Below are 144,179 nucleotides of genomic sequence, written 5' to 3'. Positions count from 1 at the left end.
TCCCTTACTGATGACTTATCAGCACATGGCTATATAAAGAGAATAAGAATAATCCATCTTTCTCTCTCTTGTGTGACTCAGTGTGAGTATCTGCCTATGTTGTATGTGACAATTTGATGACTCTAATCATTTGTAAGTAAAAGGAAAATGGAGCTACGTGTCCTGTTTGGATATTTGTATATATTGCAACGATGAAGATTAAAGCCTCCAGATCAGCATTTCTCAACCGGGGAGGAGGGTCATGAGGAGGTGTCAGAGAGGTCGCCAAAGACCATCAGAAAACACAGTATTTTCTGTTGGTCATGGGGGTCCTGTGTGGGAAGTTTGGCCCAATTCTATTGTTGGTGAGATTCAAAATGCTCTTTGATTGTAGGTGAACTGTAAATCCCAGCAACTACAACTCCCAAATATAAGGTCTATTTCCCCCAAACTCCACCAGTGTTCACATTTGGGCATATTGAGTATTTGTACCACGTTTGGTCCAGATCTATCATTGTTTGAGTCCGCAATACTCTCTGGATGTAGGTGAACTACAACTCCAAAACTCAAGTCCAATGCCCAGCAAAGCCTTGTTTGCTGGATGTTGTATTTTCTGTTGATCATGGGAGTTCTGTGTGCCAAGTTTCAATTCCATCATTGGTGGAGTTCAGAATGCTCTTTGATTGTAGGTTGACTATAAATGCTAGCAAGTCCAACTCCAAATGACAAAATCAATCCCCCCAACCTCACCAGTATTCAAATTTGGACATATCAGGTATCTGTGCCAAATTTGGTCCAGTGAATGAAAATACATCCTGCATATCAGATATTTACATTATAATTCATAGATACTTGGGAAGTGTCCGATGTGTGATCAAATACAAAAGCCAGAATCGTGATCTTGTTTGCTGCGCACTAATCTTGTTATATATGTTATATATGTAATAATAATAATAATAATAATAATAATAATAATAATAATAGAATTTCTCAGGGATGGTGCCTGTAAAGACATCCACTGTTTAAAGGTGTATTTTAAGACAAGGATTCTCATTAAAGTAATCCAAACAATCCTCAGTACAGTTCTTACTTCTCTCCAGAACTCAAAACAAACTGTGATCCAGATATCACTCAATACCGTAATTCCAAGTATCAGAATGCCACTCAAATGCTCACTGTTAAAGTCCTCTCTCCTCTTGCCATCATTACTCCACAAGGACGGATCCTTGGTGGCTCGCAGGACAAATGAAATGTTATACACAATGTTATACACAGCTGCCAAGACTCCAGTAGCATCCATTACTAATGCCCTGGGGTGTTTCCAGTTTTAAAAAGGACCCACTGCCTCTTAGAGCCTTGGATTGAAGCTGGTTAGAATTCAAATAGTGGATAGAGCCAACTGTCAGGGTTACTCATATTACTACTGCCAATTGCTACTGGAGAAAATTGCTTTTTGGACTACAACTCCTAGTGTGACCAGCTAACCAACTTTGAGAGATGCGGTAAATTTTAAGGTGTGGATTTTAATCTGCATTTCATCGCTGGATTTTAACTTATATTTTAACTTTGTGTATCTTGTATGAGTTTTAATAGTGTTTTATCTCTTGTCCCCTGGTGGCGCAACGGGTTAAACCACTGAGCTGCTGAACTTGCTGACCGAAAGGTTGGCGGTTCGAATCCGGGGAGCAGAGTGAGCTCCTGCTGTTAGGCCCAGCTTCTGCCAACCTAGCAGAATGTGAGTAGATCAATAGGTACAGTTTCTGCAGGAAGGTAATGGCACTCAATGCTGGACACATGACCTAGGAGGTGTCTATGGACAACACCGGCTCTTTGGCCTAGAAATGGAGATGAGGACTACCTCTCAGAACTGGACATGAGTAGACTTAATATCAAGGGAAACCTTTACCTTATCACTTGTTTTAATAATATTGTAGCCCATCTCAAGCCGCAGGGAGACGTGGATAATAAATCAATAATAATAATAATAATAATAATAATAATAATAATAATAATATGCCCCTCCAGACTGATTGTCCAGTAAGCCTTCTAGGGCTCATCCTTAGAAGACCAAGCTTTACATTGCCTGGAGGATACTTGTCTAAAAGTAAAGCCATCCCAGAACCACATACAGGACCTGATCTTTTTGCAATCCCTCTTTGCACAGAAAGTCAGCATTTCAGCAAAAAGAGGTCTAACCCCCTCCCCAACTCTTCTCTCCCAAACCCACAGGATAAAGAAGATATTACTAATTCATATTTCAATTTTTATGGAGAGAAATGCGGAGACCGTGCACATTGGCATACATTTCATCACTCCAGAGATTTCAGTTTCCACAGTAGTTAGTCTCCCAACCAAACAGCAGACAAACAATGTCTTGGCAAGGAAACACACCTGACAGGATCCCCTGAGAACGAACACAGGCTGCTTTTTGAATTTTAAATGCAAAACCTGAGCTCATTACAAGATACCTGCTATTTGAGAAGCAGATGATGCTGGGATAATTGACAGTGTTGAAACTCAACTATATTTCAGGTAGAAATCCGATCTGAAATTAGCTGCTGGGAGGATACTGATCAAATCAGTAACTTTTTGACTGAATTCACAAACACCCCCTAGCAAGCCTTGTTGCAAATGTTCTTCCATCTTGATAGTTTGTTTTAAAATGGTGCTGTTATGAATGGAAATTGTCTACTACAAAAATAGATGCTTTCACTTATTCACCTGGGCAATATTCTTCAACCACCTGTTGCCTTAGGGCCATTTTTAAGTGAATTGTCTTCCTAAGAATACTCATCTCAACCAATTGGGGAACAGAATGGACTAGAATGACTAGAATGGAGTTTTTGTTTCATATCAGGAGTGACTTCGGAAACTGCAAGTCACTTCTGGTGTGAGAGAATTGGCCGTCTGCAAGGACGTTGCCCAGGAGACACCCAGATGTTTTACCATCCTTGAAACCACATTGTTATAGAGGCACAGTAACACCCTCTCTCGAAGAGTTATAGTTCACCAAGGCCTCAGATAGATAGATAGATAGATAGATAGACAGACAGACAGACACACTAGCCATCCCCTGCCAGGCGTTGCTGTGGCCCAGTACATTTTGAAGCATCTTGTTTGTACTTGCATCCCTTTTGGCCGGATTATTTTAAAGCTCTGTGGCTTGTCTTGAACCAGGTGAGTTATTTTTCTGTCTTGTCCCTTTCAGTTTAGCATATGCTTGCCGGGCACAGATCCTCTTATTCGCAGTCCTAGCTAACCACTGCAACATCAGCAGTGAGGTTTGCCTGGGTGACAGTATCAGTGATGGTGATAGTGCTATGGTTTTGCATTGTGGCAACAATGGCAAAATTAAGTTTACTGTGCAGTATGATTCAGCAGGACTATATCCACAATACTGATGCTACAGCACAGTTTTAACATGCAATTCCAGTTTCCTTGCCCATCCTTCCCCATCCAGCACAAGATTGTAGTCCTCATCAAAGTCTTAGATAGGTAGATGTGTTAGCTGGCAGGGAAAAGCCCCATTGGCCTCTCTGTCTGCCTGTCACTCTGTTCTTTCCTCCTATCATCTTTCTTGTGAGACTGACACTTCTCAGGGACACACCTCTTTTTCTGAGCACATGGCAAGCCCCTGGGTCCTTTTCCTGTGAGCATGGAGAAAGACAAGATGTCTGCTGTGAGCAGGGGCAGCTCATCCATTACGCGAAGTAAGCGGTCGCAGAACACTTTTTTTTGCCAGGGGCACAGAGGCGCCTCTGTAAATGCCCCTTGACCGCCACTTGAGGAGCACCCCTTCAGCTCACAACAGCCCTAGTAGTCCGGGGGGGAGCCTCGGCTTTCTTGCCTCACTGCTGGGTGATCCTCTTCCCAAAGGGGCTGGGCCCTTGAGCCTCGCCTAGCCCCTCTCATTCCTGCTCTACTCGGCCACCGAGCAGAGCCGGCGCTCAATCGTTCTCCGCATTCGATCCCTTCCCCATGACCGGCTCCCTTTCCCGATCCCCCGGCGCTCCACCTGCCTCCTCTCCTCTCCCCAATCTGCGGGTGGGCCAAGGGACGAAGCCGTCGCGCCTGACCCGCTTCAGGTCCAGAGGCGTGTCTGAAGACCCCAGCGTGCGCACCAAAAGTCACCTCTTCTCCTTACTTTCTCTTCAGCCATTGGGACCAAGAGAGAGAGAGAGAGAGAGAGAGACCCTCCGGCTGGAGGTATCTCCCACCTCCGCTCCCTCCTTTGTTTTTGCGCCTACCTTCAGGAAAGGTGGGCATCTCCACCTCTCTCTCTCTCTCTTGATCTCAATGGCTGAGGAGAAAGTCAGAAGAGGTGACTTTTGATGCACACGCCAGGGTCTTCAGGCATGCCTCCAGACCCAAAGTGGGCCAGGTAAGGGAGCAAGTGCGGCAAGTGTAGTTACTGGGATGTATAGTTCACCTACAATCAAAGAGCATTCTGAACTCCACCAATGATGGAATTGAACTAAATATGGCACACAGAACTCCCACAATGAACAGAAAATATATATCAATGATTGGTTGGGGGGGGGGGGGCGCCAAAATACAGTTTGCTTACCATTGAAAATTACCTAGGGCCACCTCTGGCTGTGAGTTAATTAATTGGGATTGTGTGGTTTCCAGGCTGTATGGCCATGTTTTAGCAGCAGTTCAGTTAGTTATTTATCTAGTTAGCTAGGCCCTGTTAACTTTCCTATTATGTAGTTCTTTGAATAAAGTATTTCATAACGTTTCAATATTGACTCTGCTACTGAATTGCTGAAGCTCAACACTCTACTGCTGACACTAGAAGCTTCTGAATTGCTGAACTGCTGCTTTACCTTTAGAAATGTTTATTTTCTTTTGAAAAGTTACCCCCACCCACACCCCAAGCACCTTGATGTTGGTAGCTATATTGCCAAGACAACCAGGTTGTCACCACACTGCTATCCCATTCAAACATCTACATCTCGCAGGTTCGAATCCGGGGAGAGCGTGGATGAGCTCCCTCTATCAGCTCCAGCTTCTCATGCGGGGACATGAGAGAAGCCTCCCACAAGGATAATAAAACATCAAAACATCCGGGTGTCCCCTGGGCAACGTCCTTGCAGACAGGCAATTCTCTCACACCAGAAGCGACTTGCAGTTTCTCAAGTCACTCCTGGCATGACAAAAAAAAATCTTGCTGCTCTTAGCCAGGCAAGCTCAGCAGTTGCTGTCCTTGCTCCACAGTAGCCAAATACATACAAGCAGTCCCTGAGTTACAAACAATCAACCTACAAACAACTCAGAGATATGAACAGGGGTGAGACAACAGGAAGGGAAAGGAAATCTACCCGTAGGAAGGGAAATTCTCTCCTGCAATAGTCATCATGGGGAAATGGTGCCTCCCCTGAAGCTTTATCATCAGTTCTTGTTTCCACAAGACATTTTTTTTTCCAAAATCCAATTATCACAGGGACAGAAAGTGGTCATAGACAGCAAAACAAACCCCACTGAAAATCGGTGGCATTTCTTGCTATTCCCTGTAAGGCAGTGGTTCTCAACCTTCCTGATGCCGCAACCCCTTAATACAGTTCTTCATATTGTGTAGACTCCCAACCATAAAATCATTTTTGTTGCTACTTCATAACTGTAATTTTGCTACTGTTATGAATTGTAATGTAAATATCGGACGTATTTTAATTCACTGGACCAAATTTGGTACAAATACCCAATAGACCCAAATTTGAATACCTGTGGGGTTAGGAGGAATTGATTTTGTCATTTGGGAGTAGTAGTTGCCAGGATTTATAGTTAACCTACAACCAAAGAGCATTCTGAACTCCACCAATGATGGAATTGAACCAAACTTGGCACATAGAACTCCCATGACCAACGGAAAATACTGAAAGGGTTTGGTGGGCATTGACCTTGAGTTTTGGAGTTGTAGTTCACCTACATCAAGAGAGCACTGTGGACTCAAACAATGGTGGATCTGGACCAAACTTGGCATGACTACACAATATGCCCAAACATGAACACTAGTGGAGTTTGGAGAAAATAGAACCTTGACTTGGGAGTTGTAGTTGCTTGAATTTATAGTTCACCTACAATCAGACAGCATTCTGAACCCCACCAATGATAGAATTGGGCCAAACTTCTCACACAGAACCCCCACGACCAACAGAAAATACTGTGTTTTCTGATGGTCTTTGGCAACCCTTCTGACACCCCCTTGTGAACCTCCCCTCATGGTTCCCAACCCCCAGATTGAGAAACACTGCTGTAAGGTGTTCAGATGAAGCCCTTGTTTTAATGTATTTGGGGGCAGGGGGGGGGGGGGCTTCCAGTTTTCTCTTGTTCAACTAACTTTGTATGTCTTAGAATGAATTTCCTTACAAAACAACCAGCATCACAAATTCTTTCTACTCCCTGGAGTGTTCTGGACCCATTCCCATAACTGTGTATCTGCTAATATATCTGGGGTTCGATATTAACCTCATCAATGGGTCTGAAGAAGGTGAATTAACCACTTGAAAGCTCATGGTAACATAAAGCAATCTTAAAGATAGTTAGTACCATTCTACACTGCCATATATTTGCTTTGAACGGGATTATCTGCAGGGGCGGCTCATCCATTACGCGAAGTAAGCGGTCGCAGAACACTTTTTTTTTGCCAGAGGCGCAATGGCGCCTCTGTAAATGCCCCTCGACTGCCACTTGAGGAGCGCCCCCTCAGCTCACAACAGCCCTAGCAGTCCGGGGGGAGCCTCGGCTTTCTTGCCTCGCTGCCGGGTATCCTCTTCCCAAAGGGGCCGGGCCCTTGAGCCTCGCCTTGCCCCTCTCGTTCCTGCTCCACCCGGACACCGGGTGAGCAAGCAGAGCCGGCACTCAATCGTTCTCCGCTTTCGATCCCTTACCCATGACCAGCTCCCTTTCCCGATCCCCTACGCTCCACCCGCCTCCTCTCCTCTCCCCAATCTGCGGGTGGGCCAAGGGGCGGAGCCGCCGCACCTGGCCTGCTTTGGGTCCGGAGGCGTGTCTGAAGACCCCAGCGTGCGCACCAAAAGTCGCCTCTTCTCCTGACTTTCCCTTCAGCCATTGGGACCAAGAGAGAGAGAGAGAGAGAGAGAGAGAGAGAGAGCCCCTCCGGCTGGAGGTATCTCCCACCTCCATTCCCTCCTTTGTTTTTGCACCTACCTTCAGGAAAGGTGGGCATCTCCACCTCTCTCTCTCTCTCTCTCTCTCTCTCTCTCGGTCCCAATGGCTGAGGAGAAAGTCAGGAGAAGAGGTGACTTTTGGTGCACACGTTGGGGTCTTCAGGCACGCCTCCGGACCCAAAGCAGGCCAGGCAAGGGAGCAAGTGCGTCAAGTGTAGTTACTGGGATGTATAGTTCACCTACAATCAAAGAGCATTCTGAACTCCACCAATGATGGAATTGAACCAAATATGGCACACAGAACTCCCAGCACAAACAGAAAATATATATCAATGATTGGTTGGGGGGGGCGCCAAAATACTGTTTGCTTACCGTTGAAAATTACCTAGGGCCACCTCTGATTATCTGGCAGTATAGACTCATATAATCCAGTTCAAAGCAGAGAATGTGGATTATCTGATTTGATAATCTGGATTATATGGCAGTGTAGAAGAGGCCATAGAGTCCTTCTTCCCATCTACCATCTTGATTTCCATAGCAAGGGAACAGTACATTTCCTCTGGTTTCAGCCTTGTATGTCCTGCATAGATTTCCCGTACCATAATTCTCGCATAGTTCACTTATGGCTTGTCAGCACAAAAAGCAAACGTGGATATTATTATCTCATCATAGATGAAGCATATCTAATCTGGATTAAATGAGCCTAGCAACGCTGTTCTTCTGACTATGTCAAATGCGTGCTGGATAAGATCATGGCCCATGTTAGCCAGTGTTCTTTTGCATGAAAGTATCAGGCACTAGCTCCACTTCCTGCACTCAAACCCTTCAGATATGCTAGATATTTAAGCCCTTGCTATAGCTAGAACTGATCTAGAGATGCCTTTCATGTCCTTACACTCCCGGCAGCACCCCATACATTTACTTACCGAACACAAGGTCTTTGTAGAGCAGTCGTTCTCAAACTATGCCCTGCAGAGCCCCAAGGGCTCTCTGGATGATAGTGAGGGGCTCTGTAGCACCATGCTGTTTCTCACCTCCTCCTCTTTCCTCCTCCTTGGAAATAAAGGGAAATTAAAGTTTTGAGCAGCCAGAAATAGCAGAAGCAGCAGCAATGTCCTTCGGGTGCACAGACCCTTTCTCCTATACTTCCCTTACTGCCCAGACTCTTTTCTCAACCCTATTTCCTTCCCACCGCTCAGAGGGTGCTTTGATTGTGTTCTTTTCTGCAGGGAAGATGGGGTTTGGACTGGATGGCGTCTACAGTTCCTGCTATTACTGCTGCTACTACTACTGCTGCTACTACTATAGGAACATGATAAAACTACTATAAAGGCTGGATAGCCATTTGTTTGTGCTTTTCCTGCATGGATGAGGTTTGAACTGAATGGCTTCCTGGGTTTCAATAATAATAATAATAATAATAATAATAATAATAATAATAATAATTACAAGAGTTGGATTGCCATCTCTTGGGGGTGCTTTGATTTTGCTTTTTCTGCATGGAGGGGGTTTGGACTGAATGGCTTCTTGGGTTCCTATTATTATTATTATTATTGTATTGTCGAAGGCTTTCATGGCCGGAATCACTCAGTTCTTGTGGGTTTTTTCGGGCTATATGGCCATGCCTCTAGAACATGGCCATATAGCCCGAAAAAACCCACAAGAACTGAATTATTATTATTATTTGAAACACAACAAGATGCGTCCACAGCAAAGAAGGTCACTCTGCTGGCTGTTGCATTGGCTCACATGTTGGACACTTCCCAAGGTCACTCTGCTGGCTGTTGCATTGGCTCACATGTTGGACACTTCCCAAGGTCACTCTGCTGGCTGTTGTATTGGCTCACATGTTGGACACTTCCCAAGGTCACTCTGCTGGCTGTTGTATTGGCTCACATGTTGGACACTTCCCAAGGTCACTCTGCTGGCTGTTGTATTGGCTCACATGTTGGACACTTCCCAAGGTCACTCTGCTGGCTGTTGCATTGGCTCACATGTTGGACACTTCCCAAGGTCACTCTGCTGGCTGTTGTATTGGCTCACATGTTGGACACTTCCCAAGTGTCTAGGACAGTGTAATGTATCGGCGAATAATGCGTACAGATCCCAGTAAGGTGGCCTTTTGCAGCTGGCAGATGATAATTTTATCAGTACCAATTGTGTTTAAGTGCAGGCCAAGGTCTTTAGGCACTGCACCCAGTGTGCCATCATCACTGGGACCACCTTGACTGGCTTGTGCCAAAGTCTTTGCAGTTCGATCTTTAAATCCTCATTATCATGTCAGCTTTTCCAGTTGTTTCTCTTCAATCTTGCTGTCACCTGGGATTGCAACATCAATGATCCATAGTAGGTCAGGAGTATTGTGCTCCAGAACTCTGACAGTCTGAATTTGGAAGTCCCAGAGTAGTTTGACGTGTTCATTTTCTGTAACTTTTTCAGACTTGTGATCCTCCAGTTCTTTGTTGCAGGCAGGTGGTATTTGTGGCACAAGTTCTATTATTATTATTATTATTATTATTATTATTATTATTATTATTATTACAAAGGCTGAATAGCCATCTGCTGGGGGTGCTTTGAATGTCCTTTCCCTGCATGGAAGGGGTTTGACTGAAGGCTTCTTGAGGTCTATCATCATTATCATCATCACAAAACAAATCTAAAGTTGACCAAAATCTGATTCATAACCCTTTGGTTCTAATGTTGGAGAGTGGTCTCTGGTCAAAGTGGTCCCTGGTCAAAAAATTCCACTTTATCATCCCGTGGCAACATTCTGTGAATGTTTTATAGTTTAGTGAGGCAGACTGGCAGAGAATTCTAAGGATCCCTTTATCAAAAGCCAACAACTATTCAGCTGGAAACATAGCTCTGCAATTCATTGTCTCCAGAAAAAAGTAAATTTTAATTTAATTTAATTAATAGTAGGAATCCTGGTTTCAACCTTTTGGCTCCTTTTACTGTTGTGATGCATTGTGAGTGGACAGACACGTCAGTTGCTTGAATGGTGACCATTCCCACTGTTGTGAATAAGGCCTCTTCTACACTGCCATATAAAATCCAGGTTATCTGTTTTGAACAGGATTATATGGCAGTATAGATGCATATAATCAAATTCAAAGCAGATAATGTGGATTATTTTTGATAATCTGGATTATATGGCATTGTAGAAGAGGCCTAAGAAGGTGGGATTTTTTCTTCTTTCAGTCACACTGGACATGGCTTGGAGCACAATATGCCCTCTTCTACACTGTTCCATATGGGCCACAGTGGCACAACGTGTCAAACCATTGAGCTGCTTAACTTGCTGACCAGAAGGTTGGCGGTTCGAATCATCAGGACAGGGTGAGCTCCTGCTGTTAGCCCCAGTTCGAAAACATGCATATGTGAGTAGTAGGCTTGTTTGATCCAAAAAATTGGTTCAAAACTCCTTTTGGTTGTAGGGGGCGCTGGTGGTTTGATTCTAAAGTCAATTCCAATTTTCACAGAAAAAAATGTTCAGAACTTTTCAAAACTTCCGAGACTGAATCCTTCCGTAATAGTTTGAAAGAGTTATTTCCTATTTCATTGGGTGGTCTTTTCTTTGAAAGTAGTTGTTTTACTCCAGAAGCGGGGGGTGGGGGGAAGCAAAGGGAGGATATTCACCCACTCTGGTTTGAAACAGCTTCTCTGGCTTGAGACAGAAGCAGGAGAAAAGGAAAGGGAGGAAATTCATCCACTCTGGTTTAAAACTGCTTCCCAGGATTGAGACAGAAGCAGGGTGAGAGGAAAGGGAGGAAATTCATCCATTTTGGTTAACCGCATCCCAGGCTTGAGACAGAAGCAGGGGGAGAGGAAAGGGAGGAAATTCATCCACTCTGGTTAAAAATGGCTTCTTTGGCTTGAGATAGAAGCGGGGGGAGAGGAAAGGGAGAAAAATCATCCACTCTGGTTTAAAACGGCTTCTCTGGCTTGAGCCAAGGCCAGGGACCAGAAACAGGGAAAGCTGAATAATTTCCAAATCACTTACTGCTTGTTTACAGAAATGGCGGAAAAGGCTTCAGAAGAGCAAAGGAACTTCCAGTTTCCTTGAAAACTTTGAAATCGCTTTGAAACGCAAATCTTTCTGAATTTATTCTGAATTACAAAGATTCCGACTGAATCTAACCATGCCTAATGAGTAGATAATAGGTGCCGCCTCAGCGGGATGGTAAATGGCACTCCATGCAGTCACATGACCTAGAAGATGTCTACGGACAATGCAGGCTCTTTGGCTTAGGAGATCAGCACCACCCCCAGAGCCAGAGATGAGCACCACCCCCAGTGTACGTGTAAGGAATACAGCTTTTTACCTTTATCTGTGTGTCTGTGTGTCATTGTTTCAAGGCATTGAATGTTTGACTGTGTCTGTATAATCTGTCCTCAATCCCCTCGGGGAGATAGGGTGGAATACAAATAAAGTGTTGTTATTACAATTGCTGTTGTTGTTATTTTCCAGGATCTGATCCCAGATTATCTGATTTAAACTGGATTATATGAGTCGCCACTGCCAGATAATCTGGGATAAGGAGATGATCAGGGATTAGATCCTGGGATATAGGGTAGTGTGGAAGGGGCTTCAGATGTCAAATGTCTATCACACACACACATACACATACATCCAGCTCCCATGCTGGTTATTTGCAAAGGAAAGATCCTTAAGGGCAAACCACACAGATGTGATTAACGTCATGCATAAATTGGACACTCAGCAGGAAGCAATTCTGGCAAGGCATCTGAAATGATTCATATCGGGGCCAGTTTATGCAATCAGCAGAATCAAACAATCAAGCTGTACTGTATGGTATCACTTCAGGCTGTACGTGTAAGGAATACAGCTTTTTAAATACTCCCTTCTGGTGGAAGGAGGTTCCTCTGAACATATAAAATTGATGCATTACAGGGGGAAACATTGGCTCAAATCTCCTCCCATGGCTTGGACATCTTGCATTCTGAAACACATAATCCCCTAACAGAAACACTACTCTCCTTGATGTACTCATTTTCCTAAGAAAATATATTGACAGGGGGCATTCGAGGAAGTGCTTTAATTTTCAGTTCTGCATAATATTTCAGTTCACTCTTCCAGAAACCTGGTGAGCTTTGGCTCAGCTGCAGTGTTTTATCATCTCAAAATTTGAGAAAAGGCCTAGCATGTGCTCGGGATCAGAGTTTCGGTCTTGTGCCTAATTAAAGGAAGCCGTCTTGACTTTATCTACAGGCATATTACACGAGGGATGGGGAATAAGTCTCATTGAGCTCAGTGGAATAGCCTTTGAAGATGACGTTTTATGGGATTGCACTGTGACACTAGAAAGGATGTTGTAGTACTTACCCGAAGGCAATCTTACATTTATTTGGCACATGTGCACAACATTTTTTAAATGGGTTGTTGTAGGTTTTTCAGGCTGTATGGTCATGCTCTAGTAGCATTCTCTCCTGATGTTTTGCCTGCATCTATGGCAGGTATCCTGTGATATACTTCATGTCCTCCAACTATCCCAGTTTGGCAGAGGCAGTGCTAGTTCATCTTTTGATGCCCCATCCATTTTATTCTGGTTCCTCTAGGAATTTCCTCCCTCCCCCCCCCCCCTTTTTTTTTTATTACACAAATGCTATGTGCAGCAAATCAGAATCAGAGTGGGATTGTAGCATGAGACAAGTTGATAGAGTACTATAGAATTAATGCAGTTTGACTCCACGTTAACTTCGATGGCTCAATGCTATGAATCCTAAACGGTTCGGCCCCGCCTATCTCTGCGATTGCATCTCCTTCTATGAACCGGCATGAACTCTAAGATCTTCCAGGGAGGCCCTCCTCTCGGTCCCACCACCGTCACAAGCATGGTTGGTGGGGATGAGAGTGAGGGCCTTCTTGGTGGTGGCCCCTCACCTCTGGAACGCCTTTCCAAGGGAAATAAGACAAGCACCACCCCTCCCCTCCTTTCGTAAGAGCTTGAAGACCTGGTAATTTCAACAAGCCTTTGAAAATGACCAGTTCTAACTCAGTCTTACACATTGTCGAATGCGGCCTTATTCTTCCTACCAATTACGCAGATCATTTCCTCTAATCGGCCCTGGAATGAACAACCACAGACCCGTACCTAATATTATTGTTGCCTGCCATAGCGTTGCACTTAATTCTCGGGGGCCCTAGAATTTTTGGGCTTGCACAAATCTTGGCCCGGCCTTCTAAATTTTTTAATTGCCTTGAACAGGCAGGATTACTTTTAATATATGTGTGTTATGGCGACAATTTTTTTTGCTTATATTGTTTTGTTAATCTTATGGTTATGTCGTTTTACTTTGTATGTTTTGTGATGTTACCTGGGAACTGCTCTGAGTCCCCTCGGGGAGATAGAGCGGTATATAAATAAAGTATTATTATTATTATTATTATTATTATTATCCTGGTGGAAGTTGGAATTTGGTGACGCAGCAGCACTCTTTGGCAGAGAAGGCTAAAACTACAATGCCTGTTGTTGTTGTTGTTCATTCAGTCGTCTCCAACTCTTCGTGACCTCATGGACCAGCCCACGCCAGAGTTCCCTGTCAGCCATCACCACCCCCAGCTCCTTCAAGGTCAGTCCAGTCACTTCAAGGATGCCATCCATCCATCTTGCCCTTGGTCGGCCCCTCTTCCTTTTACCTTCCACTTTCCCCAGCATAATTGTCTTCTCTAGGCTTTGCTGTCTCCTCATGATGTGGCCAAAGTACTTGAACTTTGTCTCTAGTATCCTCTAATATCCATCCCACCAAGAACTTGCCACAATTTATTATGATCCACACAGTCAAAGGCTTTAGAATAGTCAATGAAGCAGAAATAGATGTTTTTCTGAAACTCCCTGCCTTTCTCCATTATCCAGCGGATATTGGCAATCTGGTCTCTCATTCCTCTGCCTTTTCTAAACCCAGCTTGAACATCTGGCAACTCTCGCTCCATGTATTGCTGGAGTCTTCCTTGCAGGATCTTGAGCATTACCTTACTAACATGAGAAATAAGGGCCACTGTACGGAAGTTTGAGCAGTCTTTCGCATTTCCCTTTTTTGGTATGGGGATATAAGTTGATTTTTTCCAGTCTGATGGCCATTCTTGTATTTTCCATATTTGCTGGCATATGGCATGCATCCCCTTGACAGCATCATCTTTTAAGATTTTAAACAGTTCAGCTGGGTATACAATGCCTGGTATTCCATAGCATTTAGGAATAGCAATTAAAGTGATATCAAATTGAATTCATTCTGCAGTGTAGACACACCCCTAGGTCTGGCAAGCATATTGCCACCATTTATTTTTTCCATTCAGTGCATATTCAAATAGGTGAAGACTAGCATCTCACATTCCTCCTTTGTCCTCCCAGCTTGTTGTGCTTATGAACTTATGGTCACAATTTACAACAAACTCCAAGGAAGAATTGGTTGATTCTGATCCACATATCTCAATGAAGGTAGATCAAAAGTTGGCAGTTTTGTTTACAGTGTATGAGACGAAAGAGACCTTTCTTTGTGTCTGAAAAGAAGTACAAAGTCTCCTTGGGGCATTAAGGGGAATGAGCCATTCTTGCTTTGTGTGAATTGATGCCACACTGTTTACAAATTAGTGGTTTGTGTCATGCTGACATTGACAGCAGCAACCAGAAGGCATTGACAAAGAAAATTGCATCTTGCACTCTGTTCTCAGAGCACAGAGAAAGTAAAAGTACTAGACACCAGTGGGTCTATCCTAGGACTCGCATTGTCTTCTTCCCAGTCTCTATGATCTGGGCTACAGTCTCTGGAAATCAGGACTGGGAGAAGTTGTTCTTTTCAAAAGAACAGAAACAATATACAGAATGCATAAGTGTCATGGCAAACTATTTCTGAAAGGTCCTCCTACTAGGCTTTGTCTACACCTACAGGATATATCTGGGTTAAAGAACTCCAGAATTGCTCTGATATGGTTCAGGAGCATGCCCAGAGCTGCTTCATCAGTCAGATGGCATTTGTTGTTGTTGTTGTTGTTGTTGTTGTTCATTCGTTCAGTCATTTTCGACTCTTCGTGACCTCATGGACCAGCCCACATCAGAGCTCCCTGTCGGCCGTCACCACCCCCAGCTCCTTCAAGGTCAATCCAGTCACTTCAAGGATGCCATCCATCCATCTTGCCCTTGGTTGGCCCCTCTTCCTTTTTCCTTTCCATTTTTCCCAGCATCATTGTCTCCTCTAAGCTTTCCTTTCTTCTCAAGATGTGGCCAAAGTACTTCAACTTTGTCTCTAATATCCTTCCCTCCAATGAGCAGCCGGGCTTTGTTTCCTGAAGTATGTACTGGTTGGATCTTCTCGTAGTCCAAGGCACTCTCAGAACTTTCCTCCAACACCACAGTTCAAAAGCATCGATCTTCCTTCGTTCATCCTTCCCTATGGTCCAGCTCTCGCATCCGTAGGTGACTATAGAATACCATACCAGATTGGAAATGCAGCAGGGCTGCCACCACTGCTTTGCTGACTGCTAACAGCTTCCTCTCACACCCCTTCTGTTCATGGTAGATAATCTGGATTTTATATGTCAGTGCAGATGGCACCTCAGAGGCTTTCTGGTAATATCATGTTTATGCTCAATGGCTCGGCACCCTGATGTGACATCACTAGAGTACCTCTGGGTGGGAGTTAGGTCCACTAGTGCTGTGAACAATGGATCCAGTCCAAACCAGTTATCCACACCTCCAACCACCTTCCAGATATCCATCCCACCTTCCAAGAAGGTCTCAGGTAAATGCAGTGTTCCCTCACTTATCGCGGGGGTTCCATCAAATTCAGAGGCAGAAAGAGAGAGTTCCACTGCTAAACAATTCCTACAGTCAAGACATTCTTCCTAAGGTTCTGGTGAATCTCGTTTTCTATATTTTGAACCCATTGCCCCTACTGGCAGAAGTTTCTTGTTGAAATTAGCAAGACTCACTCGGTCCAGGATGCCCTTGCAGAGATTTGTGGTCACTGTTACAGAGAACCTTGCAACTCCTCTGATATTAACAAGAAAAGCTGACGACTGTGAGCAGAAGCCAATGGGGCATTCTCACCAAAGCAGCCCTTTTGAAACAGAGAGAGAAAGAAGAACACACTCTCTTTTACAATCCTCCCTTCCCACCGTTCATTTCAATTGGGATTGCACTGGATTGTAATTCTAAGTAAAAGTCCAGGGACAAACGGAAACTTTTATTTCAAATGGCTGTGCCCGCAATCAATTTCACCAAGCAATATTTAATCATCTGGATTTATGAATGAATGCACATTATGCATAATCATATGTATTTCTCTTTCTTTTGTCTTCTTCCACTGTGCAAAAGGAATAATTGAACAATGATCCCATACACAGACTGGGGATATAAGAATATCAAGGCGAATGACAATTTAATCTGTTACTCACCAGCTTTTGGGTGGATTTTTTAAAAATCCTTATTTGCTCACAATGACACAATATGTATTTTAAACCCCAGTTTATACAGCTTTTGCCTGATTTATTTGGGCTTCATAATATCTTCTCAGCTATTGTATGATCCCTTCCTAAATCCTGCTCCGTAATCCTCATCCCTCCTCAAAAACTCACACTGAATGACTCAGTCATACACAATTTGCAACTCCAGTGTGAAATTCATTAAAATTATGATAGCTGGGAAGAAGTCAGAAATCCTTAGGACACCAAAGGAGATTGACTGAGACAAGTATATCTCAATTAACAAAGTAGTGTGTTCCTGAGCCTTATTTCTTTAACAGCAAATCTGGTAACCGAAAGGGAAATAACATAATAGGGACAGGTTCCTACACCACACGAAAGCGCAAATCAACATGTTTCGGTAAACTTTTTATTCAGAACGAACAATAATGCACATGTGAAATGAGACAATCAGGTTGCGTAACAAAGACACATTGAACCTTCTACAGATTACATGAAGATTTATTCCATAACTAGCCATCCCCTGCCACGCGTTGCTGTGGCCCAGTCTTGTGATCTGGAAAATAAAGTAATGAAAAAGTGTTGGTTTCTAATATATGTAATTTCTTTATGCTTGTGTTGATGTAGAGATTGTCTGGTTGGCCTACTCTGGAACATAGAATTGTCCTTGTTTAGGGGTCCCTTTCAAATCTCTGATACTATATCTGTGTGTGAGAGAGTCATATATATATATATCTGTGTATCTATGGCTGGATGGCTCTTTGTCAGGAAGGCTTTTTAAAAATTTTTTGCCCTGGTGAAGAGAATTGGACTGGGTGGCCTTAAGTATGATGTTGGTCATCAAGGTTCTGTGTGGGAAATTTACCCCAATTCTATCGTTGGTGGGGTTCAGAATGGTCTTTGATTGTAGGTGAACTATAAATCCCAATAATTACAACTACCAAATGTCAAGGTCTATTTTCCCCAAACTCCATTTGTGTTCATATTTGGGCATATGGAACATCCGTGCCAAGTTTGGTCCAGATCTATCACTGTTTTAGTCCACAGTGCTCTCTGGATGTAGGTGAACTACAACTCCCAAACTCAAGGTCAGTGCCCACCAAAGTGTTTTCTGTTGGTCATGGGAGTCCTGTGTGCCACGTTTGGTTCTATTCCATAATTGGTGGAGTTCAGAATGCTTTTTGATTGCAGGTGAACTATAAATCCCAACAACTACAACTCCCAAATGACAAAATCAAAAAATTTGAGTGAAGGACATACATTGGGTTGTTAGGTGTATGCTGTCCAAATTTGTGTCAATTCGTTCAGTGGTTTTTGAGTTATGTTAATCACACAAACAAACATTACATTTTTATTTATATAGATATATTGTAAGAGGGTTTTCCCATTGACCAGTCCCTTTTTTTTCCCTTATGCAGAATGATCCCTATAAACACTGGGAATATGTTCCAAGACATACATACAGTACATGATGGATACTTGAAACCATTGATAATAGTGAACCCTATATTTTGGCACTTGAGCACCTAGAGAGGCCCACAAATACTTCTGGGGGATTTTTTATTATCATCATTATTAATAGTATTAATATGCCCCTAATGGTGGAGCCCCCGGTGGTGCAGTGGGTTAAACCACTGCGCTGCTAAACTTGTTGACCGAAAGGTCGCAGGTTCGAATCCGGAGAGCGGCGTAAGCTTCCACCGTCAGCTCCAGCTTCTGCCAACCTAGCAATTCGAAAATATGCAAATGTGAGTAGATCAACAGGTACCGCTCCAGCGGGAAGGTAGCAGAGCTATGCAGTCATGCTGGCCACATGACCTTGGAGGTGTCTACGGACAACGCTAGCTCTTTGGCTTAGAAATGGAGATGAGCACCAACCCCCAGAGTCAGACACGACTGGACTTAATGTCAAGGGAAAACCTTTCCCTACCTTTACCTTAGGCTGGGTTTCCCTGTATGAATAGAATTGCCATGTTCATGGGCAGGCCTGTAGCCGGGGGGGGGGGGGTGAGGGGGGGCTTCGGGGTGGTCTGTGAGAAGGCCTTACTGGTACATTATTTAAACTGTTATGTTTATTCATATCATGACCTCATCACTATGCTCAATATATCCCATATGCATGGGGGTATTGGGATAATGATACAAAAGGTTTGCTAGGGTAGATCCTGAGTGTAGATGGGGCCAAAGGGTATGAGTAGTAGCCTTGTTTCTTTTTACCCACAACTGTGCTCCCTGCACTGAATTGGAAACACAATTCCACTGGAAATCAGAGAGTGTTCTGGTGCTGCTTGTCCACAAATGTCCCAATATTCATTTGTGAAATGTTGATGGCTGCATAGCTAGAAATTGTACCACTGCTCTTAATAGATTGCAATAAATAAAAGCTTTGGTGGGGATGATTTTTGAAGACATGTGTAAGGTAGCACTGTAAATGACATTTCTATAGATATATTTATGCAGTGCTGTCATCATGATCATAAATAATAGTTTACTTAAACAGTTTTCTTCAATGGCTTAGAGAAAATAATATTCACCATATTTAATTCATATTTAGTTTACAAAAAAGTAGCACAACAAGCCATAATCCTCAAAGCAGCCAAAGGGAAACATGAGAAAAAGTGATGTAAATAGTGCTTCCATTGCTACTCTTCAGAGTTTAATTTCCATCATGATATTGTAGATGTTTGAAAGGCTGTCTACTAGTCCTAGTTTTATACAGCATTTCTCTTTCCAATGATTTTGTTTCTCTATTGAGAAATGTATTCTAATTCTTTTACATTCTCTCAAAGATCGTATTTAACATTATCTTATTTACATGTTTCTGGCATCCATAATGCATATTGCAATGGGATTTTGGAAGATCTGTTTCAGCTTCGTCCATTGATCCGCTCCTCCAGCCTCCTCCTGTGACAAATACAACTGACAGGAATGTCAATGCACGGTGACAGAAAGGAGCTCTAAGCCCACTCTTGCTTCTCTCGCTGGGAGGCCTTTAAATGACACATTTTATCATCCTTTGGGGCTTCTCTGATCAAATAAGAGGTGATTACCAAATCTCTGCCTTACAGTTCAATTTGAGTAAGTCAAACAGGCAAAGATCAAAAGAAGGAGGCCAGAAAGGTAAGTAGATTGGGCATTCATTTAAGTCAGAGATATTTCCCCTAGACAAGAAATCTTTCAAAATGCCTGTCACCCAAGTTATCTTTAACCTTTTCCCCCTACTGAGGTCGTCCTTTGTGGAACATTATATTAGTCTGAATTCTTAACCATTTTGCCCTCAAATATATTACTGCTCACAATTCAAATGTAGTCTCTGAACAAGGCTTTTATTTTCCATAGTGCGTGTGTGGGATATATATGTTTTGTGTATGTGTACATATTATTTATTTATTTGCAGCTTTTATATTCCGCCCTTCTCACCCCGCAGGGGTCTCAGGGCGGATTACAGTGTACACATATATGGCAAACATTCAATGCCAATTTTTGACATACGAACATATACAGACATACACAGAGGCTATTTAATTTTTTTCTGGCAGCCAGGGGAGCTGTTGCTTTTATCATCCATCTGCGTCGCTGATGAAGCACTTCTGCATTCCCCGCATGCTTCCCCGCTGGAATGCTTTGCTGGAGCCTTCTTTATAGCCTCATAAATCAGTTAATTTAGCCTCTCCACACTTTAAGGTGGTACCTTATTTTCCTACTTGACAGATGCAACTGTCTTTCGGGTTGCAAAGGTCGACAACAGGCTACACACAATTGGTTGGAAACCCACTCCAACCTGGGCTGGCTTCGAACTCATGACCTTTTGGTCAGAGTGATCTTAATGCAGCTGACACTCAGCCAGCTGCGCCACAATCCCAGTGCCATATGTATCTCTGTGTAGATATTTAGATATACACACATACATACATACCTCTACTTAGGAGCATCCCAACCTAAGGGTTTTTTAGGCTAAGAACTCTCCCTTGGCCTCCGTTTTGCTTTGACATACCAACAGTGCTTTGAGTTAAGAGCTAGCAGCAGAGGGTGCTCTAGCGCCAGAGTACAGGGCTTTAGGGAGCAGCCTCCGTGCCTCGTGCTGTTGTCCACTTTGGGAGATTGCTGCCCGCTTTGCTCTAGTCCACTTTGAGGAACTTTGGGTTCATTTTGTATGGTTTTTATTCTTGGTATGTTTGTCTTCATGAAAAGAGAGATGGAAAGAGAGCATGGGGGAGGCTGGAATGAGTACGTTATTAAGAAAATGATGCTTTTGCCTGTTCACTTTATGCTTCTTTGCCACAACTTTGTGCTTCCACCGCATTAAAGTTGATCTTTTTTTTTTACTGTTCCATATAAAAGTGCATTTATACATTATTTGTTATTTATAAAGAACATTTTCCTATTTAAAAACATGTAACAAAACAATCGGGGGAGGGGATTTGTGGGGGACAAACAGACTAATAGCATTTCAATGGGAAAATTCACTTTGAGATACAAGTGTTTTGAGTTAAGAGTTCAATCATAGAACAAATTAAACACTTAAGTCAATGTAGAAGAGATAAGGAACTATTTTTAAACAAGCAATGTATGGAAGTGTTAGAAGACAACAGAATAGGAAGGACAAGATTCCTCTTCCAGAAAATTAGAAACATCGGAGGTAAATTTCAGGTGAAAATGGGCATGACAATAAACAAAGATGACAGGGACTTAACAGAAGCTGAAGAGATCAAGAGAAGGTGGCAAGACTATATAATAATAGTATTGAGGATAGCATTGACGATATGGTGAAGGATAATAATACCACATAGTCAAAGGATAGCTTTGACTATGTGGTGAGTGAATTAGAACCAGACATCCTGAGGAGTGAGGTTGAAGGGGCCTTAAGAAGCATTGCTAATAACAAGGCAGCAGGAGTCGACTGTTTAAAATCTTGAAATATGATGCTGTCAGGGTGATACATATCCCCATACCAAAAAAGGAGAGTTGGACAGTGGTCACTGGTCAAAAAAACGTTGGGAACCACTGTTCTTTACTGTCCAAAAATATGCATAAATGGGTACAAAGCCAAGGGGACAAAACTGAGACTATCATTCATTGGACAGATCATGAGACTGTATGACTTGCTGGAAAAAGACAACAAGGGAAATCCTTTTTTGTGTCTGAGACTCTTTCAAGACCGGAATTCAAGTGGTCTTGATGGAAAAGGACATCTTCATTGCAAGGCACCCTCCAAGATAGCGGCTTCAATTGAAAGCAAGGATGTTTTTTTAATGACAGTTCTTGAAATCCTTTATGCTGGCCTCATTCAGGGACCTTTTGTATTCCTTTCCAGTTTTTTCTGAATAATCCATCTTGCATTGTATGTCAACCTCTTCATCAGGGATGCAAGCATCATTACTGTTACAGTCAAATATATATTTGCTCCTTTCTTTGTCTCAGAACGGAGGTGCTAACGGCTTATCATTAATTGCTGTCATGTTGGCTTCCTTTTAAACTGAACCTGTGAAAAAGAGGTCTCTAAGGTACCTTGTTACTAACAGCAATGCTCCCTTCCAGAGTCCATTGGTCTGCAATACGACCTTCTGTATTTCCTCCTGTTTTCTACCTGACCCCATCTGCTTCACTATTTAGAAATTGTCAGGTTGGGTTGCTATGTGTTTTCTGGGTTTTATGGCCATGTTCTAGAAGCATTCTCTTCTGACGTTTTGCTTCACAACCTCTGAGGTCTCCTGACATAGATGTGGGTGAAATGTCAGGAGAGAATGCTTCTAGAACATGGCCAAACAACCCAGAAAACTCACAGCAGCCTGGTGATTCTGGCCATAAATGCCTTCCACAACAATTTTTTTGGGTTGTTTTGTTCATAAACCCAGTGGCAAAACAATGAATGGTTTAGATCAGAGGTCCTCAAACTTTTTAAACAGAGGGCCAGGTCACAGTCCCTCAAATTGTTGGAGGGCCAGATTATAATTTGAAAAAACATGAATTAATTCCTATGCACACGGCACATATCTTATTTGTAATGCAAAAAACACTTAAAACAATACAATAATTAAAATGAAGAACAATGTTAACATATATAAACTTATTAGTATTTCTTTTTATATATATAATCTTTATTGAGTGTTTTCATAATACATATTAATTTTAAAAGAAAGATTTGTTGCGAGATTTAAAGTCCAACAAAAATAAACAGTCAAAGTAGAAAAAGAAGAGAGGAAAAGAGAGTAGAAAATGAGAAGGTAGAGAAAAAAGAAAAAAAAGAACGAATAGAGAAATACAAAATAAAAACAAAAACTACAGTTATCTTTTTCTTCAGTCCGACTTCCGGGAAACTTTGAGGAGGGCTTCTTCCTTTTCCTACTTCTGTGGATTTTCCTTCCTTTCCTCTTTCATTTTTTTATTTTTGGACTTTATGGGGCTGTTCTGTAATTATTCATATCCTACTTTTTATTACTTATTTTAAATATTTAATTATTTTAAATATTAGTATTTCAATGAAAAGTGTGGCCCTGCTTTTGGCCGATGAGAAAGGCTTGTTGTTGTTGTTGTTGTTGTGTGCTTTCAAGTTGTTTCACTTTGAGTGAGGGCCAGGTAAATGACCTTGGAGGGCTGCATCCGGCCTCCGGGCCTTAGTTTGAGGACCCCTGGTTTAGATTAAGAAGTAGGTACTCCAGTTAGAACTGTTTTTCAAAAACAACATTTACAGGGTTGGGTTGCTGTGAGATTTCTGGGCTGTATGGCCATGTTCCAGAAGCATTCTCTCCTGACATTTCTCCCACATCTATGGCAGGGATCCTCAGAGGTTGAGGATGCCTGCCATAAATGTGGGGAAAATATCAGGAGAGAATGCTTCTGGAACATGGCCATACAGCCCGGAAAACTCACAGCAACCCAGTGATTCTGGCCATGAAAGACTTCAACAACATATTTACCAGGTTGCAAGATGTGGGGAGTTTGATGTCGGCACAGGCTTGCCTTTAATGTTGTCTCTTTGCAAGTATTAGCAGATTTGCTGTTCAAACCTCCTTAACTTTGGAGAGTTTGACAAGCACAACGTGTACTCATGTGTTCAGTGTTGCTTACTTTATGGTTAGTGTGCTGAATCCAGGCTGAAGGCAGTCTTTATTTCTTGTTCATGATCTTTGACCATACAATGTCTCCAAGTTAGGAACAAGATAGGTTCTATAGGTTTGTTCTTAAGTTGAATTTGTATGTAAGTCAGAACAGGCACATTTCTAAGTGTAACTCCAGCCTATCTATCTATCTATCTATCTATCTATCTATCTATCTAAGCTTTGGATAGCATAAGGAAGGGTTAACACCCCTGTGGAGTTTGTTTTGCTGCCTGTGCTCCTGTTCAGATTTCACCTCACTTTCTGCCCTTGTGATTATTAGATTTTGAAAAAGATTGGCTTGTTGTGGAAACAAGGACCGGAGATAAAGCTTCAGTGGAGAGACCTTTTTCCCATTATAACACTTTCAGGAGTGATTTTCCCTTATGAGTGGTAGATTTCTCTCCCTTCCTGTTGTCTCACCCCTGTTCTTAACTAAGAGTTGTTTTTAAGTTGAGGACTGCCTGTGCTTCGGATCGGGAGGGCTTGACTACTACAATGGAGGTTCAATGGCCCAATTTTACCACACCCAGCTGGTAAAAATGGACCAGTAACACTCAGGCTTGGACTTCCTTGGCTCCTTCCACACATCTGAATAAAATCCCACATTATCTGCTTTGAACTGGAATAGATGGCAGTGTGGACTCAGATAACCCAGTTCAAAGAAGATATAGCGCAATTTTCTGCCTTGATATCCTGGGTTATAGGGCTGTGTTAGTTATATACAGCCCTGTACACTGTAACGGTCTGGATGAGGGCGAACAAATTGAAATTGAATCCAGACAAGACAGAGGTACTCCTGGTCAGTCGCAAGGCTGAACAGGGCATAGGGTTACAGCCTGTGCTGGATGGGGCCGCACTCCCCCTGAAGGCGCAGGTTTGCAGCTTGGGTGTGATCCTGGATTCATCGCCGAGCCTGGAGCCCCAGGTCTCGGCAGTGACCAGGGGAGCATTTGCACAGCTTAGGCTCGTGCGCCAGCTGCGCCCGTACCTCGGGAAGTCTGACTTGGCCACAGTAGTCCACGCTCTGGTTACATCCCGTTTAGACTACTGCAACACTCTCCACGTGGGGTTGCCTTTGAAGACGGCCCAGAAGCTCCAACTGGTCCAACGGGCGGCACCCATGATACTAACAGGAGCAGGACGCAGGGAGCATACAACCCCCCTGCTGTACCAGCTCCACCGGCTGCCGATCTGCTACCGGGCTCAATTCAAGGTGCTGGCATTGGCCTATAAAGCCCTAAACGGTTCTGGCCCAAGATACCTAGCTGACCGCCTCTCGGCCTATGAGCCCACGAGGACTTTGAGATCTTCCGGGGAGGCCCTGCTCTCGATTCCGCCTGCGTCACAGGCACGGCTGGCGGGGACGAGAGATAGGGCCTTCTCGGTGGTGGCTCCTCGGCTGTGGAACACCCTTCCCGTGGACATCAGGCTAGCTCCCTACCTGTTGATATTCCGTAGGAAATTAAAGACCTGGCTGTTTAAGAAGGCATTTGATCAAGAAGTGCAATGATTGGTAATCTGACCATAGGTTTGGAACAACGGAAATGATACCGGATTGTGGGTTTGACGATGAGACGACACGGAATGGCTATTGTAGTAATGGTAATGTTGATGTTTTTGATGAGGATGTTTTGTGATAATGATGAATTGTGGATTATTTTACACTATGTCTTGTATTTTGCACCTGTTTTTCTATGTTGTACACCGCAATGAGTCGCCCCTGGGCTGAGAATTGCGGTATATAAGCGAAGCAAATAAATAAATAAATAAATAAATGTACACCTTGCCTTTCTCTGAGGCTGAGAGAGTGTGACTTTCAGAGAGGTTCCAGCCTCCTTCTGAAGTCGGGAGGGAGTCGCAGCAACCGGGCTCCTGCTTGCCCTGGAGGGGGGCCTGCCAGGCCAGCTCCTCTCCCTCCTCGTGCCCTGGGCTCTGCCCTGGGAAAAGAAGGGCTCTCGGTGGCAAAGGGCTGCCAGGTGGGCAGGACGGGCAACAGGATCGGGAAGCTGGCACTGAACTGCAAGGGGAGGAGAAAAGAAAAGAAAAGAGGGGAGAAAGAGGAGGAGGAGAGGAAGAAGAGGAGGAGAGGGGAGAAAAAGGAGGAGAGGAAGAAGAGAAAAGAGGAGGAGAGGGAGAAGAGGAGGAGAGAGGGGAAAGAGGCGGAGAGGAAGATGAGAGGAAGAAAAGGAGAAAGAAGAGAAGAGGAGTGGAAGAAGAGGGGAGAAAGAGGGGGAGGAGAGGGAGGAGGAGAGGGAGGAGAGGAGAGAAAGAGGAGAGGGAGAAGAGGGGAAAGAGGAGGAGAGGAAGAAGAGGGGAGAAAAAGAGAGGAGGAAGACGAGAGGAAGAAAAAGACAGAAATAAGGGAAGAGGGGAGTAAGAAGCAGGGATAAAGAGGGGGAGGAGAGGTAGAAGAGGAGGAGGGGAGATAAAGGAGGAGAGGAAGAAGAGAAAAGAGGAGGAGAGGAAGACGAGGGGAGAAAGAAGAGGAGAGGGAGAAGAGGAGAAGAGAGGAGAAAGAGGAGGAGAGGAAGAAGAGGGGAGAAAGAGGAGAGGAAGACGAGAGGAAGAAAAGGAGAGAAAGAAGAGGGGAGGAAGAAGAGGGGAGAAAAAGGGGGAGGCGAGGGAGAAGAGGAGGAGACGGGAGAAAAAAGAGGAGAGGAAGAAGAGAAAAGAGGGGGAGAGGGAAAGGAAGGGAGAAAGAAGAGGAGAGGGAGAAGAAGAGAAAGAGGAGGAGAGGAAGAAGAGGGGAGAAAAATAGGAGAGGAAGACGAGAGGAAGAAAAAGAGAGAAAGAAGAGGGGAGAAAGAGGAGGAGAGGGAGAAGAGGAGGAGAGGGGGGGAAAGGAGGCGAGGAAGAAGAGAAAAGAGGAGAGGGAGAAGAGGAGAAAGAGGAGGAGAGGAAGAAGAGGAGAAGAGAGGAGAAAGAGGAGGAGAGGAAGAAGAGGGGAGAAAAAGGAGGAGAGGAAGAAGAGAAAAGAGGAGGAGAGGTAGACGAGGGGAGAAGAGGAGAGGAAGAAAAGGAGAGGAAGTAGAGAAGAGGGGAGAAAGAGGAGGTGAGGAGGGGAAGCGAAGAGGGAGAAAGAGGAGGAGGAGAGAAAACAGAAGGACAGAGAGAAGAAGGGAGAAAGAAGACGAGAGGAAAAAGAGGAGAGGAAGAAGGAAGAGAAAGAGGAGAAGAAGACGGGAGGAGAGGGACGCGAGGAAAAGAGGAAGAGGAGAGGAAGAGGAGGAAGAGGGGAGGAGAAGGAGGAGGAAAAGGGGAGGGCTCAGTGGGGAGGAAGAGGTCAGGTTGGTGCTGCTGCTGCCGGTCCTCTTCCCTCCTTCTTGAGGAGCTCCATCCATCCTTCCGAGGCAGACCTGCCTGACCACCCGCCGGAGGAGGAGGAGGAGGAGGTGGCGGTGGGAGGAGAGGCGCTCCAGCCGGGACCCACCTCCGCAGCCCTGCCGGCTCCTTCCACCTGCTCTCTCCGCGGGGCAGAGTCCCTCTCCTCCTCCTCCTCCTCCTCCTCCTCCTCCTCCTCCCCTTTGAAGCCATGCCGGGGCTGCGCCGCGACCGCCTGCTGCTGCTGCTCCTCCTGGGACTCCTGCTCTGCGCCGACCTCTACTTCCACCTCTGGCCGCAAGTGCGGCGCCGATTAGCCCCGGAGCCCGAAGGGGAGACCCGCTGCTCCTGCCCAGGAAAAGGAAAAGGAGGAGGAGGAGAGGGCACCGCTTCTACGGCTGCTTCTTCTTCTTCGCCCGCAGCCTCGCAAGCGCCGCCGCCGCTGCCAGATGGGACGGAGGAGCCCCGGCATTCGCGCTCCAAGCTGCGCCGCCTCTTCGCGCACCCGCTCTACAGCGGCCCCCAGTGGCCGGCCGAGGAACTGCTCAGCGGGCAGGAGGCGCTGCGCTACTACAGGAGGAAGGTGGCCCGCTGGAACAGGTGATTTGGGGGAAGGAAATCATACCAAAAAGGGGTGTGTGTGTGTGTGTGTGTTCACACCCTATCTGAGAGCGGGAGCGGGAAAACATCCCATCCATCCTTAACCGCAGAGATAAGTAATCCCAACCCCATGCTCAGGCTCCCCTTCCCCATCTCCCCCTTTCCCCAATTTCTGGGAAATCCCAGAATTCCTGACCATTGAATAAGCTGGGAGTTGGATTCCCAAACAACTGGAGGATGGCCGAGTCTATATACTGTAATGGATGCTGTTTGATATCCCTTTAAATCCGGGGAGCGGGGTGAGCTCCCGCTGTTAGCCCCAGCTTCTGCTAACCTAGCACTTTGAAACCACTGGATTATCAAAGCAGATAATCTACATTATTGACTATGAACTGGACTATATGAGTTCAAAAACAAGCAAATGTGAGTAGATCAATAGGTACCACTCTGGCGGGAAGGTAACGGCACTCCATGCAGTCATGCTGGCCAAACAATCTTGGGGGTTTCTATGGACAATACCGGCTCTTAGACTTAGAAATGGAGAGGAGCACTACCCCCAAAAGTCAGACACAACTACACTTAATGTCAGGGAAAACCTTGACCCTTAAACTGCCTTAGTGCGAGGCTGTGAGATTTGTTTGAAGAGCAATGTTTACATACCCTCCTGACCCTGGGATGGTCAGAACACTTTAATAATAATAATATCTAATAATAATAATAATAATAATAATAATAACTAAAGTTCCCAGTGATGATCAGCACACTGGGTGCAGTGCCTAAAGACCTTGGCCTGCACTTAAAAACAATCAGCACTGACAAAATTACCACCTGTCAACTGCAAAAGGCCACCTTACTGGGATCTGCACACATTATTCGCCGATACATCACACAGTCCTAGACACTTGGGAAGTGTCTGACGTGTGATCTAATACAACAGCCAGCAGAGTGATCTTGTTTGCTGTGTACTAATCTTGTTGTGTATCTAATAATAATGATAATAATAATAATAATAATAATAATAATAATAATAAGCTGACATTTAAAGATCGAACTGCAAAGACTGTGGCACAAACCAGTAAAGGTGGTTCCAGTGGTGATCGGCACACTGGGTGCAGTGCCTAAAGACCTTGGCCTGCACTTCAAAACAATTAGCACTGACAAAATTACCACCTGTCAGATGCAAAAGGCCACCTTACTGGGATCTGCACACATTATTCGCCAATACATCACACAGTCCTAGACACAGCCTGACGTGTGATCTAATACAACAGCCAGCAGAGTGATCTTGTTTGCTGTGTACTAATCTTATTATGTATCTAATAATGATAATGATAATAATAATAATAATAAGCTGACATGATATAAGGATTTAAAGATCGAACTGCAAAGACTCTGGCACAAATCAGTAAAGGTGGTCCCAGTGGTGATTGGCACACTGGGTGCAGTGCCTAAAGATCTTGGCCTGCACTTAAACACAATCGGTGCTGACAAAATTACCACCTGTCAGCTGCAAAAAGCCACCCTACTTGGATCTGCACACATTATTCTCTGATACATCACACAGTCCTAGACACTTGGGAAGTGTCCAACGTGTGATCCAATACAAGAGCCAGCAGAGTGACCATGTTTGGTTTGTTATGTATCTAATAATGATAATAATAATAATAATAATAATAATTTATTATTATTATTATTATTATTATTATTATATAATAATAATAATAATAATTTCTCCAGCAAAGGATCACCGCCTTGTCGGGGCGCTGGAGCTTGAGCACCTCAATGATGTCATGAGCGAAACCGTGAAGGGACACCCAAGACGGGACGGTTGTGGCAGAGAGGTCAGACCAAGCGTGATCCCTGGGGAAGGCAATGGCAAACCACCCCAGTATCCTTGCCAAGAAAACTAAATGGACCAGTACAACCAGAGATATGTCGGTATGCCATTGGAAGATGGGACTCCCAGGTCGGAAGATGGCCAAAATGCTACTGGGGAGGAGCAGAGGATAAGTTCAACTAGCCCCAGATGTGATGACGCAGCTAGCTCAAAGCCGAAAGGAAGGCTAGCGGCCGACGGTACTGGAGGTGAACGACGAATCCGATGCTCTAAAGATCAACACACCATAGGAACCTGGAATGTAAGATCTATGAGCCAGGGCAAATTGGATGTTGTTATTGGTGAGATGTCAAGACTAAAGATAGACATTCTGGGGGTCAGCGAACTGAAATGGACTGGAATGGGCCACTTCACATCAGATGGCCACCAGATCTACTACTGCGGACAAGAGGAACATCGAAGAAATGGAGTAGCCTTCATAATTAATAAGAAATTTGCTAAAGCGGTGCTTGGATACAACCCAAAAAATGACAGAATGATCTCAATTCGAGTGCAAGGAAAGCCTTTCAACATCACAGTGATCCAAATATACGCCCCAACCACAGCTGCTGAAGAAGCAGAAGTAGATCAGTTCTATGAGGATCTGCAGGACCTACTGGATAATACACCAAAAAGAGACATTATTCTCATTACAGGAGACTGGAATGCCAAGGTGGGAAGTCAAATGACAACTGGGATCACAGGCAAGCATGGTCTGGGAGAACAAAATGAAGCGGGACGCAGGCTGATAGAATTTTGCCAGGAAAACTCGCTGTGTATAACAAACACTCTCTTCCAACAACCTAAAAGACGGCTTTATACATGGACTTCACCAGATGGTCAGCACCGAAATCAGATTGACTACATCCTTTGCAGCCAAAGGTGGCAGACATCCATCCAGTCGGTGAAAACAAGACCTGGGGCTGACTGTAGCTCAGATCACGAACTTCTTATTGCCCAATTTAGAATAAAACTAAAGAGATCAGGGAAAATACACAGACCAGTTAGATATGATCTCACTAACATTCCTAGCGAATATACAGTGGAAGTGAAGAACAGATTTGAAGGACTAGATTTAGTAAACAGAGTCCCAGAAGAACTATGGACAGAAGTCCGCGACATTGTTCAGGAGGCGGCAACAAAGTACGTCCCAAAGAAAAAGAAAACCAAGAAGGCAAAATGGTTGTCTGCTGAGACACTGGAAGTAGCCCAAGAAAGGAGGAAAGCAAAAGGAAACAGGGATAAGGGGAGATATGCCCAGTTAAATGCGCAATTCCAGAGGTTAGCCAGAAGAGATAAGGAACTATTTTTAAATAAGCAATGCATGGAAGTGGAAGAAGACAACAGAATAGGAAGGACAAGAGACCTCTTCCAGAAAATTAGAAACATTGGAGGTAAATTTCAGGCAAAAATTGGTATGATAAGAAACAAAGATGGCAGGGACCTAACAGAAGCTGAAGAGATCAAGAGAAGGTGGCGAGACTATACAGAAGATCTGTATAGGAAGGATAATAATATTGAGGATAGTTTTGACGGTGTGGTGAATGAATTAGAACCAGACATCCTGAGGAGTGAGGTGGAATGGGCCTTAAGAAGCATTGCTAACAACAAGGCAGCAGGAGACGACGGGATCCCAGCTGAACTGTTTAAAATCTTAAAAGATGATGCTGTCAAGGTGATGCATGCCATATGCCAGCAAATATGGAAAACACAAGAATGGCCATCAGACTGGAAAAAATCAACTTATATCCCCATACCAAAAAAGGGAAATGCAAAAGACTGCTCCAACTTCCGTACAGTGGCCCTTATTTCTCATGCCAGTAAGGTAATGCTCAAGATCCTGCAAGGAAGACTCCAGCAATACATGGAGCGAGAGTTGCCAGATGTTCAAGCTGGGTTTAGAAAAGGCAGAGGAACGAGAGACCAGATTGCCAATATCCGCTGGATAATGGAGAAAGGCAGGGAGTTTCAGAAAAACATCTACTTCTGCTTCATTGACTATTCTAAAGCCTTTGACTGTGTGGATCATAATAAATTGTGGCAAGTTCTTAGTGAGATGGGCATCCCAAGCCACCTTGTCTCTCTCCTGAGGAATCTGTACAAGGACCAAGTAGCAACAGTCAGGACTGACCACGGAACAACAGACTGGTTCAAGATTGGGAAAGGCGTCCGGCAAGGCTGCATCCTCTCACCCAACCTTTTTAACTTGTATGCAGAACACATCATGCAATGTGCGGGGCTTGATGAATGCAAAGCTGGAGTGAAAATTGCTGGAAGAAACATTAACAACCTCAGATATGCAGATGACACCACCCTGATGGCCGAAAGCGAGGAGGAGCTGAGGAGCCTTCTAATCAAGGTGAAAGAAGAAAGCGCAAAAGCCGGGTTGCAGCTAAACATCAAAAAAACCAAGATTATGTCAACAAGAATGATTGACAACTGGAAAATAGAGGGAGAAACCGTGGAGGCCGTGACAGACTTTGTATTTCTAGGTGCAAAGATTACTGCAGATGCAGACTGTGGCCAGGAAATCAGAAGACGCTTACTTCTTGGGAGGAGAGCAATGTCCAGTCTCGATAAAATAGTAAAGAGTAGAGACATCAGACTGGCAACAAAGATCCGCCTAGTCAAAGCCATGGTATTCCCTGTAGTAACCTACGGATGTGAGAGCTGGACCTTAGGGAAGGCTGAGCGAAGGAAGATCGATGCTTTTGAGCTGTGGTGCTGGAGGAAAGTTCTGAGAGTGCCTTGGACTGCGAGAAGATCCAACCAGTCCATCCTCCAGGAAATAAAGCCCGACTGCTCACTGGAGGGAAAGATACTAGAGACAAAGTTGAAGTACTTTGGCCACATCATGAGGAGACAGGAAAGCCTAGAGAAGACAATTATGCTGGGGAAAGTGGAAGGCAAAAGGAAGAGGGGCCGACCAAGGGCAAGATGGATGGATGGCATCCTTGAAGTGACTGGACTGACCTTGAGAGAGCTGGGGGTGGTAACGGCAGACAGGGAGCTCTGGCGTGGGCTGGTCCATGAGGTCACGAAGAGTCGGAGACGACTGAACGAATGAACAACAACAACAATAATAATTTATACCCCGCTACCTTTCTTTAATCTTAATCATTCTAACTATATTTTATACTATTTATCTAAAGCTATTGACTTGCTCATACCCTTTTCCCGTTTTTAATCTCTTTTTTTAATCTCTTCTTTATTTTCATTATTAAAGAAAAATGTATTTTGCATTTTAACCCAAAAAAAGATTTTTTTAAAAAAAAATAATTTATTCTCCGCCATCATCTCCACAAAGATCAACTCACAAAAAGCACACAATAGTGCCACAACAAGCATACATTTACATACATCAACATACATTTGCATAAAAACAACATACATAAGCCACAAAAACAAAGTTTCCGTAGTTGGGTTTGTTTGGTTTTTTTTGTCGTGTCAAGAGCAACTTGAGAAACTCCAAGTTGCTTCTGGTGTGAGAGAATTGGACGTCTGCAAGGACGTTGCCCAGGGGACGCCCGGATGATGTGATGTTTTTATCATCCTTGTGGGAGGCTTCTCTCATGTCCCCACATAAGGAGCTGGAGCTGATAGAGGGAGCTCATCCGCCTCTCCCCGGATTTGAACCTGCGACCTGTTGGTCTTCAGTCCTGCCGGCACAGGGGTTTAACCCACCGGGGGGCCCAGTTTCTGTAGTAGAACAACTACTTTCAAAGTAATTACCACACAATTAAACAGGAAATAATGCTTTCAAACCAGGAACAGACTGTTTTTCAAATGTTTGTTACATAGTGTTATTGGCATTGCACTGTGACAGTTCAAGTGGTGTCAAACTGCATTATTTCTACAGTGTAGCTCAGCATTAATGGCCCAATCATGGGATTCGGTTTTGGTAAGGAACCCCTTCCTTGAATGGCCTCCTTGTCTGTAGCTGGGATGCCCAAGTTTCCTGGGCTCCTTTACTGGAGAGCTAGCCTTGTTGACCTCTCTCGGGGATGCCTGGTAGTTACCTATCTTGCAAAGGCGCCCGGAGCCAGCTTCCCTGCCTTTCAAATGAATCAGATCACTGTATCTCTTTCTGGTTTGTGTGCGAGGCTGTTCTCAACCCCAGGCGCTTTTTCAGGTGATAAATAATGCTTAACTCCAGTCTGTCTGGAGCTCTGCTTGCTGATTCCTGGCAACCAGGTTGCAGCCGAGAAGCGCACTCAGATAGCCATTTGCTCTCATGTGTTGACAACCAACCTTACAAAAAAATGAGGGGTAATGCTTCTTCTTGCTATCCCTGGTTCCTTACAATTCAGGTTCTTTGTTGAACTCCAGGAGCAGTAGTTCTTAGCCTCAGGGTCCCCAAGTGTTTTGGCCTGCAATGCTCAGAAATCTCAGCCAGTTTACCAGCTAATAATAATAATTATAATAATAATAATAATAATAATTTTTATTTATACCCCGCTATCATCTCCCCGATGGGGACTCGGTGCGGCTTACATGAGGTCAAGCCCAAACAACAAATTCCAACAGAGTAAAACCGAAAACGCAAACCAAAAACGTGAACAATAAACAACATCATAATTACATAAAACACATGAAGCTCTTTAGTTGAAACTGGGCACCACAATTCATGAGAGATATTGACAAGCTGGAATGTGTCCAGAGGAGGGCAACTAAAATGATCAAGGGTCTGGAGAACAAGCCCTATGAGGAGTGGCTTAAGGAGCTGGGCATGTTTAGCCTGAAGAAGAGAAGGCTGAGAGGATATATGATAGCTATGTATAAATATCTGAGAGGAAGCCACAGGGAGGAGGGAGCAAGCTTGTTTTCTGCTTCCCTGGAGACTAGGACGCAGAACAATGGCTTCAAACTACAAGAGAGGAGATTCCATCTGAACATGAGGAAGAACTTCCTGACTGTGAGAGTTGTTCAGCAATGGGACTCTGCCCCGGAGTGTGGTGGAGGCTCCTTCTTTGGAAGCTTTCAAACAGAGGCTGGATGGCCATCTGTCGGGGGTGATTTGAATGCAATATTCCTGCTTCTTGGCAGGGGGTTGGACTGGATGGCCCATGAGGTCTCTTCCAACTCTTTGATTCTATGATTCTATGATTCTATAATACATAACAATATAAAATAACAATAAGCACAAACACAGTGACAATGGACAGGCTACATGTAATGATTAAAAGAAAAACTAATTAGAAACTTGGGCAAGATAAAAAAGAAGCAGGTTATTCGCGGAGGATTTCTGGGAGTTGAAGGCTAAAACATCTGGCAACACATAGGTTGAGAACCACTGCTCTAAGTGCCGACTTAAGCTATTTTGCTGACTGAGGCAAAGGGAGTCTAAAGTGCTTTAATTGTGTGTTCCTGTATGGTCGAATGGGGTCTGATTGGATGGCTGTTGGGGTCTCTTCCAACTCTAAGGCCCCATCTATACTATCATATAAAATCCAGGCTGTCTGCTTAGAACTGGATTATATAGCAGTGTAGACTCAGACAATTCAGTTCAAAGTAGATAATCGGGATTATACGGCAGTGTAGATCCAGCCTAAGATGCCATGAGTGCCAACCGGACTGGAAGTTGGCTGATGATGGGATAAACCACAATAAACTAGGTTGGAGAGGATGAGCAATATGTTCCATGGTGCAAACAGTGTGTGCTCTAATTCAGGAAAATTGTCGAGAGGTTCAGGTGGAATGGGAAAAGGGGACACATGCCACTTGTGCCAACAGGGGCACTTTGCCCAATGAAGGAGCCAACATTAGATACTGATCCAATCTGGCTTAGGGCACCACTGTAATGCTGAGGTTGTTTTCCTGTGGATAAACATCCGAAGTCAAGAGCTGCTTCAGTGAGGCTGTCTCTGCAGGTGTGACATAATAGGCAGTGCCAAAGCCAGCCCACCACAAAGGCTACTCGGGCTTTGGAAATGTCTCCCCTAAAAGCATTACCCAAAAAGATAACCATTGGGTAGCTGAGGAAATGCAAGACAGACAAAGGAGACAAGCAAACAGATCTTCCATGTGACTGATTTCACTATAAAACCACTGCATCTGGCAACTAAAGAGCTCCAAATGTTTGGGATGGGGTGTAGAAGTTGAAAAAAACACCCCTTTTTACTATAACTCTCAGAACCCTTGGCTAACATAGCCAATAAGAGCTGTTGTCCAAAAGTCACTTTCCCAAGCATTAAATAAGATCCTATTTGGACTGAAGGAGTGATGCTAAGAGTGTGATTTAACTCTTCCCAACCTATGTTTCCCCAGTCAAAGTTGTTATTATGTGAAATTTGGAAAAGGTGGGGACCATGTAGGCAGAGCTGGATGCAAGCAAGCACTTCTCTCCCTGAAACTGACCAAACTACTGGGTTCAATGTATTGTCGAAGGCTTTCATGGCCGGAATCACTGGGTTGTTGTAGGTTTTTTCGAGCTGTATGGCCATGTTCTAGAAGCATTCTCTCCTGACGTTTTGACTGCATCTATGGCAAGCATCCAAAGAGGTTGTGAGGTCTATTGGGTTCAACATTATTAATTTGTTGTGTCAGAAGTTATAATGTATTTAAAATTACACAAACAAAGTTTAAAACTTGGCATTATAACTAGATTTCCTTTGACCAGAAACTGGCCATTTGAAGTCACTATGAGAAGGTCCTCCGTTGTGCATGTGGCAGGGCTTAGGCCTCATTGTAGTAGGTTGTCTGTGGTTTTCGCTTCTCCACAGTCGCATGTCGTGTACTCCACTCTTGGCCCCATTTCTTAAAGTTGCCTCTGTATCTTGTGGTGCCACAGCGCAGTCACCCAGCTTTCTCTATGCCCAGGAGGGAGTTTCTCATCTGTTTTTTTTTTAATCGTGTCAGGAGCGACTTGAGAAACTCAAGTTGCTTCTAGTATGAGAGAATTGGCCGTCTGCAGGGATGTTGCCCAGGGGACGCCTGGATGATTTGATGTTTTTATCATCCTTGTGGGAGGCTTCTCTCATGTCCCTGCATGAGGAGCTGGAGCTGATAGAGGGAGCTCATCCGCCTCTCCCCGGATTCGAACCTGCGACCTGTCGGTCTTCAGTCCTGCCGTCACAGGGGTTTAACCCACTGCGCCACCGGGGGCTCCTCTCATCTGGTATCAGTCATGGATTGAGGTTCCAGGTTTTAGCCTGCCACTTTTAGACTCTTGCTTGCTGAGATGTTCCTGCAACTGTCTCTGTGGATCTTAGGAAGCTGTTTCTTGATTTAAGGTGTTGGCTTGCTGGCTGATATCCGAACAGCGGATGGGCCGGAGATGTCAATGCCTTGGTCCTTTCATTACAGGCTGCTACTTCCTGACGGATGTCAGGAACAGAACCTTTGATAACAGATAAATGTTGACTTGCAGATTCAACATTAATCCTAGGAGCCCCCGGTGGCACAGTGGGTTAAACCCTTGTGCCAGCAGGACTGAAGACCGACAGGTCGCAAGTTCGAATTCGGGGAGAGCGCGGATGAGCTCCCTCTGTCAGCTCTGGCTCCCCATGCGGGGACATGAGAGAAGCCTCCCACAAGGATGGTAAAGCATCAAAAACATCCTGGTGTCCCCAGGGAAACATCCTTGCAGACGGCCAATTCTCTCACACCAGGAGTGACTTGCAGTTTCTCAAGTCACTCCTGACACGACAAAAAAATGCAATACGGGATACGGAGCCAATTGGTTTCCCACCATCCCACCAGGAGCGCTTCTACACTTTAGAATGAATGCTGCTTAATACCTCTTCAACTGCCATAGCTCAATGGTAGTCATCCTGAGAATTTTAGTTTTATAATATCTTTAAAATTTATAAGATACGATTTATAAAACAAAGATTATTGGTGTCTCACCAAACTACAAATCCCAGGATCCCATAGCATTGAACCATGGCAGTTCTAGTAGTGTCACACTGCATTTATTCTGTAGTGTGGATACCTGGTTCCACTCCTTGATGGTCTGATCTGAGGAAGGAAAATAGGTGCTGGATTGAAATTCTCATGATCCCTGGTCATCAGTTATGTTGATTATCAGGACTGAGAGGAGCTTCACTCCAACTTCATTTGGAGATCTATATGTTTCCTGTTCCAAAAGTTGTCTGTTTCAACATTATCTGGACCAACTTTCCCTTCACAGCAGCACTGCTGTTCAATATCGCAATTTCCTTCTATAAAGTGTGCATTCACCCTGGGCTAAGCACACACACATTGGCAGATCTTACTTTCTATGTCACACTGTCTCCGTTCCTGATCTGCACTCTGTTCCTTCTTAAATAAGTCATTCCCCCCCCCCCCCCGGCTCTTGGACTTGAAGGAGTCCCATTTCCCCATCTGCGGAGGAGGTTTCTGTCTCACATCTCCTGTACTCCCGTCTTGCAAGAGATCAGGGCAGGAGCCCAAGTGTGTTCATTTATATGAAGCGTGCTTGGAGAGGAGAAGAGCACAAGGAGAGGGAAATCAGCCTTCTTCAACCCAAAGCTAGGGGAAGTGTCTTTTAAAACTGTAACTCCCAGAACCCACACACACACACCCTCCAGCGTGACAAGTGATGCTTTTGGAAGAGTCTCACCAAATCAATTTTCCAAAATCGGTTTCAATCTCTGTGCTGTCGCACGCTGGGCCTGTACATAAGGCTGTAGACAGGACATAAATTCTGTGTGCCCAACGGGACGCCGGGGCTGCCTCAGATTAAAGGCCCTTGGATTTCCTTAAAACATAGTCTTTAGATTCCTTAAAGGTTCAACAATGTTCTTTATTAAGGAAAACAAACAGGTACTTTAAAGCTTTCTTAACAGTCTATAGCAGTGGTTCTCAACCTGGGGTCCCCAGATGTTTTTAGCCTTCAACTCCCAGAAATCCTAACAGCTGGTAAGGCCAAAAACATCTGGGGACCCCAGGTTGTGAACCACTGGTCTATAGGCTCTTTCAATCTTGTCCACAGGGAACAGGCACTATCTTCTTAACTGTAACTAATGGGGAAATCCTTAACTTCTAATCTGGGCAGTCAGTCTTTGCCTCTGTTGGCGTGGAGCCCCTGCACCCAGTACCAACTGCGTCTGGCTTCCGCGAGAGACCCTTACCAAGCAGAGCTTTGTAGACTTCCAGGGAAAAAGGAGTTCAGGTTTTGGTGATGGCTGGCAGAAGTCCTTCAGCAAAGGAGCTGTAAGGCTGTAAAATCCTCAGCCAAGCTTTGGGGCTGTATCTCCCCGGCCAAGCCGTAGGCTATATATCTCCCCGGCCAAGCCGTAGAAGACGAAGCTTTCTACAGGAGCTCTTGGTGTTATGTCCTGCATGGAAAGCTGCTCTGTGTGGACTGAACCCAAAAAGGCTCCTATTCCCTCCAAAAACCCAAAAAGGGGGCAGGACCAGGGAACCTAACTATAATTGACAGGTGGCTTGCCCTATGATTGCAGCCAAAAGAAGCCACCTATCTGCAGAGTCCCTGAAACTTAGGACTGCAACAAACAATAAATGCAAAGCAAACAAAATTGGAGCTCCTGGTGCAGTTGTACCAGCACAATCTCAGTATTCATCTGTGCAAAGAGCTATCCTAAGCAATGAGGAGGAAGGGTGGTGTGTACACTGAAATAACAGCAACAGAAGCTATGTGGACAAATGCAATTAAAACAAGAGCTGGGTCAGAAAACAGTATTTTTTTTAAAAAAATGGGTACAAACTAGTTTCTGGATTAAGTGCCCAAGAATGTGTTATGCCACTCAGATTACTAATCTGTCTCTGTACTGTGTGGCACAAAAAAGAGGGAGAGGAGAAAGGAAAAAATGATTGTCTCTGGAGATTATATCCCTTCTTCAGAAGTGACCAGCCAGGAAGTTGTTTACAAGGGATCCTCTTACCATATAATCCTGTTATTTCACTTTAATTGTCTTGGTCCCATCTTGTGGAATCTTGGGATTTATAGTCTGGCCAGAGGCAATGAAATTACACCCTGGTGAAGAAATCTAAGTACCAGGTTGTTGTAGGTTTTTTCGGGCTATATGGCCATGTTCTAGAGGCATTCTCTCCTGACGTTTCGCCTGCATCTATGGCAAGCATCCTCACAGGTCTCCCCCTTTCTATCTGTTTTGTTTTCATGCATACTCAGTAAGGAATTCTGGAGACAGCTGCTGTTCACCTCACCTCACAACTAGAATAGGATAAATACAGTAAAAGTAATGTATTTATTTCATGTCAAAAGCATTGCATAAATAAATTCGTGTAGAACTGATAAAACAGAGGGAACACAAGTGGCAAAATAATTTTAGACCGAAAATGGGCATTGTCTGTAGCTTTAAACAGTTCTTCCTCTGTGGATGAGTCAGGGCATTGTGGGCAAGCATACAGATGCTGAGTTGTCTGTTCTTCTCCACAATCACAGGTGGAGGATTTTTCTAGGTAGGGCTATTTAGCCAGGTTGCCTTTTGATTTGCCCACTCAGCTTCTGAGTCTGTTCAGGGACTTCCAAGTTGCCTATTCTTGGTTTGCCCCTGGAGGAAGACCCTCATGGAGTGACATCCAGTTCTGGGATTCCTTGGTTTAGCTGCCCAGAAAGATATTCTTGCTGTTGCTGGTGGGGGAACATTAAGAGGAGTAGTGGTTCTCATGAAACTTTTCCTCAATTTGAGTCTACTGGGGAAAGGCTGATAGCCATGTAGTGGATGGCTATCACAATGTTCAGCCTTATGTCTCTCACAATTAGCAGCAACTTCTCGTCGCACATCAGGGGGAGGGGGAGCAGCAATGCCAGTTAGCTTAGAGTCCATCTACAGGTGTAGGTTTGAGACATCCTGTGATTATTCTGCATGTTTCATTCAGTGTTATATTCACCTGCTTTGCGTGGGCAACATGTGCCAAACAGGGCAGGCATACTCAGCAGTTGAATAAGACAAGGCCAGGGCTTATGTTGTTATTAATTTTGGATCTGCCTGCCATGCGCTACCAATAAGTTTCTGCAGGATGTTATTGCGTGCAGCTTCTTTGCGCTTGGTGTTCATATTGTGTTTTCTAACTGTTAGTGTTGGATCTAAGGTAATAAAAATAATTAGATAAAGGTAATAAAAATAATAACAAAAAAAGATAAAGGTAATAAAAGTAACACCAAAAAAATGAGGAGGCGCTGAGGAGCCTTCTAATCAAAGTGAAAGAAGAAAGCACAAAAGCTGGGTTGCATTAAACATAAAAAAACCAAGATTATGGCAACAAGAATGATTGACAATAGGAAAATAGAGGGAGAAAACGTGGAGGCAGTGACAGACTTTGTATTTCTAGGTGCAAAGATTACTGCAGATTCAGACTGTGGCCAGGAAATCAGGAGACACTTACTTCTTGGGAGGAAAGCTATGTCCAATCTCAATAAAATAGTAAAGAGTAGAGACATCACACTGGCAACAAAGATCCACATAGTTAAAGCAATGGTATTCCCCATAGTCACCTACGGATGTGAGAACTGGACCATAGGAAGGCTGAGCGAAGGAAGAGAGGCGCTTTTGAACTGTGGTGCTGGAGGAAAGTTCTGAGAGTGCCTTGGACTGCGAGAAGATCTAACCAGTCCATACTTCAGGAAATAAAGCCCGACTGCTCATTGGAGGGAAGGATATTAGAGACAAAGTTGAAGAACTTTGGTCACATCATGAGGAGACAGGAAAGCTTAGAGAAGACAATCATGCTGGGGGAAATTGAAGGACAAAGAAAGAGGGGCCAAGGGCAAGATGGATGGATGGATGGCATCCTTGAAGTGACTGGCTTGACTCTGAAGGAGCTGGGGGAGGTAACAGTTGACAGGGAGCTCTGGCGTGGGCTGGTCCATGAGGTCACGAAGAGTCGGAAATGACTGAACGAATGAACAACAACAAAAACAATTCACAGTTAAATCAGCTTCATTTTAGGCAAGTTATTCTTCCTATGTGACTGGAAAGTGGGAATGCTTCCTTTACTTTTCATGTACCACATACAGTTTTGGTAACTACTTTTGTTAAAATATTCCTTTAAAAAAGAATCTATCATCCTCTTAATGGAGGGAGGGATTTTAAAATTGGAATGAATAAATTAGGCTAGAGTGAGGTTTTATTTGTAGCTTCCTTTGAGCTCCTTTGCCCAGACTGTATGCATTTTATAATATTTGACTGTTGCTCCAAAAACTGAGATTTTTTTTTTTGTTGTATCAGGAGCGACTTTAGAAACTACAAGTCGCTTCTGGTGTGAGAGAATTGGCTGTCTGCAAGGGCGTTGCCCAGGAGATGCCCGGATGAATTGATGTTTTTATCATCCTTGTGGGAGGCTTCTCTCATGTTTTCATGCATACTCAGTAAGGAATTCTGGAGACAGCTGCTGTTCACCTCACCTTTTGTAGGCAGGCACACAACTAGAATAGGAGCACGAGGAGCTGGAGCTGATAGAGGGAGCTTATCCGCCTCTGACCAGATTCGAACCTACAACCTGTCGGTCTTCAGTCCTGCCGGCACAGGTGTTTAACCCACTGTGCCACCGGGGGCTCCTTTTTAAAAACTGAGATATGGAGCTATGGATTCAAATTACAGGAAAAGAGATTCTACATAAATGTTTGGAAGAGCTTCTTGATAGTAAGACTTATTTAGCTGTAAAACGGCCTGCCTGGGAATGTCATGGGGACTCATTCTGTGGAGGATTTTAAGCAGAGACTGGATGTCCATCTGTTAGGAGTGCTTTGATTCTGTGTGTCCCTGCATGGCAAATGGGGTTGGATTGATTGGCAAACCACACTGAATAAACAAAGGAAAGAGAACCGCTTTTTACACCTAAGTCTCCTTTTCTTAGAGGTCTCCCTAGAAGCCAAGATGATTAAACTGAGGTTATTGGATTTGGGGGATCTCAAGAGAGGGCATGAGTCATTGCTAAAGATGCTTGATAAAGTTGAAGACAATAGGATAAAAGAGGCTCAAGGAAGCCAGACTGCTCTGCGTTTGCTGGATCACTATATGTTGACATCGAAGTGATGATAAATAAGTCCTGCTGCTCACTCTGGCACATGCATCCAGGTCAAGGTACATTTCAGACTGCCACCGTGGGCTTCTAAAATGTGCACAGTGCCAAAAAATTAATTGGGGGCAGGTCGATGCTGTGTTGTCAAGTGTGTTGAGCAACCCCGTCCTTTCTAAATGTAGCGGCTTGTTGAGCAACTTAACTGGCAGCCTTTCTACTTAGCAGGGTCACTTTTGTCCTGCAGGGAAAAAGTCAAGCTGAACACTTTGGCACCGCAGCCAAAAAGGAGAGGGAGGGGAATGTCATCACCAACCTGGCATGGTGTTTGCCTTGTGCCTGGTCCCTAATCGGCACAGCTTACGTGTCACCCTCTTGGGGGGGAAAAAAGCAATAATGTCAGAACAAGAACTGATGTGAGATCCAAGCAGTGGATCGATGCAAGCGTGCGACCTTGCTCTGGTTCAATGAAGTAACTGTACTTTAAACCACTGAGACGTGAGACATGACTCACAATAGAGATAAATAAGCCTGTCATGCTAGGGCTTAGCTAGACAGGGTGGAAAAGAGGTGAGAAAAGCTGTTTGGGGAGATGGTCTGAACTTTTGTAAATAAGAGCTGGTGATAGGACATATGGAGAAATAGAGAGCTGCTGGTAGGGCAGCTATGGAGGCAGGAAAGGAAATTTCCATTGGGAAAAGGAAGAAGCGTGAAGCCTCCTGGATCAACTTCTGGATTCAAACTGTTCGAAGTAGTTTAAAAGCTCAGAGAGCTCTTCATGAATCATTGCTTTCAGTCTTTGCTCAATACCTGGAAGGAAAACATCTGACCCTTCAGATGTTGAACTACAATCTTATCATCTTTCCCTATTTGCTATGGTGGCTGAAGCTGAAACTTTTTGCAGCCTGGGAACGGAGACTACAGCTTGACTTTCTATGAGGCCAGGGACTGAAATGTCCAAACTAACTTATTCTAAGGAAGGCTTTACCTTGACCGCAGGGTTGACATTAGATCCATTTACCAGTTTGCCTCAGGTTCATACCTGAACTAAAGAATGGAGCAAGGTGTTTGTGTATGTTGTCGCCAATGAGGCAGAACCAGGCAAGAATGGCAGAACTTGTGTGCTTTCAAATGGAACATAGGAAGCTGTCTTGTACGGAGAAGGCTCTTGGTAGTCTAGTACAGCATTCTCTGTGACTGATAGGTATTTCTAGCCATTCAGAATGAAGCCATTTCGGAAACTATGCATTCTAAGCATATTCCCAAAGGCATAATTATACCCCACTTTCATTGGGGTTAGAGTTGGAGTACTGCTATGAGAGTGGAAAATCAACAAATTACCCGACAGGCCACATCTTCAGGAATTTCTAGGTCTTTCAATCCTGTTATCAACTTGGAGAAGGCTGTTTGCTAGAAGCCCCCAGAAGCAGTGATTTTGGAAGATTTAAGTTCAATACACACATGTTGGTGGGTTTTTTAAAAACAAAATCAAAGCTGGAGGTGGACTTTCAGCCACTTTTAATTTAGCTTGATGTTTTCATTTTCTACCTGTCAATTGCCCCTTCTACACTGTCATATAATCTGGATTATCAAAGAAAATAATCCACATTGGATTATATGAATCTACACTGCCATATAATACAATTTAAAGCAGAGAATCTGGATTTTATATGGCAGTATAGAAGGGGTCTATGACACACACACACCCCTGGGAGTCCCGTGAACACAAAATTGGTCCCTATACCCATTTTATTTGACCATTGAAACAAAGGGAACACTGTCATGTATGGCAGTGCTACTCAAAGTGGTGGTCTATGAACCAGTGTTGTCCTGGAAGCTACTGGTTATTGGTTTGTAGCAAGGTTCATAGAAAGAAAACATAGTTGTTGTCAATGGGCACAAATACACTGATGGTCCCTGGCACATTGGGGAGAATATCCTGCCAGTCATCCGTATTCAATGGTTTGAGAAGTACTGCTGTATGAGCTCTTGACCACCAATATGCAAAAAACCTTAAAGCTCCCAGGTCATGTTAAGCTTTCAATTGTGATACAGAGCTGTTTGGGACCTGAATTATTACCTCCTTGGGCTTTTTAGTTAAATGCTCTGTTTCTTCAAAGTCTAATGCAATAACGACCAGAACGACTTTTGACTATGTCCTCGGATAGCATGATTTTAATAATGTGTTTCAATGTTTATATTGCTTTTATTTTATTTGTCTTAATGTATACATTTATTTTTATTGTCTGTTGATATGGCATCAAATTGCTGCCGATTGTAAGGCCGCTCTGAGTCCCCTTCGGGGTGAGAAGGACGGGTTATAAAAACAGTTGATGATGATGATGATGATGATAATAAATTATCTGATGACCCAATATGCAGACTGTGCAAGGAAGCTGATGAAACCATGGATCATATCCTCAGCTGTTGCAAGAAAATTGCACAAACTGACTACAAACAAAGGCACAACTCTGTGGCCCGAATGATTCACTGGAACTTATGTCACAAGTACCACCTACCAGCAGTAAAGAATTGGTGGGATCATAAACCTGCAAAGGTAGTGGAAAATGAACATGCCAAAATACTGTGGGACTTTTGAATCCAGACTGACAAAACTTTAGAACACAATATGCCAGACATCACAATTGTGGAAAAGAAAAAAGTTTGTATTATTGATGTCGCCATACTGGATGACAGTCGCATTGAGGAAAAACAACAGGAAAAACTCATCCGTTATCAAGATCTCAAAATCAAACTGCAAAGGCTCTGGCATAAACCATCACACAGTCCTAGACTCTTGGGAAGTGTTCGATTTGTGATTTTGTGATATGAAATCCAGCATAGAGATCTCGTTTGCTGTGACATAGTATGGTTTTGTGTCAGTAAAATAATAATAATAATAATAATAATAATAATAATGTTTTACATTAAAGCTGATTTACTAAATAATGCCCAGAATTCTACATCAGCTACTTAGTATCCTTAACTAAGTAAGCTCTCCTGGCCCATTGTTGTTGTGTGCCTTAAAGTTATTACCAACTTATGGCAACGCTATGGGAATTTCTGGGTCTGAGTGTGACTCACCCAAGTTAGGTTTCCATGGCTGAGCAGGAAATCAAACTCTGCTCTCCAGAGATGTAGTCCAGCACTCAATAGACCTGATTCCCACATCCCAAAAACAACCCTGATGGAATGTAATTCATGGGATAATGAAGCTCCTTTCCCACATGCAGCCAATGCCTTGTCAAGTAGGTTGCGGAAGAAGTAGGTTGCACCTTTCTCAACCCCCAGAGGGGGGACTCAAGTTACTAGTGTCACAACTGTGATGAAGTAGTAGATGTACTGTAACGGTTCAGTATTCATCATCACTATTCAGGTACTAGTTTGATGCTGTTGCCACGATGGTAGGAGATTTGGGCAATGTTAGTTGAAGCACATTATTGGATGAAGGCATCCAATAATTTATCTGTGTATGTGTTGTTGTTTTTAAGTTACTTTTCCAAGCTCTGGGAGAAAAGCATTTGCTGATCAAGGGATTGGGGGATGCTTGTAATTCTAAAAGGTTTTTCATAGAAGAATGGAAGGGAAGAAATGAGGCAAACATTTTAAGGAAAGCCCAGGAAAGAATCGAATACAAAGAAAAGTAATGTCCTAGAGACATTTCAAATTAGCCAATTAGGTCACAGCAACTTGCCAATGAGCGGAGGTTGTCTACAGTTGATTGATTGTTTACCCCAATGTCCAGAAACTACTGACTTCTTTTCCTTTCTAAGCTCTTGGCATGAAGTGAAGCCTCTTGGAATTGGCACTGTCTTGACTTCAGACCAAACTCTTGGGAGCTAAAAGGTCCTTAACGGATTTTAGCTTGTAGCTGCTGGACAAGCATCCGTATTATAAAAACTAACCATGGCAAGCTGGTTAGAGATTTCCATGCCAGGGACAGACCAATCTGAAACACTGCTTTATTTTTAGACAAGTGGAGGGCTCTTAGCTGCTTCCTGCAGGACTGAATTGGACCCAAGATTGTTTCCAGAATCCTCATTTCTTCACCAGCCTTCATTGCTAGAGAATGTGCTTTTCTTAGGTCTTCTGTGGTCAAAACCCAACATCCTCTTTGGGCAGCTTACTTCAAGTACGTTTTGCCATCTTAAATATTGTCTGACTTACTATTAAAAAGTGTTGCGCAAGGAGTTATGATCTTCCTCGCTTTATAAAATCCCATGTCTTGAACAGTTACATGGAATGAAACTGTCCATTTGGTCTCAGCAGAGTAATGCTTTCACATTACACATTTATAACACTTCGATATACCACTTTTCCTGCAATGGCTGCCAGCCATTGCATTTACTTACTTACTTACTTACTTACTTATTTCACTTGACTACCTCTTTTCTCACCCTGGAATTCAAAGCGGTTTCCAACATTCTGGGATTTGTAGTTCTGTGAGGCACTACAGCTTTATGGCCGAGTTGTAAGTACTATAATTGCATAGTGTGGGAAAGACATAAGACACAAAGAAGAAATTTGGGATATTATATTATGTCGGAGAAGCTTTTCCAACTATAAAGAGGCAACAGTGGGGGGGAAAACTTTGCTTGCTGAATGCCTTTGGGTCAAGCAGCTGTCAGAAGTGTGTGTGTGTGCACGGAAAGGGGGGGAAATTGGCAACTTTATCTGTGACCTAGATTAGCCAGCAAGGTATTTCGCCATTCTCAGGAACAGAGAGAATAATTGCAGAAATAACTAACTGAGGCAAAGTGGTCATGATGTTGCAGATAACAAAAGGGCAAATAGATAAGAGTTCCGCATTCCTTCAAAGAAGGAAAATAAATTTGACTTCACATTTGAAATGTGAAAATGCTGAAGTTTAAATAATGTCGCCGAGAATCTGGATTGTAAAGTTTTGCTCAGGTGGAATTGTGGCACATCTTCCTCTCGCTGCTCCAAGCCCAGTTTTATATGTTGCTTCCCTGGCAAACAGGGAAGCAACTAATCAGCATCCAGCTATGTTTCGGTGACTGAACATTTAGCAACAAGCATCCCGAGACTCCTCCACATGTCCCTCAAGATGATACCATTGCTATGCATCCAAGTACAGGAACATAGCTGGATATGCTATCTTCACTGGCCAGGAAAAATAGTTGTGTTGAGGGAGCTGTAGTGGCTTAAAACATAGATTTGTGGAGGGTTTTTTGTCATTACACTGATCAACATAGAATTCAGATCTTTTTAAAAAAAATTATATTATTTTATCATAGTTTCATACATTTGTTATACATTATTTTACAGCAGATTCATATTATTCAATACAATCTATCTTACTTTTGGCATCTACTGTTATTTTTCTTCTTATACATATTTTCTATCTCTTACCCCAGTGTCCCCTCCCCCCCCCCTCCCAAGCCACAGCGTTTACATATCATCTGTCCAAAATTTCAGTTCTTCTTGTGGAGGTAATTTTCCTTCTTTCTTTTTAAATCCCTTTTCAATAAATTTTCTCCATATTTCATCAAAATCACTTTGTTTCCATATACCTTTTTTAACTTTTAATATACATGTCAGCTTATCATTTATTGCCAATTTCCTTACTTCCTTGTACCACTCCTCTATTTGTATATTTATTTCTCTTTTCCAATTCCTTGCTATAAGCAGTCTTGCTATTTTAATAAGTTTGTTATCACATCTTTATCCTCTTTTTTCAATTGTTTATTATTATATCGTGATAATAAAGCTATACTAGGACTTCTTTCTATTTTAATGTTCACTATATCCTCTATTTCTCTAAATACTTTTCCCCAAAATTATTTACATATTTACATTGCCACCACCTATGTATATGTGTTCCTGATACTTGACATCCTCTCCAGCATTTTTTGAGTAGTTTTTATTTATATTTGCTATTCTTACTGGGGTAAGGTACCATTTCCATCCTAACTTATAGTAATTTTCTTTAACCCGTATTGATAAATTATTTAGATGTCTTTGCCTCCATAATTGTTACCTTGTTGTTCATTCGTTCAGTCACTTCCGACTCTTCGTGACCTCATGGACCAGCCCACATCAGAGCTCCCTGTCGGCCATCACCACCCCCAGCTCCTTCAAGGTCAATCTAGTCACTTCAAGGATATCATCCATCCATCTTGCCCTTGGTCGGCCCCTCTTCCTTTTTCCTTCCATTTTCCCCAGCATCATTTTCTTCTCTAAGCTTTCCTTTCTTCTCATGATGTAGCCAAAGTACTTCATCTTGGACTCTACTATCCTTCCCTCCAGTGAGCAGTCAGGCTTTATTTCCTGGAGGATGGACTGGTTGGATCTTCTCATGGTCCAAGGCACTCTCAGAATTTTCCTCCAGCACCACAGTTCAAAAGCATCTATCTTCCTTCGCTCAGCCTTCCTTATGGTCCAGCTCTCACATCCATAGGTGACTATGGGGAATACCATGGCTTTGACTATGCAGATCTTTGTTGCCACTGTGATGTCTCTACTCTTCACCATTTTATTAAGATTGGACATTGCTCTCCTCTAATTGTTACTACTCTGTTTCATTTATTTTATTCCTAAATCTTCTTTCCAGACCTCCTTAAGGGTGTTGTTTTTTGTTTTTCCTTCCTTTATTTCTATTATTATATTATATACTTTACTAGTTATTCTTTTCAAATGCTCCTCTATAGCCCTTCCATTTTGTATTATTTGTTCAAATTGGTTAAGCTTACTTCCATTTTTATTTTATTTTTTACCCAGTTTTTAAACCATTGTTCTAATTGTATACAATGGAACCATGTCAATTTTAATTCTCTAAATTCTTCCATAATCATTTCCTTCTTCATTCCCACCTTTATCCAATCCCCTATTTTTTTCTAAGTTTTTTTCCTTAACGTTTTATCCATTGCTTTTTTTTAAAAAATGGAAATTTCTTTTCCATTACATTTGGGGTCATTACTGAACATATCCAGCTATGTTCCAAGTACAGGAACATAGCTGGATATGCTATCTTCACTGGCCAGGAAAAATAGTTGTGTTGAGGGAGCTATAGTGGCTTAAAACATAGATTTGTGGAGGGGTTTTTTGTCATTACACAGATCAACAGAGAATTCAGATCTAAAGTAAGCTTGGCAGTTGTAAATTAGGCGTTTTGCCTTTCATGTCACCAAAAGGATGCTAGAGAATATCCTCACAACTCCCTTTACATTTGATTATGAGACCTGGGAGGTTTTATTCTGCTGTTCCAGAGTTGGGAAAAGCAATTTGGGGCTCATCTATATGGGCAAAAAATAGTACTCACTTTATAGGCAGTGCGATCCTGACACATGTCTTTGTGGACAATTCACTTGTATTGAGGTTCTTCAGACTGTTACCTGAAGAACATCAATACAAGTTTATAATACCTTTTACCCCAAGGTATTATAGAAGATCCAGACTTTTTAATATGTGGCCAGTCATCCAAACCACGTTGATTCACTGTGTAGTTGAAGGTGGGCAGATGAGCATTCCTACCAGGAAGTGGACCTTTCCTGGGTTGAAATCTACGTGTTTTTTTTTCCAAGGAAGGTGCCTGTGTGTGTATTTGCATAGCAATATATTCGTATGAGTTCACCTTCACTTATCAGCAGATACATTCATTTGCATGCATAAAGGGGAAAGAAAGTCGAAATGTCCTTGGCTCTGAGGCCAGAAAAATAGTAAAGGATTGGAAATACTGACCATGCCCTAAAAGCAAGGAGAATTTGGCAAGAGGAAATGTGTAGTCTCAACACAATGTGTGTGATATTGACGGAGTCATTGTAGTATTGATACAAACTAAAAAAATGCAGTGCCAAACAAAAATATGTTCATCCGTGTAGGTATGTCCTTTGGGAATAGTCCGCTTGTAGTCAAAGCCATCTTGGAAGGCAATGCTTGTTGTAAAAGCATTGTAGAAGTAGCGTCCTCTGAAATACTCTCTTCTTCATAGTAGCAGACACTCTATATTTCCTCCTTTGCAATGTGATGATTGAAAGATTGAAAGTTCAATCTTGGGCTCTACAATGAAGAGACCTTTTCTAGTGACACGAAAGCAATTTGCGATGCTCAGAATTGCCCTGAAATAAATGAAACCAATAGCTTTTACAAGGGAAAGTGCTTTCATTTTCGCATCCTTCTGGAATTTGTCCATGGTTCATCAGACAGGGTGCTTGAAGAAATGCAGACAATGCTCTACTTAATCACAATAAGAGCTAGTGAAATATTAAAGGCCATCTAAGTAGCAAGTGTTTAAGTAGTATGAGGTTATGCCAGAGTTCCTGCAAATGGATATTGATTCAGAATTTGCAGAATGTCTAATATAAGCCAAAATGTGATGCTATTAAATAGACAAAACAAAGATAGCAGCAGACTGCAAACATGGTTGTGGTGAGCACGAGGTGCTATTAGAGAAGACCTCAGAAATGTCTGAAGGGCCAGAACAACAGCAACAACAATAATTACGTTTTAAGTGCATCTGACCTGAATTTTCTATGAATTTGATTTGCTCACAAAAAAATCTTGTAAATATTTATTTAGTGTCAAAAGCATTGTATAAATAAATTAGTAAAAAACTGATAAAATAGAGGGAACACAAAGGCTAAATAATTTTAGACCAAAAACGGGCAACAGCAACTGCATTGTCTGTAGCTTTGAACAGTTCTTCCCCTGTGCATGAGGCAGGGCACTGTGGGCAAGCATACAGGTGCAGGAGTTGTTTGTTCTGCTCCACAGTTGCAAAAGGTGGAGGATTCGTCTAGGTAGTGCCATTTTGCCAAGTTGTCTTTGATCTGTCCACTCGAATTCTGAGTCTGTTCAGGGACTTTGCCCTGGAAGAAGACCCTTGTGGGGGGCCATCCAATTGGGATCTCCTGGTTCAGCTGCCCAGAAGGATACTCTTGCTGTTGCTGGGGGAAGATTAGGAGGAGTTGTGGTTCTCAACTGTTCCTTGATTTGAGTCTCCTGGGAGGAGGCGGATAGCCATGCAGTGGATGGCTTTCACGATGTTCAATTTTTACCATCTTGTAATATATATCTAACTAATATAATTGTTGTATATAGGGCAAGTTATTTGTGCATTTTGCTTGACTGGTGCTTTTGTGTCATTGGGACATTGAATCCAATGTGGGCTGTTAAAGGAGCTCTCCAGGGTGTTGAACACTTTCCCCATATAGGCTCAGCACCTGAGATAACTCCTTTAAAACTAACCTAAAATGTGGAATGGGTTCTCTCTCCCATTGACATCAGGCACTATTGGTGTGGTGTGTTCTACTCTGACTTGCAGTGGTACTCCAGCGACTTGGGTCTTTCCCATTGCCAGGTACTGTATCTTTGTTGAAGCTGTTTGCAATTTATAATGTAGATTTCAATGTATGTATGTATGTTTAAAATGCAGTAGCTAGGTGCTGAGTGTTAATGTATTCCTGTGTGGAAAGAGTTAACTGAAACATGGAGGGAACGGCATTCCTAGAGAGGTCATAAATCAAGTGTATAGAACAAATGGACACAGCGTAGTGCGTCATATGTCATACGTCACTCTGGAATCCAAGAGGTGTGGACTAGTACTGATAACAGTTACTGTGTTCGCAATGTTATGATCGGACAGTGAGGAAGCAAGTTTATGATGTGCTGAGTGTTAAGTAGCTTCTAATGTATATAGCTGTAAAATAAAGTAGTTTATAGTCTAAGGTGGCTGTGATTGATCTGTTCCATCTTTGCTGTGCTGCCGATGTCACTGACATGTTTAACTAGAGGTGTCATGAACTAAACCTGCCCTGTTCTACATAGCAAGTATGTTTCCTGTAGCCCACTAATCTATAGTCTTTGCCCCAAAGTAAGCAGGGACTTGCTCGCATTCACTAACCACACCATCATGAGGGTTTTAGAGAGGGGAACAAAAAAGAAGAAAGAACAAGAGGAAACAAGTGCTAACACTTAATGCTGTACTGTATGAAAATAGCAATATACCACCACCACTTCCCATGTGCAGAAATTAATTTTGGTCCCAGCAATTGCTATGGGACAGTATTCTTTATTACAACTAAGCAAGTTTAGGAAATACAGTCTGTGAGCATAAAGAGCTCTGCTGTGTAGCAAGAGGGAAGGGCTATGAGTTGCATATTTCTGTTTCCTCCCATTTGTTTATACCCTGCCTTTTTCCAAGTCTCAGAGTCAAGGAAACTTACAAAGGTTGGAACAGATTCAGCCTATCATTTAAGCAAAACCACTAAAGAAAACAGCAAATAAACAAACTCTGGCCTATGAAAGCAGTCAACTGTTGAAGGAATGAGATAACCTTTACACATCTTGACTTGGAAGGATAGCAGATATAGCAGCTGATCTCTGTAGGAAGGGAGTTCCAGATCTTGGGATCAACCACTAAGAAGGCCCTCTCCCATATTCCCATCATATCTACCTGCAAGCGGGGTGAGAAGAGAGAAGGGCCTCCCCAGCAGATCTCAAAGCGTGCTGGTTTGTAGGGAAGAATATGGGCTTTTGAATAACCTGGAACTTGAGCTAATGATAGATTGTTGTGTTGATTATTTGTTCAGTCGCTTCTGACTTTTTGTGACCTCATGGACCAGCCCATGCCAGAGCTCCCTGTCAGCCCTTACCACCCCCAGCTCCTTCAGAGTCAAGCCAGTCACTTCAAGGATACCATCCATCCATCTTGCCCTTGGTCGGCCCCTTTTACTTTTTCTTTCCATTTTTCCCCAGCATCATAGTCTTCTCTAAGCTTTCCTGTCTTCTCATTATGTGGCCAAAGTGCTAGCCCTGAAAAGGGAAAAGGAGAAATAGAGAGTAAGGTTTTAGCACTGCCTTCTTTGAGCATATCCACGACTGGTATATGGCTCCCTGAAAATGATGTATAAATATAAAACCAAATACAATTTTTTCTACCAACTGTAGTAGAGCTGTTGGATCAATGGGTGTGCTGTCACGCGCTGGGCCTATAGCAATTGGCTTTTGAACAGGACATGCTCTTTGTGCCCAGCGGGAAGCTGGGGTGCCTCGGATGAGAGGCCCTATGGGTTTTCCTATACAAAGTCTTTAGGAGCTTAAATGTTTAACAAAATTCTTTATTATTGCTTAGGTCTTCAACAAACAATCTTAGATCTTCAACAAATCAAACAAATGCTTCAAGGCTTTGAATCAACTGGTGGCTTGCTTAAATCTTGTTCACAAGGGACAGGCAGCTTGCTTGGAGAACTATTTCTTTCCTTTACGAGGAAAACCCTTTCTGACTCCTCCTTGGGCAATCTGCTTTCTAGGCTTTGCTGATGTGGGCCCTACTCCCGGCTCCAAATTGCTTCTTGGATACCCGAGTAGACCTACCAGCCAAGGCTCTGAAGAATTTCCAGCTGGAGTCCTTAGGAATTTTCCCACGAAAGTTGTAGGTCCGTTTCTCCAACCCCAACAAGGGTTGTGCTGTAAAGCTGTTTCTCTTTAAAACCTTTCTTCAGAGACTGTTCTTAAAGCTGTGAGGCTGTAAATTCCCCAGCCAGAGCTTTTGGGTCTGTTTTCCCCCAGACTTTGTAAGAAACAAAGCTTCTCTACAGGTAGAAAACTTTCACATCTTGCAGCTGAGCTTCCAACTGTAAGACTGAACTAAAATGGTTCCCTTTCCCTCCTGGACCTGGAAAAAAGGGCGGAACTAAAACTTAACAATGATAGACAGGTGGCTAGCCCCATGACTGTAGCCTAGCAGGAACCATCCAACTGCAAAATGCATGGCCAGAACAAGCACATGCAAACGCTCAAAGAACGAAAGGGAGTTTGGAGCTTCTGGTACAGTTGTACCAGCACAATGGGACTTATATGAATGTTGATTGATCAAGTTTTCATGAAATTTGACAACTAGGTATAAGCCTTTGTTTCACTGTATATGTGTGACAAAAGTTCATTATAAATTTTCTGTTAGAGAGAATATTTGGCAATCAATTCCTAAAACCTAGTGTACCAAGGGTGCCTTAAACAGAATTGGATCACATCTAATACATTTTATCTGCCCTCCAACAGGTTGCAATGATGTTAGGTCGTAAAAACTTGCAGAAATCACTGGTGTTAGTTCTGCATTGTCACTCCCTGTTTTCTGAATTGAAGCATATATTTTCTCATTCTCCCTGCCATCCTCTTAATCTGCTTTTCACCCCTTTTTTTCTTTCTTCTGCTGTATTTCTGAACTTTGCTACTTGTTTTTTTACTTATTTACTGCCAGGATTACTTGTGCGATGTCTGGGCAAGCCATTTTGCCCTTGTGTGACTTAGCATTGTATCTTATTCTTCGGGGGAGAGACAGTATTGATTATTCTCTCACCAGGTTGGAGTGCAATATATGGCACTCATAAATGCAGGGACATTCTGAGAATCCTTACAGTCTGTGCTAACACTAAATTTGTCTCTGTTATTCCTGCCAAAATGCAAATGAAACAGAAGGAAGCAAGGGCATTTTTGGCAGAGGCAGCTCTTTGTATATTAAATCTAGTTTACTTAGTGATTTGTTGATGTCAACAAAGTGGAATGTGGGGCGTTTTTAATTCATCACACAAGTAGGAAGTCAAAGGTAGACGGATAGTTTGGAATGTAGGCTGTTGCCTAATAAATTAAATGTTTCAGGCCCAGTTACTGTAATGGTGTGTGTGTGTGTGTGCCTTCATAGGATTTTCTTCAGCAGGGAATGCTTGGAAGTGGTTTTGCCATTTCCTTCTTCCGAAATATAGGCTACATCACCTGGTATGTATCGCTCGTCTCCCATTCAGGTGTTAACCAAAATGTACCCTGCTTAGCTTCTAAGACAACCCCCCTTTTACACCAGCTCCACTAGCTGCCCATCTGCTACCAAGCACAATTCAAATTGCTGGCTTTAGCCTATAAAGCCCTAAATGGTTTCAACCAGCTTACCTGTCCAAATCTATCTCCCTCTATGAACCATCTCGGAGGGTAAGATCATCCAGGGAGGCCCTGCTCTTGGTCCCACCTCCTTCTCCACGAAGACTGTAGAAACTATTTGTTTAACCCCCAGCAAAAGCTGGCTGTATTCCCCCAGCAAAAGCTGTGGAAATTCCTTTACTCCCCCAGCAGAGCTGTGAGAAGTGAAGCTTTTGTGCAGGTGGGAAAGAGAATCCCACACATCTTGCTGTTAGGTTTCAAACAGTGAGACTGAGCAAAGGTCCTCCTTTGCCTCCAAAACCCTGGGAAAAGGGGCAGGTCTAAAGATTCTAATGATGATTGCCAAGTTGTTGGTCCTATGATTGCAACCTGAGGGAAGCTACCTTATTGCTAAATGCATGGCTTAAATAGATTAATGCAAACTAGCAGTTCAAAAAAAAGAGGTTCAAATCTCCTGGCACTGCCATGCCATCACACATATATTTTGAAAAATAGCAATGAAAGGTTTTCCTGAGATATGCGGTGTCCCTATTCATTTCTTTATTACAATTTATGGTTGTATCTGTATCTCTTATATGGGATGGGTTTAACCTTGTTTGCTGGTAAATCTGAATTACTATGCCACAAAATGATGCATGTCTAAAAAGTTTGGAAATGTTTGGAAAGCTCTGCCTTGTGCCATAGCAATATGTCCTTCACTTACTCCTTGAGCTCTGTGACTCACCCTACAATCTCTCCTACACGTTCTCTAGTCTTACCTCACAAGTACACCTCTTATTGCTTCTTGCTCATTACTGATCATAGTGTTCCCTCTCTGGCCAGCTTCTGTTCTTGCCTATTCCTTATATGTTGCCTTTTCACTGATGCTTGACTTATACGATCTACTCCGTCACTTCCTCATTTCACACCATTGTTTTACCCCTTACTAACAGCAGGAGCTCACCCTACTCCCTGGATTCGAACCTCTGACCTTTCGGTCAGCAAGTTCAGCAGCTCAGCGGTTTAATCCACTGCACCACCGGGGGCTCCCAATACCTATCAAACCTGTCCCATGATCTACCACAGTGTTTCTCAACCTGGGGGTCGGGACTCCTGGGAGGGTCGCGAAGGTGTGTCAGAGGGGTCGCCAAAGACCATCAGAAAACACAGTATTTTCTGTTGGTCATGGAGGTTCTGTGTGGGAACTTTGGTCCAATTCTATCATTGGTGGGGTTCAGAACGCTCCTTGATTATAGGTGAACTATAAATCCCAGCAAGTACAACTCCCAAATGTCAAAGTCTATTTTCCCCAAACCCCATCAGTTTTCACATTTGGGCATATTGAGTATCCGTGCCAACTTTGGTCCAGATCAGTGGTTCTCAACCTGGGGTCCCCAAATGTTTTTAGCCTTCAACTCCCAGAAATCCTAACATATGGTAAACTGACTTGGATTTCTGGGAGTTGTAGGCTGAAAACATCTGGGGACCCCAGATTGAGAACCACTGGTCCAGATACATCATTGTTTGAGCCCACAGTGCTCTCTGGATGTAGGTGAATTACAACTCCCAAACTCAAGGTCAATGCCCGCCAAACCCTTCCAGTATTTTCTGTTGGTCATGGGAGTTCTGTGTGCCAACTTTGGTTCAATTCCATTGTTGGTGGGGTTCAGAATGCTCTTTGTTTCCAGCTTAGCTGTAAATCCCAGCAACTACAACTCCCAAATGACAAAATCAATCCCCCCGCCAACCCCACCAGTATTCAAATTTGGGCGTACCGGGTATTTGTGCCAAATTTGCTCCAATGAATGAAAGTTCATCCTGCAGATCATTATTTACATGGCGATTCATAATGTTAGGGTTATGGTTGGGGGTCACCACAACATGAGGAACTGTATTAATCACTGATCTACCATTAAAGACTAACAACTTTTACTTGGCATGAGTTTTTGTGGAGTACATCCCATTTCATCAAGGAGTTGCCTTAGTTGGCAGATATTTATACACATACTTAGTGTGGGAGGATATAATAAGTGAGGGAAATAAAGTGGGAAGAAAATGAACAATTAACGTGTCTGTTCTGCATAATACGTATATCTTAATATCAAATTAATTTGCATAATTAGAATTTGAGAAAGCAGAATATGGCAACCTCAGTTACTATGGCAAAACCAAAAGAAACTTCAGCACATTCCCATCAGAAATGTAGGCTATCCATGGTGGAACAAGGACGGTTGAACCTCCTGGCCATTTTCCTTATTGAATGCGATCTTGAAAGAGACAATTCTGTTGGAAGAATCATCAACTTCTACGCTTGTTCTCGCTACTCTCTTGTCCTCTAGGAATGGTATGGCTTTTTCCAATTAGAATCTTTTATATTTCATCCTTGTTTTTCCTTCCTTTGTGAGTCACCTATCCCAAAAAGTTTTTGGGGCAGGTAACCGCCTGGTTCAGTCAGGATTAAGTAAGTGACTGCCTTTAGTTATAAAAGAAAAAGAACTGGGCCAGACTGAACCTCTCTGCTCTCTTCCTTCCTGCTCTTAGAGGAACATGCTGCAACATGCCGTTTCTGTCTTAGGTTAGTTTATAAAAGATCAGACTATGGCTATCAAAGGATGATTCCCCTAAGAAATAGTTATTCCTACTGTTGAGAATTGAAAATTTATTTTCCTGCCTGTAATTGTGTTCTTTCCAACTCACCATCCTAAAATGGATACTGTGACAGAAATAAAGGCTCAAATAGACCTGATATTCCAATAGTACTCTCTCATGATCCATCCCCTCTAACAAATTCATGAGTTTATAATGGGAAAGGTCAGAATAAAAATGCTTTAAAGAGTTTGGCCTAAGATTTTGCAGTTGTATCGTTGTGCTGCCGCACACTGGGGCTATGACAATGTCTGTTTATAGGATGTGCTTTCTGTATGCCCAACGGGACACCGGGGTGCATCAGCTAAAGGGTCCCTTAGGTTTCCCAAAACAAAGTTCTGTAGAGGCTCAAAATAAGTCCAACAAAGTTCTTTATTAAGGCTTAAATCTTCGAACAAATGCATAAAATGCCATATAATCTTGAAAAACTGGTAGCTTTCTCAATCTGCCGACAAGGGACAGGCAACTGCTTGATAAACTGTTCCTTTCCTCTTTAAGGAAACCTTCTGACCCTTCTTTGGACAAACTTTCTTAACCCTGCTGGCATGAGGCCCCAACTCCCGGCTCCAAGCTGCGTTATGGATAGCCCAAGTGGTCCCTTACCAGGCAATGGTCTGCCAGGCTGGTGTCCTTTTCGTTTCTCCACGAAGGCTGTGAAACTGTAACTTTACTCTCCAGCAAAGCAGTAGAGGTTTTCTTTTTTTCTATATATTTTTAATCATATTTCTTTAATTTGTATTTTTTTGTATTTTGTAAACCACCTTGAGTCTCAGCTTAGGGGGAAAGTGGGGCATACATAGAGTGAGCAGTGGATTGCTTTTACCCCTTGAGCAAATATACCAGGCTAACTTCTAGGATGAATATCATATGAATATATGAACATATATCAAGGGAAAATAGAAAATCCTGATTTTAAATGCCCTCCATCTCTAAGACAATTTTAGAAAGAGCTCTCTGTAGAACAGCGTCATCATACCAGTCAGCCAGGGTCTTTGTTTGATCATTCAATGTGCAAATGCGCTCTCCAAATATCAATCTGCATGGAAACTGGGGCTGAATCACATCTGGTAGTGCTCTGAAGTCGGCTAGCTGGCATTTATAACATGCTCAGCGTCATTCATCACTTCCTTTCAGCATCAGCACTTCATCTAGCAAGCTAGACTCTGATTGTCAAAATTAGCTGAAGGAATTAATACAAACATTAAAAGAGGATGATTGTGATAGACTTCATCTTCTATTCAGAAACAGAATCCACAACCTACTTAAATCCTTAATGATCTGCTACTGAGAACAACATTCTAGACACCATGTTCTCCAGCAGGAATTATTGGAAAAAGCATTTAAGCAAAGCATTACTATTAATGGTCTTCTGGATAGATGGATGGATGGATGGATAGATAGATAGATAGATAGATAGATAGATAGATAGATAGATAGATAGATGAGACCTTTTTATTTAGTTAACTAAAATGTATGTACAATAGTGAAAGTAATATACACAATACAAAAACACATCAACTCCTACTAAACTATACTATAAAGACTTCACAATCCCTTAGGATGCCTGCCATAGATGTGGGCGAAACATCAAGAGAGACTGCTTCTGGAATAGAATCATAGAATCATAGAGTTGGAAGAGACCTCATGGGCCATTCAGTCCAACCCCCTGCCAAGAAGCAGGAATATTGCATTCAAAACACTCCTGACAGATGACCATCCAGCCTCTGTTTGAAAGGTCTGTTTGATCGTTTTAGTCGCCCTTCTCTGGACACATTCCAGCTTGTCAATGTTATGCTGTTGTTTTATTGAGGGCCTTGGCCTTTGTAAGCCGCACTGAGTTCTTCGGGAGATGTTAGCGGGGTACAAATAAAGATAATAATAATAATAATAATAATAATAATAATAATAATAATAAATAAAATTGTTAGACACTGGGGCGAGGTTAAGGGGGGTTAGATAAGATTATTAGGAAAATAACATGTGATATGTATTTATAATGTAATTCGGTAATTCAATACCTAATAATGGTTGTTTGCGATGTTATTCCACCTGTGTCGACATTAATAATAATAAGAATAACTTTAAAAAAGAGAAAGGCAGGTATAAATAGGGTAAATAAATAAATGTTTCGACTGGAGCACTGTACCCTAAGCATAACTTTGCTGGTGGAGTTGTAGACAGATTCATCAACTGCATCCAAAATGGGGGTGGGCATGACTGTTTATCTAGAATCCTAGATACTTCGCAGCTAGAATCCTAGCTTGGTGGTGAATAATGGGTTCTCTGAGTGATTTAGCTAGGATGGAAGAAGAAATAGCTATTTCCCAAATTCATGGGGCTGCAGGGAAGAACAAATAACAAATTAACCAGCTGACTGACTAAAATCTATGACGTCTCTCCAGTAGTGTAGGAGGAGAACAATAGCTCCTAATGTATCAGTTTTGTTTTGGTTTTTAGAAACCAACTTCCTAGAAGCTCTGCAATTTTTCAGAATGCTTTTTTCCCCTTAAAAGTAAACATTCCATTATAGTTCCATTACAGGAGAGCAGAAAAACAATAACAAGTCATGCTGTGCACTTCCTGATAAATGTTCAGCACTTTGGTTTCACTGAATGATGCTTTTTCAGAGAACAGAACTTGTTTTTTTCTTCCATAGCTTCCCATCCTTAGTAGTGTCCTATGTGTCTGTGACTCCCCCACTCGCACCCCATGAACTCCCAAAACCAGTGTCACAATGGAAGAAAGAGAAGCAGAGCATGAATTTAGGTTGTGCCTACGAGCATGTAAGGCAGTGGTTCTCAACCTGTGGGTCCCCAGGTGCTTTGGCCTACAACTCCCAGAAATCCCAGTCAGTTTAACAGCTGTTAGGATGTCTGAGAGTTGAAGGCCAAAATATCTGGGGACCCACAGGTTGAGAACCACTGCTGTAAGGAGATAAATTGAAAGGAAAAGCTAGCACTGAAAGTCTTTCAATAGAAAGGTCAGATCAGCCCAAGGTTGTAGAAGGTAGAATGTGTGAGCCATCTCCTAATTCTTCCTCTTTCTTTTATTGGTGATCCTTTAGTCTCCCTGTACCCCCTTTCAGGTGCCCCTCTGCATGTGCTCTTGATGCTAAACAAGGAGCTCAAAACCTTTCTTACAAGCAGATACTAATACTGGTCAAATGAGGGTCATCTCCCAACTTCCTTCTGGAACAGGAATACATGGTTCTTCATTTCTGGAGTAAACCTTTCCTAAAGGAAAGAAGTTGGGTTCTATTGTTGATTGGACTGGAATGGATCAGAAATTAACTTGCAGTTGTATTTGTGTGTTGCCCCTTTGAAACACAAGCCAGAAGGACTCATTGTTAGCAGACTGCAATAGTGGAGAAGATGGCTCATTCCCAGTTTCTTCTGTGTGTGAAATTTCAAAACTCAATGATTGGGGAGCAAAGGCATGTAATATTTGAGTCAGAATTAACTTGAGTGTCTGGCCCAGTTTACCTGTCTGAACATATCTCCTGTTACGAACCATCTAAGATCATCTGCAGAGGCCCTGCTCTTGATCCCACCACCACTGCAAACATGACTGGTGGAGATGAGGGACAGGGCCTTCTCAGCAGTGGCTGCAATAGTGGAGAAGATGGTTCATTCCCAGTTTCTTCTGTGTGTGAAACTTCAAAACTCAATGATTGGGGAGCAAAGGCATGTAATATTTGAGCCAGAATTAGCTTGATTGTCTGGTGCAGTTTACCTGTCTGAACATATCCCCTGTTACGAACCATCATGAAGTCTAAGATCATCTGGAGAGGCCCTGCTCTCGATCCCATCACCATTGCAAACATGACCAGTGGGGATGAGGGACAGGACCTTCTCCGCAGTGCCCCCCCCCCCATCTGTGGAATTCACTTCCCAGGGACATCAGATTGGCCACCTCCCTCCTGTCCTTTAGAAGGAAACTCAAGGCTTGGATATGGGACCAAGCATTTGACCATTGAATAGCAGCAATGTGAGAAGATTTAAGCAACTCACGATAATGAATTGACCCGGACCTGGATTTGGATTTTAATTGGCGTAATTTAATAGATTGCTTTAGTTGACTGTTTTTAATTAACTGTTTTTAACGAACTGTTTTAATTAATTGTTGAACGCTTTAATTATATTGTTGAATGGTATAATTGTGACAGTACTGGATGGTGCTTGCTGTGAGGCTGCCCTGAGACCCCCCTCGGGGTTGAGAAGGGCGGGTTACAAATGCAGTAAATAAATAAATAATGAATAAACAACATTTTGTCATTTCAGACAAATAAGAAATTTGGAAAATATGACAAGTGGTTAAGGGGCTTGATGGACAAAACAAGTTTGAGTGGCTGCAACTTCACAAACACCTCTGGGGCTGCAAGAAAAAGTCCCTGGGGCACTTTGCACATGGCTGTGTTTATTGGGATTGCCACTTAACAACATTTGGAGAACCACATGTTCCCCACTCGAAATTTATTCCTCTTTTCTTCCTAGTTTTACCATGCATGATTAACAGTCAGCAAATAGTCCTTCTCCCTTTAAGTTTTGCCTCATAGCATGGAGTCCACTTTCAGACTGGAGATGCACAGTACTGAGGATTTACCCTAATACTAAAGAGATTTTGCATCTGGTGGCATCTAGTGGTTTCTATGTCAGCAATCAATTCTAGATTCTCACTAGTGTTGAATGAGCTATCCGAGGTGCTGTAATGGTTTAGGCCTAGGGTTCAGTACCTTGGAGAGCATCTTTAACGCCTGGATGAATAGCATCTTGGAATGGATTCTCCAGCTAATCACCAGTAGTTCTAAGGGAATTATTTCAAGAAGATAAAATTGCCAGGTGAAACAGAGGACAGGGTTCCAATGTCTTTTAAAGGTTTCATAAAATAAATAGTATTTTTGGTTTCTTGTTCTTGTGGGTTTTTTGATCAGCAGGTGTGCATATTTTGCACTGTTAAAGGAGCAGGAGACATTCATGTGTTCCACTTTACCCTACAAGTATTTCAAAAACTGAACACTGCTACTAACATTGTAGGAAAATAGTACTGATGCTGTATGAGGAATGCTTTAATACTATTATTTCATGTTTTCTTCTTCCCCTCTAACACCTACTCACTTCCCGTTGGTTTTCTTCTTATTACTCATAGCACATGTACACAGTGTGTGCTGATGTAGCCTGGGAGATACTTGCAAACCCCCAGAAAGATATAAATACCTCTTGTGAGATTCCGATGGTAAACAGTGAAAATGCACTCTTTTAGGAATGGGTCCTTCTGTTTTCTTTTCATCCTTGCCTTTATTCACTGGAAGCTGCCTATAAAGAATGAAAATTGCTTCCTTTTTAATTCAGATGTTGTCATGTTGTTTTGCCTAGCAAGACTCGGGCGACTGTTGACATGAAAAATTGTCTAGTTGATATGATGGTTAAAGCAAACTCAAAGGCACCGTATAATTTAGGCCATTTTAGTTCACTGGTGCTTGACTGCCTGTTTGGCAAGCAAGTCTGCGCATTAGTGCTGTGTCAGTATATGCCCATTCTGAATCTGACAGCCAAAGAATCATTGGGCCAGATCCGCAATACAGAATTAAGCCAAACCTCTCAATTGGTTTGCTATCAATGCAGTGCTGTAGGTGACATGTGATGTTGAGGAAGACAGACATTATTTATATCACATATAGTGCAGGCTGTGTATAAGACTCATCCCGCAAAAATATAAGAAACCATCATGCCCCCCCCCCCCCACTCTGGGACTTGATTTGAACCACAGAACAAAAACATCTGACTCTCAAAGTTATTTTCAGTTCATTGTTCATAAAATATACCAAGTAATAATACAGCTGAAAACACTTTTAAGCGATTGTGAGTCCCTTTATAGAGCTGTTGTGGTTCGGTGGTTTGACTAACAGTAACACAAAGGACTAGGACTCTGGAGACCAGGGTTCAAATACCTGTGGAAACTCTCTGTGTGACCTTGGGCAATTCTCTCAGCTTTGGCAGAAAGAAAAATCCTCCATGAAAATGTCACCATAGAAATAACTTGAAGATAATGACAACGAAGTCTGTTTCCCCCACTTGTAAATGAATTCTCTTGTCTATTTGGTTTTTTTCCCCTCACATATCAGGAGCGACTTGAGAAACTGCAAGTCACTTCTGGTGTGAGAGAACTGGCCGTCTGCAAGGATGTTGCCCAGGGAACGCCCGGATGTTTTGATGTTTTACCATCCTTGTGGGAGACTACTCTCATGTCCCTGCATGGGGAGATATAGCTGACAGAGGGAGTTCATCTGCTCTCTCCTTAAATTCAGACCTCCGACCTGTTGGTCTTCAGTCTTGCCAGCACAAGGGTTTAACTCATTGTGGCACCGATGAGTTAAACCAACATTATCTGTAATGAAAACAACATTATCTGTAATGAAAAGTGAGTGGTTCTGTATAGTTTTCTGATCAGTCTGAGCTCTACATCTACCTCATTTTTTACCCGGTAAGAGCCAAATAAGAAAAAAAAATCCGAGAGAAAAATCTGATGGCTTTGATTATAATAGAATCCCTGATAATTAGAGGGGAAGTACAAATTAGTTAAAAGAACCAATATATCTTGTGATTTGAGCGTTAAATTAGGTCTCTAGGAGACCAAGGTTCAAACTCTTGCTCTCAGCTAAGGTAAACAACTACTGTTAAGTTATCTTAGACACAGAAAAAAACAATGGCAAATCACCTCTGAATAAATCTTGTCAAGAAACCCCTATGACTGGTTTGCCATGGGGTCAGTATAGGTTGGAAATGACTTGAAATAACAACAATGAATTAATTACCTAATACGCTACCTATTCGACATTTATGGTGGCTTTCTCTGGAATCAACTGTGTGAGCCTCAAGATGGAGAGAGTGCTCCAATAAGTCTTAATAACCCATGATTCTGAAATCATGGAGACACTAGGGTTGCACTTCCGTAGAATTAACTCTGCTTTCTTTACACCATGTATTGCTTTTAATGCAATTTGTGCTTGTACACTAGTTCTGGTGGACATGAATATGCAGTTACAAGATTTATCTCACTGTAAGAGGTTGACCAGTTATTATGGTTTGGAAAAAACCAAGTCCCTCCTGGTTTTTCAGTAGTATGTCTACTGCATAACACAGGAAAAGGTTGACCTTGTTCTTGAGAGACCTCTTTGTGTACTTACCACACAAAACTGTTTCAGACTCTTCCCAATGTCATTATGCCCAGCATTTGTTTTTTTAGTAAATATTGGTTCTCCACACCACATTGACTTTATGGCCTGCCAAAAATTATATACATATAGATGACTTGTTATCCTACATGGGCTGCAGGGAGGACAGTGTGGTTCAATAATGCCCTGTTGATCTTGAACTAGCTCCATTGACTCATAAAGCAGACTTGCAGTGGACCCATAGGCATCTGGGATCCATTGCTGGCACCAGCCATTAGTAGCAAACTCAAAACTGCCCAGTTTATGGCTGCAAATGGAAGAGCTACTTGAAATCCAGTCAAGCTTAAATTGATCCATAGAGAAATACTCAGGGTAGTTATATGCCTCTCCAGGGCCAATGGCATCTAGAACTTGCTGGTAGTGAAGTAATTTAGGTGTGGTCACAGGCTAGAACTGTGGGGTGGACATAATGTTCCCCCCAAAGGTTGTTGCATCTCAATTCCTAACCAGCAGTGATGAAGAATGCTGGGAGCATATGCTCCAAAGGTATTTAGAGATCAACATGATTTCCATCCATGGCTTAAAGCAGTGGTTCTCAGCCCATGGGTCCCCAGGTTTTTTGGCCTACAACTCCCAGAAATCCTAGCCAGTTTACTAGCTGTTAGATTTCTGGGAGTTGAAGGCCAAAACATCTGAGGACCCACAGGTTGAGAATCACTGGCTTAAAGGTTTAAAGACTTTCTGGGTTGGATCCCTATGTAAAGATACTTAAAGAATACTGAAAGAAGTGGGACTGAAGGAAGCTATGACTGCCTTGGGTCATTGATTTCAGTGGGCACCCTATAAGTATGACTAAATCTGGATTCAAGCCATTTTGACCTTCAATCTAAAGCTCATATCCTAAGTCTAATTACTAGTCCCAACAAGATTTGGTTGTTAATTGCCTGCAAGCCATCTTCCATTTATGGTGACCATATGAATGAAACACCTTCAAGTCACCCTATCCTCATCTGCCCTGCTGAGGTCTTACGAACCCATGACTTCCTCAATTAGATCCATCCATTTTTAATACAATGTTGCTCTTTTTCTCATTGCTTTTTACCTTGTGATGCATTCCTGCCTTTTCTAGAGAGTCCACGCTTCTTGTGATATGACCAAAGTATAATGGCTTCAGTTTAGTCCTCCTAGCTTTTGATAAAACTCGGATCAGTTACTGAATCAGAATACATTTTTGATTTGAATGATCCTGCTCTACTGTTTCCCCATACAATCATGGTACTTTAGTTATTGTGTGGCTTCAGTAGGGCTTTGCACCTTATTTCAAGAGTAATCTACAAATCAAGACCAGTGATGAGACAGTTAGTTTTCTTATCATGGTTGCCACTTAAATTGAGTGTATGAACTTTTCTTGAGCTGATTGATAGGAGAAGAACTTCATTTTTGATGTTTTCTGTAAATATGGTCTTTCATGGGCGTGTGGGTGTGTGTATTTCAGGAGACACAAGGTGTATCGAGAGGAGCGCAACCTCACCTTGGACTCCATGATTCAACTCAGACAGGAGGCAAGTTGGCTCCAGTTCCACCTCGGCATTAATCGCCAGGCCCTGTATCCACGGGACAGCCCAGCTATTGACCAACTTCTGGAGGACGTAAAACTTTTGAACACCGTCAGTGCTGGTAAATTCACTTTCTTAAATATCCTTACAGCCAGCGAGCTGTGTTCTTGAACTGTAAGAACAGAACAAGTTGAAGGTGTGCAAGTCAGGTGATGGATAGTCGATTAATTGTTCCTGAAAAATATCCATGCCTAATTTCCACAGTGGCAGTTTCTGTTCTTGTTTGGGGGGCGTGGGTTAGTTAAAAGTTTTGTATAATTCTTTTTTCCCAGTTTCTATCCCAGAACTATTTTTATTACAAAAATTAGAGGAAAAATAATAAGGAATAGGAAGAGAAACTGATTGTAAAATAATTATGAATGAAACCAAATGAAATCATTCCAGCTGTGAAGCTGATTCCATCAGTGGAACTTGTAGGAAGCATTTGCCTCCCTTCCCTCATGTTGTTGTTGTTGTTATTGTTGTTGTGTGGCTTCAAGTTGTTTCTGACTTATGGCAGACTTATCGCAGATGTTCAGGTCTCCAAAAACCATGATAAAGTCTCCTTTCTTTATCATGGTTCTTAATGATCTGAAAGTCTGTGACTCACCCATTGTTATCTATGACCGAGCGGAGAATCCAGCACTTAAAGCACTATAACATGCTGTCTCTCACAAATCTGTTCTACCTGAGCCCTCCAGGAAGGTTTTAATAAGATTAAGTGTTGGGCATAGCAAGAAAAAGTGTGTTGTGTGAGTATATTTTAACTGTTGAATCTTGAGAAAGGCTAGTTAGCATATAACTAATAACAAATCCCTTTTTAGTTCTGACTGGCTGGGAAGCAATAAATTGAGTTGGATATTTTTCACTATGTATTTTATACCACTTTGCGTCCCATATTGGGTGAAGAGCAGGGCATAAATGAAATTACAAAGCAGCCATGTTTAATTCTAGAAAGGTACACCTCTAAAGTCTCAATAGTTCTTTGCCTGCCAACATTAGAATCTAATATTCAGGCATGTTCTACAGGGATATCTGTGCCAGGCTTATCTTACCTTTGATATACAAGCACTCAGGCCGTTCAGGACAATTTTATACCTCCCTGCTACTTGTAGATACTAATTCAGCTACAACCTACAATGTTGAAAAGTTTTGTGCAGCATCATACAAAATCCATCAGGGGATGACTGGTCCCAAAAGTTAACGGTGTATCCAGTAATCATATTCCTTGAATCTATAATTTGCCGATAGACCTGTGCATTGTATGTTTTTACCCTATTTCCCCTTCCGCTCCCTCACTCCTATTGTGCTTCAGTATTTATATTTATATTTTAATCTATTAAACGTACCACATTTGTATGAAACTGTAGCCAGGAAAAAAAACTGGGGGAGGGGGGGACATTTTTAGCAAATCATGAAGAGCAGATCTTTAACACAAAACAATTTAAATTATATGATTCATTCTATATTTTATATAGGCTTAATTAAATCAAATTTCTATCTTAGTTACAAAGCTTCAAATCTTAAAAAAGAACTGAAAATGGCCCTTAATTGGTAATGTATGGTTACAAAAGAATACCGCAACATCTGTTGGAAACACTTGAAAACTGTGTCAATGCACTTTGACACAAATCAGGCTCCATTGATAAACTTCAGTTGACACTCAAAGAGTGCAAGTCCAGTCAGTCTTTCTTGCCCCATTTTGCTTTTTGTGTATGTTTTTCAATGTTTAAGAGTTGAAAACCATCTTTCATTTGTAGCTGTTGACACTGGAAATGTTGCATTTTCACATTTGGAAAAAATTGTCTGTCACAAGCAAGATATGCTTCCAGTGCATTTGATGGGTTTTCTGCAGGTGCAATCTTTTTTCCATTGTCCACACCACAGATCAAATTCTTCCATCAGTGTGTCTGTATCTTGAAGGCATTCATTCTAAAGATCTGTCCACTTGTTCAAGTTGGATTTAAAATGGCCACAATCAATAGGGAGGAACACTTGCAGTTCCTCAAGTCCTTCCCTGTGCCTTGTAAACTTTTCTTGACGCTGGATGCAGAAAAAGTCCAGAAACGGAATGTACACATTTAGCCTATAATAGTCCATTGGTGTTGGTGAAGTTGCCTGCAAGTTGCATTTATAAGTCTGCCTTGAATAGATGCAAGGAATCCTAACTTCTCAACCCATAGACTTCACCACTGATCTTGCTGTGTCAAAGATCTCCTGAAATTCCTTCATAGATACTGTGCGCATCTCCATGGCTTTTTCCATAAAAGTATCAACATGTTGCAGATATTGTAATTTCATTTTATTACAAACAACCAAAAACAAACTGTGAGTCTGGATCTACACTGGCAAATAATGCAGTTCGAACTATATTATATGGCCTGTGTAGACCTGTATAAATGCGCAATGAGTTAAACTGCTGAGCTGCTGAACTTGCTGACTGGAAGTTTGGTGGTTTGAATCCACAGGATGAGGTGAGTTCCCGCTGTTAGCCCCAGCTTATGCCAACCTAGCGGTTCGAAAACATGCAAATGTGAGTAGATCAATAGGTACAATCTCCGCAGGAAGGTTAACAGCGCTCCATGCAACCATGCTGGCCACATGATCTGGGAGATGTCTACGGACAATGCCAGCTCTTCAGCTTAGAAATTGAGATGAGCACCACCCCTCAGAGCCGAAAGGCAAAGCCTTTACCGTTATCTGTGTTTCATTGTTTCAAGGCATTTAATGTTGACCTTTGTGTTTGTGTATGCTGGAATATGCCATGAGTCCCCTCAGGGAGATAGGACGGAAATTATTATTTTTAATATTATTATTTGAAACACAATAAGATGAGTCCACATCTTATTAGTGTTGAATTGGATCACACGTTGGACACTTCCCAAGTGTCTAGGACTGTGTGATGTATCGGCGAATCATGCGTGCAGATCCCATTAAGGTGGCCTTTTGCAGCTGGCAAATGGTAATTTTGTCAGTGCCAGTTCTGTTTAAGTGCAGGCCAATGTCTTTAGGCACTGCACCCAGTGTGCTGATCACCACTGGGACCACCTTGACTGGCTTGTGCCAGAGTCATTATTATTATTATTATTATTATTATTATTATTATTATTATTATTCTCTAATGAAGCTTGAACAGCATTTTTGGCCATGTTTATCCAGCCTGAGATATGGAAGACAAAAGCTAGAGGACAATACAAAAAATATAAGACAAAAGGGCTGTGAATGGTGTTGTCTAGCTGTTCAATCATGACAGAGTGAACATGAGACAAGGACATTAGATAAAAGAACCAATATGGTTGAAAACTTCCTCAGTATTATAACAGAAATTGTATTAATTTGGACATGTATTTGCAAAGAAATGTGGTTTGGTTGGTTCCCCCTGCTGTGCTGTGCCAGGGCCATCTTGAAACCATATGGTCTTCCCTGCTGGCATATTCACGTAGAAGCCCACCCACACAAATGGCAATCATCACAAACCCAAACATAAGACACACAATGCAAAATTCCTCCCAGAATCATCTACATACCATCTGTCCTGTCCCTGAAGCTTGCCAGGTATGGACCGTTTTCTGTGAGCCGCTTCCGCAGACGTGAAAATAGCTACACTGTTTTACTGTCTTTCCTGAATTTGTGTTGACAAGTGTGCCTTCAAGTTTTTGGTACACTTCACGTATGGCAACCTCAAGGTGTTTCTATCATAGATTTTCTTTGCAGAATTTGTTGAGAGCTTTTTGCCTTTCCTTCCACTAAAGTTGAGAAAGTGTGACTTGCTCATCACTCAGTAGATTTCCATGACTGAGTAGGGATTTGAACCTTTTTTTGCCAGAGTCATAATCTGATTCAAATCACTGTACCATGCTGGCTCTTACTCCTGTTTTTTGTGCATTGTGATATGCATAAATTACTTACAGAATGTAAAAGGATGACTGTATCATTCATCTATAAGGGGCATTTTCCTAATAACTGTATGATTTTAACAAGTTTCCCACTAAATGTTTTTTTAAAGAAACCCTTTCTCTCACACACACATATTCCCCATATTTTAAATTATTTTCTTACAATTTTTTCCAATATATAAAAAGCAGAAAATATAAAAACATAAAGAATAAATGAGGGAAAACAATATACAGAAGAACAAAATTCTATTCTTCCAATTTTCTAACAATGGTTATACATTTTACTATTTCTATTTTCTCTGAAATCAATACTATTCACAAACTTCTTTATCTTAACTAAACTTATAAGTTATCAAATCCACACTTAATATATTATTTTCGATGAAAAAGCAATCAAGGGTATTTCACCTCATTATAGGTTTCTTCCCAAATTGCGTGAACATCTGGACATTCTGAATCCTCTTCCAAACATCCCACATTTTCTTCTGATATTTTGATCTTTATCATTCATACACTTAATTCAATTTTCATATGGATACTCCAGCTGCAGCAGCCACATTTGTCGTTGTTACAGTTCAGAGGTCAACAAAACGTGTTTTCACACTTCTTAAAATGTGTTTTTCTTATTATTCTTGTCTTTTGTAAAATGTTTTTATAAAGCAAGCCTTCAAGGAGCGGGTTTAAGAGCTTGGGCATGAATAGCCTGCAGAAGAGAAGGCTGAGAAGAAACATGATGAAGGCTATGTATAAATATGTGAAGGGAAATCATAAGGAGGACGGAGCAAGCCTGTTTTCTGCTGCCCTAGAGACTAGGACACGGAACAATGGCATCAAACTACAGGAAAAGATATTCTACCTGAACATGAGGAAGAACTTCCTAACTGTGAGAGCTGTTCAGCAGTGGAACTCTCTGCCCTGGAGTGTGGTGAAAGTTCCTTCTTTGAAGGCTTTTAAGCAGAGGCTGGATGGCCATCTGTTGGGGGTGCTTTGAATGCGATTTCCCTGTTTCTTGGCAGGGGGTTGGACTGGATGGCCCATGAGGTCTCCTCCAACCCAATAATTCTGTAATTCTATGATTTAAGTCTCCTTGTTCTACAGTTCTCTCTATGTAAATTCCCTAGTTCTGCTACTTTTTATCAAAAGCTCTTTTGAAAACTCCCAGTCAATTGACTCACATGTTTTGTTTATGCAAAGAAGTGAATTCACCAGAAGTGTTAGTCACATCATTGTACTCAAAAGCCTGTTTTAAGCATAATCCGTTATTTTAATTCCACTTGATTAAAACGATAGGTTTTGTGGCTCTATAACCCTTTCTCAGGTAAGCTTCTCTCATGGTAAGTTTCTCCACCCATGATCATTCATCGCAGAAGTGATAATTTAATTCCCAGGAGTGGAGCTGCAGACCTTTGAAAGTGAACCCCTGGGCTCATTTTAATACAGGGAGGCAATTCTTGGCAGCCCAAAGGCAGTTTGTTGATGATCAAGGTGCATAAAATCTACCATATCACCCAGGACTGCGATTTTACAAAACCTATCCAGACCCTCCTAGAAAACTGAAGCTTCTATGTGGAGTTTCAGGTCAAGAAAAGTGGATGGAGGAGGCAAAGGAATCATCTACCTCAAGGCAGCGTCCTTGCACCAATCTTACTAACCATCAGCCACAACCACCACTCACAAGGAGCTTTATATCGTACACTGATGACCTTGCCCGAACAACACAAGCAAAAAGCAGAGGTCCTTCTGGTCGATCGTAAACCTGACCGGGGTATAGGGTGGCAACCTGTGCTGGACGGGGTTACACTCCCCCTGAAGCCACAGGTCCGCAGTTTGGGAGTCCTCTTGGATTCATCGCTTACGCTTGAGGCTCAGGCGTCGGCGGTGTCTGGGAGGGCTTTCGCACAATTGAGACTCGTGCGCCAACTGCAACCGTACCTTGCGAAGGCTGATCTGGCCGGGGTGATCCATGCCTTGGTCACCTCCAGATTGGACTACTGCAATGCGCTCTACGTGGGGCTGCCCCTGAAAACAGCTCGGAAGTTCCAACTGGTTCAACGATCAGCAGCCAGGATGTTAACTGGGGCCCCTTACAGAGAGAGGTCAACCTTCCTGTTTAAGGAGCTCCACTGGCTGCCGTTTATTTTCCGAGCCCAATTTAAGGTGCAGGTGCTTACCTACAAAGACCTGAACGGTTTGGGACCATCTTACCTGCGTGACCTCATCTCCATCTACGAACCCACGCGTTCACTTCGGTCATCTGGAGAGGCCCTGCTCATGATCATGCCTGTGTCGCAAGCGCGCTTGGTGGGGACACGAGACAGGGCCTTTTTTGTGGTGGCCCCCCGACTCTGGAACACCTTCCCCAAAGATCTTAGACAGGCCCCTACATTGGCAGTCTTCAGAAAGAACTTGAAGACCTGGCTGTTCCGATGTGCCTTCCCAGATTAGGAAATCTCCAATACCAAGTCCCATAAGCACTTTACTAGAACTAAGATTGCTGCACGCTGCACACTGCACTTGCCCTATAATGCCTTATATACCACCTGTCACATCAGCACTTTTAATCCTGTACCCATTACTCTGGCCCGGCCCAGTTTTATTGTGTCTTAGTGTATTGTTTATTGCCTGTTGTTTATATTGCTTTAATTGTTTTAATTTGCTTTAGGTTTTGTATTGTTATATTGTGTGTTGAGGCCTTGGCCTTTGTAAGCCGCATCGAGTCCTTCGGGAGATGCTAGCGGGGTACAAATAAAGTTTAATAATAATAATAATAATAATAATAATAATAATAATAATAATAGGCTTTGAAACAGTTGAAAACCAACTTACTAATGCCTTGATTTCTCCAGCTACTACAAAGATAACCACCTGAAGCTTAACCCTGCCAAGACACAAGTATGTGCTTTCCATTTACATAATCATGAAGCCAACAGGAAACTGAAGGTTACCTGGGAAGGCCAAGAGCTTGAACACTGTTCCCACCCTAAATATCTCGGAGTCACCTTAGATCAAACATTAACATTCGGGAAACACTGTGCAAACACCAAGCACAAAGTCGTTGCATTTAATAACATCCTGCGGAAACTTACTAATAGAGCATGGGGTGCAGACACAAAATTAATAAGAACATCAGCCCTGGCCTTGTGTTACTCAACTGCTGAGTATGCCTACCCTGTCTGGCAAAAATCTACCCACGCAAAGCAGGTGAATATAGCACTGAATGAGATATGTAGAATAATCACAGAATGTCTTAAACCTACATCTATAAGTAGCTGCCATTGCCCCCCCCCCCCCCCCCCGCCGCCCCGATGTGCGACAGGAAGGTGCTGCCTATTGCGAGAGAAATAATGCTGAACACTGTAAAACCCACCCACTGTATGGCTATCAGTCTCCTTACAGGAGACTGAAATCAAGGAAAAGCTTTATGAGAACTGCTGCTACTAGAGGTTTACAACAGGCTTTTCTAAGTAACAGGAAGGATCAGAACCTTTTCTGTTAAAGCTGCCACAAGTTAAATGAGTGTATTATCTGCTTCAGCATATAACAAGGCAAGCTTTGAACTTTTCATTTGGCTTTGCTTGATGGTTCGTTTAAGCTGGAGAAACCTTTGGCTGTTGCTGGGAGTGGTTATGCAGCGTCCTGAAACTGAAGACTGAAGCTCTTTGGAGTGCCAAGGAAACTTCTTGTTTATGGCAAGATGACATTCTAGTGATAACTAAGGAGACAGACTGTATTATTTTGCTATGTGTTTGCATATCATCGTGTAAAGAAGACTCACCAGAGATATTGTTTGTTGTATACTGGTGACAACAATTCTCCTGCTTTGCTTTGTGTTCTTGATCTACAGTGAATAGAACTATATTTTTGTTTCTACTTAAAGCAACAGACTCATGTATTTTTTGAATTTTTATCATACTGAGAGTAAAAAGGGGCTGAGATTTTCTGCGGGCTACTAACACTATTCTGACAAGAATCACCACTCCTCTAAATGTTCCTCCAGCAATAGCAAGAATATCCCTGTGGCAATCCCAAATGGATAGCCCCTTATGAGGGTCTTCCTCCAGGGCCAAACCAAGAATGGGCAACTTAGAAGTCCCTGAACAGATTCAGAAGTGGAGTTGACAGATCAAAAGACAACCTGGCAAAGTGGCATTGCCTGAAAGAATCTTCTACCTTGTGCAACTGTGGAGCTGAACAAACAACTCAGCACCTGCCTCATGCACAGAGGAAGAACTGTTTAAAGCTACAGACAATGCAGTCGCTGTTGCTCGTTTTTGGTCTAAAACTATTTAGTTTCTTGTGATCCCTTTACTTTATCAGTTTAAAACTTATTTATTATGCAATGCTTTTGACACAAAATAAAAATCATGGTACAAGGGATTTCCTCTTGCAGTAGGTCACTCATAAGGGGTGACAAATCTCCATGTCCAGCCCGGACGCCTCTCTCACCTACCCTCATTTTTAAAAAAGCATCCATTTTCTAAAAGTTTTGAAAACATTTAAAGAGCAACCAATCTACCAACACCCATTAAAATATTCCCAAAGGAAACAATTGCTAATCAAAACTCTGCAGAATGAAAAGGTCATTGCTTGCTGAAGAAAGTCTTTCGCCTCTGGTGAGGCAGTTCCTGCAATTCCTTCTTAATTAATGTGACACCGAATCCACCCCTTAAAGGTTTTGGGTTTTTTAATGAAGCATGCTCATTTAATTAAATCGTTCTAATAATGTAAACATCCCTGTTTAATAACCAGGTCATAATCCACATTTTTTTAAAAAAAGCATAAAATCAAAACTTTACAAAATACAAACAAGGATAAGAGAAATTATAGAGCAATTACTCTATCCTGATCACACCAATGTCTTTGTGTAAAACCAGATGTTCACTTGTTCTCATTCCATATGTGTCCCCATACTGGCAAATAATACCTGGTAATCCCATCAAGAACGTTGCTGCTATTGTCGTAGCTCAGTATTAGAGTATTTCTTCTACAAATACAAGCAACCCGAAAATATTTAGGCCCCATTCACATTATACTGAGGCACTGAGGCGCGGGGAGTTCTCCCATTGGCTCCCATGCAGCGGAGGGGTTCTGCGATTGGCTCTGGCGCAGGGCGGGCGGCCGCGCCTCCTCCCAGCTGGAATTGCGTCAGCCAGTCACCAGCGAGCCGGGCGGAGGGCGAGGGGCGGGAATTTTGAACTTTCAAACCTGGAAACTCCTATAAAAATGCCTCGGATCTCTGTACTGGTATGCTTTGTAGGCGAATTATTGCTACATCGCATCCTTTTCAGCTGAATCGCTAATAAAACCACCTTGGTGCCTTTTCTTCAACTTTGGAGAGCTTTATTTTGAATTTTAATCTTAATAAAACTGCTGAAATCAGTCTTCTCTGGCTCGCCAAAGTAGCGGACCCTCTTTGGTGCGGTCCTAGAGTCCCTCCTCCTGGGGAAGACCCTTCTAAAGCTTCTATCGGCTTCAATACCATTATATTACTATGAGTCCACTTTAACTGCTAATAGCAACTTCCTGTGAAATTCTGACAGTTGAGGGACGTACCATAAATATCCTCACCCAGGGACATCTCTGATCAAAATACACATTTCAGGTTTCCATAAGAAGCAGCCTGGGAAAAGTTAAAGTGGGATCACACTGCTATAATTCTATAATATGAAAGAGCCCTAGGTCTCATCTGATTCTGGAGCATATACAGAATAACCTTATTGCAGCATTTGTGATAGACCTATTACCCTTCCAGACTCAAGCTATAGGGCCCTTCCACACTTCTGCTATATCCCAGGATCTGATCCCAGACTATCTGTTTATCCCAGGTTATCTGGCAGTGGAGACTCCAGTTTAAAGCAGATAATCTGGGATCAGAATCTGGGATAAAGGGCAGTGTGGAAGGGCCCTTCGAGGGCAGCTTGTGGGATGAAAGCCAGGCTGCTTAGCAATGCATAGTAGAGGCAACATATGGGTTCCTTGATTATGAAGGGCAGTGAATCCACTCTGGGTTTTAGTCTGAACTTTAAAGGAGAGATCCAACCTTCTGAATCTTATGTTCAAAATATGTCCAGTTGATTAAAGCCAGTTTTAGTCAGGAAATTAAAACTTATGCCTTGTGTTTATTCTTTGTTCTGTGTATTTTAATATGTATTTTATAGACTTATTTATTTATTTATTTATTTATTTATTTACAGCTTTTATATTCCACCCTTCTCACCCCACAGGGGACTCAGGGCGGATTACAGTGTACACATATATGGCAAACATTCAATGCCAATTTTTGACATACAAACATATACAGACATCCACAGAGGCTATTTAACTTTTCTGGCCGTCGGGGAGCTGTCGCTTTCATTGTCCATCTGCGACGCTGATGAAGAACTTCCGCATTCCCGCATGCTTCCCCGCTGGAATGCTTTGCTGGAGTCTTCTTTATGGCCTCATAAATCAGTTAATTTAGCCTCCCCACACTTTAAGGTGGTACCTTATTTTCCTACTTGGCAGATGCAACTGTCTTTTGGGTTGCAAAGGTCGACAACAGGCTACACACAATGGTTGGAAACCCACTCCAACCCGGGCTGGCTTCGAACTCATGACCTTTTTGGTCAGAGTGATCTTAATGCAGCTGACACTCAGCCAGCTGTGCCACAATTCCGTTTTATCCTGTTTTAATATGTGTATTTTATAAAATGTTTTAGATGATTATATGCTTTTAGTGATGTTGTAACCCACCTCGAGCCACAAGGAGAGGTGGATAATAAATACAGTTGTTGTCGTTGTTGTTGTTGTTGTTGTTAAAGGGTTTCAGACTAAACCCTTGGGTAGATTCACTACTTCCCTGATACGGAGCCACTTGGTCCAGCATCTACTGTCATAATAGTGCTATGTGTGCCTACACCTTGTTTTCAAGAAATCTTCTCTGTTCAGTGAATCTGAATTTCAATCCTTTTTCTTTTTTGCTTCAGATTACAGCCAGGATGAGAAAGCATTGCTAGGCGTCTGTGACTGCACACAAAGTAGGTAGACGGTGTTCTGTTTCCATCATCTTACTTGATTAATGCAACACGGGAATCCTTTGTACTGCAAAGAGTAAAATACATTTTAATAACAGCAGTGATTATTATACTACTCTGTCCCCTTCTACTCTGCCATATATAACCCAGATCAACACAGATAATCTACATTATCTGCTTTGAACTGGGTAATATGAGTCTACAATGCCATATAATCCAGTTCAAAGCAGATAATCTGTATTTTATATGGCAGTGTAGGGCCCCTTCTACTTTACCATATAAAATCCAGATTATCTGCTTTGAACTGGGTTATGTGGCAGTGTAGACTCATATTATCCAGTTCAAAGCAGAAAGTGTGGATTATCCAATTTGATAATCTGGATTATATGGCAATTTCTTTTTAAAATTTTGCCCAGCATTTATTTTTTAAATTTTAAACTATTACATTTGGCCCAGCCATAGGTTTTTAAATCCTTGCGTGTTATTGTTTATATGTGAGTTATATTAATGGTATTGTTTTTTGCTTATAGTTTTTTGTTTTGTTGATATGTTGTCGGGCTTGGCCTCATGTAAGCCGCTCCGAGTCCCTTGGGGAGATGGTGGTGGGGTATAAATAAAGTTTTATTATTTATTATTAGTTTAGAAGGGGGCTCTTTTTCTGTTTATCAGGAAAGAGATGGTTGATGGTCCCATGCACTTTCCCTGTGCAAAGAATCCGTAGTGCAAGGCAAAATTCTGACAATGATTCTGCTTTTCCATGTCACACCTCCATTCACACCAAGGAGGTGGATGGAAATTGCATCCAGCTTGCTTAGATAGAGGACCAGATCTCAGTTGTTCCCAGTGTCTGCTTTCCAGTAAGTGGGGAATTTGTGGGAATGGACTAGCAATCACTGTGCTGTAGTATAACTACAGTGCTTACACATTTTAATTGTTGTGTGGTCTTCTAGCCTATGAGTAGCAAAAATCCCTATCTCTAAGGGCCCTTCCACAGAGTCCTATATCCCAGAATATCAATACAGAAAATCCCATATTAAATAAAGCTGATATTGTGGGAATTTCTGCCTTGATATAGGGTTGTGTGGAAGGGCCCCTAGTGATAAGTCTCACTTAAGATTGCATGATTGGCAACTGGAGAGGGCTCCCATGCCCTCCGTTTTTGTCTATAAGAATACATTTCAGCAGGTATTACTTGTCATGCAATGAAAAAATGACCAATACCTACTGAAATTTTCTTTTCTACACAAAGGGGGAGACACCACGTTTTCATTTTGGCAAACCAGCCTATAGACCAATGGTTTTCAACCTGTGGGTCCCCAGGTGTTTTGACCTACAACTCCCAGAAATCCCAGCCAGCTTACCAGCTGTTAGGAGTTCTGGGAATTGAAGGCCAAAACATCTGGGGACCCAGAGGATGAAAACCACTGCTATATACAAATGCTCCAAATGTTACCAGCCAGGCTGGCCTATTAAAATCAGTACCACTAAAAAGATTATATTTAGTAAAACATTGAATAGAAGCATCAATTATTCTTTTCTTTCTTAGTTGTCAAGCCCAGTGGTGTACATTTGAAACTTGTTCTTCGCTTCCAAGACTTTGGGAAAGCCATGTTCAAACCTATGAGGTAAGCTTGCTCCACTTGGAAACATGAATTAATGATGAAGGTGATGGGGAAAATGTTTGGTAACTCTACTCTGAGCAATTTGTGACCGTTCTGTGGTGTCAAGTCCTTTCTGATGTATGATTAACCAGTCATGTGGGTTTCTTGGCAAGATTTGTTCAGAGAGAGCTTGTCTTTACCTTCCTTTGAGGCTGAGAGTGTGTGACTTTCCTAAGGCCATGGCTCAACAGGGTTTTGATTAATGGTTTCCAATGTGGTTGTCCATTGGACTACCGCAACTCCATGCTGTCCCAGATCCTTCTATGAAATAAGCCAAGAAAATAAAACCAAACTGGAGTTGTCATCATTTGCACAAGAAGCAATTTTGTGAGTGGTGGTTTGTTTTATCAGCCAAAAGCAGATATGATAGGAGTTGATCTGGAGTTTTCACCCTAACTTTCACCCTAAGTTGAGGAGTTGCAGTGCATTAAACCCCTGTGCTGGCAATACTGAAGACTGATAGGTTGCAGGTTCGAATCCGGGGAGAGGCGGATGAGCTCCCTCTATCAGCTCCAGCTCCTCATGTGGGGACATGAGAGAAGCCTCCCACAAGGATGATAAAAAAAACATCAAATCATCCGGGCGTCCCCTGGGCAACGTCCTTGCAGATGGCCAATTCTCTCACACCAGAAGCGACTTGCAGTTTCTCAAGTTGCTCCTGACACGACAAAAAAAACCCCTAAGTTGAAATTTATTTATTTATTTATTTCAAACATTTGTACCCCGCCCTTCTCAATATCCAAAGGGGGACTCAGGGTGCCTTCCAGCCGGCAACAATTCGATGCCCAGACAAACAAAACACAGTAAAACACGACAACTACATAATAGGCAAAAACATTAGGTTAAAATCCATTTAAAACAATATTATCCACTAAATAGCCATATCTAAATCCGATTCAGTAACCAATGACCCAGTCCAAAACCTGTCCATACAACAATAACAACAACAACAATGAAACTTTATTTATATACCGCTCTATCTCCCCGAGGGGACTTAGAGCGGTTTCCAAGTAACATCAATACATACAGAGTAAACAACATAAACATAAAATTAACAAAGTAATATAAGCATAAAAAATCGCAATAGCACATATATATTTAAAATAATTCTGCTTGTTCAAGACAATTTAAAATGGCCGGGCCAAGGCTAGTGCAGTTTTTAGAGGGTCCGGGAAATTAGGTAGAATGCTATAGCAAGCAACAACAATAATAGGTATAGTCTATGGCTGTTCATTTCCGGGGCCTGATAGGAGGAAATAACCTGGATAAGTGGTAGAAAAAGATATGGCCATATTCAACAGTATCTGGGGCTGAGCTAGAACTAGTCATTCTCAAAGGCTTGTTTAAACCACCAGGTCTTCAAGCTCTTACGAAAGGAGGGGAGGGATGGGGCCTGTTATTTCTCTAGGAAGGGCATTCTAGGGGTGGGGGGCCAGCACCGAGAAGGCCCTCTCTCTCGTCCCCACCAACCGTGCCTATGACGGTGGTGGGAGCAAGAGGAGGGCCTCTCTGAAAGATCTTAAAGTCCGCGCCAGTTCATAGAGGGAGATGTAATCGCAAAGATAGGCGGGGCCCGAACCATTTAGGGCTTTATAGGTCATAACCTGCACCTTGAATTTGGCTCAGCAACTTATTGGCAGCCAGTGAAACGCCATAGTCCGTTCCCAAAGACATTGTGATTGTTGTCAGCCTGCTACCCAAATGCCTGGTCCCAAAACCATGTTTTGAGCTTCATGCCAAAGGAAAGGAGGGATGTAGTTGACCTAATTTCGCTGGGGAGCGTGTTCCACAGGAAGGCCCTGTCTCTCGTATCTGTCATGCGGGTTTACGACGAGGGCAGGATTGAGAGCAGGGCCTCCCTGGATGATCTTAGACTCTGAGGCAGGACATAGAGGTAGATATGTTTGGACACATAAACTTAGCCGGAACTGTATAAATTGAAAGATAAATTGAAGGCTTTAATTTTATTTCATTTCTGCTGCTGTCCAGATATTAGTTTGGAACCCACACGGGCATGTTAAATGGAGTTGAATTCTCCCTTTAATGTAGTCTGTGGGATGCATGTACCCCAAGAATATTTCTGAGGCCTCCCAAAAGTTTCCCGTGCCTCTTCCTTACTTTTGGCAAAATCAGGGGGGAGTGGCGGGGAATTCTAAAATGTTTTGACCTCAAATGCCCCATAATACTTTCTTGACACTTTTGGGGGGGAGTCTATCCTCTGTTTCAGAATTTCTAGGTGTCTCCTCAACCTTTACGCTCTGGTGGCCTATCCAAGCAAAATGGAGTGAAGGGATAGGACTCTATAGGATCCGGGAGCAGTATTGTTCCCCATACTCTGTCATTTTCTTTTTTTTTTACTGTGCAGATAATTTTTCCCTTTTTAGGCCCCATTTACACTGACATATAAAATCCAAATTTTACACTTAGAACTGGATTATATGGCAGGGTAGACACATATAATCCAGTTGACAGCAGATAATGTGGCGTCTCTGCTTATAATCTACATTATATGGCAGTGTAGAGGGGGGCCATACAGAGTACCCCGCAGATTGAGGTTTTGCAACCCATCCCTTCCCCGAGTCCCTGCTTGGAAACACCTCCCCCAACACTGCAATCTTCTCTTTGAAAGCAAACTGTGGTGTGAAAGGCTGTTTCCACAATTATTTTAACCCAACCATTGGAATGAGCTGAAAGGGGTGAAATGAATAAAATATACCTCCGGTGCCTATTGTGAAGCACTTTTCTTCAAGCTGAAATGATGTCAACTGCTAGGGTTCATAACCCCTTCTTTTCTTTCAGACAGAAACGTGATGAGGAGACTCCAGAAGATTTTTTCTATTTTGTTGACTTTCAAAGACACAATGCAGAAATTGCTGCCTTCCACCTTGACAGGTAATTCCACACATAACAGTTTTCTGACCTCTTTCTTCCACTGCATAGCTGGGAACAAAACACAATGCAGCTTCAGATGGGGAGAAGAAGAAAATAAAGTGGCTAAAGTTTCATGAAGGCTGGAGAATAGATCTTTGTTGTTGTTCATTCGTTCAGTCATCTCCAACTCTTTGTGACCTCATGGACCAGCCCACGCCAGAGCTCCTTGTCGGCCATCACCACCCCAGCTCCTTCAAGGTCAGTCCAGTCACTTCAAGGATGCCATCCATCCATCTTGTCCTTGGTCAGCTCCTCTTCCTTTTGCCTTCCACTTTCGCCAGCATAATTGTCTTCTCTAGGCTTTGCTGTCTACTCATGATGTGGCCAAAGTACTTCAACTTTGTCTCTAGTATCCTTCCCTCCAATGAGCAGTCGGGCTTTATTTCCTGGAGGATGGACTGGTTGGACCTTCTCACGGTCCAAGGCACTCTCAGAACTTTCCTCCAACACCACAGAGTTCAAAAGCATCAATCTTCCTTCGCTCAGCCTTCCCTAAGGTCCAGCTCTCACATCCGTAGGTTACTACAGGGAATACCATGACTTTGACTATGCGGATCTTTGTTGCCAGTGTGGTATCTCTACTCTTTACTATTTTATCGAGATTGGACATTGCTCTCCTCCCAAGAAGTAAGCGTCTTCCTGGCCACAGTCTGCATCTGCAGTAATCTTTGCACCTAGAAATACAAAGTTTGTCACGGCCTCCACATTTTCTCCCTCTATTTCCCAGTTGTCAATCATTCTTGTTGCCATAATCTTGGTTTTTCTGATGTTTAGCTGCAACCCAGCTTTTGCGCTGTCTTCTTTCACCTTGATTAGAAGGCTCCTCAGCTCCTCCTCACTTTCGGCCATCAGAGTGGTGTCATCTGCATATCTGAGGTTGTTAATGTTTCTTCCAGCAATTTTCACCCCAGCTTTGCATTCCTCAAGCCCCGCACATCGCATGATGTGTTCTGCATACAAGTTAAAAAGGTTGGGTGAGAGTATGCAGCCTTGCCGTACGCCTGGTCCAGATTATCTGTTTGAACTGGATTATAGGAGTCCATATTGCCAGATAATCTAGGATAAGAAGATAATCTAGGATCAGATCCTGGGATATAGAGCAGTGTAGATCCAGCTGGAATTGTCAGAAAGGATAATTGCTTATAGGACTGTTGCAAGAAGGGACTCCAGATTGTGGTTTTAATCAGCTCTCAACTTGGATGTCTTTAAAGCAGTGGTTCTTAACCTGTGGGCTGTGGACCACTAGTGGGCCATGAAGATGGAAATCTGGTTGCCGAGCCTTGCCCTCAGTGTGTTGCCTCTTTATTTTATTTTATTTTATTTTATTTTATTTTTTATTTCTGCTCCTTTGGTGCCTCCTGCCACTCTTTTCCTGTCACTGACCATGGCATATATTCTGTATCAGAAACTAGAGCTGATGTGGTCTATCCAATGCAATTTTCCAAATCAGCACCCCAAACCAAATCTAAAGTTGACCAAAAACTGATTCATAACCCTTTTGGTACTAATGTTGGAGAGTGGTCCCTGGTCAAAGTGGTCCCTAGTCAAAAAGAGATTGGGAACTGCTGCTTTAGGAGAGTGAAGGGTGGTGCTCCCACCCTTCGCAGACTATGGGCCATGAGAACCATATATTACCTGCCATATTAGAGTTTATATGCACCTGTGCTTTGGAGGCTCCTTCTACTCTGACATATAATCCAAATTATCAATTTTAAATGCCAGCCTCTTTTATACAAAACTGTACAGTTAGATGGTTTAAATCTGGGACTGTACTAAAGAGTAGGATAAAAGAAATGTAGCAATACTGCCCTAAACTGTGCTGTTAATCCTAGCTAGGTGTGGTTGCGATTGTTGTGTGTCTTCAGGCTTTTTCTGACATGGTAACCCTATCACAGGGTTTTCTGAAACTGATGTGTTACTCATCCAAGGTCACCCAGCAGATTTCCATGGCCAAGTGGAAAATTGGGGTAGACCTTTGAATCGGTTGGATTTGACTCAGCATTCAACAATTGATTTACTAAGACTACTCTGGCTGGAACTAACCAAAAGTTTACTGCATTTTTTCCCTGAATCCTCAATGCTATCATCATAAGAATTCTTTTCAATCCCTTTTTCCCCATTCAATGAATCATCAGAGCATGCTTTAACAGTGAGTGTTGGAGGTCTCCAAGCTGGTGTCTTAGAGAGGTAGATACAACTCCCATTATCCTTAGCAGGCTTAGTCATTAGGAAATATGGGAGTTGTAATTAAATATAAAGGTTTTCCTTTGACATTAAGTCTAGACGTGTCTGATTCTGGGAGGTAGTGCTCATCTCTGTTTCTAAGCCGAAAAGCCTATCTGTGGATGCCTCCAAGGTCATGTGGCCAGTATGACTCCATGGAATGCTGTTACCTTCCCACCAAAGTGGTACCAATTGACCTACTCACATTTGCATGTTTTCAAACTGCTAGGTTGGCAGAAGCTGGGGCTAGCAATGGGAGTTCACCCCACTCCCCAAATTTGAACTGCTGACCTTTTGGTCAGCAAGTTCAGCAGCTCAACGGTTCAACCCACTGTGCCACTGGGTGCTCCAGGAGTTGTAATTAATCATCCCTAAAAGGAACCAGATTTGTAGCTGCTGCATGATTTTGTAAGATTGATTCCTTGTTCCATAGATCATCACAAAGCCATAAATCATATTGCACATATCAGGTATCAAACAGCCAACTCTACAATAAATCTCTCTAATTCTTTTCCTCTTTTTTGTTCCAAGGAAAATTTAATCTGGCAGTCTTCTACACTGCCATATAATCCACTCCTACACTCCTTCTACACTGCCATATAATCCAGATTATCAAATCAGATAATACACATTAAGTACTTTGAACTGGATTATATGCGTCTACAGTGCCATATAATCCAGTTCAAAGCAGATAATCTGGATTTTGTACGGTAGTGTAGAAGGGGCCTCAGAAGCTTAATCAGGCCAGGTATTCCAGCTATGCATGTAGCATCTTAGCATGCACTCAGGCCCCATCTACACTGCCATATAAATCCAGATTATCTGCTTTGACCTGGATTATATGAGCCTACAATGCCATATTAAAACAGATAATCTGGATTGTACATGGTAGTGTAGATGGGGCCCCAGTCAACCACTTTCTTTCCTGCTGAACCTTTAACAAACCTCAGTGTGTGGTTGGGGGACTATGTGTTTGCCTTGGTGTGTTGCAGGACCCAAGATGATTTGCTGTTTGTTTGCTTTTATGTTTAGCAAGCAACAATCTAAACTCCAGTTCCAGCTATCTTGGGGACATTTTAAGAGGCATTTGTGCCCATATTAGTCATTCTGCCTGGTGGTTTATGACTCACTAACCAATAATGTTTTGTTTTGCTGACAAAACAACATCAAGCCCCAAAGCACCCTTTGCTGTTCTTGTGATAGGAATCACCCTAGATAGTACAAATAGCTCTTACTTCAAAGGATCTTCCAAGCTGTTGCAGGCTGAACAGAAATAGAGTCCTACTAGTGTCTAGATCCAGGGAAGTCATGCTACGTCTCTATTCTGCCTTGGTCAGACCACATCTGGAATACTGTGTCAAATTCTGGGCACCACAATTGAAGGGAGATGTTGACAAGCTGGAATGTGTCCAGAGGAAGGCGACTAAAATGATCAAGGATCTGGAGAGCAAGCCCTATGAGGAGTGGCTTAAAGAGCTGGCCATGTTTAGCCTGAAGAAGAGAAAACTGAGAGGAGACATGATGAGACCCATGTATAAATATGTGAGGGGAAGTCATAGGGAGGAGGGAACAAGCTGCCCTGGAGACTAGGACGCGGAACAATGGCTTCAAACTACAGGAAAGGAGATTCCATCTGAACATTAGGAAGAACTTCCTGACTGTGAGAGCCGTTCAGCAGTGGAACTCTCTGCCCTGGAGTGTGGTTGTGGCTCATTCTTTGGTTGCTTTTAAGCAGAGGCCAGATGGCCATCTGTTGGGGGTGCTTTGAATGTGATTTTCCTGCTTCTTGGCAGGGGGTTGGACTGAATGGGCCACGAGGTCTCTTCCAACTCTATGATTCTATGATTCTAGTGTGAAAGGGTCCATTGTTAAAGATACCCGGGGTTGCACATGGTGCCTTTTGTATGCAAATCTCCATGGTCGAGATACAAAGAAAACCACAGTTGCAAAAAGTTAAAACAAAAACAAACCACAAACCAAAATCCAGTTTCTTGTCCCAACTAGAAGTACAGACATTGAGTTAATTGCTGGATGAGAAGTCATTCTTTATGTAATTGATTCAGCATGTGTTCCATAGTTGGGGCCTAACCACTGGATTTCAGAATGTGGAAAGGTGCACTCTGAACCTGTGAATCATTTATCAACATTTCTGTGTACCAGGAAGTCCATGCCCTATTCATCCTGAAATCCTTGCATAACTGTGAGTATTTTGGCCTCACACTCCACATTATTTTGAAACTATGATTACTGACAGCAGCTGTTCTTGGTACCGAGAACAGCTCCATGTCTTGTAAGGAAGCAACTGATATTTTCTACCTGATAGTGGAAGCCAAATAGGCACAGTCTTCCTGTTGATCAACCTCCAGATAATTACATGCCATATTTTCATTTTACTGCAATCCTCCTACATAAAGTACTTGGCAGAACATTTAATCCTACGCACATTTCACTACAATGCATGCCAGCCTTCATTTACAAAATTGGCCATTCTACTCTTTGGTTCTTCCCAGCTGACCTTATTCAAAAGTATCTGTGGCTAAGGAAACAGTGTCACTAAGTGCAATGATGTGGTGTGAAGGATAAGCACTAAGCTTGGTCGATCCAAAAACAAAATGGCTCAAAGCTTGTTTTGGATGTAGGGGGCACTGGTGGTTCGATTCTAAAGTCAATTCCGATTTTCACAGAAAAATTTTTCAAAACTTTTCAAAACTTCTGAGACTTCCGAATCTTTTCATTAATGGTTTGAAAGTGTTATCTTCAGTTTCATTGGGAGGTCTTTACTTTGAAAGTAGTTGTTTTACCCCAGAGGTGGGGAAAAACAAGCAGGGGAAATTCATTCCTTCTCTGGTTTAAAACTGGCTTCTCTGGCTTGAGCCAAGGCCAGGGACCAGAAGCGGGGAAAAGCAAGCGAAGGAAATTCCTTCCTTCTCTGGTTTAAAACTGGCTTCTCTGGCTTGAGCGAAGGCCAGGAAATTCCTTCCTTCTCCGGTTTAAATCTGGCTTCTCTGGCTTTAAAACCGGCTTCTCTAGCTTGAGCCGAGGCCAGGAAATTCATTCCTTCTCTGGTTTAAAACTGGCTTCTCTGGCTTTAAAACTGGCTTCTCTGGCTTGAGCGAAGGCCAAGAAATTCCTTCCTTCTCTGGTTTATAACTGGCTTCTCTGGCTTGAGCCGAGGTCAGTGACCAGAAGCGGGGAAAAGCAAGCAGAGGAAATTAATTCCTTCTCTGGTTTTTATCTATCTCTGTTTCTATCTTTGAGTGCATATTTTAACTAAGAGGTTTCAAGGGAGTGTTTATATTTTTGGGCAACTTCAATTTCAATGAAATAACCATCCTCTGCTAATCCAGTATGTTTTTGAAGTGGCATGTCTTTATCCATGGCAGTTTAAAGACATGGTTCTTCAGTTTAACAGCTGAGTTACCTGTGCACTATTACATTAATGCTTGTGAATATTACTTGTTCAAAGGGTTGACTTCTAACAAGGTCATGCTTTTCTTGACTAGTGGTTTTCAAAAAGAGGTCTCCACATGTTCATGGAGATTCACATTTGCCAAACAGATGTTGGCATCATTTTTACCTTTTCAATAAGGTTATGGTGCAGTTATTTCCAATAGGTTTTGTAATTTCCAATACTTTATTTCAGTTGCATTGCAAATTGACTAGATTTCTTCCATTCCTTACTTACCTTGCTTCCCTTTCTTGCCTCCAGGATTCTAGATTTCCGTCGTGTTCCTCCAGTGGTTGGGAGAGTAATCAACATTACTAAGGAGATTTTAGAGATCACCAAGAATGAAATCCTCCAGAGTGTCTTTTTTATTTCACCAGGTATGTTTCGTCTGCATTGCCTGAAGGGAGGGAAAAGATTAACATTGGCCAGAATGAAGGGGATTCAGAGTGGATCACAGAACACATATACAGCAAACATTCAATGCCGTTTATACACTGACAAGACAGATAATTCTATATAGACAGAGTGATATATAGGCTTTTCCCATCTTCGGCACCTTGGAGGCTGTGCTCAGTTCCGGCCACCAGGGGGGGCTGGCACTCTATCTCCCTGTCAAAGAGCTTTGTTTGTAAACTTCCTCCTTGATTTAATCACTAACATTTTTCTGGCATTTCCATATGGGTGTCTTAAATACCTCCCTGCTTAAGCGGTACCTATTTATCCACACACATTGCTGTTTTCAAAACTGCTAGGTAGGCAGAAGCTGGGCTAAAGAGCAGGAGTTCACCCCGATCCAGGCTTTGAACTGTCAACCTTTTGAATGGCACAATTTACTGCAGCTGGTGTTCTAAAGCCCGGCCCTTAATAATGTCATTGTATATCCATGGATCTTGATAATCTTGAAGGATCCTTGAAGGAACTAGTTTGGATAACAAGAGCCCACTATATATTTAGAGTTATGTATCATACACAGTGATTGTGGATTCTGGCTAAGTTTTTCAATGCCAAAGTGTGAGCGCAGCCTCTAACTTTTGAATAAATGAAAATGGAAGCATACAGGCCATAACAGAGACTTTTGCATAATGCTAAAGGTATTTGTTATCCTACACATATGGTGTACTGGAAAGCTATTTCTTTATTCAAATGGACATTCTGTGAGATATCCACGGCTTGCCAAAGGCTATGGAAGTGACAGAAACAAGATACAAGAGATCAGCATGTGTGACAGTCCACACACAGTTGGCATGCTTTCTTTGTCCTCTGTGAAGACTACTTGCTTAGGAAATTTGTCCTCATACTTATCTGTCAGGAAGAGTAGAAGTATAACTCTCTTCTCAGCATCTCGACATTCCAGGAAGTAGATGGATGACAGAGTTTGCAGCAACAGAGCCTCTACAACTCCTATATCCCAAAGGTTCGAAAAGCATGAGTCACTAACAGATATTTGTTTATGTAGTTACTTTATTTTTATCCCATCTTTCTCCTGATATAGAGACTCACGGTTGCACACAATAGATATAAAACAATGCTAATTAAAAACAATGCAAAGACATTAACATGTAACACTACTTCAACTAACCTGGACCCAAGCCACATAGGACTTTATAGGTCAAAACCAGCACTTTGAATTGTGCCTAAAGACAAGGCATCACCTAATGGAGGTATTGCAACAGGAGAGTTGTAGGTTCCCGGTTGCCAGGCCCATAGCTCGGGGGGGGGGGGGGGGGGGCTTGAGGGACTTCAGTCCCCCCCTGAAATTCTCAGGGTGGTCCACAAGAAGACCTTACTGGTATTTTATTCAAACTGTTATGTTTATTCATATCATGATCTGATCTCCATGCTCAATATATCCCATAAGCATGAGGGTATTGGGATAAAGCCCCCCTAGATCAAATTCAGCCCTCCCCTGATCAAACTCAGCCCCCCCCCCAGATCAAACTCAGCCTCCCCAGATCAAACTCACCCCCCCAAATCAAACTCAGCCCCCCCCCAAATCAAACTCAGGCCCCCCCAGATGAAACTCAGCCCCCCCAAATCAAACTCAGCCCTCCCCAGATCAAACTCACCCCCCCCAAATCAAACAGCCTCCCCAGATCAAACTCACCCCCCCCAAATCAAACTCAGCCCCCCCAAATCAAACTCAGCCCCCCCAATCAAACTCAGCCCCCAAATCAAACTCAGCCCCCAAATCAAACTCAGCCCCCCCAAATCAAACCCAGCCCCCCCAAATCAAACCCAGCCCCCCCAAATCAAACTCAGCCCCCCAAATCAAACTCAGCCCCCCAAATCAAACTCAGCCCCCCCCAAATCAAACTCAGTCCCCCCAAATCAAACTCAGCCCCCCCAAATCAAACTCAGCCCCCCCAAATCAAACTCAGTCCCCCCAGATCAAACTCAGCCCCCCCAAATCAAACTCAGCCCCCCCAAATCAAACTCAGCTCCCCCAAATCAAACTCACCCCCCCCCCAGGATCAAACTCAGTCCCCCCAGATCAAACTCAGCCCCCCCCCATCAAACTCAGCCCCCAGATCAAACTCAGCCCCCCCCCCCCCAATCAAAATCTTGGCTACGGGCCTGCCTGTTGCCATTATAATGATTGTGAGTAAGTGGATATTCAAAATACAACATAAGATTAGATTTTGTCCCTTTACAATCCTAAAACCGGGAAATCTATCCCTTTGAAGAAAAAGGAAATCGAGGGGGTTTTATCAAGGTTGTAGACATCTGATTCTTTGCTGTTATAGTAATAGGACACTGTTCTAAACGCCATGTCACTCATGCGTCCTGCTCTCTCCATAGCCAGCAATGTCTGTTTCTTTGCCAAGTGCCCTTACATGTGCAAGACGGAATATGCTGTGTGTGGGAACCCTCACCTACTGGAAGGATCCCTCTCTGTTTTCCTGCCTTCCCTCAATTTGGCACCCCGACTCTCCATCCCCAACCCGTGGATACGATCCTACACTTTTGCTGGAAAAGAGGAGTAAGTGGGTAAATGGACCTCTCTCTTTGCCTATGACTACTATCGCTTCCATACACAGCACTTTAGATATGTTTGCTCTTTGGGGTTTATTGTGCCCGGTGGTTCTTCAAAATCTGGTGGTATTGATAAGTTGTACATTTAACTGACAATAAATCCCTGTTAAACACAATACCAAAAACACTGTTGTTATACCAGATCCACACAAAATGTATGCTTGGTCTCATCGTTCAACAGTCGAATCAACTGGCCTTTTCTAATTATGGACTAACCAAGATTCAGGTTATTGGGTTTAGTCTGCTGAAGTTTACTTTGTTTTATTATATGCTCAATCTTCCAGATAGGTTGTAAAAAAAATCCCATTAATCCCAGTCAGTACAATTGTCATATGTGCTGGGTTGCTGTGAGTTTTCTGGGCTGTATGGCCATTTTCCAGAAGCATTCTCTCCTGAAGTTTCACCCACATCAATGGCAGGTATCCACAGAGGTGATGGGGGTCTGTTCGAAACTAGGCAAGTGGGGTTTATATATCTGTGAAATGTCCAGGATGGAGGAAACAATTCTTGTCTGCTTGAGGCAAGTGTGAATGTTGCAATTGGCCACCTTGATTAACATTTAATGGCATTGCAGCTACAAAGCCTATCTGATTGCTGCCTGGGGGAATCCTTTGTTTGGCGGTGTTAGCTGGCCCAGGTTGATTCTTGTCTGGAAATCTCCTTTTTTAGTGTTGTTCTTTATTTACTGTGCTGATTTTAGAGTTTAGAGTAGCCAGATTTTGTTCATTTTCATTTTTTTTCTCCTTTCTGTTGAAATTGTTCACATGCTAGTGGATTTCAATGACTTCTCTGTTAATATTTAAAAACTCTAAAATCAGGACAGTAAATAAAGAGCAACACTCAAGAAACGGGAATTACAGACAAGAATCAATCATGGATCTGTAATTGGTTAAATGGATGAACCCAGAGGGTGCTCACCAATGCTTCCTCTTCATCCTGGAAAGAAGTGACAAGTGGAATGCTGCAGAGTTCCGTCCTGGACCCGGTCCTGTTCAACATCTTTATTAATGACTTAGATGAAGGGCTAGAAGGCATGATCATCAAGTTTGCAGATGACATTAAATTGGGAGGGTAAGTCAATACTCCAGAAGACAGGAGCAGGATTCAAAAAGATCTTGACAGATTAGAGAGATGGGCCAAAACTAACAATATGAAGTTCAACAGGGACAAATGAAAGATACTCCACTTAGGCAGAAAAAACAAGATGCAAAGATACCGAATGGGGGACGCCTGGCTCGAGAGCAGTACGTGTGAAAAAGATCTTGGAGTCCCCGTAGTCAGCAAGTTAAACATGAGCCAGCAATGTCATGTGGCGGCAAAAAAAATCCAATGGGATTTTGGCCTGCATCAATAGGAGCATAGTGTCTAGGTCCAGGGAAGTCATGCTACCCCTCTATTCTGCTCTGGTTAGACCACACCTGGAATATTGTGTCCAATTCTGGGCACTACAATTCAAGAGAGATATTGACAAGCTGGAATGTGTCCAGAGGAGGGCGACTAAAATGATCAAGGGTCTGGAGAACAAGCCCTATGAGGAGCGGCTTAAAGAGCTGGGCATGTTTAGCCTGAAGAAGAGAAGGCTGAGAGGAGATATGATAGCCATGTATATATATATGAGAGGAAGTCACAAGGAGGAGGGAGCAAGCTTGTTTTCTGCTTCCTTGGAGACTAGAATACAGAACAATGGCTTCAAACTACAAGAAAGGAGATTCCATCTGAACATGAGGAAGAACTTCCTGACTGTGAGAGCCATTCAGCAGTGGAACTCTCTGCCCCGGAGTGTGGTGGAGGCTCCTTTTTTGGAAGCTTTTAAACAGAGGCTGGATGGCCATCTGTCAGGGGTGCTTTGAATGCAATATTCCTGCTTATTGGCCGGGGTTGGACTGGATGGCCCATGAGGTCTCTTCCAACTCTATGATTCTATGATTCTAGAGCCAGCTAACACCTCCCAACAAAGGATCCCCCAGGCAGCAAACAGCCAGGCTTTGGAGTTGCAAGACCATTAAATACTAATCAAGGTGGCCAATTGCAACATTCTCATTTGCCTCAAGCAGACAAGAGTTCTTTCTCCCACCTTGGGCATTCCACAAATACATAAACCCCACTTGCCTAGTTTCCAACAGACCCCATAACCCCATGGATGCCTACCATAGATGTTGACAAAACATCACGAGAGAATGCTTCTGGAACATAGCCATACAGCCGAGAAAACGCACAGCAACCCAGTGATTCCAGCCATGAAAACCTTCAACAACACATCATATGTGCTGTTGGGGAAAATAAGGGGTTGTATCAAATACCAGAGCAAGACAAGGCAAGGCTAATTTCCCTCTCCAATGCCTGCATTTTGGCACAATGAAAGCAATGTTGTATTACTTCAGGACACAATTTTGACTTATTTGAGGGCATTGCTGTCATTTGGAAGATTGGGGACAGAGTAAACAGCCAGATTTGTGTCTGGCTTCAAGCCAGTTTGGTGGATTTTGAGATGAAATTTCAAAATTCACCAAAATTATTTTTTTTAATAGTTCTGAGGACTTGAGGGTTGGGAAGTCCAGCACGTTGCTTTCCCTGGTCTAGAGAGAGTTAAGCTCATCAACCCTGTTCCTTCTGCGAAACATTTGGGAAACAGCTTGACATGGGCAGAGCAAAACAAGGTACTTTATTTCAAAGAACTTCATGGACATAGTCCAGTTAAAATCAACTGGAATGGATTCGGAAAACATGATGGTTACCATAAATGGAACAAAACAGAGTATGCCTTTGTAGATGCCTTTCGGGCTTGAGTCCTGCTGGTCATTCTAATTAAAGTGCACCTATTGAACCAATGGGATTTACAGAAAAGTTGACTCACTCAGTCAACAATTTATTCAGTGGCTTTGCACTGTCTGAACAAAGCAATGATCACCAGGCCAGGGAAAGACTAGTATAGCCCCGACTTGCCCAACTATGTGTCTTTCTAAAATATTGGATTGCAGTTGCCATGATCCTTAACCAGAATGACCAGCTGGAGATTATGGAAGTTGTAGACCAAGACATGAAGTAGATTAGGGAATATATTGTCGAAGGCTTTCATGGCTGGAATCACTGGGTTGTTGTAGGTTTTTTCAGGCTATATGGCCATGATCTAGAGGCATTCTCTCCTGACGTTTCGCCTGAATCTATGGCAAGCATCCTCAGAGGTAGTGAGGTCTGTTGGAACTAGGAAAAAGGGTTTATATATCTGTGGAATGACCAAGGTGAGACAAAGGACTCTTGTCTGCTGGAGCTAGGTGTGAATGTTTCAACTGACCACCTTGATTAGCATATAATGGCCTGACAGTGCCTGCAGCAAACTTTTGTTGAGAGGTGATTAGATGTCCTTGTTTGTTTCTTCTCTATTGTTGTGCTGTTGCAATTTTAGAGTTTTTTAATAATGGTAGCCAGATTTTGTTCATTTTCATGGTTTCCTCCTTTCTGTTGAAATTGTCCACATGCTTGTGTATTTCAGTGGCTTCTCTGTGTAGTCTGACATGGTGGTTGTGAGAGTGGTCCAGCATTTCTGTGTTCTCAAATAACATGCTGTGTCCAGGTTGGTTCATCAGGTGCTCTGCTATGGCTGATTTCTCTGGTTGAAGTAGTCTGCAGTGCCTTTCATGTTCCTTGATTCGTGTTTGAGCGCTGTGTTTAGTGGTACCTATGTAGACTTGTCCACAGCTGCATGGTACAAGGTAGACTCCTGCAGAAGTGAGAGGATCCCTCTTGTCTTTTGCTTGGTGGGACATCTAATCACCTCTCAACAAAAGTTTGCTCTAGGCACTGTCAGGCCGTTATATGTCATTGGTCAGTTGAAACATTCACACCTAGCTCCAGCAGACAAGGGTCCTTTGTCTCACCCTGGTCATTCTACAGATATATAAACCCTTTTTCCTAGTTCCAACAGACCTCACTACCTCTGAGGATGCTTGCCATAGATGCAGGCAAAACGTCAGGAGAGAATGCCTCTAGACCATGGCCATATAGCCCGAAAAAACCTACAACAACTTGCTCCTGTCGCAAGTTAAACATGCAGCAGACATTAGCCTGTAATGTACCTGCCAAATGGAGGCCAGGAAAGAATCCAAAGGTTAAACAAATACAGATATGGCGGGCCAAGAAGTCAAGGTCTTGCTGGGCTCTTTGTTCTCCAAGTGACCAAGACAGGATTTGAAAAGCTTCTTTGGGTGCAGCCCCAGGATTTCTGACTCCCCACCCCACTTGAATGCTTGTGGCATTCAGTCATGTGTGTTTACAGACTAATGTAATGCTTGACCTTTCTGTTTATGCCCACTTTTCTCTATTTTGATTCTTTGTGAACCAGTTATACATACTGGTGGTGGATTTGACAGTTATTCTGCCAAAACGAAGAAAAAGAGCCACTTTCCAAACCCTGCAGGCCAATAAAGCCATTTGTTATAAAATGGAGGCAAACGAAGTATGAAGACTATTATGTGGTGGTTGGGGGGGGGGGGGGACAACGTTTTCACATGCAGTGTGTTTTATTTATTTATTTATTGTGTCAGGAGCAAGCCAACCAGTTGTATTGCATTTTTAGCAAACAAACAAACAAAACACAAAGTTTGCAAGCTTGGTACTTGATTAAATGTCTTTTGCCCAGTATCTGGCCACTTTGAGTGCCTTTGGTGTTGCTGTAAGAAGGTCCTCCATTGTGCATGTAGCAGGGCTCAGACTGCAGTGTAATAGGTGATCTGTGGTTTGCTCTTCTCCATACTCGCATGTCGTGGATTCCACTTTGTAGCCCCATTCCTTAAAGTTGGCTCTGCATCTCATGGTGCCAGAGCGCAGTCTGTTCAGCGCCTTCCAAGTCGCCCAGTTTTCTGTGTGCCCAGGAGGGAGTCTCTCATTTGGTATCAGCCATTGATTGAGGTTCTGGGTTTAAGCCTTCCACTTTTGGACTCTCGCTTGCTGAGGTGTTCCAGCGAGTGTCTCTGTAGATCTTAGAAAGCTATTTCTTGATTTAAGACTTAATGCAGTGTGATGAACAGATACCAAATTAGAGGTGGCTCTTCACACTCACTTGGGTAGAAACATTCAGTTTTTTGCCAGCTTATATGTCACATCATTTATTTCGGTCATAGACCAGCACAAGAACTAAAAGTCACATTTTCATTCGAACTTGGTACATTTAGTACAGTTAAAATGTAAATATAAATACTGAAGCACAATAGGGGGTGAGGGAGCGGAAAGGGAAACAGGGCAAGAACATACAATGCACAGGTCTATCAGCAAATTATATAATCAACGAAGATGATTACTGGAAACACAGTTAACTTTTGGGACCAGTCATCCCTGAGAGATTTTGTATGCTGCGGCACAAAACTTTGCAACATTTTAGGTTGTAGCTGAATTAGTATCTACAAGTAGCAGGGAGGTATACAATTGTCCTGCCTGTAGAGCAGTGGTTCTCAACCTGGGGTCCCCAGATGTTTTTGGCCTACAACTCCCAGAAATCCCAGCCAGTTTACCAGCTGTTAGGATTTCTGGGAGTTGAAGGCCAAAAACATCTGGGGACCCCAGATGAGAAACACTGCTGTAGAGTGAGTCATTTTGAGATCTGAATCCATTGGAGACAGTACATGTTGTTCGTGTGGTTCGTGTGCCTTCAAATCCTTTCTGACTTTATGATGACTTTAGACAACTATATCACAAGGGTTTCTGGATTGGAGAGAGTGCAACTTGCCCAGTGGGTTTTCATGGCCAAGCATAAACATGAACTTTGGTCTCCAGAGTAGTAGTCCAATGCTTAAAATACTTCACCACATTACCTCTTGAGCACTGTTGTCAAAGAAAAGTGGTATCTGCTTATAAACATCTGTATCATGGACTTTTCTTAATGAATGTAGACCTCACTGCCCATTTTTTGAAAAGTGTAATAACACGCAAAACACTGGATCTAAGTTTCAATCCTTTTCTGCAGGTGGGAAGTGAATCCCCTTTATTGCAATACAGTGAAGGAGATTTATCCTTACAGCAGTGGCAACCGGCTACTCAATATCATTGACATGGCAATCTTTGACTTTTTAATAGGTAAGCAGAAACAGATAATCTTGTTGATTTGATTGAGAGCTATTTGCTAATATTATTGATCTGACATGCTGCCCCTAAAGCTGAAAAGGTCCCTTATTATGTGGAATTCAGCTAGCTTGGGAATCCCTTATAGATCTGTGTCTGGCATACCTGGGTGGCAATAGGTTTGGAAAAAATGTTACAGCCAACAATATTGGAGGTGTTAGAGTGAAGCTACTACGAGCCAGACCCAACATAACCAACTGTTAGGAGGACTGAGTTACAGTCCAGCAATATTTGGAAGACCACATGTTTCCCTTCCCTGGTGTAGTATACAACAGTAAGACCTAATGCATGAACTAGATAGGGCAGAACCATCATTTGCTTTGTAACCAGAAGAGTAATTCAGAATGGGCACAGCAGCTGCATATCACCTCCAAAACGCAAGTGCCTTCCCAATATACACTACAAGTAAGCTAAGAGTCTGGCATGTGCTGTAAGACTCAACGGTTCTGGCCCTACTTACCTCTCCAAATGCATCTCCTCCTATGAACCGGCTAGGACACTAAGGTCATCTGGGGAGGCCCTGCTCTCTGTCGCGCCTGCATCACAGGCGCGCTTGGCGGGGACGAGAGACAGGGCCTTCTCAGTGGTGGCCCCTCGGCTGTGGAATGCCCTGCCTGCAGATATCAGATTGGCCCCCTCCCTGCTGGCGTTTCGGAGGAAAGTGAAGACCTAGCTGTTCGAACAAGCATTTGATTAAACAGTGTAATTAAACATAGGAATATGGAATAATGGATGATGAGACTGGATTCTGATTTTACTGTTGAGGCGCTAATGATTGTTATACGGATGTTTAATTATTTATGTTACAATTGTTTTTAATTGCCTTATACTTGTCTTGTGATGTTTTGTATTGATGTTGTTCACCGCTTTGAGTCGCCTGAGGGCTGAGAAAAGCGGTATATAAATAAAGTAAATAAATAAACATGACATCAGTACATGATGGACCAAGTGATAAGAAATATGACTATCCTGACCAACTGTTGCACCCCATTCCTGAATACACCTATGATAACAATGCCACACAGGAGTCCAAAGTATAAGCAAATGGTTTATTGTAAAAACACCTTAAAATATATGAAAAATCAGGAATAAAGATGTGTAAGGCAAAAAAGGATTAGTAATAGGTGATAACCAAACAGTTATCCAAATGTCCCATGCAGATCCCAAGCTAACACAGTCCAGAAATAGCCAAAAAATCACAAGTACAGCATAAGTCCACAAGCAAAAGATATACTTAGTAAAACTTGACCAGGAATGCAAAAACAACAACAGTGAAAACTTCCAGGATACTTAAATCCAAAACCAAGGCTTAACTTGAAACAAAAACCAGAGAACTCAGGCTAGATTCTCACTTGAATGCTACATTGCCTGAACTAACGCATAGGTAAACAACTTGCTAATTAATAGGCACCCATGAAGTCAATTACTATATACCAGGAGATCCTTCATTAGTTCATGGCCTCATGCAAAGTTGCTTGTCAATGTTTTTAGAATATAATGAGATTTCCGTTTCCAAAGTAACAATTTCTATGTTGTAAAAGGTTCTTCATCAATACATAATGTCAGGAACAGTAACACAACAAAATCTCCCGGGTTGTTTTCCTGTTTCGTAATATCTTCTAAGGGTGTTATTCTTCTCTATGATGTTTGAATTCACTAAATAAGAAATAAAGCAACATACAGAAAATAGATATACTACAACCCCCAAATTGACATAGTTTTGGAAAGGTTGTTGATGTACACGCTTGGCTACTTACATTAGTAGCTATTGGCTCTGTTGTAAGTGCCTGTCTGTCTTTATAGCCTGAACTAATGAAGAATCTCTTGGTATATAGTAATTGTCATTTTGGAAGCTTAAAGAAGGGATACTGTGAGCCTTTTAAATATTTCTTTCATTGGATGTGGTATTTGTCACCATAGGCATGTTGTTCCTTGGGATAAAAATTGCCATGACCACACTGATATATCCTGAATGTTATGTCTGCACAAAATAGTCAGTCAACTTAGATTAATTCCAGGGATTGCTCATCAAGTTTCTTTCTCTCTTTAATAAGGCAATATGGACCGTCATCATTATGAGATGTTCACCAAGTTTGGAGATGATGGCTTTTTGCTCCACTTGGACAATGCAAGAGGGTAAGGTAGAAGATTTAAAGAAAGAATGGGTGGTTTTCTTTCAGGAAATAGTCGCAGGATGTTCTCATGCAAATTAAAGGATAACAAATTATAACAAATTATATGAGTTTCTATGTCCTCCTGGAATCCCATGCATTTTAGTAGGGCATTATGGAGTATTGTAATGACCAATTTTAGAGTTATCACCAGGAAAACTGAGGATCCTAAGGTTGTTGATGGGCTTTGGAAGTGACTAGATGCCAAGGATTTAGTTACCAATAAATTTGCTCAGAATTCCCCGAGAAGCAGTATGTAGACAAGAAAAGCCAGTCTAACTGTTATGTTTGTAGTGTAAATTCAGCCTCACGTATACCAAAAAAGGGGGTGGGGGTTGATCTTGACATTCTATTGATTTCACAGTGAGAAGTCTTCTGTATATTTAATGGCAAAAGCCAGGAGCTAGCCGGATACATCTCCAGCTACGGCAGCTTCTCAGTCAAAATTGGGGAGGAAGGGGGTTCCTCTTCCTATTGCAGCCCTCAATGTCCCTCAAAAACCTTTCTAGGGAATGCAAAGCTCCTAGGGCAGCGCTTCTCAACCTGGGGGTTGGGACCACTGGAGGGGTCGCCAGGGGGTGTAAGAGGGGTCGCCAAAGACCACCAGAAAACACAATATTTTCTGTTGGTCATGTGGGCTCTGTGTGAGAAGTTTTACCCAATTCTATTGTAGGTGGGGTTCAGAATGCTCTTTGATTGGAGGTGAACTATAAATCCCAGCAACTACAACTCCCGAATGTCAAGCTCTAGTTTCTCCAAACTCCACCAGTATTCACATTTGGGCATATTGAGTATTCGTGCCAAGTTTGGTCCAGATCCATCATTGTTTGACGCCATAATGATCTCTGGATGTAGGTGAACTACAACTCCCAAACTCAAGGTCAATGCCCACCAAACCCTTTCAATATTTTCTGTTGATCATGGGAGTTCTGTGTGCCAAGTTTGGTTCAATTCCATTGTTGGTGGAATTCAGAATGCTCTTTGATGGTAGGTGAACTATCAATCCCAGCAACTAAAACTCTCAAATGACAACATCAACCCCCCCAACCCTCCGAACCCCACCAATATTAAAATCTGGGCGTATCAGGTATTTGTGCCAAATTTAGTCTAGTGAATGAAAATACATCCTGCATATCAGATATTTACATTATGATTCATAACATTAGCAAAATTACAGTTATGAAGTAGCAACTAAAATAATGTTATAGTTGGGGGTCACAACAACATGAGGAACTGTATTGAAGGGTCGTGGCATTAAGAGAGGTTGAGAAACACTGTCCTAGAGGTAGGATCAGGCCTAAGGCTAGTGATTAGGGGAAGGAAATTCTGTTGCACCAACATTGATGCAGAGATGGCTGTATATGTTTGAAAGTTATTGCCATAGACATGGAAGATCACACTTACAGTAATAATATTTTTAAGCAAGCCAAAATTCAGACATGTCATTTTCTTTCCAAGAGCAGGATTAGTGTTTCACAGCAGCCTTTTAAAAACCACATATTCATTGGAAGAATTCTTCGTGACAACCCGCTGATTCTGAAGCAACACTTCTACCAGTGATGACAAACAACTATATTTTTGTTTTGCCCAATGAGCAGAAAAAATGAACATGCAAACAAATACTTTCCCTTGACACAAAGGCCAATAAAAAGCAGGCAGTCTCTCGAGTAATAGAGTAAACTCATCATTATGAATTTTCCATTAATGAAAAATATTGAAGTAATTTGATGGTTGGCCTTATGTTCTCCTGTGCTTTCCATTAAAATGTGTCCAGTGGCCAAATGAACAGAATTGTTGGAGATTCCAATTTCTTTTTTTTAATTTCATTTGAAGGCATGCACAGGGATCCTTAGATGGGGTTCGGAGGACTGCAGCACTGGGGGACTGTGTAATTTTCTCCCTGTTAATTGCATACCTGCACCACTTTCAGACATGACATACACATTGGTATTGCTCTTTAGACAAGAATGTACATTCTCCTGAACAGAGGAAGTGGAGTTTGGGGTGGTGAATGTTTAACGAGAAGATTGGAGCTTGGTCAAGCCCAGCTCCAGCCTAGGAATTCTGACCTGACTTAGAGAGTGTGTGGGAGTTGCTTTTCAACAATTTATAGAGAAAGGCAGTCCAATCTGGAGCATCTTTTATAGATCGCCACTTTGGGCAGTTCCAGACAGGACTGTAATGCGAGCACAATTAAAACCCGATTGGGTCCGCATTGGAGTCCACACATATTCCAGAAACCCCATGCTTTCCTGCAAGGGGGACTTTCCAGCAGGGCACCCAGACACAAAAAAAACCTCCCCAAAAAAGCCTTTTAAAAAGAAAATTATGGTGGAGGTAAATACCCAGCCATTATTACCATGCTGCTGGAGCTTTCCAGTGTGTAGAAATGTCACGGCAGGAGAAGGGAGGATAGGTCAATTTTCCTCCTCCTTCTCTTGGTGCACTATATCTATGCACCAGGACAACTCTGGCAGCGCAGTAATGGTGGTCGGGTAAGTTATTTTCTTTTTTAAGGCTTTTCTGGGGAGTTTGGAGAAGGTTAGAGCCCTCTCAGATATTCCAGATTCATGGAACCCAGAAAACATGAGGGCTATTATTGACTTCCCTCTCAGACATCCTAGGACTTCTGAAGGGGCAATCCTGACAGCTCCCACAACTAGAAAGACCCGGGTCTTTCTAGCTGTCAAATTACTCTGGGAAAAAGTGAGGTTTTCTTGCTTTGTCCTGAAAGATTGCATTTTTTACCTGAGGCTTCATTTGGACAGGGCATAAAAAACGTGGGCACTCACACGTTTTAGGCAATGTCTGGATGTTCCCTTAGTTAAGTCCTTTGAGGTCCGGAAAGTCACACAAATTCCAGAGAGCTTTTCTTTTATATCAGGTAACACTTGACATAAAGACACCACACTAAAACAGTGGATGTGGCTCTTAATGAGACATGCCGCCTTATCACGGGGTATCTGCGCCCTACACCACTGGTGAAATTACACTGTTTAGCCGGTATTGCACCACCTGACATCCGCCGGGAAGTAGCAGCCAATAGTGAAAGGACCAAGGCAGAGACATCTCCAGCTCATCCCCTGTTTGGGTATCAGCCAGCACGTCAACGACTTAAATCAAGAAATCGTTTTCTAAAATCTACAGAGACACCCGCTAGAACACCTCAGCAAGCGAGAGTCCAAAAGTGGCAGGCTCAAACCCAGAACCTCAATCAATGGCTGATACCAAATGAGAGACTCCCCCCTGGTCACACAGAAAACTGGGCGACTTGGAAGGCGCTGAACAGACTGCGCTCTGGCACCACGAGATGAAAAGCCAACCTCAAGAAATGGGGCTACAAAGTGGAATCCACGACATGTGAGCGTGGAGAAGAGCAAACTACAGACCATCTACTGCAATGCAACCTTAGCCCTGCCACATGTACAATGGAGGACCTTCTTATAGTAATACCAGAGCTACTCCAAGTGGCCAGCTACTGGTCAAAGGACATTTAACCAACTACCAAGCTTGCAAACTCTGTTTTATCTGTTTGTTAAAAATCTGTTAAAAATGTAATTCAATTGTCTGGTTGATACTGACACGATAAACAAATAAATAAACACACCAACATTTTTAGTGGCAGCTGCTACTAGTAAAAGCACACTACTTAGGTAGGAAGGAGATCCTCTGCTCTGGCAATCTACAGGGCTCTATGTTTCAGGAGGATATGCCAATATTCCTGAAGTATAAAGAGTTACCCTATTTGGTTTCAGGTTTCAGCAGTACAGTTACTGACAGTATCAATGGTACCAATAATGAACTTCTTCCCCCAATCTATGGGGCTGGATTCCACTGCATGTTCCAGACATCAGGAAGTTGTTCAACCCAGTTTTAAGACACCAGGGAATTGTCTGGGACTGAAGATAGTAGGCTAAGTGGCATGAGGTTTAATAGATTGGGTTGGTTGACTCAGAACTTCCTGCAACTTCCAGCCACCATTTCCTCCTGCAGCAGATTGACTACTGACTTCTAGGTTGGGCTGGAGGTGTGGTCTGGTTTTTAGATCTACACATCTCTTTCTCTACCCTATGGCGCAGTCAAGTCTGGATTGGTTGCGTGGGAAATTATCAGAAAAAGAGATAAAAATACCTTCCCTTCAGTGTGATGGTTCTTTTCCAATCTGCTCTTTTGGGGCACAAAGTCAAATAGGATCAAGTCATATATAACAGATTTACATCTTATTGACTACCTTCTTCTGTTGAGCACTTCCTTCAGCTGATTTCGCATCCCCACCCCCATTTTCTCTGCTTGTTTGGAATACTTTCCCAATATTTCTTCTTTAATACATGTACCTGTTGCTCTCACAGATTTGGGAGGCACTCCCATGATGAGATCTCCATCTTGGCTCCGCTGGAACAGTGTTGCATGTAAGTACTTGTCATTCCAAATTATTTTAATTAAATGTGTAAAGTTTTATTTTGTTCTTAATAAAAGCTAGCTCCCTGGGCATAGAAAACAAGCAGGCAAGGACTTGATTAAGCTGATGGTGATTGAGCGAGACATCATCGGCCGGCTGGACCCTCAAGGCCCAATTTGTTTTGGCATCTGTCAAAGATCCTGCTCATCTCCTCTTATCTTCCAAATGTATCCATTTTAGTTCAATAAGGGATTCTAGGAAATGAAAAAAGAGTGTATTTTTACAGTACCCATTATCTCTTAGCACTTCCCTAGCTAACATTTCATAGGATCATAGAATCATAGAGTTGGAAGAGACCTCATGGGCCATCCAGTCCAACCCCCTGCCAAGAAGCAAAAATATTGCATTCAAATCCCCCCTGACAGATGCCCATCCAGCCTCTGTTTGAAAGCTTCCAAAGAAGAAGCCTCCACCACACTCCAGGGCAGAGAGTTCCACTGCTGAACGGCTCTCACAGTCAGGAAGTTCTTCCTCATGTTCAGATGGAATATCCTTTCTTGTAGTTTGAAGCCATTGTTCCGTGTCCTAATCTCCATGGAAGCAGTAAACAAGCTTGTTCCCTCCTCCCTGTGGCTTCCTCTCACATATTTATACATGAGTTCTGTCGCGCGCTGGGCCTGTAAAGAATTTCCTTTAGAACAGGATGTGCAACCTTTGCCCAGCGGGAAGCCAGGGGGCCCAAGGAGAAGTTCTCAGAGGCTCTCCACCACAAATAGTCTTTAGATGGCTTGTGAAGTACAACAAAGTCTTTTATTAATGAACAATCAAACAGAAACTTCTCTTGTCTTCAGAAAGTTAAACAAATAATTCCAGGCTTTTAAGCAACTGGTAGCTTCCTAAACTTGCCCACGAAGGACAGGCAACTGTCTTCAATAACTTCTTCTTTACTTTAAAGGAAAGTCCCCTTTTTAACTTCTCCCAGGCTGACTGTAATCTAACCCTTACTGATGTGGGCTCTGCTACCGGGTTGAACTGCTTCTCGAACGCTGAGTGGACCTACCAGTAAAGGCTTAGATGTTCTCCAGCTGGAGTTCTTTGGTCTTTAGGGCTGTTTTCCTGGAAATCTTTGGAGACTCTTAAGACTGTTCTCCCTCGGAAGGTCTTAAGGGTTGAAGCTTTTATACAGGGGAAGCTTGCACACGTCCTGTACGTTAGCTTTCCTTGCTGAGACTAACTAAAAAATGCCTCCCTTCCCTTCCCAATTGCCCTGAGCAAGGGGCGGAACCAAAACTTAATGATGATGGACAGGTGACTTGCCTTATGACTGCAACCAAAGGAAGCCACCTTTCTGCAGAACCTCTGAAACCCTGGACTGCAAGCAAACAAACATTTAATACAAAGCAAATAAAGTTGGAGCTCCTGGTACAGCCGTACCAGCACAACATGGCTATCATATCTCCTCTCATCCTTCTCTTCTTCAGGCTAAACATGCCCAGCTCCTTAAGCCGCTTCTCATAGGGCTTGTTCTCCAGACCCTTGATCATTTTAGTTGCCCTCCTCTGGACACATCCCAGATTGTCAATATCTCTCTTCAATTGGGGTGCCCAGAATTGGACACAATATTCCAGGTGTGGTCTAACCAAAGCAGAATAGAGAGGTAGCATGACTTCCCTAGATCTAGACACTATGCTCCTATTGATTCAGGCCAAAATCCCATTGGCTTTTTTTGCTGTCACATCACATTGGCGGCAATGTGTACCTAGGTCCTGAATCTTTTTCCTGCCCTGTGCCCATCCCAATTTCAGAAGGTGAAGAGTATGGTGGGGAAATATCCAAGCGATGATTGTGAGGAAATGCACATCTCTGAGATCACCCCACTGTCACCAGCTGCTCTTTCAAAGTTGAGTGTTTGGACCATTTTCTTAAAAGCATTCAGCAGATCTGACAAAAGAGATCAGTTTCTCTGAATTATTTGCAGAGCAGGCTTGCCTGAAATTACAGTTGCATGCAAATTTCACAGTCTTAACTACTAGGCAGCCAGCCTTTCACCTTCAGAGCTGCCGTTTGTCATCTCTCATGGAAACTGAAGCATTTCTTTTGATTCCTGTCAAGAACATTCAGATTTGATTGGTATCGCAAGGGTCTAAAAGAGCCCGAATCCCATCTATTACATATGTGCCCCCTTCAACCATTAAAGTGCTGGTCATAAATTTTGCTGCCAGAATTCTCTCCAAGCTACTCTTTTATGAATGGGCATAAATCAGGAATCAAGGCATTTAAAGAGCTGTGGCAAAGGGTTATTCACCTTCTGGGTTTTTTTCATCAACCCATTTCCACCTTCTTCCCTCTGCCTTCCTGGGCTGCCTGATGCCAATAAGATCATCCCTGGCGGTACAGCTATATTGAGCCTCCAGGTCAGATTTCAAAAGCTATTATTCACACCTTTCAGGACTTCAAGTTGATAATTACAGGGTTGCCAATAAATCACATGAGCCTGCATGATTTCAGATTGGCTCATGACGAGCCTGAAATAACCACCTCCTCGCAGCCACCAACTTTTACTAAATCCGTATATCAACTGCAGGGAGGATCTGGCCCGCAGCAGCATCAAGCATTAATAACACAAATCGGCCATTTGTTTTATTCCTATTTGAACAGAGGCAAAGGGAGTCACACTAATGATGTATGAGGAATATAGGCAGGGGTTGATGTCCTCCTTTTGTACTTCCAAAGAAAGCCTCCAAGGAGGTGCATAGGGCTGTTTGTGATAAATATCGTACATTTCGCTTTCCGAGATTAATTCCTCTCTTCCCAACCCTTTTGTTTGGGAAGCCATCCTCCTTCCTTTTTTCTTTTCCCCATTGCCAGCCCCTGTGGCTCAGACAGGTTTTTGTGGCTAACAAAACCTGGCACCTGCCATGTTTTCTCCAGCAAAAGATTTACTCTATTTATTATTGTTATTATTGCATTTATTATTTTACTTTATTATTATTACAGTAATTATTTTACTCTATTATTTCCATTATTTTACTCTATTATCATTTATTATTTTTATTGCTTCAATTAATGTAATTTATTAATTAATTAACTGCCAGGGGAAAGTTCCACCTTGACTCCTGTGCTATGCTAATCTATATAAATAAAAAATTTATGTCCGCTTGTGGGATTAACATAACTCAAAAACCATGGGATGAATTGACACCAAATTTGAACACAATACATATATCAGGCTAACAAGTGACCATCACTCATAAAAACACTGAAAAACACAGCAAAAGAGACTTAAAAAGTTAAAAAAAATACATTACAACCAGCGGTCCTAGGTAATTTTCAACGGTAAGCAAACGGTATTTTGCCCCCCCCCCCCCAAACCAATCACTGATATATATATTTTCTGTTTGTCATGCGAGTTCTGTGTGCCATATTTGGTTCAATTCCATCATTGGTAGACTTCAGAATGCTCTTTGATTGTAGGTGAACTATACATCTCAGTAACTACAACTTGCATATGTCAAGGTCTATTTTCCCCCAAGAGCGCCTAAAGAGCGCCCCTGGGCAAAATCAACTATACTGCAAATTCTTACTTTGCGTAATGGGTTGAACCGCCCCTGATTACAACGCATGTGGAAAACTATATATATATATATATATATATATATATATATATATATGCAAACACACATATATACACATTACACACATACACACACATAAAACACATATACACAGACTGGGCCACAGCAACGCGTGGCGGGGGTAAAATAATATATTGTATATACATATAATATTTATAATATTATAATGTAATATAATATAATACCAATAATAATATGATATTATAATATAATATATTGTATATACATATAATATTTATAATATTATAATGTAATACAATATAATACCAATAATAATGATATTATAATTATATATTTTATGTTACATGTAATATTACTAATCATATTACAATATAATAGTATAGCAATATATAATATTGTACTATGCTAATAATATAATATATTGTGTGTGTATATATATTAGGCCTGTGCGATTTCGTTCGTTAATTCGTTATTTCGTAATTAAATCGTTATTTTTACCATATCCGAAGCGATTTCAAAACACATTTTCAAACCCGGAAGGGTTTAAAAATATCGAAACAGCAGCCCCATATATTTTACGAGCTTCAGCTCGTGTCGTTAATGGGATGGAGGCTGCTGTGCTGACTGAGTGCTGCTGCTGGTGCCTGGGAGCCAATCCGGCGCTCCCAAGCACCCCAGCAGTGCACCGTGGCAGGAGCCGATTGGATGGCGCACGCGCGCTCACCCTTACAACCGGCCTCCGCGCCATCCGGCTCCTGCGCCCTCCTCCTCCTCCTCCCAGCTGTGTTGCAGGAAGTGTCAGGAGGAGGAGGAGGAGGAGGAGGAGGGCGCAGGAGCCGCAGCCGGATGGCGCGCGGAGGCCGGTTGTAAGGGTGAGCGCGCGCTCCTGCGTCCTCCTCCTCCTCCTCCTCCTCCTGACACTTCCTGCAACACAGCTGGGAGGAGGAGGAGGAGGAGGAGGGCGCAGGAGCGCGCGCTCACCCTTACAACCGGCCTCCGCGCGCCATCCGGCTCCTGCGCCCTCCTCCTCCTCCCAGCTGTGTTGCAGGAAGTGTCAGGAGGAGGAGGAGGAGAAGGAGGGCGCAGGAGCCGCAGCCGGATGGCGCGCGGAGGCCGGTTGTAAGGGTGAGCGCGCGCTCCTGCGCCCTCCTCCTCCTCCTCCTGACACTTCCTGCAACACAGCTGGGAGGAGGAGGAGGAGGAGGAGGGCGCAGGAGCGCGCGCTCACCCTTACAACCGGCCTCCGCGCGCCATCCGGCTCCTGCGCCCTCCTCCTCCTCCTCCTCCTCCCAGCTGTGTTGCAGGAAGTGTCAGGAGGAGGAGGAGGAGGAGGAGGGCGCAGGAGCCGGAGCCGGATGGCGCGCGGAGGCCGGTTGTGTGAGTTTTCAGGGCTGTATGTATGACCATGTTCCAGAAGCATTCTCTCCTGACATTTTGCCCACATCTATGGCAGGCATCCTCAGAGGTCTGTTGGAAACTAGGCAAATGGAGTTATCTAATATCTATGGAATGTCCAGGGTGGGAGAAATGAAAGCCATTCAATGCTAATCAAGGTGACCATTACTGCAACATTCACACTTACAAAATGTTTTGTAAATATTAACGAAATTTCGTAAATAACAAAACATTTTTTTGAAAAGTTTTGTAAATATTTTAAATATCGAAACAAAAAAACACCCCAATTACAAATCGATTTTAGAAACAAATTTTTTCTTGATCAAACAGGCCTAATATATATGTATATATATATATATCCATGTGGCAAACACACCATTGGAAGGTATTAGCAATCTCAGATATCCAGGAAAAAGACTCTGTCTTAATACGCTGCCCGCATGCATAACCAATTACTGGATCAGAATGTAAAGACAGCCAAGGCTTAGCTTGTTGTTATATATTTTTAAAGCCAGGACACATCTGCAGGGGGAAAATGAAGCAATAACAGTGTTTTACTTAAGTGTATTCCAATTTTTTGTCCTTACATAAGGGAGCAGCAATGCCTGTGCAGGAGTAAGAAATGGATGCAGCCAAATTGTACAGTAAACAAAATAGGATTCAAGACTCCAGAGGAAAAAACACACTAATTTAATTCTATTTGTTGTTAAAAGAATTGACATTTTGAAATATGAATCGTTCCCTAGTAAAATGATTTGGAGTGTATATATTTCAAGTAGTTCCTAAACTTTCTTAGACCACTCTTTTAAGAATATGTGATGGCTGCTTTTTCAGTAACTTATAGTAAGTATCCATAGGTAATACATTTCCATCTGGACCAAATACCAAATCAGCTTATCTCCAGTCCCAGCACATAAAAGAGATTCTATAGGAATTTGCTAGGTTTTCCAGTAACTTCCAGGAGAAGCATACCATAGAATAGGTCTGCACAACCTGTGGCCCTCCAGATGTTTGGGCCTCCAATTCCCATAAGCCATATCCAGATTGTCTAATGATCAGGGATTCTGGGTGTTGAAATTCTATGGCAAACCTGCCATAGAATCACCTGGAGGACATAGCAAAATTTGAGGAATACCATTTTCTCTAGGCATAGATAAGTGAAATCACAAATGTGGGTTACACAATTATGGCATATCTTACTGTATATCCTGAACATTTGATTGTCTAAACCAGGGGTCCTCAAACATTTTAAACAGAGGGCCAGGTCTCAGTCCCTTAAACTGTTGGAGGGCCGGATTATAATTTGAAAAAAAAAAGAATAAATTCCTATGCACAATGCACATATCTTATTTGTAGTGCAAGAAACACTTTAAAACAATACAATAATTAAAATAAAAGACAATTTTAACAAATACAAACTTATTAGTATTTCAATGAGAAGTGTGGATCTGCTTTTGAGATAGGATTATTATTGCATTGTCGAAGGCTTTCATAGCCGGAATCACTGGGTTGTTGTAGGTTTTTTCGGGCTATATGGCCATGGTCTAGAGGCATTCTCTCCTGACATTTCGCCTGCATCTATGGCAAGCATCCTCAGAGGTAGTGAGGTCTGTTGGAACTAGGAAAGTGGGTTTATATATCTGTGGAATGACCAGGGTGAGACAAAGGACTCTTGTCTGCTGGAGCTAGGTGTGAATGTTTCAACTGACCACCTTGATTAGCATATAATGGTCTGACAGAGCCTGGGGCAAACTTTTGTTAAGAGGTGATTAGATCTCCTTGTTTGTTTCCTCTCTGTTGTTGTGCTGTTGTAATTTTAAAGTTTTTTAATACTGGTAGCCAGATTTTGTTCATTTTTATGGTTTCTTCCTTTCTGTTGAAATTGTCCACATGCTTGTGTATTTCAATGGCTTCTCTGTGTAGTCTGACATGGTGGTTGTGAGAGTGGTCCAGCATTTCTGTGTTCTCAAATAAAAACAAGGACATCTAATCACCTCTCAACAAAAGTTTGCCCCAGGCTCTGTCAGACCATTATATGCTAATCAAGGTGATCAGTTGAAACATTCACACCTAGCTCCAGCAGACAAGAGTCCTTTGTCTCACCCTGGTCATTCCACAGATATATAAACCCACTTTCCTAGTTCCAATAGACCTCAGCCTACAAGGGAGCCTCTGAGGATGACTGCCATACATGCAGGCAAAACGTCAGGAGAGAATGCCTCTAGACCATGGCCATATAGCCTGAAAAAACCTACAACAACCCAGAATTGTTATTGTTGTTGTTGTTGTGTGCTTTCAAGTCGTTTCAGACTTAGGTTGACCCTGAGTGAGGGCCGGGTAAATGACCTTGGAGGGCCGTATCCGAACCCCCGGGCCTTAGTTTGAGGACCCGTGGTCTAAAGAGTAATCTCAAAATCAAACATCTGTCACTAACTTGAGAATGACCAAAGGTGTTAAGTGCCAAAAGAAAACAAAAAAAGAATTACTGAGGAAAACAGAGAGTGATATGAGGATGGTCAGAGCAAGACCAAAGGTTTGTGTAAGTTTCAAGAAAGGAAAGCTAGACATATTGAGATTACAGGGGACAAGGACTTTGTCTCAGCTCTTAGAATCATAGAGTCCTAGAGTTGGAAGAGATCTTGTGGGCCATCCAGTCCAACCCCCTACCAACAGAGAAATCACATTCAAAGCACCCCTGACAGGTGGCCTTCCAGCCTCTGCTTAAAAGCCTCCAAAGAAGGAGCCTCCACCAGACTCCGGGGCAGAGAGTTCCACTGCTGAACAGCTCTAATAGTTAGGAAGTTCTCCCTAATGTTCAAGTGGAATCTCCTTTCCTGTAGTTTCCTGTAGTTCTTCATAGCTTATTCCAAAGAGAAGATCATATTTGACTGATAGAAACCCTGACCATTGGAAAGAGAAAGAAACCTTGCAAAAAAGTGTAACACTGAGAAGAAGAAAAAGGCATAGGGAACCCTTGTAGGCTGAAAGCAATACATAAACACTTAAAATAAAATAAAATAAAATAACAAATGGCTGCACCGGATTTAAAATGTCTCTTTCCAAAAAAGGATGAATACTGCCCAGATTGCACTGTACAAAAAGATTTTTGAAACACATGAAGCCAGACCATGGGTTTATTTCACTGAACATTTTCTGTTCCCTGGAAGCCTCTCCCTGAGATTTCAGGCAGCAATATTATAAGCTCTGCTTTAATATGGAAATAATAAAGAACTGAATTTGAGCCCAGCCACATTGCAAAGCACGCCTTTCACAGCTGAGCTGCAACCCTTCTCTGTATGCCAAATGTTCTTTTCACTTGTTAATGGGCTCACAACTAGTTCCCAAACATCTGGAATGAGAAGGAGACGCTCAGCAGGTTTAAGCCCCAACACCTGTTATTAAAAATTAAGCATTGGCCATAGGAATCCGTAATCATCTCTGTGCAGCTCTAGCACAAAGAAAAGCTCTTTGGGCGAGATAACTTCTTTGAAATCTCTTCTTTTCTTTTCCCTCCTCCAGAATAAAGAAGACGACATTATTACGGCTGCAGCTCTTAGCTCAGCCAGAGTACAAGCTCAGTGATATCATGCGGGAGTCCCTGATGCGGGACCGCCTGACACCAGTACTCACAGAGCCACACCTTTTGGCACTGGACAGGAGGTTACACATCATCTTGAAGACAGTGGAGAAATGTATAGAGGCCATTGGAGAAGACATTGTTGTGGTTGACACGAGACCTCTGGAGATGCCTGTCTTTGACAGAGTGACACAGCCAAGCTAGAACTTGCTGGAAATTAGAATCTGAACTTTCAATCAGATGCTCTTTTATCCTGGACAATTGGGAGAAATGGGGGAGACCTCTAGAAGGTCACAGGTGTCTAAGTTGGAGGCTGGTTAGGTGGTCGCAATGGTACGATTGGTCAGATTTCATTTGTATATCTTGGAAACCTGCTCACTCCCATTCCAGGGACTTTGATGCATCTTCTCCAAAAGATGTGAAAGCACTTTCTAGCGGAAAGACCATGTACTTTTGGATATTGGGTGCATCTTGTCCAAAAGATGTGACAGCACACTTTAGCTGAAAACAGTGCGCTTTTGGTGTTGGGTACATTTCATGAGATCTTTCTAAGCATTTGCAGTCTCAGAGGCGTATGATTAGAACTTAAGTGGTGGCTTGAATAAAAAGGACCAATGGAAGGAACACATGACTACTGTCCATCTGAACATCTACATGAGGATACTCAGCAACCCTTGGCAGTCATAGCAGGAAAACCGGAAGCCTAGACAAAGGCAAAATTAAAGTGGGCTATACTGCACAGTCCTCACAGTGATGGCATGTATTGAGATAATAAATGCAACCCAAGTTGCAGGAAATGAGAGTTAAGAGAGGGTGTTCAGAGAATATAACTTGACATGTCCCTAGGCTGCTTCACAGAAAGGTTTGTTTTATTTTGTGTCAGGGATATGTGTTGCCTCTAGGGACCTCGCCACTCTGATAATAAAGGTTGATAGGAACTGCAGTGTAATACAACCTTGCAGGCCACATGCTTCCCACCTCTGTAATGATTCATTAACTGCTTTGCATTGTGTTGCTTCTGTTGAGCTTCTGGACAAAGCGGAGAAAGATGTCCTTGAAGTAAGGCCAAAGCACACAACACCCTGGACCTGTGTGTTATTACAGCTGCTACATGAAGTAGCGAGTACACGGACCTCCAGTCTCCCCAAAGTGACTCTGAATATAAGGAACAGAATACAATGCCTGCTAAACTGCAAAATGCCAATTTAGCAGATCAGGTGGAATCATAGCGCTTGTATTTGTGTAGAATGAATAAGATCCCTGGCACTGAAAACACTCTTCAGGGATAGGAAATGGTTCCAGTTAAGCTCTAAAGTAGAATAGCAGCCTGAATATTCAATGGGTTTTTAGCTGGACAGAATCATCTGGCCCCAGAAATTGCTGTACTCTCAAGCAAAGGATCTAGTTCTGAAGGCCAAAAAGACACCTTTGCCACCTCTGCCATAGTGAAGTCAAGCAGTTTGCTTTGATTGCTATCCCAAACTAAAATACTCCCATTCCAAGTTGTTCTAAGGATGTGTCCCAGATATAAAAATAATAGTTGCATGAGAACTACTTCTCCTTCCAGCCCATCAGAAATTCATTATCATCCACAGAAAGTGTATCAGCACAATCAACGCTGAATTTGGGGTTTCTAAAAACCAAATTATGCCCATTAACAAACCCAAATAATTGCTATATGTGCGTTGTGTAACTCCCGGGATTGTATAGTAACACTTGCGCCTATCGGTCTGGGAAATTGTTTAAATATTTTCTGTCAGAATGAAGGAGATGAAAAAAAGAAGAAGATATTTTTGCTGTTTTGGCCAAGTAGCAAGGACACTTTACATCAACTCTTACTTCTCTTTATACACGCCAGAAGTTAACAAACCAATACTAATAGGAAATATATTTGCTCCAGTTTTGTCCTTTTTTTGTTTTCCATTAAATATCATTTTTGCTTGGCTTTCAGCAATGGAATGGCATCTCTTAAAATGGATTATGAAATTTTGTTATTTAATATCCATCGTAAAGCTCCCTCTGCTGACATTTTTAGGTAGTAACAAAAATTTCAATGGCAAAAGAACTGCCTAGGTTCGAGGGGCACAGAAAAAGGGAGAGCTCAAGACTGAGATTGGATGGTTGTATTTGCAGTGTCCCGAGTAAATGCACTGATCCAGAATCCTCTGGGCTCAGTAATTTATTTCTCCTGTAAGTAAAATAGAAATTCAAAATATGACATAAGATATAGAATAGGAAGGGGGGTCCTTGCAAAGGTTGCATGTCATAAACATCCACAGTAGTAAGAAAAAAGGAACCAGGAATTCTTGTTTATATCCCAAATAAAAACAGATGCAACTGGTATGCAGGCCTACTGATAACATAGTGGAAAAAGGCTTGCATGTGCCCTGCCAGGATCCAAACTATGTTTCATCATGATGGAGGGGGGACAATTTTGTCATATTTTAGGCCACTCTGGGTTCTCTTAAATCCCGGAGTGAGCTCTTTTTGTAGGAAGTGACCATATTAAAAAGAAATCTTCTTCTGGCTCAAAACCAGAACCAATAAGAGAGCAAGTTGCTTCCATTTTCCTACAGAGCACAAATGAGCAAGGAGTGCAGTCCCCTCACTGCCCAGAAAACCATTCACTGTCCCAGAACAGCTGGCTGCTTAACTCAGAGATCAAGCAGGACACTTGATTCATCTGAAAAGCTTATTGTTTGATCAGTGGCTATTTCCATTTTCAGCTCTGCCTATGACTTCCCGTTTTTGTTTTTTTAATCAACAGCTGACAAGCTCAATTCACTTTTTAAAAATATATAAGTCAGGACAGGACAGTAACAAGCCAAAAGTTTACAAACCTGAGCTTGAAACCACATACCTGCAGACTGACTATATCCACTATTTATTTTGTGGCTCACAAGGGTCCCCTGCCACAATTGAAATTTGGTGGCATGCAACCTTCCTGGCACGTTGGCCTTTGAAGTGATATTTTTCATTTCAGAAAGGCACACGATTTTCATAAAACTACACACCCCAGAGTCAGACATGACTGGACTTAATGTCAGTGGACTACCTTTACCTTTACCTTACTTGTGAGCAAGATAAGTATTGGCGAGAAATTATCCTTTTAAAATTTTGCCAGAATTAGAGATTAAATCCTTGGGTTGAGGAGTAATGTCCCCTGGATCCATGGAAATTGCCCACTCTTTTCCTTTTGAAGGTCACAGAATATAAATGGTTGGACTTGACCATGAAGGGACAAAATCTAGTTCAGCAATGCCTTATTAGGGTCTATCAAAATGCCACAGAAAAGTTCCAATTTCTCCTAATTATCTAGCATTCTTTATAACAAGTAGTAGGAGGTGGAAGGAAACAGAAAAGCAAACGAACAAGAATCATTCTTGTGGTCTGGAGGTTTATAATTAAATTCAGTCTCATGATAGAGACTGCAGACTGAACGACTCATTGGTAGGTGGGCAAGTTTTGGAATACATCAAACAATGAAAACTGGAACAAATCAACAGAGCCCTGTATGTGAAAAATATAAAGGTCATCTGGCATAAAGCAGAAAAATGGAGAAACGTGACAGTCCTTACATAAGCTTTACAAGATCAAACATATCAAGCATTCTCTACTGGCTTCAAGTGTCAACCGGAGATATTAACCCAGGAAAGATATAAACAATGGTCTTCAAATGTTGACTTGAACTTAATAGGAAAGCTCAAGATGAAAAGAGTCTCCCATGAACATGAGAGGGATCAGTTTAATATCTGATGCAGGCACAAGCATCTTTTGATTAGGATTAAATTATCTTGAGCAGGCTACCTCTTACACTGAAGGGCAACAGATTTCCCAAAGTACACTGGCAAGAGAAACCAGAAATCATCTGTAAAACAATCCTAATGTAATTGCTAATTTAAGGAATGCAATTACAGTTGATAATAAAAATAATCATCATCATCAACATCAACTTTATTTTTTGGTTAGGATGCAACCCAAGATAGAAAAAGGATGTCATATCGACGACTTTTGAATAATTTACCTACACCCTACGCAACTTATTGTAGAACACGGCAGTATGAAATAAGACACTGATCACATTTAAGAATTTAAATCATTTTATTGCTTTACCTGCCATTAGGACAATCTATAACAAAAGGAATATATTAGCATACACAGTAAGTCAGACTAATAGTCCAGTAACAATACAAAAATGGTCCTCTGGTTTACTATAGCACTCAAGGGCAGTGGATTTTTTTTTAATTTGCTAAGGTGACCTAGCAAAGAAAAAAAAAAGATAACTCCCAAAGCCTTGAATGTTAGCTAAGGCAAACTATACCAACTGTGGATTCAAACATGTTTAAATTGCACACAAAGGTAAAGCTTTAACTGTGATTAATATTTAACTCAGACATAGCTGGTTCATCTTAAAATCTTGTTGGTAAAACTACAAAAGGGAGTAAACAGCAAGCTAAAAAGACGCAGTAGTGAAACTTGATTAGAAAGCCTTATATAAAAAAAATGTGCATTTTTGTGGCGCTCTAACTAGCTTACATAAGATTTAAAATCTTTTTGGTGCTTCAACAAGGATCAAATCAAGCTTCAAAAGTAACAAAGATATGGGGGGGGGGGGGGAATCCCTGGATAGATTAAAACTGAACAAAGTTTTAAAGAAAGCAATGGCATTGATGGACTCCTGAAGAGTACAGGCAGATATTCTAACCTCACCAAGTTCTTGAGAATGAACAATATATATTTTACATTTAATCCATATGCAGAAATGTGGTCATACTGATAGCTCCCCACAGTTTCCTTTTTTATACTAAGGCTGCTCTTTCTCTGACTCTAAATATGATAAGCAAACATTCTTCCAGTGGTGAACAGGCCAGAAAGGTATAGACTAGGTCCAATTGTTGCCAGGGAGAGGAGGAAGAAAAAGAGGCTAGGTGGGATTCAGAAGAAATAACTGCATGACTAATGCAAAATACCTGCTGTCACTCCCTATACTAATTTTAGATAATGTGTAAGTTATAATGAAACAGATTTGCCTACTTCATCAAACTGAGAAACTCCGTAACAGTAATGGACAAGTTTGGGGACACACAGAACTTGGAAAATACTGAAACACATTTCAGACTTGTCAACAGGGTTAAACTTTCAAAAAATAATTATTCTGCCAGACTAATACAAAAATCTGGACAGAAACAGTGTTTGGTGTGTTTTGTCAGATTAAGGTGTTTGTTTTTGAAGGCTAAGAAGTAAGAAGAACTTCTGCTTGGATAAAAGAGGTTATTGGAAAGAAAGGATTGGCAGGAAGCAGCACACCAATTTTCTCCTTCCTGTCTTTCACATGAGCGAGAGTCATGTTACCTTCCTAAATATACAGGATTGTATATTCTATCCTCCTTTGAATGTCAGCTATGGAAATAGAATTCTCTGGCTCCAAAATTAACAGGGAAAGCAACGCTTGGAAAGGAAAGGCAGCACACTGGACACAGAGAATGTACCCTTCAGTTTCCTGTTCCACATACAGCGTGTGAGATGTTTCTATTTGGCACTAGCTAAGGAGCAGGGCAATTCTTATACCAGTATGAACACCAACAGCAATATTCATGGATTTAACCCAGTGGTTGGGCTTTTGGGTATCTGCACAGAAAGAGAACTGGGAGGGGGCAAGTATGAATATTCACAACAGAGAACAGGCAAAAAAAGGTTTGCTGCGCCAGAAATCAGCAACACAGGCAACAGCTGCCAGAACAAAAGCCTGTACACAAAAAACTCGACAAATAACCAAGCCAGCTTGAACCAACTGAAATGGATACAGGTACACCAATTACGAAATTTCAAACTGTGACTTTGCAAGGAGCTGATCTCAATAACTCAAGCCAAAAATAACCCAGATCCAGAAATATTTATGCCAAGAAATTGAGCTAAAAAGGTAAGTTTCTCTGTCTAAGAGTAGTACAGTAGAAAGTGATCACAACTTAAAGGACACACAGGTCTCACAAGCTGAGAAACGTGTGCCTCCTAATAATTTTCCACTGTTACATCCTTGACTCTATGGCAATAACCTTGGTGCTGGGAGACTTTCCCAGCAAAAGGAATGGCAGTCACTGGCCGGTTTGGACAGTGTACATTGCACAGAGAAAAGCAGTAACAGCAAATGTCTCCGTACAATTTTCTATTTATTTTAAATGGGATTGGGAGCACCAAAATAATGCTCTAAAATTTTAAAAGGGTGCCAAGAAAAGCAACTGGTTTCTCTGATTTCCTCCCTCAGACAGACAGGAAGCAGCAATAGCCAGTGGCCGTGTGGCTTTGCACAAGAGTAATGAAGCAGTCTGCATTTGTGAAGCGTGTATCTGAGAAGGAGGGAGGCTTCAGACAGACAGAGAGACGAAGCTGTTGTACTGCTGGATGTTCCTCTTGAGGATATCCGAGCACGGGCCCAAAACACGTTCAAAGCGGGGCCGGTCGAGCTTCACACATTTCAAAGGGCCACGAGCAACAACGGTGGCCGCACGGGGACGGTTCATCAACAGAGCTATTTCACCTAGAGGAACAAGACAGAAGATTGCATTCAAAGTGCACAAAACGTTAGGAACAGTGGTCTAAAACATATCAACAAATTCAGTTTAAAAAATAGGATGCAAGACACAATCTCAGAGACTTTAACATACTTCTAAAACTCTCTCATCCTCCACCAGTACAAATGAAGGTCTGGAATGTGATGAAATGATCTCTCGTTGTTAATGCTTCAACAGGAGAAAAGAAATAAAGGGGACACTCTGGGGGAGTGGTATGGGCAGAAAATTGGGGGAGGTTTGCTTCTGCAAGACCAATGACACATCTTTTGGGAAGTATCCCTCAAAGCCCTAGAGTGGGGATCGAGGGATAAAGGGGAGAAGCTGCTCTCTTACAATCCTGAGCCATGCAAGCCCATAGTAGTGCTTACTTTAATTCTCCACTCTGATGATGACTATTCTGGCAACTTTTGAGGATACCACAAGGTTAATTATGAAAAGGTGTGAAGTGTTGTAACTCAACCACATCCTGCACAAATTTACAGTCCTCATCAAGTAAATAGTTAGGCAGATGAGTTAGCTGCCAAAGAAAAGTCCTTTTCCCATTGCTCTCTTTGTTGGCCTCCCTCTCTTTCACTCTGATACTTCCCAGGGAGACACCTCTTTTTATTCAGTTTCCAGACCATATGGCAAGCCCCTGAGTCCCCCATTTTTGTCCTTCTCCTGTCAACATGGGGAGATGCAATATGTTTGCAAAGACCTACAAAGACCTAAGCTAATTTCCCAATATAGAAATGTAGTTCTTTCAATAAAGTCTTTTGGAACTTTTACAGCTCAAATCTGCTTTGGTAATTGCTGAAGTTCATTTGCACCACTTCTAGCTCAAGAACCTTTTGATCTGTTAAATAGCTGCTATTATTGCTGATTTACATTTTAAAATGATTTTTTCCTTTATGAAATTACCCAATATACAGTCTATAAAGGATCACAGAAAAAAAACATAGGTTTTCTTTTATTTTATGTGATTTCCCCTTTACAACTGCTAAGTTTGAAATCTGAGATAGATCTCTCTCTCTCTCTCTATACACACACACACACACACACACATTTAAAACTCTTAGCTTAATTTTATTAGCTTTTAATACATTCTAATGGCTATGTAAAACACTCGGCCTGAAGCACAAGGTATTTTAGGTATTTTAGCAGCCTTTCACAATGGATAGGTACATATGACTGCCTCAGTGAATGCCATTTCAACATTTGACTCATAAGTCAAATTTAACGGTAGACTCTAAAACCATAATATAAAAAGCTCAAAATAGGAACACACTACTCCTATCAACTTCAGCATTCACACAGCAAACACGCCTATTATAATCTCTCACACTGAGTTGCCTTACATTTCGGTCCAAAACACTGTCTCAATAGGACAACAGTCCCAAAGACTGGTCAAAGGTAATTTACATGCATTCCTAAACTGATTCTAGTTCTATTAATAAGACTCACTGCTTGTGATGTGTAACATCACTTCAGTGTTTTAGGCAACTTCTCAACCTAAATGACAAATTTTGCTATAGTGCTACTGGCTTCTGTCTTATTTTATTTTATTAATGATTTCAATATTAGAGAATGTCATAACATTGCAAGAGAAACCTTAACTGAGTCTTGTAACTCTGTGCTTCAATATTGCACGGAGTACATGGTTGCAAAGGGACAACCATTTGGATACCTTACAAAAAATGTAAGTTAAGATAGAATAATTTTATTAAATTATTATTATAGCATACTAGCCTTCAAATAATCACCATGTGTACTATTAGCTGTTAAGCTATGTATACATTTTTAGGAAACCTTGTACACATTTTAAAAGTCCAGTACTAAATGAGATTATGTCAATAGTCTATATTTTATGGGTTAAATGATGTCAATGTTTTTTGATAGTACAATGTGTTACCTGACTCCTGCACTGCTCTATGAAGGACATTATAGGAGGCCTTATATGTTTCTGTAAGCATTCAAGACTGGGATGGGGAGGGGGAAAAAGGGAGATTGCCGCATTATTTTTTCAAAAGGACCTCGTCACTGATATTGGCCAAAGGTTTAAAAGATTTAAAGAACACTCTTCAGATGTTTGAAACTATTAAAAATGGTAATTATTTCAAGGGAAACTTTAACAACATTAAAGAGGATAAAGTAAACTTACCAAAGTAGTCAGATGGTGCAAGCCTGCCCACTTCAACAAATTCTTCATGCTCCGACCTGCGCTGTAACACAGCAGCTGTGCCCTTTAAGTGAACCAGAGCATTAGGGATTAAGTTTGTTTTTCTTTCACATGTAAAAGCTTCGTAACTAGGAATCAGAAGCATCCCCATTACATAGTGTTTCAGTAGCCCCCAGAAAGATTACTCAGAAAAGAAGGTAAGTAAATATATATGTTTTTATTATGTGTTTTTAATTTAGGTTCTTGTGGGTTTTTTCGGGCTATAGAGCCATGTTCTAGAGGCATTTCTCCTGACGTTTCGCCTGCATCTATGGCAAGCATCCTCAGAGGTAGTGTGGTCTGTTGGAATTAGGACAATGGGTTTATATATCTGTGGAATGGCTGGGGTGGGGCAGGAGCTCTTCCCTGCTGCAGTTAGGTGTGAATGTTTCAGCTGATCACCTTCATTAGCATTTGAAGGCCTGCCTGAGTCTGGGAAAATCTCTTGCTGGGTGGTGTTAATCTGTGCCTGGTTGTTTCCTCTCTGTTGTTTTGCTGTTGTAATTTTAGAGTTTTTTAATACTGGTAGCCAGATTTTGTTCATTTTCATGGTCTCTTCCTTTCTGTTGAAATTGTCCACATGCTTGTGGATTTCAATGGCTTCTCTGTGTAGTCTGACATGGTGGTTGTTGGTGTGGTCCAGCATTTCTGTGTTCTCAAATAATATGCTGTGTCCAGGCTGGTTCATCAGGTGCTCTGCTATGGCTGACTTCTCTGGTTAAAGTAGTCTGCAGTGCCTTTCATGTTCCTTGATTCATGTTTGGGCAATGCTGCGTTTGGTGGTCCCTATATGTAGACTTGTCCACAGCTGCATGGTATACGGTAGACTCCTGCAGAGGTGAGAGGATCCCTCTTGTCCTTTGCTGAACATAGCATTTGTTGGATTTTCTTGGTGGGTTTGTAGATTGTTTGTATGTTGTGTTTCCTCATCAGCTTCCCTATGCGGTCAGTGGTTCCCTTGATGTATGGCAGGAACACTTTTCCTCTGGGTGGATCTTCATCTTTACTCTCGTGGTTTGTTCTTGGTCTTGCAGCTCTTCTGATGTCTGAGGTGGAGTATCCATTGGCCTGGAGAGCCCAGTTGAGGTGGTTCAGTTCATCTTGGAGGAGGTGGGGTTCGCACATTCTTTTTGCACGGTCTGCCAAGGCTTTAATTGTGCTTCTTTTTTGACTTGGGTGATGGTTGGAGTTTTTATGTAGATATCTATCTGTGTGTGTGGGTTTTCTGTAGACGGTGTGACTCAATTGTTGATCTGGTTTGCGGATGACTAGGACATCTAGAAAAGGCAGTCTTCCTTCATTTTCTTTTTCCATGGTGAACTGGATGTTTGGGTGGATGCTGTTAAGATGGTCCAGGAACCTGTTGAGTTCTTCTTCTCCATGGCTCCAAATGGTGAAGGTGTCATCCACATATCTGAACCATATTGTGTTTTTAATTTTATTTTTTAAATTATTTTTTTAAAATTTGTATATTTTATGTTTAAATGTCCTATTATCTTATGGTGAATTTGTCCTATTGTATTTTATGCTTAGTCATATGCTGTTTGACTTATGATTTGGTTTATGTATATAAGGCATTGAATTTTGCCATTATTTTTTGTAAACCGCTTTGAGTCCCCCCAGGGGTGAGAAAAGTGGTATACACTGTAAGTAAATAAATACATACATACATACATATCAATTGTTTAAACAAGAGATACATGTATGTATGAAATGAATATAGCAAAGCAAATAATGACTATATGTCTAGCTGTTCAGGTATATGACACATGGTACATCATTATTACTAATACTCACTTCTAGTATGATGAAGAACTCGTCTCCTGGCTCTCCCTGCACCACAATCTTTTGTCCATCTTCAAATTGGACTGGCTCTAAAGCATCAGCTACTGTGAGACGTTCCCATTTGTCAAGAGATTCTACATTTTAAAAATAAGAGTATTTTGTTGTTTTAGGAAGATTTAGAATTCAAATCTTCTTTCTTACCTCAAATGGGGGCACACTCCCATCAATTCCAGCATTCACAAAGCAACCAAGCATATTGTAAACTCCCACACTGTTGAAACCACTGTCTTTAATAAGATAGCAGACAAAGTCCAGTCAAGGGTTATTTAGTCAAAGCTGTGGTTGTGATGTTAGGATCCTGGGGATGGTTGGGAATGTTGCAGCTTTTATTATATAAATTATGGTAAAGTTGTTAGTAATATAAGGGAAGAATCTTTTGGGAAGTGAGGACAATATGGAATGTCGGATATGTCTACTGGCTAAATATCTGAAAGGAAGGTGTTTGATAATTGGTGGGAGTGAGAATTTGCACTGAGAAAGTTAGGAGTCTGTCAGAGTAATGTTTAGAAATTTGGGGTGTTAGAGATCAGTCAGGGTTTTTAATACTCAGGTTATTTAACAGTGAGTCAGACCTAATATAAGCTAGAATTTAAATGCATTAAATAACTAAATTGTGATGTTATGTTGAACTTTTGTTTACTAAATCGATATTTTTCATTATACTTTCCAATATTCCTTTTGTAGAGTTCTCAGAGAATTCTGCTCAGTTTCATTTGTCTGTGGAGGCTATATTGAATGAAGAGTGGTGCTGTCTGTTGAAGAGCCAAGTCTTGCAAAGGAACCACAACGGTACCTGGAAGGTCCCAACACTTGGTGCCAAATTGTTGGGACATTGGTGATAGAGGTGGGGATAAGTGGAAACCCTTTCAGCAGCAGAGGTGAAATAAATGGAAATATACATGATCAGGTGGTAATAGTTAGGATATATGGAAATCTCCACAATGGTTCCTGTGCTGATGTTGACCCTTATGCCATTGGCTGCTTGTCCCTAGCAAGCTTCTAGGAAAGAAACTGCCAAATGTGCACACATGCGTGAAATTGTTTTTCCTACCACACTGGGGAAAATAATTACTAGTTCTCTGTACGACACACCTTCAGAATCACTAATTTACAGTACATTGGCACATGGAATCCAGGATTCCAAACAAGACTTTGCAAAGTTTTTTAAAGGTTTTGTGTGAAAATCCCTCTAAGGGTGCAGGAAGGCCTTGAAACATGATGAGAATGTTCCCTAGAGCTCAGCTTCTTAAAGTATGAGTCGGAATCCCAAATAGGGTCACCATAACTATATATTGGGTTTGCTTTCCTTTCTCTCATGCACATATGTCTCTTTGCTTTCCCTTCTCTCTCTCTTTCACGCACAGGTTTCTCTCTCTCCATTTCCCCTCATTCTGTCCTTTATATACTTAGGGCCATGAGGTGAAAAAAAGCATAAGAAGAAGGGCTCCTTAAACTTTTCCACTTGCGACTCATTTTGGTCTGAGAAATTTTTACATAACTTACAGGTATATAAACAAGGTATAATATTCAAACATTTGCTGATGTCAAGTTAGCATTTGCAAGACTTGCTAAACAACCTGGTTTTAGTTGTTATGAACTATGCCTGAAGCAACTTCTGCAGAAACCCTGCACAACGGATTCGTGCAAATGTCTCAACAGCCACTAGGTGATGTTCAGAAACTTTTTGGGATCCCAACGTTAAGTTCAAGAAGCAGTATCCTAGAATGTATTTGGGAAGGATGGGGGGGAGAGATAGACTGACAAATAGATAGTGAGTGTACATATGTATTCATTGCTGGAACAGGTATGGTGAGAATGGCTCTCCAAGGCTAATAAAGTAACTAGCCAGCCACAGTTGCCCATCCCAATTTCAGACCTCAGTTATAATAGGATTTTTGACCTGCCCCTAGTATAGAATGGCCACTTTGCAGCACTAATAACATCTAGAAGAGAACCATCAAATTGACAATATGAACGGAGTGGTTAGAATCCTATCTAATTTTAGTTCAGAATAACTATAGCCCATCAGAGTTACATTGGATCCCCCATTGCATAATTCCAGAAAGGGTACCAAAGGCTTGAGCTCAACCACTTTGCAACAATCAATTAGGTCCCCATACATGATTTAAAAAATGAGAGGTCTACATCTGTACTTGAGAAACCATTGTTAGCTTATGAGATGTATGTAGCCTTTGAGAAAATGCCTGCCCAGCTATTTTTCTGTCAATATAGCTACTCAACAGACTCTTACCAATATTTACTCACACTGTGTCATTCACACGTGACATCTAATGCTGACACAACTGTAGATTCTTCACTTACCAAGTATTGACACTTTGCTGAGGAATTCTTCATACATCTTTCTCTTTCTCAATGTACTACCCTGAAAATTAAGCACAGACAAGTCTGAAAATCACTGTTCTAACTACTTTATAATGTATTTTAAAGACTGTAGGAAGATTACATCGATTCTATCTTCACTTCTGAGTGTGGTTGTAAAAAAATTGATCTATTCCTTCTGCCTTTTGATGACCTGAAATTTTGTGGGTTTTTTTTTTTTTCATTTTTAAGTTGCCTCTTACTTTTACTTGTGTGCCTATGTACTTTGTTTCCAAATGGTCAGTTATTTGCTTATTCCAAAAGTTACTGTTTGAGCTTCGGTTTATATGGCCTTTCCACACGTTTCTGATTTTATATCACATGAAGATCTTTTCACAACGAAAAAGCAATTTCATGAATATTAGCTCAGATTGTGCATGCTACACATTCACATGTAGTAAATGATAAAGATCTGTGTCTCACTTTTCCATCTCTTATAAGAAACCCCTTAGTGCTATTTAGGAATACAAGCCTAAAGACCTAAGTAAATCAATAACAAACATCCTGCAGCCCACATATGCACGCTGTTTGTTTCGGCAGCACTCCCTGGCTATGGCTGGGGGTAAAAATATGGTTCCCTGATTCTGGAAGACAGTCGTTCCCTTGTATAAATTAAGCACTGTTAAAGGGAGCAACTTTAGGCTTATTTAGATTTACGCACTTGAAGATCTGACATTCTAATTTTTGTTCCAAACCTCTATGCTCAGGGATAGACAACAAGTGACCATTAGGTAGCAGGTTGTCAGACCTGTCTTACAGTCTCAAAGTGACACCGATTCCTGACAAAATCAAAACCATTTCCTATCTGACCTTACTTGCTTCAGCATGGCTGCAGAGGACTCTGTGGTGCTGGAGAACGGCCTATCACCATCATGCACCACAGAAAGCTGCAAAGCTGCCAGTAAAGATCAGTAGTGACCACAAATTCACTCATGGAAACCAACTTCCAATAGTACCTTCAAACAGTACATTCAGGAACAGATCAGCACTGGTAATAAGCCAGTTTTACTAACTTCAGGAACAACCCAGCCAAATTTAAACACTTCAAACAATATTTCAGTTGCTTGGAATTAGTGGGATTTAAATATTTCGACTTGCTGCGTTATACCCATCATATCTCTTACATCTTCCTTCAACACTTAAGGTGAATTGCTGTATCACACAAATACAGCAACACATTATGAAAAGGTAATTCCAAGCAAAAGGCACAACCCCCCCTCAGAATACTTGTTTTTTAAAGCATTACAAAAACTCACCATAAGAATTCTTCTGTAGCTATCTCTATCAATGCCCCACAGCTTCACATTAGTTTTTGCTTTGACAGTTGCTGCTCGAGGCGTTCCATAGATCAGTGCAAGCTCCCCAAAGCTGCCTCCTTCGCCAACACTAGTGGCCCATTCATTGTTGACATAAACCTAAGGAAGCATCACATGTAATTGAAGGTCCGACGTTTCTACAAATGTAGTATAATGCGCCTGACTTGTGCATTCCCATTCCAGAAAATTCAGGATAGAATATTCCCAAACTGGTTGATACAACAATCTGGATACTATCTTAATTGTCTCCCGAAAAATGCTCTACATTAATATTAGTACTGTGGAATGCTACTGAGTCGACAGTAATTTTGAGAGAAGTTGGAAGAAAAGTACTGATTCTGAGTTTAAAATAAATAAAATAGTATAAAATACAATGTAACTTTATAATTGTTGTAGCATTTAGCTAGAATAAATTCATTATGGTATAATTAATACAATTAATATACATTTGGTAATATACAGATTTTCTTTGTTTTGTTTTGAGAACCTTTGAGGCACCATAGGGATATTGCATATTTTATTTTCTGGTCTCCCCCCTCCCCCCCTCTAAAAAAACATACATTTTCAGGAAAACTGAAAATGCAATATTATTACTTTTTATAAAGTGGAAGTCATTTAAATACTTCAGGAACATAAAAAGTGCTATGACTAACATGGATTGGCATTAATATTATTGTTTGGTATATTATAAACATGCAGTATTCACAGTATACACACATATAATTTCCTGTTTTATGTTCATATATTATGAAAGCATTCACCACAGGCAATAGATTAATATTAGAAATACCTACATCCATTTCTCCTTGATCGATAACATAGAAGTTGTCTCCTTCATCACCTAGGGAAAAAATGTAAGAGGATAGGTTGAGTATTAACTATTGCTCTGGTGGGCGACTTCAGTCTTGCAGATGTTATTGGTACTATAAATACCATAAACCCCCCCCCCCCCCCCCCATTATTGGATTTGCTAGATAGGGCTATTGGAGGTTGTACATTGTAACAATCTGGAAAGGTACAGTCACCCAACTTTTGTAGTAACACAAGCAAACATTAGAAAAGTTCATCTAAGCAGCACATTAGGTCCAGCACATAATACTATTTCAATTTTTTGCAGATCTTACTATTTCCTTGTGCATTGCATTAACCTGGAGAATATTTAACTACCAAACAAAGGGTTTAAAAACTGATATCACTTGCCTTGCTGTATCACAGTCTCACCAGCAATATAGGTCACTGGGAACATAGCATCAAATATATCACTGTAAAAAAATGATTTTGCAATTACTAAGCAGTCCAGATGTGCTGCACCTCCGTTTTCAGTCAGGATGAATCACAAAAGCTTAACTAGGACAGCTCGGTATGTTCTAGAATGAAGCTACAATAAAATATGCAATGATTTGGTTGAACAAATCAAACTTCATTATATATTGATTGCCCACGTCTTATTTTCACATGAGTTAAAAATACTGATATCAATGGTGCAAGCTATTTCTACCCTAGTGGTCTCATCTCTATCATATTTCACTCTACCATGATTTGGCTTGGCATTAAAATGATTGTGTTTGGTATATTTAAAATACTCATTATGCACAGCATAAACAAATGTGATTTCCTCTTTTATGTTTATCTGTAGTATTACATTATATGTATTATAAGATTTTATAATTTTGTAGATATATTTTGACTTTGTTCTACCCAACCTTGTGCAATTAGGATATATGGTAAACAAATAAAATGTATTCTTATTCCTATTAAAATAATCATTATTACCACTATTGTAGTGGCAATACAAATAACTAAAAGTCTTCTCTGTGTTATTTTGCAACTAGTTGCAAAAATCAACTCTGTGCAACTAAACCGGACAGAGCAGGAAACCAGTGTGAAAACAGTAGACTGTTAGTAACATTTATAAAATACATACGGTATACATAAATTATTTGTTGGTCAATTCTGTGGAAATACAAAATCACAAGTTTCAGGTGTAAATTAACAAACTTCCTACCTTCTTTCGTTGTCATCAAGGTGAGCGAAGAGCACATTCTTCTCTATGGCTTTTGCTAAAGCAGCCATCGTTTTATAATCTTTTGGAATAACCTGTACGACAGAAAATACCCAAGCAGTTTCCATTAAATACTCTAAGGCAGAAACAAACCCATTTCCAACAACATGTCAACATTCTGCTAGCACTTCTTCCCCACCACAATTATTTTGTTTACTCTTTTAATGCACAAAAGCATGCTTTTACAGTGATTTGCAAAATTATATAAAATGATAATTCTTTACAAAGATTTACAAAACAAAACTGAAAAACTCTTTTACAGTCTTTTCCAGCTGCACTTAGCATATATTTCCTTCATGAAGCAACTTCTAGAAGGAATTTCCATCTTCCACAAAACAATCATTCATTCATTCAAGAAATAAAGTAACGCTTATAAATTTGAGAAACTTGTGATTGTGCACATTTGCCTGGATTTCGGAAATAAATCCCCAAAATAGGAATTACTCTCTATGACAGGGTGCCAAATTTGCTATTTATGAAAATTATGGTTGAATTTAATAAGGCAAACATTACAGAACCAGGTAAGCGGTTATACTTCCTCCAAGACATGTTTTACTTATTAAATCATCCCATCTCTCCATCAACAAATTATAAATAATATTCAGGTATATATCAGAGAATCAAGTAACTACACCAAGACAGGTATTCATTAGTCTATATGTCTGGATAAGGGGGTGGCTGTTCCTTAGTAAGTTGAGCTAGATACAGAAAGAAGAGGGATAATGAGCAATAAGATGAACAACTGGATGCCACACCTTTCTAACATAAGAGGCTGCATCCTCTTCTGTGTAAACCTCTGCACTGATGGCGCCACGCCTTCTGCGGCCCTTTACCACTGGGTTCATGGGTGGAGGTGGAGAAATCTCATCTTCACGCGAGTCTGTACGAGACTTCTGCTGAGTTAAAAACTGTTTTGTTTCTTCCTGTAATTGAAGAAAGTAATTACATATTACCATCCAAAGCACTTGCCTAGTAGCAACCTGACTGTTATATTCATTTCAAGGGCTGCAATTAAGTTGCACCATGGATTGAAATTTCAGCCTATAACGTACCAGTATATCCCCTTGAATGCCACCTGATTTTAGAAATTACGCAAAGTTCTAGGACATCAGAAGCCAATATCAGGGTCATCTGCAGTCAGAACTGACAGCACTGGGCTAGATGTCTCAATTATCTGACACAATATATGAAAGATTTCTAACTCCCCTAAAAGAACTTGCCCTGTCATAAAGAATGTGAACATTAGCATATCATTTTAATGAAAAAAGGATTTTTATATTTCTATATTCAATATTTTTCTCAGAGATGTATATTGCTCACATTTTACAAGGAGTTGTATGTTCGCAGTTGTGTTCAGACAAAATCATGTTAGGCCAAGCTGTGGGAGTATCCCATGCCAGTGCAGACTAAGGACTCTGAACACATCACTTGGCTGCAGGTGAGCTACTGAATGTGCATTTGATATGAAATGGTAGCTAGGTGTGCCAGATTTATCCGCTTATCAAACACATATTTATCTCATCTACACTTGAAATTTTGAGAGAGCAACCCTAAAAGACATCCTATTGCTAGTCCCACCTAGAAGAAACCTAACTAATCAATGGGATTTAAGTAAGCATTGACTTGCTATTTAATAAATGTTTCAAAGATTTCACTCTAGTTAGGATTAACTAATAGGATTTGGGACAAAATATACAGAATATGCCAAAGCAGGTCATTCAAGTTTAAGTTCCAACAGCTACCCAATATGCAGCTTGGGTTATCTTTTATCTACACTGAATGAAATGTATTCTAAGAGAATAAAAACTATTTTTAGTGAGGGACACAGCAAGATTTAATCTCTAGACTACTTATGTGAAAACTTGTTATGCTACAGAGTACTTGGAGAGATGGCTGCTTTTGCATAATCTCCAAACACCAGATAAATCACATGTTCTTTTAATACTCAATTATGGCAGGTCTTCAATTTGTACCCCTACCACTGGAATGAGTCAAGATCTACTGAGACATATAGAAACTTCCTTCAGTGAATATTTTGGAGTAAAATCACTGGCTATGGAGAACAGAAGACAAATAAGTGTGTGTATGTATGATGTCAACTTATGGTGACCCCATACATTACAAAGGGATTCCTTAGCAAAGAATATTCAGAGTGAGTTTTGCCAATTCTTTCTTCTGAAATATAGCCTACAGCACTTGTTACTCATTAGCAATATCTCATAGTAACCAGAGCTGACCCTGCTTAGTTCCCAAGACTGGACATGACCTGGTGTCCATTGGGTATTTAAGCCATCTCTCCAATATTCAATAACAATATTAATACAATCAAAGTGAAACTTGTTAACAAGGTAGCTGATGTTGCTGAAATAGATTTCAAGTAATGGAACTTAAAGTTGTTTGGCAAGCCCCTAACAATGACAGCAGAGCCACATTAGATCTTTAGGGCAATACTGAACCTGAAAACAAAGGGGAAAGGCCTAGACTTCATATTAGAGCTCTGAGAATTTTGCAGCAGCAGATTTATGTGATATGGTGATGGATTTATTGCTGACCATATTTCCAGTTACATCATACAGTAAATCAGATATCATGGCTGCCTTCAGGGCTTCTCCAGCCAAACCAGATAAGAGGCAGAAAACTAGGAGATATTATAGTTAAGTTTGCTAAGAAAGGAACACAAGATACTAGCCTGGTTACTGTGAAGAATACAAACTCAAAAACATATTGAGGTGATTTTGTGACCTTCTTTCAAGATATCAGTCTTCCAATGCACAAAACTTTCCAAAATTACAAAGATTTTGAGAGAAAAAGGATACTCATAACGTTGGTGCTAATAGTTCCCTATGTAATTGTATTTTAGTCTTTCCATGTTTTAAGTATTACGTTATTTAATGTATTTAGTATTTTTGCCGCTTTGAGACTCTTTTATGAGAAAAGGGGATACAAATAAATCTATATAAATAAAAATGTAATGTTCGTTTGTGGGATTAACATAAGTCAAAAACCACTGGATGAATTACTGCCAAATTTGGTCACAAGACCCAAGAACTGACCATCACCCAAAAAATTGATTTTGTCATTTGGGAGTTGTAGTTGCTGGGATCTATAGTTCACCTACAATCAAAGAGCATTCTGAACGCCACCAACGATGGAATTGAGCCAAACTTGGCACACAGGACTCCCATGACCAACAGAAAACACCAGAAGGGTTTGGTGGGGATTGACATTTTGGAGTTGTAGTTTACCTACATCCAGAGAGCACTATACACTCAAACAAAGAAGGATCTAGACCAGTGGTTCTCAACCTGTGGGTCCCCAGGTGTTTTGGCCTACAACTCCCAGAAATCCCAGCCAATTTACCACTTGTTAGGATTTCTGGGAGTTGAAGGCCAAAACATCTGGGGACCCATAGGTTGAGAAACATTGATCTAGACCTAACTTGGCATGAATACACTATATGCCCAAATATGAACACAGGTGGAGTTCTGGGCCAGAGTGAAGAGAGGGGAGGCCAAGGGACAGTTCCATCTTGTAAATATAATAAAATACATACATATCCTACAAAGTTAAATGTCCAGTATGAACACAAATGCACTGCTTTAAATAACAATGTTAAAGTGCAGGCCTTTCTCACTCAAAAATTGTATTGCCTCAACTGCTGAAAGATAATACAGTAGAAGAATCTCTTAGAAATCTTACTGTGCCTGACTCACAATCCCAGCAATGCCCATATGTGCAAGATGCCTATCGATTTCTGGCAACACCATGAATTTTACATGGTTGCTTTGGGCAGGGAATACTTCCCTTTCTGCCAGTGGCACTGGCCTTCCAAAAGGATTAAAAGTGACAGGGTAGTAAAGACAGTATTTACCTGTTTATAAGTCGACCCAATTTTTGGGTGATTTTTAAAATCAATTTATACATGAGGATATGAAGTATGTTTCCACCTCACTTTACTTGGGCTTTTATTACACATTGATATATTTACAAGTTAGGGGAAAAATTAATATAAGCAAGTTGTTGCTACAATAGCTTGATGATTAGCCTATTTCCATTAAAGTAATATTTAAATATTTGTTAATTAACTATTTACTAATCCTTGTATCTTGTTTTACTCTGCATTCCAATTTATCCACAAATATATCAAAAAATCTACTCATCAGGAAAAAGGGCTGCCACACAAACTCTTTAGCTCAAGAAGACGGCTCCCATGTCGTAAAAAATGTGTGAAAGAGGCAGAGTGCTGGGTTAACTTGTCACTGTTCTAATGCATTGGACAGTAGGGAGAACGCCTTCTCCCCTCCCCTCATGGCTCTCTTAAATGTAACCCCATCGAATTCACAAACCTTTGTTTCACTCACTACTAATGGGATGAAAAAAGTGAGTGGTTGGGTTTTTTTTTTGGGGGGGGTGTTGTTTTTTTTGCTTTTTTGTACATATTTTCAAATTTTATTAGAAATACAAGGTGATAATGTAAACAGTAGAATAGTGCAATTTTTAAAAACTAAAGTCCAACAAGGAGGCTCATAAAGCAGTTGCTAGATATAAATTCTTCACAATATATGATGGAAGATGAGATAAGCATGATTTTTTATTTCTGTGTACAAACACAACTGTAATGCAACTCAGAGCAAACTGTGGCATCTTTTTTCTACTTATTAATATTGCATCTACATATTCATAGTTATTCACTTGATATTTACAAAGCATTAACCAAAAATTCAAAATTAATAATTAAACTACTTAGAAATTAATTAATTAACCTTACATATTATTTTGTATGCAATTTTAAATTGTTGAGAGTTATATTGAACACTGCAACTACCACTGAAGTGTGGAATATCCTCTTTGACAAAGTAACAAAACAAAAAAAAACTAGCAGTGAAGTAAAACAAAAGATACTGCTAGTTATTCTGAGCAAAGACAATTTTATGTATTTCCACTAAACACAAACATAAAGTTTCAACTCTAGACTAAAATGTACAACACTATCAGCAGGTCTTTGTTCCTCATCTTCAGTGCTTTCAACCCTCTTGAGCATTGTTTCTCAAACTGTGCTCCTCCAGATGTTTTGGATTTCAGTTCCCACAATTCCTAACAGTTGGTAAGCTGGCTGGGATTTCTGGGAGCTAAAGTCCAAAACACCTGGAGGAGCACAGTTTTAAAAGCACTGCTTTTGAGGGTTAAGAAATGCTCTACAATGGTGTTGAAGTGGAGTACAGAGAATTATAATCCAGAAGTAAATTGTCAGGACTCAGTGATGGCACTTGCTTGAATGTAAGATCCCCTTGACTAGCACAAGGCATATCTGGGTTCATGCCAGAAATCTAAAACTTATAAAAATCCAAATGCTGTAGAAAAAAATATACAGCTCAACTTTTTAATCTAGTAAAAATGCAAAGCTGGATATTTCACAAGACCCCTATTACCACAACTGTCATGTGTTCATATATACACCCTTAAGGCTGACCCAAAAGGACAAGCACCCAAACTATAAGATACTTGCCTCTTACCCCAAACAATTTACATATTCCTCCAACGTGGACTACATGTTTTAATTAGACAATTAGAAGTGACTGCAGGAATCATTAAAATTGCTCTTATCATTTGCCTTTAAGTCATCAGCTGCCACAGTATGAATACTGCTGACCTTCTCTCCTTGTGCAGTGTTGACACAGTGATGGGAGAAGTTGTTAGTTACACAGCGAGGAACAAGAGGGGAAAAATGGTGGTCCTGCTGCAGAGCCACAACATTTACTGTACAGCATGAGTCTTTTTAATTGTACTGGAATATGCCTACAGATTACACACACAACACTGAATGTAAGCAAAGCTACCATATTCCAACAGAAAAGAATTAATTAAAAATGGCTATTTATTGGTAATTTAAGGTATTTTTGTTGCAGCATAACAAAACCATGTGTGCCAATTTTTCTTAATCAGTATGTTTCTGAAACTTGTTACGGCTGTTTCTGAAATGCCAGTGAGAGTTCTCACTATACCTTTTAACATATCCCTTAAATGGATATGGCTGGAGGCAAACACGCTAGTTATCTTCTTTCCCCAGTCTCCTCACACTCAAGCTTCCCAGGTCCCAAACATTTTGCCCTTTTGTGATGACAAGTGATGCTATTAATCAGTGTTTTCCAAAGTGGGCAATATTGCCCCGGGGTAGGGGAGGGCTGGAACAATTGAGGATGTCAGTAGTTGCCAGGAATGAAATTGGGGAGAGAGATGAATTAAAATAAGGGAAAGTAGAGGCATAAGAAAAAAGAAAAATTAGAAAAAACATTTACCCATTTGACAGGAGTTGTCGTGTAATAATACCTGGAGACCCGGTTTTCTTAAAACACAAATGTAGGTTTTTTTTCTCTCTCTCTAAGTAGCATGCAAAGTAATCTAAGATAGTTTCTTATAATGTGAATGCTAAAGAGAGATCATTGACATGATAAAAATATTCAAGGTAGATGATGACAGCTTATCCCATTTGTTATACTGCCAATTTCCATGTATGAAAACAATATTGCATGGCTGTGTTCTAGCAATCACACTGCCATAAAATTAAGCCATGCTTCGTACTTTTTGAAAAGCTAAAAATGTCAACATCTTCTAGGCCAAAAACAATATGCATTTTAAGTTATTTTAATAGAGGCTGCAAATGGTTATGTTACTGTCTAACATTTTTCCAAGGTTATTTTTACCTTCTCCAGTTTTTCAAAATGTTCCCGGAGGAAAACCATGGGTCTCTCAGGGCGCACTGTACATAGCTGGACGATGCAATCCTTCAGGAGTTGCTGGATGTTGTGTTTTTGGACATACTGTTCACATTCACGGAGGCTACGGTCCTCCTCACTGTTGCCAGAAGTGGCCATCATTGGTTTCTGAAAGAAAAACATGTTTGAAACACCTGGAGAGGTTATGCTGCTCTGTTAACACTATTATATTTTTCAGCAATTAGATATTAACTAAGCTGCAGGTAATTAGTAGCGACAGAAATACTATGCACTTCCAAAGTGAGCTAGTAATTCAATTCTTTTCTCTGAAGTATGGCCCAACAGTACTTGAAAGAAAACTGTGACAGCAGAAATAAAAGAAAGTTGCATTTGGAACCTCACAAACTATTTCCTAGCAGTACATATCAGATAACTTAGTTAACGGGTTTTCTAAAATGCAACTAATGCCAATCTCCATAAAGAATTTTCTCTAAAACAAAACTGCAACCATCAGTAAATGCATTCAGTAATTTGTTTGGAAAACTATTAATAAATATAAGGTTTTATGGCAGTCATAGTGTATTTTCCAATTGCTCAGCACTTACGTGAGATGCAGCTAACAGCAACAACTACAGGTATGCACAGAATTTACAGGAGAGGGTGTTGATCCCAGTATCACCTTTCAAGAAGGAAGTAAGAAAGTGAATAACTGAAACTCCCAAGTGTTACTGTCCTATTAATACATACTTTCTTAGGAGACATATTTAGATACACTGCACATATGGCAATATACTTGTGATAACAAACTTGTGCCTGATTTCTGTTGCTAAGGTTTTTATGAGAATTAAAGCTGATGAATGATTTTGAACTTTGCAAATAAATTGCACTCTGGATATCTGTAATCCCTGTAAAAAGTCTAAAGGTTACATTACCCCCCCCCCCCCCAACAAATTGCATTCTTGTCATCTGTAATTCTTACAAAGAGTCTAAAGGTTATAGTATACCTGTTTCCATTCAAACGGCATGCACATGTGACATTTATATCACACTGCTTTAGAGATCTGCAGTTACCCTTTTGTTTTGACAACTTGCATAACGAAGGTCAGTAATAAATGCTCTAATTAACAGCCCAAGAGTAATTCCATGGCTCCATGACAGCCTGTAAATTAGTTTGTGGAAAAAAGCATTCAGACTGCTGACAGACAGCATCAGATACTAGTGCTTAAATATGACTCTAAAAGTACTGTTCAAAAACATTTCTCAAATCTGTAAAAAAAAAAAAAACCCCAATGTTCAGTAAATAGAAGTCTTTAATGTGAAGTTCCAGATTATTTGTCTTAATGACGGCACACTGGAAACTGGAATATAAGTAAAAACTTTAGGTTTCTAACAATATTCCCAAAGTGAAGAACAAACAAATTCTGAAGCCTAAATTAATTCTTCATTGATTGAAACGTAAGTACTTGTTTATCATTAAGCCACAGATTCAATGGATCTAACTCCAGTTGAAACTAGCAAGTGGAGTTAGGCCCAAGTCTTTGCAGATCTTTCAAGATTACTATATGATCTGAAAGGCTTACCTTTTCATCAGAGAACACCAGGATGCCAAGAATCCCCCATACAATAATTTGTAACCTCATTTAAGAACTGAACAGGGACAATGCCAATGCAATCTAGGAAAAGTCTATGTAATTCGTTGATGGATTAGTAACACTTTTTTGAAAGATGAGGTATAATGTAGCATACCTAAAGAAAACCTTATCAGGAAAAGACATCTGAAAGCTATAACAGCTCTGAATTACTCACTCTAATCAACCTATGTCACTATAGTATAACAGAGGAACTCTGAAAATCTTATTCCATATTGGAAAGTAACGTAATTCATTTGCAGCCCATTTCTCCAGATCAGGGAAATTCAGCAATTATGGGCTATTTCTAAGACAGCATTAACTAACAGTAAGAAGTCTTTCTCTAGATAAGAGAGAATACAAGTCTCCTCCAGTGTTTTTGCTTATCTAGAACTTGGAATCTATTGGTGCCCCACATAGTATATGTGTGTTTTTTTAAGCAAAACAAAAAGAACAGCTCAAGTTTTATTCAAACAATTCTGAACAATATCAACTACACTTCAACCCTCTCCTACTGATTACAGCACTTTGACTACTTTAATTGCCACAGCTCAATGTTAAAAAAATGCAATACAACTGTTTGGCTTGCTCCTGACATGATAAATAAATGTTATAAAATCATCTGATCTGGAGCTTTTTGTGGTACCAGAGCTCTCTATCACAAAGGGTTAAATATCTCACAAAATTTTAAAAAAATCCCAATTTCTATAGCTTTGAGCCATGGCAGCTAAAGCGGTATCAAATGGTTGCAATTATGCAGTGTGGCTTCCTCCTCCCATCTTTTTGCTCCCATGACTTTCCAGCAGATCTTCCCAATTTCTATTCTGCCTCCTGAAATCTAGGGCCCCTTGTACATTGCCATATAAAATCCAGATTATCTGCTTTGAACTGGATTATATGGCAGTGTAGACTCACATAATCCAATTTAAAGCAGATAATGTGAATTTATTTATTGTGCCAGAAACAAATTGAGAATACAGTTCTAATGTATTAAAAACAACAAAGTTTAAAAACTTGGCATTATGCTAAACGTCCTTTAACCAGAAGTTGGCCATTTGGAGTGTCTCTGCTGTTGCAGTAAGAAGGTCCTCCATTGCGATTGTGGCAGGGCTCAGGCTGCATTGTAGTATGTGGTCTGTGGTTTGCTCTTCTTCACACTTGCATGTTGTGAACTTCACTTTGGAGCCCCATTTCTTAAGGTTGGCTCTGCATCTTGTGGTTCCAGAGCAGTCTGTTAAGCACCTTCCAAGTCACCCAGTCTTCTGTATGCCGAGGAGGGAGTTTCTCATCCGGTATCAGCCACTGATTGAGGATCTGGGTTTTTACCTGCTACTTTTGGACTCTCGCTTGCTGAGGTGTTCTTGCGAGTATCCCACATGAAGCCTCTCTGCAGGATAGTAACACATCCAGGCATTCCCTGGGCAATGTCTTTGTAGATGGCTGATTCTTTCACATGAGAAGCGACTTGCAGTATGCAACCAACCAACCAAACAGACCTCAATCAACATGGATGGTGACAATATAATTAATTTTAATATTACTGGAAATGAACCTTGGGTGGTTTCTGTAAACTGAGGTTCATGTTTTTATGCTGTTATAATTTAAGTTAAAATTAATTTAATTTTAGGTTGTATGTTATAATTTGGTCATATACGTGGGGTTATTTTGGTATATATGGGTTTACTGTGATATATGGTAAATTGTTCTCTATGTCAAAGTTTTTATGTTAAGTTACTTGATAGGCTATGTTACCATCTAATTTAAGGTTGTAAGTTTTAATTTGTATATGTTGGTTCATTTTTGGGACTTGGTTGGGTTGTTATTGTATTTGTATTGGTATTTGAATTTATGGTCTTGTCAAGGCATTGAATGTTTGCCTTTTTGTTTGTTGGAATGCGCCCTGAGTCCCCTCTGGGAGACAGAGCAGAATATAAATAGTTTGTATTTATTTATTTAATAATTGATATTTAACTGCTGTTTTTAACTGTAATTATTTATAATTTATGTGTTGCCATCTAATATTTGCCTGTTGTAAAGCCACCCTGAGTCCCCCTCCAGGGTTGAGAAAGACGGGGTACAAATGTGTGTAATAAATAATAAATAAATATGTATGTATTATATGTTGGTCTATTTTGGGTTCTGGTAGGTCTTTTATTGTATTAGTATTTATTGTTTCAGGTATTTAATGTTTGTCTTTTTGTTGTTGGAATCCGCCCTGAGTCCCCTTGGGAAGATAGGGCGGAATATAAATAAAGTATTATTATTACTATTATTATTATTATTATTATTATTATTATTATTATTAACAACATCGGAGTCATGTCAGCTGCCAAAGAACAGTTGCTTTATGAACTGTGCTGAGATAATGTGGATACAATGAGAAGGAGGAATGAAGTTCATAGCACTGATTAATGGTGTTAAACAAGTGATTTTGAAATGGAGATAATTGGTTTGTGTTTATATATATTTATAGTTTATTTTATTTTCCGTCATTGAATGTTTGCCGTATATATGTTTTGCTCCGCCCTGATTCTCCTTTGGCTAAAAAAGGTGGAATATAAATAAATAAACAATGGAACAAAAAGGGAACAGATTTGACATTCTACCTCAGCTGGTTTTTAATTGTTTAAATGTTGATTATTTAATTATAATTTTCTGATGCCACTTGTTTATTTTAATCCACTGTGTAATGTATTGTATGTATTGTCGAAGGCTTTCATGGCTGGAATCACTGGGTTGTTGTGGGTTTTTTCGGGCTATATAGCCATGTTCTAGAGCAGGGGTCTTCAAACTAAGGCCCGGGGGCCGGATGCGGCCCTCCAAGGTCATTTAACCGACCCTCGCTCAGAGTCAACTTAAGTCTGTAATGCCTCAAAAGCACACAACAACAATAATCCTATCTCATCAGCCAAAAGCAGGCCCAAACTTCCCACTGAAATACTAATAAATTTATATTTGTTAAAATTGTTCTTCATTTTAATTATTGTATTTTAAGTGTTTCTTTGCACTACAAATAAGATATGTGCAGTGTGCATAGGAATTCTACTTTTGTTTATATAGGCATTGAATGTTTGCTTGTTATCATGTTGGAAGCCACCCTGAGTCCTCTTGGAGAGAGGGGGCGGGTTACAAATAAAATATTATTATTAGTATTATTATCTGCTTTGATTTTATTCCATAGTACTTGATCTGTCATTTCCAACTGAGACTAAACAAAATGATCATAAATGTATACAAATTAAAATGTTTGTAATATTGTAGCAGGTATATAATTGAGTGTTAAAGAATGAACAACGTATTTTCCTTAAATACTTCAGAACCTGGCATATTGGTTTTTGTTTTGTATTGTTTGAGTGAGTTTTAATGCTGCTGTTTTATACCCTTAGGTTTTATTTAATTGTGTTTTATTTGATTGTTATGCTCTGCTATGTTTTATTTTAATCGTGCTTTTTGTTTTTAATGGCTTGTTTTGTTTTGATGTTCTGTCCCATGTGTAAGCCGCCCCGAGTCCCTTTGGGGAGATGGAGGCGGGGTATAAAAATAAAGTTATAAAAATAAAGAAAATACAACAAATGCTACGCTCAGCCAAGGACAAGAGGGATCCTCTCACTTCTGCAGGAGTCTACCGTATACCATGTAGCTGTGGACTACATAGGGACCACCAAACGAAGCATTGCCCAAAAAACACAAATCAAGGAACATGAAAGGCACGGCAGACTACTTCAACCAGAGAAGTCGGCCATAGCAGAGCACCTGATGAACCAACCTGGACACAGCATATTATTGGAGAACACAGAAATGCTGGACCACTCTCACAACCACCATGTCAGACTACACAGAGAAGCCATTGAAATCCACAAGCATGTAGACAATTAACAACAGAAAGGAGGAAACCATGCAAATAAACAAAATCTGGCTACCAGTATTAAAAAAAACTCTAATATTACAAAAGCAAAACAACAGAGGGGAAACAATCAAGGACATCTAATCACCTCTCAACAAAAGATTGCCCCAAGCCCTAACAAGCTACACCAAACAACTGCCAGGTCATCAAATGCTAATCAAGGTGGTCAGTTGAAACATTCACACCTAGCTCCAGTAGACAAGAGTTCTTTGTCCCACCCTGGTCATTCCACAGATATATAAACCCAATTTTCCTAGTTCCAACAGACCTCACTACCTCTGAGGATGCTTGCCATAGATGCAGGCGAAACGTCAGGAGAGAATGCCTCTATAACATGGCCATATAGCCCGAAAAAACTTACAGCAACCTAAAAATGAAGTTATTATTATTATTTGATAATGTGGATTATATGGCAGCATAGAAGGGTGTTTTTTTTCCAGATCAAAAGTATCCCCCTCCTTCTAGGACCTAGCTTCTCAAATGGACCTGCAGATCCCATTTGTTTATATGTTACTGTTGATTGTTTATTGTCTATTTTTGTTCATGTGATATATATGATCTGTATTGTATTGATTGCTTTATTGATGTTTTGTTTATAGATGTATTCTGGGCTTGGCCTCATGGAAGCCGCACCAAGTTCCTTGGGGAGATGGTAGCAGGGTACAAATAAAGTTTATTATTATTATTATTACTAGCGGTCCCCTGCCACGCGTTGATGTTGCCCAGTCTGGTGATATGGAAAATAAAGTAATTAGAAAGTGCTGATTTCTAATATGTCTTTATGCTTGTGGGTAAACAGTATTTCTTGATGTTTCTTTGACAGTGTTGGCGCAGATATTGTCTGGTTTGCCTACTCTGGAACATGCAACATATAATTGTCCATCTTTACGAGTCCCTTTCAAATCTATAATACTTTATCTGTGTGTGTGAGAATCACATATATCTATCTATATCTATGGCTGGATGGCTCTCTGTCAGGAGGGCTTTGATTACGTTTTCTTGCCCTGGTGAAGGGAGTTGGACTGCATGCCCTTGAGTATTTTCTGTTGGTCATGGGGGTTCTGTGTGGGAAGTTTGCCCCAGTTCTGTCATTCGTGGGGTTCATGAAGAACAGCCTTTGATTGTGGATGAACAATAAATCCCAGTAACTACAACTTCCAAATGCCAAGGTCTATTTCCCCCCAAATTCCATCTGTGTTCATATTTGGTCATATGGAATATTTATGCCAAGTTTGGTCCAGATCCATCATTGTTTGAGTCCAAAGTGCTCTCTGGATGTAGGTGAACTACAACTCCAAAACTCAAGCTCAATGCCCATCAAACCGTTCCAGTATTTTCTGTTGGTCATGGGAGGCCTGTGTGCCAAGTTTGGTTCAATTCCATCGTTGGCGGAGTTCAGAATGCTCTTTGATGGTAGATGAACTATAAATCCCAGCAACTACAACTCCCAAATGACAAAATTAATCCCCCCCCCCAACCCCACCAGTATTCAAATTTGGTCCAGTGATGAAAATACATCCTGCATATCAGATATTTACATAATAACAGTAGCAAAGTACTGAAGTACTAATGAAGTAGCAATAACAATAATTTTTTGCTTGGGGGTCACCAAAACATGAGGAACTGTATTAAGGGGTCGTGACATTAAGAAGGTTGAGAACCACTGTTCTAGAGGCATTTTTCCTGACGTTTCGCCTGCATCTATGGCAAGCATCTTCAGAGGTAGTGAGGTCTGTTGGAGTTAGGAAAATGGGTTTATATATCTGTGGAAAGACCAGGGTAGGACAAAGGACTCTTTTCTACTGGAGCCAGGTGTGAATATTTCAACTGACCACCTTCATTAGCATTTGATGGCCTGGCTGAGCCTGGGGGAATCTTTTGTTGAGAGATTTATTATTATTATTATTATTATTATTATTATTATTATTATTAGCTTACAGTTTAGAAACACTGCTACAGCTTTAAGGTTTCTGCTCCCATGGCAGAAGCAAAGGCCTTCCCACCAAAGAGGCACATCTTCCCACACGAGACGTGCAAGCAGTCTGACACCACTTTAAATGCGAGAACTCCAATGCGATGCGTCCTTGGGATTTGTAGTTTGCACTCTTTGGCAGGGGAGGCTAACGGGCCTTGTCAAGAGAGAACTCGCACATCAGCAGGGCGCCGTGAAAGGAGGTGAAAGTGGTGCCCGAGTGCCTTCGCGTCGATACGCCTTGCAGCGCTCCCTCCTTCCTGCCTCTCCTCCGCCTACATGGCGTCACCACCCCTCGCTCTCGCGCTCTCCCTGCAAACTGCCACATTCCTCCCCCTTGACAACAAGGCCTCCCGCGCGCGGCCTCTCTCCTCAGCCCAGCCTCGCCTCAGGAGCGAGAGAGAAGGCCTCGGCCTACCTACCTACCTACCTCAGTCCCTCCCTCCCCCCCTACCCCTCAGGGAGCCCCGCGCGCGGGACGACTTACTACGCGAGCTCCGCGCCTGGGCCTTGCCTCGGCCCCGCTCTTGCCCCGATTCGTAGGCCTCCTCCTCCTCCTCTATCGCCGCCGCCTCCTTCTTTCTCTGCCTCAGCAATCGCTCCCACCGGAAACGCAGCGCCCTCCGCCAATCGGCACCCGGCCTGACGTCAATGGGCCTCGCGCTCACTCGGCGAACCGTCGCCATGGCAACCTTAAAGGAGAAGGCGCTGCTGCTCCCCGCCCGGGAATCCAGAAGGGGGGAAATGGAGCTCGCCGCCGTACTCCTTCCCTTTAAAACGTCCACTGACGTCAGAGCGCTTGTTGCAAGGGAGCCCTCGGCAGAGATGGCCCCGCCCGCTCGGAAAAGAAGGGAGGAGAAGGAGAGGAAGCCTCAGAGGCAGCTTTGCTGGTGCCTTCCTCTGAGGCACAGCTAAATAAAATCCCACATTATCTGCTTTGAAGTGGGATATATGGCAGTATGGGCTGAGGGCCTTTCCACACAGCCTTAAATCCCAGATTATCTGCTGTGAAGTGGGATATATGGCAGCATGGACTGAAGGCCTTTCCACACAGCCTTAAATCCCAGATTGTCTGAGTGTGGATTCAGATAACCCAGTTCAAAGCCAAATAAAATTCCACATTATCTGCTTTGAAGTGGGATATATGACAGTATGGGCTGAGGGCCTTTCCACACAGCCCTAAATCCCAAATTTCCACATTATCTGCTAAATAAAATTCCACATTATCTGCTTTGAAGTGGGATATATGGCAGCATGGACAGAGGGCTTTTCCACACAGCCTTAAATTCCATAATATCTGAGTGTGGACTCAGATAACCCAGTTCAAAGCAAAAGCTAAATAAAATCCCACATTATCTGCTTTGAAGTGGGATATGTAGCGGTATAGACTGAGGGCCTTTTCACACAGCCTTAAATCCCAGATTATCTGCTTTGAAGTGGGATATATGGCAGTATGGACAGAGGGCCT

General features: G+C 41.7%; 2 protein-coding genes across 3 annotated transcripts; one reads left to right on the top strand and one right to left on the bottom strand.

Moving 5' to 3' along the window:
* The first annotated feature begins 26,810 nt into the window (after positions 1-26,810).
* On the top strand, positions 26,811-112,750 carry FAM20A (FAM20A golgi associated secretory pathway pseudokinase). Its single transcript, XM_060763038.2, has 11 exons — positions 26,811-27,572; positions 66,573-66,754; positions 77,534-77,584; positions 79,128-79,206; positions 82,042-82,134; positions 88,106-88,221; positions 90,644-90,824; positions 96,834-96,943; positions 99,043-99,124; positions 103,509-103,568; positions 112,069-112,750. The coding sequence occupies exons 1-11, from the start codon at positions 27,184-27,186 to the stop codon at positions 112,328-112,330; spliced, it is 1,605 nt and encodes a 534-aa protein (XP_060619021.2). The 5' UTR covers positions 26,811-27,183; the 3' UTR covers positions 112,331-112,750.
* A 3,458-nt stretch (positions 112,751-116,208) lies between these two features.
* PRKAR1A (protein kinase cAMP-dependent type I regulatory subunit alpha) lies at positions 116,209-143,345 on the bottom strand. 2 transcript variants are annotated; one of them, XM_060763039.2, is made up of 12 exons: positions 143,199-143,345; positions 135,813-135,886; positions 135,196-135,375; positions 129,250-129,417; positions 128,438-128,529; positions 127,633-127,694; positions 127,227-127,273; positions 126,373-126,531; positions 125,060-125,120; positions 122,690-122,811; positions 120,836-120,917; positions 116,209-118,661 (listed from the first exon to the last, which is right to left on the bottom strand). In XM_060763039.2, the coding sequence occupies exons 3-12, from the start codon at positions 135,367-135,369 to the stop codon at positions 118,489-118,491; spliced, it is 1,140 nt and encodes a 379-aa protein (XP_060619022.2). In that variant the 5' UTR covers positions 135,370-135,375; positions 135,813-135,886; positions 143,199-143,345; the 3' UTR covers positions 116,209-118,488. The 2 variants fall into 2 exon arrangements, with proteins under 2 accessions (XP_060619022.2, XP_060619023.2); XM_060763040.2 differs by lacking the exon at positions 135,813-135,886.
* Between the last annotated feature and the right edge of the window lie 834 nt (positions 143,346-144,179).

This window comes from Anolis sagrei, chromosome 2 (assembly GCF_037176765.1).
Source record: "Anolis sagrei isolate rAnoSag1 chromosome 2, rAnoSag1.mat, whole genome shotgun sequence".
Lineage (NCBI taxonomy): Eukaryota > Metazoa > Chordata > Lepidosauria > Squamata > Dactyloidae > Anolis > Anolis sagrei.
The sequence above is the reverse complement of the archived record's forward strand: the minus strand, read 5'-3'. Positions and strand labels throughout refer to the sequence as shown.

Coding starts and splice junctions, on each gene's coding strand:
- FAM20A (XM_060763038.2), top strand. CDS start 27,184: ATGCCGGGGCTGCGCCGCGACCGCCTGCTGCTGCTGCTCCTCCTGGGA. Junction 79,207..82,041: donor GCCATGTTCAAACCTATGAG/GTAAGCTTGCTC, acceptor CTTTTCTTTCAG/ACAGAAACGTGATGAGGAGA. Junction 99,125..103,508: donor CACTTGGACAATGCAAGAGG/GTAAGGTAGAAG, acceptor TTGCTCTCACAG/ATTTGGGAGGCACTCCCATG.
- PRKAR1A (XM_060763039.2), bottom strand. CDS start 135,369: ATGATGGCCACTTCTGGCAACAGTGAGGAGGACCGTAGCCTCCGTGAA. Junction 129,418..135,195: donor ATTTTGAAAAACTGGAGAAG/GTAAAAATAACC, acceptor CTTCAATTACAG/GAAGAAACAAAACAGTTTTT. Junction 128,530..129,249: donor CAGCCTCTTATGTTAGAAAG/GTGTGGCATCCA, acceptor TCTGTCGTACAG/GTTATTCCAAAAGATTATAA.